Source organism: Oreochromis niloticus, linkage group LG7, assembly GCF_001858045.2.
Source record: "Oreochromis niloticus isolate F11D_XX linkage group LG7, O_niloticus_UMD_NMBU, whole genome shotgun sequence".
NCBI lineage: Eukaryota > Metazoa > Chordata > Actinopteri > Cichliformes > Cichlidae > Oreochromis > Oreochromis niloticus.
In genome coordinates, this window is record NC_031972.2 from 48,485,435 (window position 1) to 48,601,343 (window position 115,909).

General features: G+C 42.0%; 8 protein-coding genes and 2 non-coding genes across 19 annotated transcripts; 7 read left to right on the plus strand and 3 right to left on the minus strand.

Annotated features, from left to right (window-relative positions):
* Positions 1 to 843: 843 nt before the first annotated feature.
* On the plus strand, positions 844 to 35,613 carry LOC100704872 (cyclin-dependent kinase 17). 4 transcript variants are annotated; one of them, XM_005450946.4, is made up of 18 exons: positions 844 to 1,259; positions 13,753 to 13,901; positions 17,782 to 17,811; positions 20,025 to 20,192; positions 20,879 to 21,012; positions 25,141 to 25,266; positions 28,362 to 28,418; positions 28,577 to 28,691; positions 30,235 to 30,329; positions 30,516 to 30,578; positions 31,344 to 31,467; positions 31,613 to 31,733; positions 32,148 to 32,245; positions 32,412 to 32,517; positions 32,991 to 33,033; positions 33,235 to 33,325; positions 33,496 to 33,573; positions 34,354 to 35,613. In XM_005450946.4, exons 2-18 carry the CDS (start codon positions 13,784 to 13,786, stop codon positions 34,389 to 34,391), a joined length of 1,605 nt encoding a protein of 534 aa, XP_005451003.1. In that variant the 5' UTR covers positions 844 to 1,259; positions 13,753 to 13,783; the 3' UTR covers positions 34,392 to 35,613. The 4 variants fall into 4 exon arrangements, with proteins under 4 accessions (XP_005451003.1, XP_019217283.1, XP_013126015.1 ...); XM_019361738.2 differs by having other exon boundaries at positions 20,028 to 20,192; XM_013270561.2 differs by lacking the exon at positions 17,782 to 17,811 and having other exon boundaries at positions 845 to 1,259.
* LOC112847599 (U6 spliceosomal RNA) lies at positions 5,749 to 5,854 on the plus strand. Its single transcript, XR_003221237.1, has one exon. It is a non-coding gene; the product is annotated as a U6 spliceosomal RNA (small nuclear RNA).
* Positions 35,614 to 35,979: 366 nt separating the features above from the next.
* On the minus strand, positions 35,980 to 43,554 carry LOC100701360 (ETS transcription factor ELK3). Of its 2 annotated transcripts, none has more exons than XM_003443887.4 (5): positions 43,180 to 43,554; positions 40,006 to 40,214; positions 38,886 to 39,674; positions 37,225 to 37,347; positions 35,980 to 36,459 (listed from the first exon to the last, which is right to left on the minus strand). In XM_003443887.4, exons 2-5 carry the CDS (start codon positions 40,210 to 40,212, stop codon positions 36,361 to 36,363), a joined length of 1,218 nt encoding a protein of 405 aa, XP_003443935.1. In that variant the 5' UTR covers positions 40,213 to 40,214; positions 43,180 to 43,554; the 3' UTR covers positions 35,980 to 36,360. The 2 variants fall into 2 exon arrangements, with proteins under 2 accessions (XP_003443935.1, XP_005451001.1); XM_005450944.4 differs by lacking the exon at positions 43,180 to 43,554 and adding an exon at positions 43,054 to 43,157.
* A 2,400-nt stretch (positions 43,555 to 45,954) lies between these two features.
* On the plus strand, positions 45,955 to 53,188 carry hal (histidine ammonia-lyase). Its single transcript, XM_003443986.5, has 20 exons — positions 45,955 to 46,273; positions 46,470 to 46,530; positions 46,735 to 46,762; positions 46,844 to 46,918; positions 47,011 to 47,083; positions 47,206 to 47,272; positions 47,389 to 47,426; positions 47,524 to 47,649; positions 47,778 to 47,917; positions 48,090 to 48,137; positions 48,477 to 48,624; positions 48,743 to 48,838; positions 49,113 to 49,171; positions 49,383 to 49,463; positions 49,618 to 49,683; positions 49,765 to 49,930; positions 50,175 to 50,309; positions 51,995 to 52,103; positions 52,222 to 52,291; positions 52,371 to 53,188. Exons 1-20 carry the CDS (start codon positions 46,027 to 46,029, stop codon positions 52,500 to 52,502), a joined length of 1,965 nt encoding a protein of 654 aa, XP_003444034.1. The 5' UTR covers positions 45,955 to 46,026; the 3' UTR covers positions 52,503 to 53,188.
* Positions 53,189 to 54,132: 944 nt separating this feature from the next.
* Positions 54,133 to 54,219, minus strand: trnay-gua (transfer RNA tyrosine (anticodon GUA)). The gene is given in 2 exon segments: positions 54,133 to 54,168; positions 54,183 to 54,219. It is a non-coding gene; the product is annotated as a tRNA-Tyr (tRNA).
* An 8,039-nt stretch (positions 54,220 to 62,258) lies between these two features.
* Positions 62,259 to 73,271, plus strand: LOC100704335 (netrin-4). 2 transcript variants are annotated; one of them, XM_025908907.1, is made up of 11 exons: positions 62,259 to 62,311; positions 64,815 to 64,893; positions 65,021 to 65,580; positions 67,235 to 67,507; positions 68,290 to 68,416; positions 68,632 to 68,820; positions 69,473 to 69,680; positions 69,807 to 69,919; positions 70,067 to 70,135; positions 70,763 to 70,936; positions 71,350 to 73,271. In XM_025908907.1, exons 2-11 carry the CDS (start codon positions 64,833 to 64,835, stop codon positions 71,490 to 71,492), a joined length of 1,917 nt encoding a protein of 638 aa, XP_025764692.1. In that variant the 5' UTR covers positions 62,259 to 62,311; positions 64,815 to 64,832; the 3' UTR covers positions 71,493 to 73,271. The 2 variants fall into 2 exon arrangements, with proteins under 2 accessions (XP_025764692.1, XP_003444033.2); XM_003443985.5 differs by lacking the exon at positions 62,259 to 62,311 and having other exon boundaries at positions 64,525 to 64,893.
* Positions 73,102 to 80,678, minus strand: LOC100701086 (methionine aminopeptidase 2). Its single transcript, XM_005450940.4, has 11 exons — positions 80,495 to 80,678; positions 79,627 to 79,740; positions 79,350 to 79,412; positions 78,703 to 78,805; positions 78,245 to 78,406; positions 77,878 to 78,059; positions 77,540 to 77,634; positions 75,443 to 75,539; positions 75,240 to 75,343; positions 74,100 to 74,215; positions 73,102 to 73,983 (listed from the first exon to the last, which is right to left on the minus strand). The coding sequence occupies exons 1-11, from the start codon at positions 80,637 to 80,639 to the stop codon at positions 73,731 to 73,733; spliced, it is 1,434 nt and encodes a 477-aa protein (XP_005450997.1). The 5' UTR covers positions 80,640 to 80,678; the 3' UTR covers positions 73,102 to 73,730.
* A 497-nt stretch (positions 80,679 to 81,175) lies between these two features.
* On the plus strand, positions 81,176 to 88,650 carry LOC102077699 (uncharacterized protein C3orf20). Of its 2 annotated transcripts, none has more exons than XM_019361737.2 (16): positions 81,176 to 81,403; positions 81,484 to 81,578; positions 81,708 to 82,144; positions 82,456 to 82,494; positions 82,587 to 82,686; positions 83,531 to 83,731; positions 83,864 to 84,013; positions 84,164 to 84,278; positions 84,958 to 85,083; positions 85,406 to 85,574; positions 85,859 to 86,078; positions 86,837 to 86,917; positions 87,006 to 87,363; positions 87,487 to 87,603; positions 88,175 to 88,317; positions 88,476 to 88,650. In XM_019361737.2, the coding sequence occupies exons 1-16, from the start codon at positions 81,347 to 81,349 to the stop codon at positions 88,519 to 88,521; spliced, it is 2,454 nt and encodes an 817-aa protein (XP_019217282.1). In that variant the 5' UTR covers positions 81,176 to 81,346; the 3' UTR covers positions 88,522 to 88,650. The 2 variants fall into 2 exon arrangements, with proteins under 2 accessions (XP_019217282.1, XP_013126022.1); XM_013270568.3 differs by having other exon boundaries at positions 81,179 to 81,403; positions 85,403 to 85,574.
* Positions 88,651 to 89,211: 561 nt separating this feature from the next.
* LOC100704067 (FYVE, RhoGEF and PH domain-containing protein 6) lies at positions 89,212 to 106,174 on the plus strand. Its single transcript, XM_005450939.4, has 20 exons — positions 89,212 to 89,707; positions 90,331 to 92,275; positions 95,290 to 95,428; positions 95,667 to 95,734; positions 98,387 to 98,417; positions 100,074 to 100,225; positions 100,682 to 100,838; positions 100,951 to 101,038; positions 101,551 to 101,601; positions 101,731 to 101,789; positions 101,881 to 101,952; positions 102,737 to 102,805; positions 103,103 to 103,186; positions 103,289 to 103,368; positions 103,519 to 103,621; positions 103,791 to 103,937; positions 104,035 to 104,223; positions 104,878 to 105,006; positions 105,099 to 105,238; positions 105,339 to 106,174. Exons 1-20 carry the CDS (start codon positions 89,695 to 89,697, stop codon positions 105,373 to 105,375), a joined length of 3,753 nt encoding a protein of 1,250 aa, XP_005450996.1. The 5' UTR covers positions 89,212 to 89,694; the 3' UTR covers positions 105,376 to 106,174.
* Positions 106,175 to 108,005: 1,831 nt separating this feature from the next.
* nr2c1 (nuclear receptor subfamily 2, group C, member 1) lies at positions 108,006 to 115,212 on the plus strand. Of its 4 annotated transcripts, none has more exons than XM_019361733.2 (14): positions 108,006 to 108,150; positions 110,446 to 110,580; positions 110,744 to 110,977; positions 111,124 to 111,202; positions 111,322 to 111,501; positions 111,583 to 111,733; positions 112,016 to 112,112; positions 112,287 to 112,474; positions 112,814 to 112,967; positions 113,094 to 113,215; positions 113,345 to 113,487; positions 113,844 to 113,981; positions 114,071 to 114,176; positions 114,330 to 115,212. In XM_019361733.2, the coding sequence occupies exons 2-14, from the start codon at positions 110,509 to 110,511 to the stop codon at positions 114,499 to 114,501; spliced, it is 1,836 nt and encodes a 611-aa protein (XP_019217278.1). In that variant the 5' UTR covers positions 108,006 to 108,150; positions 110,446 to 110,508; the 3' UTR covers positions 114,502 to 115,212. The 4 variants fall into 4 exon arrangements, with proteins under 4 accessions (XP_019217278.1, XP_025764813.1, XP_005450993.1 ...); XM_025909028.1 differs by having other exon boundaries at positions 112,290 to 112,474; XM_005450936.4 differs by lacking the exon at positions 108,006 to 108,150 and adding an exon at positions 108,194 to 108,344.
* Positions 115,213 to 115,909: the final 697 nt, after the last annotated feature.

Genomic DNA, 115,909 nt, shown 5'->3' on the forward strand with positions numbered 1-115,909 from the left:
GAAGGAACTTCAGTGACATTAAAAACGTTTAATAACTGGTTGAACCTGGTGGAGGATTATTCTCTGAGCTTATCATTTTGTCTGTCAAATTAAATATATTTGTCCTTCACATGCTAAACTCCTTTCACTCTTATTTAATTAGTAGGATCTGGTTTATTCCTGCAGCAGTACATCTATGATCGAGTTTTTGAAATTTGAAATAAGCATCTTTAATGAATTAGGTCAGGGATTTCAAACTCATTTTACAGCATGGGCCACATACAGCTCACTTTGATTTTAAGTATGCAGACCAAGCAAAACTCCTTTTTTGACATTGTAAAGATGTTTAACATATTTAATCCAACTGATTATAATTTTTTTTAAAAAGTGCAATTTAATGAGTAAATCTATTTTCCCCTTGTACAATAAAGAAATGCTGTTGTAGTAAATGCAGTAAATATGTCAGGAAAAATAAATAATTATTTTAAATGACAGAAAAACGTCTGGTCTCTCACTGCTCAGAAAATGTCCCTTCCTCCCCATGGACCCTTTATAAAAAATAAAGATTCTACAGTAGATAGTGAACAAACGGGAACTTTTCTGGGCTTTAGTTTTTATTGTTTATCTATTACTTAATTACATTGATGTTGTATGAATGGCAGTGGCGAAGGTCTTTATCAGTAGGAATTACGCCCTTTTTAAAAGCTCTCCAGTGGACCTGATTGGGGTCTTTCTCGGGCCGATTCGTGGCTCCCGGGCCTTGTGTTTGACACCCCCTAGTTTAGGTAGCCTGCTAAACAAATATCCTCCAGTAGGGGCCGCTGTAGATCTGCACTGGCCGCCTATCGGTCTCTCCTGTGCACAACCATCGAGTGTCGCTGTTTCCCCGCTGACACCTCGACAGCACGGCGGTGTGGTGGCAGGCAGGCAGCGCCAGCTGGCAGAGGACACGCTCAGATCAACTAGTAATCGCCGTCGTCCCCCGCACTGCTTACGGTCTCCTCGACTGAAAACCCAACGACAGCACTTCCTATTTTCTACCGGGAGAGAAACTTTGTAGCCCGTAAACAAACCATGCTGCTGGACGCGACAGCCCCGCGGATATAAGCGACACTGCGGAGCAGAAAGTATCTACGACCTCACCGAAACCACAAAGAAGAAGAAGAAGAAGAAGCAGTCGGTGCTTTCTTTTTTTCACACTCAGAGGGAAAGACGGCATCCGGCCTGAGAAGAAGCTCCGAGGTCGGGGACTCCGGTCGGACCAACGCGAATCGTTTCTGGTGAGAGCCCGCACATTTTCGCTGTGGGACTAGTTTCTGTGAACTAAACCACATAGTTAGAGCAAGTTGGAGGCGCACACAGCCCCAACACAGCCTGAACAACGTAGCAATGTTTACTTCACAGCCGCAGTTTGAATGCAGCGTTTGTTGTGTGTGAGCACTTCAGCCTGCCTCATTCACCGGCGAATGGCCACATTTAACTAAGACAAACAGCGAGGGGAGCTCCGAGCTGCACGGATAACGACTAAACTACATCTAGAGAGGGTTGTAGTTTATCATCGCTGCCTCGGAGAGCTGCTCGTTAAATATTAAGTGTCAGCTTTGTTGTCAAATACCACCGAGAGCAGTTGCTCGTCAGTGAACTGTGTGAGGCTGGGTTGTAAAAAAAAAAAAAAACACAGGACTGACTGGCTGCTGTGCGTGTATCGTCTTGCACAGTCACTGCCCCACATTTCAGAGATGCCCAGTCTTTCTGCTCCACGCCCCCCACCCCCTCAAACTACCTGAAGCAGGGCGCAGACCGTACTAGTCTCTGAGCTCACTGACAGCCATTACTGACAGCTTTAAGCCGTTTCAGCTGTTGTTGTGTGAAGGCCAAGACAGCAGCAGCAGACAGGAGCCTGCACGGAAAACAGTTGGAGAAAGACCACTGCAGTTTGTTTTTCAGGGATCTCACCCTGAAATTAAGCTTCCAGTGGGTTTCTGTGGGGAGTTTACCCGATTGTCATTGTGTGGCAGAGAATAATTGTTTTACAGGGAGACAGCATTGTTACAGCAAAACACACCTAAGACACGTTGATTTCTGTGTGAAAGCACCTAAGTTGTCATCAACCTTAGGAGAGTGTGCTGACTGAGAGTACATGCCAACTCTCTACATTCAAAGTTAATGCATCAGTCCTGCAAAACCAACCTCACTGCGGGCTTATTTCTGCTGGAAGTAAGAGAAATCCGGGGGATTGACTCTAATTAAGCTTTTTGCAAATGTAATGGAGTTTAAAGCATTTCAGACTGAACTCAGTAAAGTGACTATTATTATCTAACAGACCGATCACTGGGGTGCATATGGGAATATACCAACTTTTAGGTAAAAAGTCAATCAAACTGATGTTTAACACTCATGCTTTGTCAGATTGACTCTGGAAAACAAATTTTAATAACTCAATAAAAGGCAGTTATTTTTTAAATCCATGGGTATGCTCAGCACCTAAAATTAGTTTAATTTGTACAAGTGTATATAGAAATATCTAAAAAATACTCTTGTTGTTGTTTTTAAGCACCTTTGCCGGTAAATGTTGCGTATTTCATGTTTCAGTAGCTGAAACAGCTCGGCGTTTCAGTTTTAGATGAACACGAGGAGCCGCTGCTTTCAAAATGAAACTTTATTCAGCACAGTTTTAGGAAAACAATGTCTGTTTTACTTTCAGGTTTGGCACACTTTAATATTGAGCAGCCAAAAACATGTGGCTCACATGTAGCCGCAAACTTCCTGGACAAAAAAATGATGATTGAAACCCTGCAAAAAACAAACAACACAAAAACAGTGATATTCCACACCGTTTACAGTGTTTACTGATGGCTGCCACTTTCTCAGTTTCCTGTAAGCAGGTTTCACTTTGACAGACTCAAGCTGCTGAGCTTCCTCGAGCCACGGGTGTCCCTGAGGACCTTTCGAAAGTGTGTCTGCTTCGGGTTTGGTGCCCGCAGGAGGTCAGGGAGCTGCTGGAGGACAGTGTGCCCAAGGGTTGGCTTGAAGTGGGGTCGTTCCCTTGGTGAGGGCCGCGGGGATGGTGGCGGCAGGGTAACGTGATCCGCTGTGAAACAGCTGTAGCCACTCGGTGCTGATCCTTTGAGTCCCAGTGCAGATCAGATGATGTTCCAGTATGTGAATGGGTGGGTGTGTGAGAGAGAGTGAGGACTTGAATGGATGGGTTTTCATGCCTTCAGGGCATCAAGTCAATGCTTAAAGTCAATTTAAACCGAAATTCACTGACTTTTTCAGAGAAATTATTTTCGTATCTATTCGGTGTTTTGTCTGATTGAAGTAGTCGTTCTTACCGATCTTCTCTATGTGTTTTATGTGTGTGTGACTTTGTGTGTGAGCTCAGGTTGAAACAGCAGGCCAAGACAGCTGGCCGAAGGTTAATGTGTCACTGCTCTCTGGGTAGCAGCTGCAGGCAGCGCTCCTGTCTATAGATAGCAACGAATACAAACTTTACTTCTTTTCTCCGCTGCGTTAACATAAGAGCTGCGGCACAGGCATGCAGCCCCAGAAGACAAATGCTGATCCTTTCGAGTTTGACCACTTCCACACCCTCATTCTCTGTCTATGTCTGAATCTGGAAGTGTCTGTTAATGTTAAAGACCCCTCTCCCCTCCTCCTCCTTCTCCAGCTTGGAGCCAGTTGGCTGAGAACCTGTGTGAGCTATATCAGTAATACCTTACACCGCATATCTGGGTCATCATCTGTAGCATTCATGTCTGAAACAGGTGAGGGACAAATATTGCCCCCACCCACCCTTTTTTTTCTCCCCATCATTCTTGGCAGAACTTCCAGGAGCTGTTTGAACACTTGTTTTCTCTTTATTTGGAAGCACACACGTTCATTCAAAGTAATGCTGCAGAAGCGTTGCATATTTGAGATGCATGTGTTCATGGAAAGTTGTGACGGCTTTAACAGAAATCCAAGCGAAAACGCTGCTGTTGGTTTTTTGGGGTTTTTTATTAGCCAAATCTACCCCCTGCCTCTCGGGCCAATCCAATCTCAGCTTGGTTGTTCCTTCTAATCAGGGGCAGACCACCGCTCAACACCTAATGAATAAATAAATGTTCTTCTCCCTTGTAATTACATTATCACTATTCATTATAGATTAAAGCAGTTTTCAACAATCATTTAAACACTGCACAGCAAAGAAAAACAGACAGTAGGTAAAATTAATGTTTTTTTCCCCTATAGACAGTTGTTTAGGCTGATGTGCAAGATCACTTAATTAATTCAGAGGCTGAAGGTTCCGATGTGAGACGGGGAAATATTGTTTTGTTATCCTGCAAAACTACTTAAAATTACTTACAATATAGTTATTTCTTTGTTTCCTGCAAAAGCCTGTCTTGTTATCACCTTATTGCAGTGTGCCTAACTTTAAGTATGCTATGTAAATATACTTATATTGTAAGTTGAAGCAAAATAATTGAAATTCCATGTAATTCCATGGGTATTACACCCTTAGGCGTGGGCCGTATTTTAAAGTGTTACCAAAAGTTTACATAATGCCTGGCACTATGGATGACATGCTAATAAAATGGTTATCCTCTGATTCATTTGAGGCAAATTCTTTTTGGTTTATCAAGGCCTTGCAATGGTTTGCAAATGATAAAACTACAATACAGCCTTGCCACTAGCAGAAAATAATTGGTTGAAAAAGATATACCGCTGCTCTAATACACAACAATTTCTGGTATGTGGGCTGCATGAAATTACTAGAAAGACTTCTGGCTGAGAGTTTGTGTTTGCATTTTGATATGGGTCATTCCATGAAAAGTCAGTGAGTCACGCAAAATTTTACCTTCATACTGTAAATATTTTTTGTGTTGGAGGCTTTGGAAGTACATCAGGGTTTCAGGACTGAAAAACACATTTGAACTCTGTTAAATGCTGCATCCAGATCAACTCCAAATGTCACAAGCTAAAGGCAAAAAACACAGTTTTGCCCATGATCACCCTTGAGAATCAGTACCATGGGATATATCATAGCTTCACTGCACCATTTAATGCCAGGGACAGAAAAATTACATTTTTGCTAAACTTTCAAAGGTCATATCAGCATGTGGGTTAGGGGTCTGGTAAAACCAGGTTTAGCATATGGACGCTCTCGCCTTCTAGCTGTGATGGTTTCCTTTTCTTTCGTACCTGCGCAGCTTTCTAATGTCATTTTGTCTCACTCTCAAACACCAAGTGTAAAAACTTAATCAAATCACGTTGAACTTTTTTTTTCTTCCCAGATAAGACTGATTGTATATAAAAACTAATATTGTGATAACCCCGTCCTGCTGTCTGGGCTTAATTAGATAGTATCCAGCTCTCTTTTAATAGCCATGAAAGGCTTTCAGGAGCTGGATGAGTACAGATGGGCAGTGAGGGGGAGGCTGACTGTCACTCTCTCTGATGCTAATGCCTGCCAACAAAAAGACAACAGGTGACTTGAGTCAGCCTCAGATCAGATGAGCCCACTCCATTATGAACAGAAGTGGGTAATAACCACGTACGAAAAAAAGGTATCGATGTGTCTAAAGCGTTCAGTAAATTTTTTTAGTTTCATAATTTGACTCAAGTACAACATGTACTGCGATTGTCTGTGCAGTTGTTCTGTTTGCTTGTTGTGTAAGTCGAAGAAGCTTCTTTCTGCTGCTCCCTTTAGATTAAATTATACTCCGATGCAGACACAGACAGCTGGAGACCCGACGGCCGAGTAGGCGTTCTTAAGTTCGCCGCCCGGTGTTATTTCAGTAGCACATATACTAAAATTGGAACGATACAGAGAAGATTAGCATGGCCCCTGCGCAAGGATGACACGCAAATTCGTGAAGCGTTCCTCTTTTAAAAAAAAAAAAAAAAAAAAAAGTTCGCCGCCTGGGGCGCATGCATAGTTGGTGCATTGTAAAGCTTTGATTATACTTTCCACACAAAATGTATGTGACTCGGACCCAAGCAGACTTGTGGACAGTGTTAGCCAGGACATCATTCACAAGGGGTTGCCACGTGTCTTGATTGTGTACGTACGACCTCAGAAGGGATCTGTCTCTCCTCCAGGGATTTTCCACTTGTTAGGGGAAAAAATATTCTCTTTTTTTGTTTTCATTTGGTCATCTTTTATTACAATGGAAATGATGCTAGTCTGCTGCCTGCCAGATAAAATCATAATCTTATGATCTCAGTGCCCTGCTTTGAACCCAGCTGGGTCCACAAGGCTTATCTGTCACATTACATGCTGTCTTTTCATCCCATTCACAAACAGTTATCATGTCCACTGTGAAAGCTGCTTAGTAAGCACCGGTTTTATTTAAATCGCATGTTTAATTTCAGAGTTATTCCCATGGTGTACGCATAATAAGGCCAGTTTTTGTTGTGATTTTATTTAAAACATTTCGTCGTTTTCTTCTTCTTCTTCTTCTTCTTCTTCTTCTTCTTTTTTTTTTTTTTACAGCAGCAGGATTGGTGCATGGTTTTTATTCCAAGCTTCTCTGTTCAGCCTTTTAGTTGCTCGTGTGTCTGCATGTGGATGTTGGCTCATTAGCAAAAGACAAAAAGGTTTTTTGTCTTTTCTTTTATTATTGTTTTTTTTTTTTTTTTGCATAACTTATGTTGCGTTTGTGGGGTAGTTGATGCTTTCCTCTGTTTCATCATGGCCCGAATCCAATCCGTCCTCTACACCTGCCCCGTAAACACTTTACTCACTGTTTGTGTATTTGCGTGGAGGGCCCGCCACATTAAGCTGCTCTTCACCAACTAGCATTAAGTGTAGGTGGGTTTTAATCCCTCTAACACAGAATCTGCATTACATCAGGCTTACTAACTGCCTTCTGCGAAGGTGAAACACCGGTTTTATGTCAAGTATGTGGGTGTTAAAGGATTCCCGGTACTGTGATTGTTTCAGGACTGTCGCAGTAAAGAACAAAGTGGAAAGTGTAGTTAAAAATTGAACAAAATTGAAATGGAATAGATGCTTTTTTCCAATAAGTGATGATCTCCTTTACAGCAATGTAAATCCCAGAAGACGGCAGTTACATGTTCTTGTTTCTGTAGGAGAGAGGCAAAGGTGAAAGTATTTCTACAATGACAGCTTAGTTAAGAGACTCTTCAGCAGCTGCAAGTGTGACTCCATATGGAGTAACAGTCATCGTGGAGTGGGAGGGTGGTGGTGGAATGAAATTGGGGCCGTGCGTGTCACTCCATTAACCCAGGGAATATCTAAGCGGAGGTGAAACAGAGAGCAGAGCGACAAACAGCAGTTGAACACAATGTTGGGCTCAATTTAATCTGCTTAATGCAGTCATGGCGATTTAATATTTATCATAATTCTAAAGCGGTTTGCACTGGTGGTGTTTGTGGTTGTTTGTTTTATTTTTGCTCAAGTGCAAAACTTTTCTTGTTAAATTAACAAAAACGGAGAGAGGAAGCTGCGGTTCACACTCATGTTTATTTTAGTATGCCACGTTAATGACGTATAAAATCTTAAAGATAATTTCACATGGTTGTTTCTTTTTCCAAAGTAGTTCATCTTGGCTAAAATGCTTACTTACAAGAAGAAGATTGATGGCAAGAATAAAGTGACTTTTTGGCCTCACCTTTATTTGTTTGCCATCTTTGTCTTTTTCAAAACTTTTATAGCACCTACAGTAATTTCATTGAGTTATTATCAGCTTGACTAACAACCTTGACGTCACTTTCATGGACAAGCTTAAACAGAGTCTGAACAGGTGTCTTTAAGAGCAACCTGAAACACACCTGTCTGCACATCTGTTAAAGTGGCGTCGCCCACATCTTTGAGCCGTGACTGTATCGAAAATGATGAGTAATTAAATCATTCCCGCACTAGTATCGAAACGTGATGCACCGACATGCAGTATCTAATGCCTGATTTCTGGCAGTGTTGGCTCACAGAAGGAGCTTAAAAAGGAGCACGCCTGTCACTCAGGCTGCTTTAACCACAGCAGCAGTGTTGAATCTTATAAGATCTGTGGCTGTGCATCTGTGGCCTGGTCTCTTGTTCCAACCTGACCTGTCCGTCTGTCAGCCCATCTCAGCTCTGTGGACACGTAGGTGACAATGTGGGACAAGTGTGAAAGCAAGGTGAGGGGAGGAAATGATGTGTGTGTGCCTGATGCATGATGTAAAAAAGGCAAATTCGATGACACATTTTGCCAATTTCAAACACATTTTAGCTTTAAAGCTTCACCTGCTGTGTGTGTGTGTGAGTGTGGGTGGGTGGGTAGCACGCCTGCCTGGTTGCCATGCTCAGTGCTGCTCAGCTTGACACCACGCACCACCCCACTACATCCCGCATCACTAGAAAAAGCCCACTTTTTACTGTGTACAATGCAGCCTTTATATAAGACCCACATAATGGAGCCAAGTCCTTCACTCATGTCCTCATTGTCTTGGCCAGGTTGAGAAAAGGCTGCTCTTTAGAAAACCAGGGCTGAGCTCACCCGTGAATCATGCCAGCAGTCACGCTTGTTCCCTGTCGTCTTTTGTGAGGAAGGCTGCCAGGGAAGAGAGGTGGGTGTTTTCTCGGGGGCGCCCCCCGTCCTCCTCAAGGCAGTGACCTTAGCTGGTTTACTGAACCCCGTAGGGGTTAGGTGACCTGGCGTTTCCTGTTTGTGTCTGTGGCCCAGACAGCCGTCATCGTATGGCAGGGTTGGTGGCAGCATGGTGTGTGTAATGGTTTCGTGTGAGGCGCTTACCTTGCGTTGCATGGCTGATGTAGGGGTTGGTGGGTTATCACAGCAGGAACTCTGGGTCTTACCTTTGTAAGTGGCTCATGATCAGCACAGCTACGACCGCAAAGGACTGAATCCATATGCAGCGAATGGTATTGTCGCATCACTGCAGCATCTAATGTCCCACTCTCCCTTCTCCCCCTCTACCTGCAACCACGTCATGCTCTTCTGCTCACATGACAGCCAAGAAAAAGTATAAAGATACAGCCTAGCACACATGTGAAGATGTCAAGAGTCTGTAACGTCTCAGGCACATTATGGTGCGTACTGATGGTTGGTTTACGTGATGAAAATGCAGACGTAGTTGAGCTGGGCGAGTGGGACGGAGGTGGGTTTTTCTGTAGGATATTTGGATGGGGTGGGGGAGTGTGGGAAGAGGGATCGGAAAATCAGCATGCAGCAGTCTCCTGCGGTGCTCTGCATTTTCAACATGGAAAAAGCAGCGGGGGTTGCCGTGGCAACAAATCCCAAATCAGCACAGAGTGCACACCCCTCTGTTCCACACCCCCTACCACCCTTGCAGCCGCCTTCTCCTCCTCCTCCTCCTCCTCCTCCTCCCATCCCCCTAATCCCCCTCCTCCCTGGCCACCTCTCAGCAGATCGAGAGCTGCGACCTCAGACCGGCCTACTTATGGGAGCAGGGATCAGGCTCAGACCAGGGATCATGTCCAAAGCTCCACTCTCGATCCCAGAGCAGGAACATGTGCCAGCGGATACTGGTGCGCAGCAGACAGTCTTCCCTCTTTTCCTCCCTCTTCATCTTTATTCTATTGCTGCCATTTACTTTGTACTCAAACCCCTCAGAAGGTGATTTGTATCCATAGTCTGCTAAGTAGCAGGTTTTGTCGTTTAAGAGATGTGCTTCTTCCTATCCCTGTCATATCCAGCACATTCATAAATTAAGAGCGGACTGTGGATATTACCGTGGAACTGAGGACGGATCAGCTACAAAAGCCAAAAGTGAGAGGCCTGTCAGTTTATCCCAACTTGGTGCCACATAATCCTGATTTGAGCTTATCGCAATGATTGTAAACACAACAAAGGATTTTGGCTGTCTAGAGTAATATCAGAATTAGGGCTGAAAAGATTGTGGTTATTGTTGTTATTGAATAATCTGTCAATTATGTTTTTTTTTCTGCTTAAATCCTTGGTGGTTGAGAAGTTCAGAGAAGCCAAAGTAGTTTATTTGTTTTTTTGTTGTTGTTCAGACAAAGACGGTATTTAAAGGTGAACATATTTTCAGCTCCATAATTTTGTTCTTGGACTCTACCAGAGTAGCTTTGCACCATTCACATGGCAAAATCATCTTTATTCGTCTTATATTGTCTCATCAGTTCATCCAGTATCTGAAACAAGCTGATTTAGCGCCTGTTCTTTAAGGCGGACCTCCCTTTAAGACAAACTTCTTCTGATTGGCTGCCCCTATCACTCTCCCTGACATCATTGAACCAAGACTACAAAAAAGCCTTTAGAGCAGTCTGAAGCCTGAGCTGACTTCATTTGAAACTCTGGCCATGTTTAGTATCTACCACTGTAAGACTTGTGTAAGCCCTTTCAGCTCCCCTTTTTAATTTGCAGCAATAAAGAAGCTTGAGCAAGAAAATATTTCACATTTCTGCTTGATTAAACGGCTGAAGCGTTTCATTACTCACTAAAGAATCTTGATTGTGTTGATATTATTGTTTGTTGATTAGGTAATTGATTAAAACATGCTGTAAATTTTCTTTGGAAATAAAGTGCAGACGGGACTTTCGCCGATGAGTAATTCACTTCTTATCTCATGCTTCAGCAGTGACGGATAAATAGACCTTTTTATTAGAGTTATGAGTGCAATTTCTTTTGCTTCCCGTCTAGCACGAAGGCTGCGTGTAACTCAGGGTAACGCAGTGAGCTGTTCCGGAGATGACAGACTGCTGGCTGACCGTGTTGGAGCTGATGTGCTATGAGGCTGAACTGAGTGACGTGCAGCTCTTATGACAGCAGATCTGACGTGCTTTCTCTCATCTTGATTCCTTGATTAATTACATTGCTTCTTGTTTAGCATTTTAATTGGGAGTAATCATATATGTACGAGAAAATAATATCACAAATAATTTTCTAAAAACATCCACAGTGTGTGTCATATTTGGGTAAAACAGCCAGCTTTCTTTATCCAAGTCTGCACTGATGATCTCTAAAATATTCAGCTTTTTTGTGGACACGGAGTTGTTAATTAAATATTGTTGTGAATATGAATGTCACACATTAGTGCGATGTAGTCCATTGTGAGCCAAAAGCTCAGGGTTCACAGTGTTCTTAATATTTGGTTTAAGACTGGTACATTAATGTGCCAGCCTTAATTTCACGCGATGTGCGTTTTTCACATGCCTCTAATCATTGAACGGACACAACGCCTGCCGTGGGTTTCAAAGGGTTTACATGTCAAATTGTCTGACACAATACACCATGACATGCAGCAATTTGTGAAGTCATGTTAGCCATCGAGTGATCATAATAGACTGTTGAAACAGTTGGGCGTGGCTTTGTGGTTGCATTCAGTGACATTAAAGAGAAGCTGTGTCTTTGCAACTTTGCTATTTGCTAAGCTTTTCAGTTTAAATAAAATTGCTCTTGGTAGGATGTTGTTTGCAGTCACGCTGCTTCTGTGCTGGTCTTTAACTTTGAGCGTGGCTCAGGTAGGACAGGTTATGCAATAATGACGTGCATTTCCTCACCTGTTGTGACAGAGTTTGTTTCAAACGCTCTTTCAGAATCTCCAGAGCTTCACTCTGACTTTACGTTTAACCTTGGAGCACATCTGGCAACCTGTTAGCAATTGACTGTATAACCTTGTACCAAATGTAATGTTTATGTTTTGTTTTTGGTTATTTTTAACAACATCCTGACACAAGAGCGAACCACTGTGAACCTATATAAAGGTGCACTTATCAAGAATACTGTTGATATTAATAATACTAAAAGAACCGTGATCTAACTTGGAGATACTTTAATCTTATAATAAACTGTAACATGTCAGTGAAAGTGGATATACGCTGGTCATGTCTTCTGTTTGCCAATTAGAGGAATGTTGGCTAAAAATAAAGCTGCTTCTGCTTTAAAACCGATGGACGGATGCTAGCAGATCTTACGAGCGCCGTCTCTAGTTGCTCACCTCAAATTTGAAAAAACTTTACTTTCTATGATCTATGGTTTCCTGGATGCTGTGAAATCTTTTCTGTCTAGAGGAAGCTTAAGAAGGCTGATTTAAGGAACTGCAAATCATGGAAAGCTACTATCTTGCAGAACAAGACCAACAATGTGAAGCTTAAGAGCCTGTAACCCTCTGTGTATTATCACTTTTTGAAACCAGCTGCTGTTTCACTCGACTTGGAGATGTTGAGCTGTTCAGTTTCAGTTTTGTTTATCTAGCTCCAGTTTGCAGAAGCTATCTCGAGCTGCTTTTTATCGGAAAGTAAAGACATTGGAGAGAAAACCCCAACCATCTGAAGTGAGCACTTGGCAATGTTGGGAAGGAGCAACTTCTTTATAACAGGAAGACACCTGTAGCAGAACCAAGCTAACTGAGGGGCAGCCATTAGCAGATCAGAGGAAAGAAGACAGAACAGAGCAGCAAAGGATGTTCACAGACAGATTTTTGCTCTTTTTATGTGGAAAACACACAAACACTGCTGTTGTCGCCTGTTGTCGTCTTGTTGATTATTGATTTGCAACCTGATCTGCCAGTTTTTCCAGTTTCTTTCCTCCCCGCATCTCAAATGAAAGGATTTGCTGCTTTTCTTCATTTCACATTGTTACAGTTTTTTTTTCTTTTCTTTTTTCTTTTTTTGCACAAAGTGAGCAATTCACAGGCATCGTCTCGGGCTTTCAGATTATAATGTTAGTCATTTTTCACAGTTTTTTTTCCTGTCCCTGTAGGTGGATTCCCTAATACACTTAGTTTTCAGCTGCATGCCTTCTTTGCAGCAACTGTATCCTCTTTTGTTTTGTGCACAAAAACAAAGGAAGGTCTTCATACAAGTCCGAATCACTAATGACTCATCATCATTTAGAGGTCAACTGTGGTTTTTAGCCATGTTACTTCCACTTTGCCCTCCAAAGACTACTTTCTACTATTTGGCTCTGGGTAAGTGAGTAAGCTGTGTCTCTGGACAGAATATGGGTTATTAGTTGTATTTCAAGACAAAGGATGTCAATAGGGAGTAGTTGCCAGTCAGGGGAGCCCTCAGGGTTCGCGCTCATGTGTTTTCTTGTCTGGCTCTACTCATCAGCATCACAGACACACACATGTCCTGATCTGCAGACGCAGTGGAGTCATGATATCTGCATTGAAGTCACAGGGAGAGGCTTGTTTGGTATCTCCTCCAGCCAATCAGTCTCAAATATTGCCTGTCTTGATTTGAAATCTTTTTTTTCATTTCCTCCCATAAATTGTCTCACTGCATTTCTCCCTCTCGCTCACATGTATAGGCTCTCACAATCAGTCGCTCTCGCGCACACAATAAATGTGTCTGGAATGTGTGATGTGGACTCGATGCGGCCCAGGCTAGCCCTGTGCCATTCAGCAGCTAATCCCCCCGGTTTAGGATTTGCTTTTACAGCCCTGTGTGCCAGGGACTGTATTCTAAACTCGACCGTAAGAATCTCTCACCGACTTGTCATGCTTTCCCAGGAAGAGGAATGCAGTGTGGCTGAGTGTGAGCTGAGTCATAATTAACGTCTGTTGATTAGTGCGTTTCATTGTTCGCCCAGTCAGATTCCTGGTGAACTAGTAACTTTTTTACTTTCTGAATGTGGGATTGTGAAGCATGATGGCAACTAAACGAGGTGTATTGTAATTACAGGCAGTTTACATTGCATTTCCACGAAGCTTAGATAAACAGCTCAGAGATATTGAGCTTGTTCCTCTGTGGCTGAAGCGAGCTGTAGCTCTCCTTATTCTTGCAGTAAGTGGGTAACACTTGTAATATGTATACATTTTTGTTGGGTTTGTCTTCTTCAGGCCTCCCCTTCCTGAGAGCTCTGTGGAGAAGATGAAAAGGTTCCGGCGACGTCTCTCTCAGACTCTTCGAGGCAGTCACACCATCGACGAGTCACTGTCAGAGCTGGCCGAGCAGATAACAATCGAGGAGAACGGCCTGAAGGACAGCGGTGAGTCCTTAAACTCTTAAATCTTATCGCGTATACTGGCACTACCAGCACAGCTTGTCATGAAATAAAGCGATTCAAGTGGAGGAACCCAGCTTAAGATTTATGTACAAAATGTCAAAAAGTCAGTAAAGTCTGTTGGATGTGATTTATTTCAAACACCAGATTGCCATGCAGAGTTTCCAGCACATTTATATAATGAATTGCGTGTCTGAAATGGGATTTAGTGGCTGAATTTTAATGGACTTAATTTGTTTGGCACTTTCATCTAAATCCAAATCCACATTTTTATCTATTGCTGACCCAGAATCTGAAAGTTTAAACTTTAAGCTTCAGCTTGGCGTTAGCAGAAGGATGTTACACTGATGATTGAGGTCCTTTTTTTCCATTTTCTTTCTTAATTTGTTCACTACAACGAACCTCTTGAATAATTTTTTGTAATAATAATAATAATAATAATAATAATAATAATAATAATGCATTGCATTTATATAGCGCTTTTCGGGGCCCTCAAAGCGCTGTACAATTCCACTATTCATTCACTCTCATTCACACACTGGTGGAGGCAAGCTACAGTTGTAGCCACAGCTGCCCTGGGGCAGACTGACAGAAGCGAGGCTGCCATATCGCGCCATCGGCCCCTCTGGCCATCACCAGTAGGCGGTAGGTGAAGTGTCTTGCCCAAGGACACAACGATCAAGACTGTCCGAGCCGGGGCTCGAACCGGCAACCTTCCGGTTACAAGACGAACTGCCAACTCTTTGGGCCATGACCGCTCAAGATTCAAGACTCTGAATGCCAGTTTTTAAAGGGCTGGTAATGGTTGGTGGAAGTTGCTCAGATTTGAAATGAGTTGTAGGGATGTCTACTCATATAATCATACAAGACCTATTGCAAAAGCTGAAACAAAGGTAAAGCATATCTGCCTTCTTGTAAATATGAACTAAGTAAATGACACTTGTCCCAAACTGCCAAAAAAGGACCCATTTACTCAAAAAAGTCCACAAATCCACAATTATTGCGATTACATCCAAGTGCCATCTATTTTCCTTTTAGCACATTACAACCACCCCTTATGCAAATTTGATTTTAGGGGGAACTGCTCCTTTAATCCTGACTGTTCAGACAATAAATATGAATTTCACAGGAATGACTTCTTCCACTTCACAGCTCTGTATCGATTGTTGTGCTCAATCTGTCAGTTTATTTTTTACTGTAAAGATACTCTGTTCTTGCCGGCAGACACTGTATTTATTTATTTACCATTCATCTCCATCCTGCTGAAGGTTGTGGCCTTCTAGACGTCAAATAAAAGCCGTGCCACAGCCGCCTATCTCTTCTGATATTTACAAAATCTGCACGGAGCAAGCAAGCCAGGGAGCACGTCTCGGTGTGCTAGCAAGTTGTTGCCATGGTGCTCATGGTCTGGAAACATTTGAGAGTTTCCATGACATTGCCACGGCGACTTGGATGACTTGGTGAAACCAGCGAAGCATCTTGATCCATTTGCTGCCCCCCACTTTTTTTTTTTTTTTATCTTTTTGCTCCTCTTCTTCTCTTTTGAGCACCCCTCTGCCCTTTCTCCCCCCTTTTTCCCTTTTCAATCAATCAGATCGTCTAAGCTCCCACAAAGCCCCTCCCCTCCCCCCATCGCCTTCTGAGAACTAACTAGGCTTTGTAAAGAGCTTTTTGTGCAGCGACTAACACCAAGTTTGGCCAGGGTGTTCTGTGCTTGGTGAGTGGGGACAGAGAACTATGATGTGTGTGTGTGTGTGTGCGCGCGTTCCTGTGTGTGCCTGCTTGCGTGTGGGGGATTTTAGCAGCCTGTGTAACAGCAAGTAGGGTAGAGAGGAGGCAGAATGGAGTAGCCAGATGAGATTTGATCTGAACTCTCTGATTGGGGAAAGCGTTGTGGTCCTGATCTGATTATGTAACACTCATAACTGAGGCCAGCGGCAGCAGCAGCTGCCCAGCGATAAGGGAGAGGTGGCATAAGGGCCGGGATAATACATGGCTGCTAAATCATATATATGATGTCAGTCTGTCGTGATGTGCAAAAAAACAAAACAACAACAACAAAAAAGAAAGATAATCATGGTTGTAATATATGTAGCATACCATTTTCCGAAGTTTCAGCGACTGTGTTGGCGTAGTAAAATCTGTTTTTATAGCCCAACAAGACCTGAACACCCACAGCAGTCTGAATCAGCCTCGAAAAGGCAGCTTGAATCTTGTAAGCTTAATTTTGGCAGTGGGATTTACGTCAGAAAAGTTCACTGAGAATCTGTTGGACCTGGAAACTGGAAACCAGACAACTGGTGAGCTAATATTGTTGAGGCTGGTGGTGATGATATGCAGGCTGGTAATAACTACGCTGTTATTCCTGGTCAGAGTGGGACTTCAAAAAAGTAGACGTGTACAACTCAGAAAGTATGTGGAGGTTGTGACCAGTTAAAAAGTAATTCAGAAACTGTTGAACGGAATCATTAGCAATCTGGCTCAGCTATAATCAGGACAATCTGTAGCATTTTGCTCTTATGTAAGTAAAATGTCAAAATGTAAAATACCCCCCCCCCCCCCCCCCCCCCCCCCAACACACACACACACACACACACACACACAAATTAAAAATTTCTAAGTTTTCACTTCTTCTCCTCCTTATCAGCGCTTATGATGCAATATTATCCTGGTGGCGACACCTATAGGAGAATACTGCAGCGACTTCTTGTGCTGTCATGCTAGGTATAAATGGCTGCATATGTGTGATGACGACGTGGCAGTGAGCGATGTGACCATTGCAGAGGGTATATTGGCAGCTTAAGGGAGAGGTCAGACATCATTTGGGGGGAGCTGATTCCAGCACTTGTTTCTGCAGTCGTATTCTTTCTGTCACTTCCCAGAGTTTGTGACCATAGATGAGAGTAGTAACGTAGACTGACGGGTAAATCGACAGCTTTGCTGTTACGTGCAGCTTTCTCTTTAGTGTTGCGGTTGCTGTGCAGACCAGTAGAGCATAGACGAGACTGAAGAAGATGCTGCACCAGTCCGGCAATCTCCACTTGCCACTCCCTCCTTTCCTCGCTCATGAACAAGACCCCAAGTGGTCACTCCACCATTTCTGACTGAAAACTGACCTCAGACTTGGAGGTGTGCATGCCAGCTGCTTCAGACTCCGTTATAAACCGACCCAGTGCGAGATGGGAGTCATCTTTCGGTGAAGCTAACAGAACCACATCATCTGCAAAAAGCAAGATGAAATCCTCTGAACACAGAACCCGACACCCTCCACCTGTGATTGTGTCTAAAAATTAAATCCATAAAAATTATGAGCAGGTTTGGTGACAAATGGTTGCTCTGGCAGTCTGACACTGACTCGAAACGGGTCTGATTTATGTGAAACGAGCTCCCACTGTGGTTGTACAAGAACCAAACAGTGAGTTCAATACTCTGTCCTCCTCAAGCACCTTTTGTGGGTCAATAAAACACTTTAAAATTCATGGGGCAAACTCCCCCACACCTCAAGAAGTTAAAGATCTGGTCCAGTGTCCTGTTGCCAGGATGAAATCCCCCAACTGCTTATTCTCTGCAGTATTCCTAGACCTTCCCAGGTACTGGAGAGGAGAAAACCATGTTTTCAGATGCGCTCTTGTCTATAAATGCTCAACGATTTGTTGTAGGAGGGATAGAGCGTGCAGGAGGCAGCCCATAGTACAACCACTTGTTTGGTGTGACTTTACTGGACCATTATGCACCTCAAAGTAGCAATGAGTGTTTGACTCCAGCTAAAAGCACTTTGGTTAGTTCCCCAAATTTTCTCTATACAGGAAAACCATGCCTACTATTAACTTGCTTTTGTGTGGGGGTTTTTTTTTTTTGTTCTTAGAACAAAATGGATCTTCTCTTGATAAACCAGGTAATCCACTCTGTGTTCAAAGGCTGATGATGTTAATGGCTTTCCCAAACCAGGTCATGACAAACAGCGGTGGACTGTAAAACCCAAACTTTCATTAAAAGTCCTAAACACATAAAAACACTTTTCTGACTGGCAGTTGTTTTTTGTTTGTTTGTTTGTTTGCAGGGACATAAACTAATCTATCTAATCAATAATCATTATTCTTGAGATGTAATTATCTCCTCTGTAATTGTTGACTTATGTCTTGTCCTTACCCTGTATGCTCTTTTTGCATACATAGGCCTCTGTCTGAGATTTGACTTCTGCTCATCTTCTCTTGGGTGTTCTTTTCTCCTCATTGTCATATTTGGTGTTTTGCTGGGTGCTAATTCTTTCAACTCTGTCAGCTCTAATCGTGCTTTTGGACAAAAGCTGTTCATTGTCAGTCGTAGATCCTTTCCAAAGCCAAACTCACACACCTTAGACCAGGGTTGGGGAATTCAGGCCTCAAAGGCCGGTGTCCTGCAGGTTTTAGATATCACCCTGGGTCAACACACCTGAATCAAATGATTAGTTCATTACTAGGCCTCTAGAGAACTTCAAGACATATTGACGAGGTTATTTAGCCATTTGAATCAGCTTTGTTGGATCAAGGACACATCTAAAACCTGCAGGACACTGGCCCTTGAGGCCTGGAGTTCCCCACACCTGCCTTAGGCTGTCGGGCATTTGTTTACACACTTTCACACACTTTTAATTATTTACAGTACAGGGGTTACACTGATTAAGAAAACATTGCTGCTCTCCTGGCTATGTGTACAATTAGGTAATCCGAAGTTCATTGGGAAGATGTGATACTCAAGTAGTAGTGTAGAATCTAATGTATATCAACCCAACAGTTTCATTTTTATTGGTCACCTGGATACAAAGCCTAGCAATACAGTGTGCATATAAAAGATGGCAGATGACACCAATTGGTTTGGTAATTATAAGGGAAGTATCAAATAGGCACATTTTGAGGCCTTAATATAAAAATTTTGGCTGCAGCCATGTAGAATTTGTTTTGATTAAGAAGTTACTTTTATGAATGAAAGGGTGGACTACTAATTTATCAACTATTGCTAGCAAGCCTGGTTAACAAGCTGTATCCTTGAATTGTACTGCTGCAGCACGGAGACACAAAATTAGTACACACACACACACACACACACACACACACACACACACACACACACACACACACACACACACACACACACACGCACAGTGAAGAGGCCCAGTTTAATAACTGACAGAAGAGGAGGATGTCTACCAGACTCTGAGTGGCTCCAGCTGCCTCAGTCAGTGCAGCCATGCTCAGTTATCCAGGTGGATGAGTTATAAAACCTGGAGCTGTTATGAAAGTTGAAACTATCATTTTTTTCTGTAAATGTAATCAAATTGACCATTAACTATGTCCTTTTGGAGGGAGCCTCAAGTGGCACTTAGAGGAACTGCAGTTTTTGTCACTTTGTCAGAGGTTCCATTTTTAAGCCCCTTAGTTAATTCCAATTTTGAAGCCTTGACCTTCCCTGTACTAATGCCACTGTCTTGTTTTTATTAAAACCAGGAGTATGAGAGCGGTAAAGTGCTAAGTTAGCTGGTAATACTAGTGTTATAGCTTAGCGAGGCACATCACCAAAACTAAAGTAGATTTCTTGGATGGTCTGTAGCATCCAGCGTGTTCTAATATTTGTTAGATAATACCACTCAAAAAGACTTAAATGCCACAAAACGCAGTTGATGGGTAAGATTCAGGGACTTGAATTAGTAGAGGTGCCGTCTAGCAGACGGGTAGTGCCTCCTCTGTGTCAGTATCTAGCTGTTAGTAAGTAGTCGTGGTCCTCATAATGCAAATTTTGAGCTTAATAACATTTAGAAAGGTGAAAACAATCCATGCGGCACCCATTTTTTATAAGAACTGGCTGTTATGTAGTGATGCAATCAGCAAGATAAATCGTCCAACACATAAGATTGTCAGAGTACCTCAGGATGAATTTATCATGGGATTACTTTGAAGTGCATTAATCACATATTGGCCATGATGAGTCTTGTTCACATTAATACCACTTTCTTTCAGCGCCATGATTAAAATGTGTTGTTTTTTTAAAATTTCCTTCTCATCTGTGGATATGTGCTTGTATACTGTGTTTCCTGTCATCATCAAAAAACACAACAAACCCTTTCTTCTCCAGCAGAGCCCATTGTGAGGAACGGCCGTCCTCCATCAGCCCACAGTGTCCACTCATTTCTTCACCAGTACACAGGCTCTTTTAAAAAGCCGCCGCTCAGGCGGCCTCAGAGTGTCATCGGAGGAGGACTGGGCTCTCTCATGGTCATGCCTCGCAATGGTAGTCGCCTTGGTGAGTCACGCCTAACCTGCCTGCTGTCAAATTTAATATTTGACTTTTATTTTTCTGGCTTGAAATGAAGAGATTTCTTTTGTGACCATATGTAGAAGGTGTTGAGCTGCTGCTGGGCCTACATTCCTTGTCATATCCATTTGTGTTGAGGGAACTGTATCACGCATGTGCTCAAAGAAATCGCTGCTTTATGCAAAGATGCACTTCAATTTATCCGCTTTTGTGGCCACATTTTTCTCCTTTTTGCAAAGAAATATAACTAAAAATAATGACTTTGAAAACCAAGCTAGCTGTCAACTTGGATTTTCAGTCCAGATACAAATTCAAAATATGAATAAAACCCCTGGAGGGAATGAAAATGCTGCAATAGTGTATGTATGAAGGCAGAGTTTTCTCAGGCGTGGGTAAATTACTCCGTGATGTATGACTTTGCCTCATAAAGCCTGTGGCACTGAAATAAAATCTAAGTCAAACTCATTAAGAATATTTACCTCTTGTATATCATCTGCCTGATACAGCCAGTAGCTTGATAAGAAAAGAGGGAGTCATAAAAGTGTCCCAGAGAGTGTTTTTCTTTTCTGTTGAAGTCATTATCTGGTGTTGCGCCCTGCCCTGTTTTTACAGACCTGCTCCATTTGTCAACCCCCCCGTGCTCTCTGTAAACTTTTCTCTTCGCTCATCTCCAGATATCGTCCACGAGAACCTAAAGATGGGGTCAGACGGAGAGAGCGACCAGGCATCCGGGACTTCCTCTGATGAGGTGCAGTCGCCCACGGGTGTTTGTCTGAGGAACAGAGGGAACAGACGCATCTCTGCGGAGGTGAGATTTGGCTCTGTGTTTTCAGACCGTCGTTGTCCTCGTGTAGCCTCTCTGCTTTGTGGATGTATTGTAGTGTGAGTCACTGCAGTGCCTACAGTTAACTCAGTGGGACGTTTGACTGTGTTGCCACACATCTCCTCACCTGGTGTGTTGGTTCAAATTCCACTTTGTTAATAACCGTGCACTGCGATGACTTCACTGATAAATGACAATAGACCTATCTGTAAGACGTGAATGTGAGCTCCGTGCTGTAACTCGGAGTGGGTGTATTTGTGCAGCGTGTCATATACACACACACACACACACACACACACACACAAGTCCTCGGCTCCTGTCGCAATGTGAGCAGCGCACACATAATGTTCAGACTGATTTCATGTAATGTTCTTCTGAAGTTGGTTTTGAAATCTACTTTAAAAAATCTTTTATTCGTCACCACATCCACCCACCCAAAACCCCCTCTGATTTACTTCCTCTTTCTCTAACACACAGAGCCAGACATGGGCAGTTCGATTGCGTTTCTCCGGTGGTTACATAATCTCAACACATTACAGAAAGACATCTCATTGTAATTGCTTTCATCTAAAAGGCATTCCATTTTCCCACAAGTATTTTTTGGATCCAGGGCGTTTATTTCTGCACATATTAACAACAGTAATTCTTTTCTATTTAATTGATTTATATTTTTGTTCCTACATGAGCATGATTCCAAAATAGTTTCCTTTATTAAAGCTGTATGTTCAAAGCCAACAAGAAGAATCTGTGGCATGAATCTGATTGTTTCACATACTGTAGATTAGAGAGATGGACACAGAGTACCTGTGCAACAATAACAAATACAGTTCAAAGGGTGTCATTGTACATTATTTGCTAATGGGATCATTTTATGTTTTATTTTTGTCATATATGTGTGTTTGTGTTTGCACCCCCCGCCCCCTTTTTTTCTCTTCTCATGGATCATTATGTCACATGGAGGTGCCCTACCCACCTGTTGGTCAAACAACCTATTTGCTAGGTGCAGCCAATCAGAAGAAAGTTAGCTTTATCTCTTTCCCACATAGAGACAACATTTGACAACCTCTTCTGTACTTAAGACTTCTGTACTCAATAACCATGACCATTTGAAAAGGCAGAGACCGACCTCACTACCTTCTGATGCACACCATTTTGTAATTTTGTTCTAACAGCAGGCCTGAAATATGACGCAAAGTGCTCAGTTCAGAAAAGAGGTTGAAGGTTTAGTCCTGGTAGGCTTTTAATGGGTAAAGAGTCGAGGGAGGGTGAAGGAAGCTAAAACACCTTGCCTTATTAAACATTCAAAGCTGGTCTAACAGAGGCAAAGAATATAGCTATGGAGCCGAAAATGGGCGCATTATGTCTGCTTTAAATAAAAAACAACTTGTTAAGTATGTTTAGCTTTGAAAAATGTGGTCTCTTATATCAGAGGACTAAAAGTTAGAGGCAGTAGAATATTTTATTTTCACAAATTCTTTTTGAATGGAGAGAATTAAATGTTACTTGGTCTTTAATATTGTTGCATTCAGATCTTTAAAGCTTTTATTAGTCCAGTTTGACTTATTGTAGATTTACTTTTACTGAGAAAATAGAATTCATTACAACAAAACAAATTTGACTTTGATACAGTAACAGCGTGTTTGAGTCAAATTTAGCAAAACTCATTTATTCCAGTGATCCGCAGATATCTGTATTAATGCATATCTGCAAGGAAATGGTGACAGCTTGTCATCATCATCATAGAGAGGTTTCTCAAACAGCTGTTTAAAGTTTTTTTCTTTACGTATAAGCAGAGGTAACATGTCATTTTACTGTTTCAATCAACATCTGACCCGATCCCTCCCGAAACCAATAATTGGTCCCTTTAGCCCAACGTAAGCTCTACCAATAGGACTTCAGGCCGTGCAGCTGACATAAAGTAATGCAACGAGCCGCCCACTTTCCTCCTGAACTGTGGCATGAGTTACTTCATAACTTCATAACGTCGCCATTCTCAACTCAAATTATTATTTAAAAAAAGTATGACAGGAAAATAGATTCATATCCATCCATAGTTTTCATTCTAATGGTTCTTTCCTTTTTCTGCATTGTTGTTTTAGACATTTTTTCACCTTCTGTCTGTCTTTCTCTTTTTCAGAGACTTATTTTTTCTTTGTATTAACACAAAATATAAAATAAAATGCAAAGAAAGACTTTCCAGTTTTACATAAAAGGAGTCAAAGGAGAGAAAAAAAAGAAACCGTAAGGAAAAGGGCTTCCTTATAGTCTTGTGTGTTTTTATAGGTACAGTTGATGCTGACTTCTTGCCACTGAACCACATGTTTTCACACTACCTGCTGGGTGGAAGTTCTGATTGAACAACACACACTTCCCTCCTTCTGTTTATTGGTTGCTTTGATTGCAACCCCTGTGGGAGTTTACAAGCAGATAGCAGCTTCTGCACAGACAAACCAAGCATGCAAACCTGCACGAGTAGAGGGGAAAAAATGCTTAGGGTTTAGTTAAGCTGCATTTGAGGCTGCCCACACAGAGAGATGATACATCACCTCTTGCTGCTTTTTTTGAGCGTGTCTGCAAGCAGTACACCTCACACTTCCTGTGACTGTTTCACAGCCAGATAAAGTTTTTACTTTCTTGGACACGCTCACAGTTGTACTTGCAGCTTCTCAGCAAATCCAGTGTACTGTTTGAATGAACAGAGTGATTGACTGCAGGCTTGTTGTTGATGAAGTGATCCAACAGTGAAATCAGTGTGCGGCCTTGTTCTTTGTCCCCTCTATGCCACTGTGACACTTGGAGAAGGGACGGCAGAGCAGAAAAAATAGGAGGAAGAGCGAGGACGTCCCTTTAGGCTGGTCAGGTAGCGGATTGTCCTCCTCGGACTGCAGTGGAAGCAGTGCCATTTTGGGATTACATCACGAGGATTACTGTAATACGGTCCAGATGGGCCCCTGTTGTAACAGATTAGGACGAGTTGATTGGACAAACTGGAGGGGGGGTGGAGGGGTTGCAAAGGTCAGGTGATGGATGGCATCACTTACTCTGAGGCCCTGCACACTGACACCACAGAGCAGCAGAGCGAAATCTAATGTATATTCTTAAACAAATAAAGATGAACAGAGTTCCTGTTATGTTGATATGTGCAGAATGCTTTTGTTTTCTCTTTTTGAGAATCCAGAGCTATGGTGTCTTTGCTTAAAATGTTTTTTTGAACAGTTAAAGCTAAAACAATAAGCAGACCTTCGTGCCTCTTTATTGCCTTGAAATAATTGTTTTTATGAGTTTCTATTTAGTTTGTACGCACACGAAACAATAGAGATGCCAAATCTGCACCAGAATGTCAACTTGCTCCAAGTTTTAATGAAGACTACACTTCCTGGAAGCTGATCACATGACTAAATGTGTTTGCTGTTAACAACCACAGAGCAGAAAGCTGACTCACAGTCACTGTTTAACGCAAAGGCTGAAAGTCACTGATCCATCCAGAAGTCGGTCATTTTCAGTTCACGGGTTTATCAGCTTGTCTCTGAACTTGTGTTGAAATTTGAAAAAGGTTGAGGTTGCGTTTTGCCTTTTTGTGCGTGTTGGCTAAGATGGAGGGAGGAAGCAGTGGGGTGTCCGGTGTTACCTCAGAGGGAGTGGAAGTAGATTTACAGAGAGGAACATGGGATTAATAGTAATCTAACAAACAGAGGAAATGCATGATGGGAAGAATCCAGGCGTTAGATTTTAACTATTTGATTGTATTATGTATGTTTGAGTGATTTTATATAAGAAGTCATTAGAATCATGCTTTGTGTGCTTGTTTTACTTTTTTAAAAATACTTACCCTGAGCTCTTAAAGGCTCCACATACGGCCTTTACCATGAACACAAGTCTAAAACTGTAACTGTGTGGCTACACACGCACGTACCACACTGGCTTCTCTGTTAACCGGTGAGGCCTAAAGTACACCCACAGATTCTGCTTGTTTACTTTGGGTTTCTGCCATTTTGTTTCCAATCAGAGGTATTTATTCAGAGATTATGTTGTTTGCTAAGGGTTTGTTTGTTTGTTTATTCATTCATTCTTTAAAAAAATAAAATAAAATTGAGTTCTCTTGTTTTTGTGTAGGACCTGAACAAACGTTTGTCCCTGCCGGCTGACATCCGGATACCTGACGGTTACCTGGAGAAGTTTCAGCTGAGCAGCCCACCCTTTGACCAGCCGCTGAGCCGACGCTCCCGCAGAGCATCACTGGTGAGAGGAACAAGTGATGCAGAGTGATACTGTAAACAGGAAGTCGGCCTATTGCACGTCCTTCACCTTGAAGCTGGAGGGGTCGCATCATTAACTAATATACTCTCCTTTTTGGAATTTGGTTGAGAAAAATTACGATAAAGTAGTTAAAGTGTTAAAAGTAAAATGTGCATTTAGTTTATTTATTTAGTTTAACTGGAGGCGGGGCTAAATCAGCTGACCAGTGAATACAAAAAGGTCAATAACTGTAAAAATGACAATCATTGAAGTCATTGTAAGCCCAGGAATCTGGGCCAAGATGGAAACACAGAGAAATTCCCTTTGTGGTTCACTGGAAGGCAGGTTTATTCTTGCTGTAGTCGTCCTTGTGTGTGGTGCAAGCCAGAAGTGATGGCACAACTACTGGCTTGTTGTGCATCTCCCAAGTTTTGTAACCTGTCGAGCACAGCGTGGGCGGTGAGGTTGGGCTGGAGGCACAAATCCGTGAGTGGGTCAGTCCCTGTGAGCTTTTCTAAACCACATCAATGCAGTGCATTTCCATATGGCACAGAGAGCAACCGCTGCAGTTGGAAATGATTACATGCTCTGCAGAATCCATCATTTAGGAGAACAGGAGAAGGTGAGACAAGCACACCTGAAGTGTGAGTATACACTCACCAACCACTTTATTGGGTACATCTGTCTAGTACAGGGTGCGACCCTCTTTTGCCTTCAGAACTACCTTAATTCTTTGTAGCACTGATTCAACAAGGTGCTGGAAACATTCCTCAGAGGTATTGGTCCATATTGACATGATAGCATCACATCTTGATAGCACCTCTGCAGATTTGTCAGCTACATCCATGATACGAATCTGCCGTTCCACTACATTAAGGTGCTCTGTTAGATATCCAGTGACTGTGACACAAGCAGGCTGAACTTTTGATGTAAGGTAGAATTGATCCACGCTTTATTGTTTTTACACCAAATTGTGACGGCACTATCCAAATGTCAGAGCAACAGTTAAGACTCATTAGACCAGGCAAAGTTTTTCCAACTTTTCTTGGCCATTTAATGAAAATTGTAGTCTCAGTTTTCTGTTCTTAGCTGACAGGAGTGGTACCTGGTGCGGTCTTCTGCTGCTGCAGCCGGTCTGCTTCAAGGTTCCACTTGTTGTGCGCTTCTTCGTACCTCGGTTATAATAACTTGAGTGACTGTTGCTTTCCTACCAGCTCAAAGCAGTCTGGCCATTCTCCTCTGACCTCTGGCATCAACATGGCCTTTTCTCCCAGAAAACTGCTGCTTACTGAATATTTTGTCTCTTTCAGACTGTTCTCTGTAAGCCCTAGAGATGGTTGTGCAGGAAAATCCCAGCTTTTCAGTTTCTGAAATGCCCAGACCAGCCCATCTGGCACCAACAACCACATTGAGTCACTTAAATCACCTTTATTTCCCCTTTTGATGCTTAGTTTGATCTTCAACAAGTCATCCTATCCATATCTACATGCACTGAATTGCTGATATGTGATTGGCTTAATAGATAACATTCAGTTGACCATGTGTACCTAACAAAAGCAGCTGATGACTGTATGTCTGTTGTATAGCCAATGCATCAAACATAACCGCAGCTTTAGTGGCCATGCTGCACACTAGCTCATGACCCCTTGAGGATGGGTCTTGAATAAGTGATCTGTTCATGTCACCCGAATAACCACGACACCATTAACTTAATAAATAATTAATTTCCTCAAAAGTATTTATTAATTAATGTTGTTGGTGTTAGCACTGTGTCAGTTTTGTAAGTACAACATTCTGTGTCAGAGATCATTAAAGATCTCCTCATAAATCTTTTCATTATTGGGAGTTTTTAGTAGTAAATTCTTAAAGGCAGAGCCATATTTGCTTCAGGGTTCATCATATAGCATTTTGCAGATAAAACTGTAATGATATTAAAAACTAAATTCTTTCTTTTGGCAAAAGCTACAGTGAACAAAAAAACAAACCAAAAACTTCTAATATCTCCAGACTATTCTTATTTAAGCCTCTGCGCTCTGTGTAGGTTTTAAAGTGAGGAGTGCTAATTTGAGAATCAGGGGTGGACCAGAATGAGATAAATGGAAGCAGAGCAAGAGTCAGGAAGTGGCTGCACTTGGATAAAGATAGCTCTGAGGGTAATGTTTTATTTAAATGCAGCAAGAAACAGAAGTGAGAGCGTCAGAGTTAACACCTTACCCTCAGCCGATCAGAGCTCATCCTCTCAGCCTCTCGCGTGTTCGTGTTGCACCTCAGCGCTCATTTTTGTCACGAGCCTGAACGATTGTCCTGTGCATCTGTCAAAAGCGGAACAGAGGAGTAAGTAACACTCTGCCTCGCCCAGGCCCAACTTTATTTGCATACACACCCCTTTGCAGAGTTTTTTCAAAAGCACTGACTGGATTTGCTCAGATGATTGGCTGTCAGACCTCTCAGCTTTTCTGGCGCTGGTCTTCATCCAGTGCACAGGTCTGTTTAAGCCTTGTGGAGATGCTGGCTTGCAGCAATGACAGTTATAGCTCAGTTATTAAGTAGTTTGTGTGTGTTCTGGTTATAACTGAATAGTTGTGAAGCGTAGCATGTGTTTAGTGATTTATTATGCGTGGAAGTAATGATTATTTCAGTTATTATTTATCGTGGAGAATATTGGGTCAATTGATCAACCAATGCTTGGTATATTTAAATGATGAGAGTAGTAAAATTTGATGTAAAATGACACAACCGAATGGGATTTCTTTATAGCCTCAAATATTTTTCTTGGCACACATGAGAAACAGAGAAAAATACAAATATTATAGAAACTGAAAATAGCTATTTTTTTTATTATATATTTAGCTCAAAAATATAAACGAAAACATGTTGTTTGTTCGACTCGCCCATAAACACATTGTAAAAAGCCATCGGGTCTTTGTCACAAGCAATTAGTCGGGATGCTGGTTTGGTTGTGTGACCCCCCACCCCCCGCCGCCCACTCTGTGATGCTGCAAGGCCATCATGAGGATTTGTCCTGGTGTGTGTAAGCCTGTCACTGCTAATAATGACACTACCCTCATTAATGCTGTTTGTCCTTTTCTTCCCTCCAGTCAGAAATTGGATTTGGGAAGCTGGAGACCTACATCAAACTGGACAAACTGGGGGAGGTATGTGGCACAGTTTACCTTGAAAGCCTTTCTTTTATCACCCCAGGTGCAAACGTTCTCATAGTGAGTGATTAAAGTGCACACAGGCACAGTTGTGGAGTTTACTTTTAACCTGAAACACTGAACCCCCCCCCCCCCCTTCTTTTCCTGCTGTATAGGGCACATACGCTACTGTGTACAAGGGGCGGAGTAAGCTGACAGACAACCTCGTGGCGCTGAAAGAGATCAGACTGGAGCACGAAGAAGGAGCGCCATGCACGGCTATCCGAGAAGGTACAAAAGATTTTAGCCACAGGATGCTATTTGGTCACCAAGCAGTCAAATATAAGTGCTTGAACTTTTCTACTTATATAAGCTGATTTGTTTTACATTTTATGAACAGTGGGATCAAAAAACAACCTAGTTAACTGAAATAGAAAAGTAGATTTTAGAATAAATTTAAAAACAAAACAGTAAGTTAAAGATATTATGCTCCTAGAAAACAACCTCACATACAAACATACAGGTCATGCCTGTAGGTGGTCAGGTTTGTAAATATAACCCAGCATGACATCCTTAAGAAATAGGAAAAAAGTCCAGCAAAGACCCGACACATGACCTGAGAGATGCATCTGGCCCTGCTTGTTGTTTGCTGAAGCCTCATCAGACGTGGTCTCAGTGGAAGGAGAGCTATCAAGAAGCTATTTGTCAAGAAGAAAAATAGGGAGAAAAGGCTGTGGCATGCCACATTACACAAGAAATGAACTGAAAATCACTGGCTTACACGTCTTATGAAGTGATGAAACCAAATTTGACATTTTTGGTTCAAGTCGTTGTCAGTATGTACAGAGAAGGTCAGGAGTGTCTACATCCATCTGTAAAACACACTGGAGACTCTGCCATGGATCGGGCTGCGTTTCAGACAGCGATGTTGGAGATCTTGTCAAAATGGTGAAATTACGAATGCAAATAAAGTAAAGTCAGATTTTGATCCATCGTGCAGTGCCTGACTGGCAGTGTTTGTTTCTGCCAGTGCAGTAAAAGCATACCTGGACAGAAAATCACACAACGTGACACTTTTAGTCACAGACTGACCTCGGCTTTATTCAAGCATTGACAAAGAATTGAATACAAGGCAGCCAACATCCAAAGAAGAGCTTTGAATGTCTTTCAAAAAGAACTGTTCCTGAAGATTACTTACAATTCTACAAACTCTCTTTATGCCTTATACACTTCATTTCCATTTATGCTTTCAATAAATCGTTGCACCTATCTCCCAGTTTCCTACCAAATATAAAGAAATGAGGCGTGGCTTAAGAGTTTTGCAAAGCACTGTATTTCAGTGTCATCTCCTGGCAGCTTGAGTAAATTGTTTTTTTTAGATGGATAAATGTATTTATTCAAGTGCACTTCATCACCAAGTTTAGCACATTTCACAAAAAAACGTTGAGTTTGTCATCTGTGAGAGTCGCTCGATTTATGTGGATCCTTCACTGGGGTTGAACTGGAGGCATTTTCTTCTTTTATTTTGCAAGTTTTATGCGACCTTATATGGAGAGCGGTGTTGGCAGCACGCTCTTGTTTTGAGACTTTGTTGATTAATTTGAGCCAGATAAGCTTTCTTTGTAAGTCTCAGACATTTTTGTAAGATTGAAGGATTTATAAATAAACCTCTCTTGGCTTAATCAGCGCGACCACAGAGGCATCAGAGCAAGAAGTAAAGCAAATGTTGGTTAATGTTACTTTGAGAGAATAAAAAAATAAGCTGAGTGTAATCACACCCTCGCTGTAACAGCTGTCTTCTTCTTCTTCTTTTTTTCTGCGTGTGTGTTCTTAGTGTCTCTACTGAAGGACCTGAAGCACGCCAACATCGTGACGCTGCACGACATCGTCCACACAGACAAGTCGCTCACACTGGTGTTTGAATACCTGGTGAGACCAGCAAAACCTCTGCAACCTCCCTCCTGCATGACTCACGATGTTCTCTGCAGGGATGCTTAGATTAAAATATTTGACGTTATTATTATTCATGACTCTCTGCGGAGTATGAAGGCTTACCAACTGTTGCAGTTTGTGTGCCCGTAGCGTCCCCGCTCTAACGCCCTTCCTCTCGTCTAGGACAAAGACCTTAAGCAGTACATGGATGACTGTGGGAACATCCTGAGCATGCAGAATGTCAAGGTGAGACTCCGCAGGCTGCCTGCTGGCCTGAGCGCCTTCATCAACTGTCAGGAGTTTGTAGCTGCTGGTGTGGGTGCAAGAAGCATTGTCATTGTGCCCCCTGGTGGAGAAGTGTAGACCCAAGGGGATAAGTGAAATAGGCTGCTGCAACCTTCACAAAACTCTTTGTTTTCTTTAAACATCTCTGTTTTTAGTGTATTTAATTAAAGAATTTCATTCATGATTGTGCATCTGCAATATATTACTTTTGCTAATCACCACTGTTTTTTTTTTTTACTCTTTATTTTAGAGTTTTTAGTTCATGGACAGAAAAAAACAACCCCAACTAAGCATACATATATATTTGGGTCACATCAGTCCATATAATTTTACTTGATGTATTATGAATTCTTGCACTTTTAAGTAAAGCGAGCTAAAGGTCACCTGTTCCACAGATATATCACCGATGGTGTGGATCCATCGTTTGAGGCTTGGTGATTCTGGTTTATGTCAATTTTTTTCTAATTGTTTTCTTCCTGGCTAACAGTAATTTCAGTTACCAGTCGTTTTTTTTGTTAACCACATCCTCTTTAAGTAGACAGAAATACAAGACCTCAACACTGTTGGTGATCTCGTATCAGCACGTAATATTTTGCCACATGACCAAAATGTGTGCGAGCGATTGGCCTCCAACTTTCCACACTCAGCATGGCTCGATCACCACTATTTTATAATAACTTTATCAACACGATCATATGTACTGATCGAGAATATCTCTTCTCTTAGATTTTCCTCTTCCAGATCCTGCGAGGCTTGGCCTACTGTCACAGGCGGAAAGTTCTCCACAGAGACCTGAAGCCCCAAAATCTGCTCATCAATGACAGAGGAGAACTAAAACTGGCTGACTTTGGTAAGAAAAATCATTAATTACACTGAAATGTTTCCACAGAGCTTTTTTTTTTTTTAAAGCGATGAATATTTGGAGTATTCTAAATAGCTTCCTTTGCATGAATTTCATGACATTTTTCCAATATGTCCATATTTCTGCTCCACAGGCCTGGCGAGGGCGAAGTCTGTGCCCACTAAAACGTACTCTAACGAGGTGGTAACGCTTTGGTATCGGCCCCCCGACGTGCTGCTCGGCTCCTCCGAGTACTCCACACAGATCGACATGTGGTGAGTGGGCCTCGCTCGACGGGGGGGGGATTGCAACTGTTAGGAAACGTTAACGATACTCGTGGTTACTCTCTTATTTCCGTATGGCTGCACAGCGACGGCGCAGGCCGATGTGATCCTCTCAGATTGGTTTTCTGTCGTGAAATTGCCACTTCAGTGGTTTGTGGAACGGGCACAGGTGTCTGGAGTTCATTTCGTTTAGTTTGCGGCCTCATGAGCGGGCGGTGTAAAGATACTTTGCTGCTGATGGACACAGTTAAGAGAATGCAGCTGTAAATGGTTTCCCCAATCTCCAATTGAGAGAAACGTCAGGGTTGGTTTAGAGATGGAACACCTGTTGAGTCAGGCTGCTGTTTAAGCTTCGGTCAGACGCGTCTTTGTGACCTTTCCCACCTGTTTGTGTCATTCTGCCAGGGGTGTGGGCTGTATATTCTATGAGATGGCTGCAGGCAGGCCGCTGTTCCCAGGCTCCACAGTGGAGGATGAGCTGCACCTCATCTTCAGGCTGCTAGGTGAGTGCTGCCCTCTGCTGACAGAGGAGCGTTCAGACTTTTAACCAGAGCCTTTAATCACATTAACCCTGGCATGTAGCCCCCCGTCCCCCCTCTCTGGCTCCATGAAAAAGCCCCATCCAGCTGACGCGGGCTCTAACAAGGTCTATTAAATGTCTCTCCACAGGCACTCCTACAGAAGACAGCTGGCCTGGAATATCCTCCATTGATGAGTTCAAGTCCTACAAGTTCCACAAGTACAAGGCACAGTCCCTCATTAATCATGCCCCCAGGTATGCCTGATAGTAATTCTTTTCTCTCATTTTATCTTAATAACTTTACTTCTACACCAGATGCAACATGTCCCAGCTCAGGCTGTGTTGCTGCTGGTTGTTTCAGGTATTTATGGAGCAGTTATATAAACCTTAACGTTACCCCTCCATTCACCTCTCTTGCCTGGTTGTCTGATGACTGGAGGTGGAAACGAGCATATGTTTCTTGTGAGACACAAATATAAGAGGAGAGCTCATAAGCAGAGCTGTTTTAGCTTTTAGAGTTAGACATGAGTGTTGGAGGTTTGTGTAGTTAGGAGTGTGTGCTTTTTATCATTTCCTGTAAGGAAATCCTGTGGAATAGTTGACTCTGTTTGACTTCCTTAACACTCGCCTTTATCCATGAGTCAGCCCACCTTTACTGACCCCCCCCATCCCTCCTGTTCTTTTTTCCACCTCCAAACTCTTGTCCCACCCCTCCCCCACACGCACAGGTTGGACAATGATGGAATCGACCTGCTGATGTCATTCCTAAAAGTAAGTCTCGCCATATCTGCCAGGAATGAAAGAGACGCTAAAAGCATGTGACACATTTCGCAGCTATGTCAGGACTGTGTATTTGGAAAGAAGTGCACCAAGGCGTGCCAACAGATTCGCATGCAATCGCACGCTGCTGAGCCAGTTCTTTTGTTGTTCTTTAATGGCTGAAACTTTTTCTTTTGTTGCCCTAAATTTCAGTATGAGTCGAAGAAGAGGATCTCTGCTGATGAAGCAATGAGGCAGCCATACTTCAGGAGCCTGGGGCCACGTGTGCACACGCTGCCAGAGAGTGAGTAATGAAACGGTGATGCAGTAATGCAGACTTGGCACGATTCGCTCTGTACGACTTGAAGGGGATTGCAGTGTACAGAGAGGATCACTTACAGCCTTGTAACAGAAACACTGTTCACCCGGCACGTCTTCTTCTTCTGTTGCACTGACTGACTGTGTCTTTGGCAGCCGTATCCATATTCACACTGAAGGAGGTGCAGCTGCAGAGAGATCCCGGCTATCGGAACTCATCATACCCCGAATCAGGTGAGGAATAAAGAATCGAGAAGAGGGGAAGTGGGAAGCACAGAAACTGAGTGAGCAAAAAGAGACAAGTGCTGCAAGCGTGGTTTTTGTAGTCCAGCCCACTCAATTGGCCAAATAGACACAGCTCACGGAGGAAGTTGAGATACTTTAACATAATTGCCACAATCTGCATAAACAAAATACACCTTTTTATGTCACTCATTATGAGGATTAACTATATTAAACTGCCACAGTGCCACATGTATAATTATACATGTGCTTGTAGATTTTGTTACATTCCACTTCCTGAAATTTCATGCTGTCCTTCAAAGACTGATGCTCACATGTAAATTAAAAAAAATAAAACCCAAACCACTGTATTTGTAAAATTAGTACGCTGTAAACAACTAGTGCAAAGATCTGTGTAGGAATATGAAATGTGAACAAATACAGGCTAACAAAGGCTCAAGTTGTAGCCCACATTATACTTCCTGTTTATGACCGCAGAGTAAAACACCTGGAACCTGGTGATTTATACGACCAAAGTAGAGATGTCACGATAACGGTGATATTTAAAAATGAAATGTGTATACCATTGATTTTTCCTGCGTGGGCAAACCCACCGAACAGGTTAAATAGCAGTCACTGTGATAAGTAAGTTACTTTTTAACCTTGTTATTTGGATGTCATTTACTCCAATTTGCTCATCAAATAGCCCAGAATAGTTGGGAAATGCAGATTTCTGTTATTTAAAATAGCTGAATCGATGTTTAAAGACTTTATTTTTCTGTTTCCCATCAGGCAACGGAAAGAGCAGAAGACAAAGCATGCTGTTTTAAAATCTCTGGACTGGATACAGTTATTTGGGAACGATATACTGGCTGTACAGTCTTGCCGCTGGATCAGAACTCGGAGATGAGAGTTCACTCCCCCTCCAGAATTTTTTTTTTTTTCGCGAGGTGGGGGGGGCTATCCACAGTCTGACCCCGGCTCCAGAGAGACATTTGTACACTGTACATCTATATTTATTGACAAGTGAATTTGCTGCTAAATCCAACTACTGTCTAGAATTCTAACAGGCTCAGTCACTTTAATGAGAACATGCAATGTGTATAGATTTTTAATTTTCTTTCTTTTTCTTTTCTTTTTTTTTTGAAGTGGGTGATATTTTTTTTAGTGTCTCTTTTTTTTATTGGTCTTCGTTTCCATTTTCATACATAAAAACTCCACCTCGAAGCTCCTGGACGACGTGTGGGTGTGTGAGGCACACAGACGGAGGGAGGTTTCTGTAGCAGCTCAAAGGGGTTTCATATTCTTGTCTCTGTTGCCATGGTGCTGTACTCAGCTGCACAAATCACATGTGACCATTTACTCTGAAGGTTTTTCCGAGGCCAGCTTTGATATAATAACTAATCATTTTATCCCAGCCGGAGATTAATGTGAGATTTCTTTTTTTTTTTTGGTTGTTGTCATTATGTTTTTGCACACAAAACTTGGCAGATCTGTGCATTTAAAACAAAAAAAACTTGCTGGCATATCATTCCAGGGATGCTCCGGTCTCTGCCGTGACCAATGAACAAATGCAGTAGAGAGAGAAGGAAAAGAGCAACACAGATTGTCAACTAGGGCATTACAGGAATAGTTACACCTACGAAATACACTGATCACCCCTCCTGTCCTTGTTCTTTCTCCACTCTTACAAAGAGGAGCTGCAAAAATGAGCTCCCACTGTTGGAATTTGCAGTGCCCTGTTTGTGCATTGCCCTGCCATTCCCATCTCCCTCATCTGTAAAAGTAGATCTTTTTTTTTCTCCTCTGTCATTGTGGTGCATGCGTGCTCTTTTCTATGAGGAAGCACACAGCCGCCACCGAACCCCTAATTCAGGAAGCGTTAGCTATAGTCCTGCCCTTATTTAACAGTGTTACAAGACATGTTTTGTATGATATTCTTTATTTGTGAATAATTGTTGTTGGTGTGGGATTTCATTGCAGATGCCCTCCCATATTTCAGTTTTTTTTCCAGAGTAAAGAAAAATTAAATCTAAAGGTTTAAAACCAAAACTGTTTTTTTTTTTGTTTGTTTCAGCTCCTCTAAGAAGTTTCAACTCTGTTTAAGCATTCAATGCTTTGTTTATTGAAAATGACATTCTTCACAATACAAAAAAATATACAGAATACATATTGTATTACCAAGTCCAGTATAAAAACAAAACAAAACAAGAATGTAAGTGTTACAAGGTTTTCATTCATTTGAAATCTCGTCTTCATTAAAAGATTTTGAAATAAAGTGGAAAAAAAACAAAAACAGGACAACAAGGCACAGCCGGTACTATCTGAGAAGCATAGTGCATACGTTACATACAATACCACGTTAAGTGAAACGATCAGTTTCACATTGTTAACATTTAAGGAAAACAAGTAGACTTGTTTCTTTTTTTTTGTTTAAAGATTAAAAGAACCAGGCTCTGCGCAGGCCGAGCGGCTGGTTAGCCTTTCGCAGCGGCGCTTCTGTCCGTCGCGGACAGGCTAGTGTAGAAACGTGCTGTACTTTATCACAAAGAGACCAGATGTCTCTGAGACATCGTGGTGTATGGCTTTTACCAAGTGCTTTCAACCACTCAGAATCTGAAGCAAGTCAAGTGCAAAAAAAAAAAAAAAAAAAAAAAAGTGAGGTCACATAACTGTCTCTGCTTTTCTGAGACAAAATCTGACATCATGAATAAGAGATCGCTGCTGCTGATGATTATGATGATGAGAAACTTTCAACAAGAGAACAATGAATTTGGGGCATTTTCCACAGATCCTGGATCAGGATTTGTGAGTGGTGGGGGACAGGAGCAGGGAGGAGGGTGTTCCTTCCAGGTTTGGCAGAGGGACAGGCATGTGTCCGTTGATTAGGCTGGGGAACTGCGGAGGAAGAGAAAGGGACTGAGAGTTAGCAGGGAGGGGATGGAGTCTCTATGAAAACCGCTTTCCGGCAAGGAACTGCAGCATTGTCACTGCTCTGGTTTCCTGTTTTGTTATTTTTTAAATTCATTGTGCTGCTTCCTTCTTGTCTCTCTCCCCTCTAACTCTACAACAGAAGTCGTCTTATTTGCGCACAATGAATCCGGTATAGTGTGTGTGCTGGTGTTTCATAAATGAGGAGCAGCTCTCAAACCAGTCCACCCTGTTCAGACTGGCTCCCCTGGGCTCAAACAGGAAGTATTCACAGGATTTCCTCTCCCTCTTACAAGCTCTGAAACAGGACACCTCTGCAGGACCTGCTTACTGAGTCTCAACTAGTTTCACAACCCTTTGTGACTGCTGCTTTGCAAATAACACACACACACACACACAAAATAAATGTTTTTTTGCTTCCTGTCAGGTAAATACTTGCATAACATTTGGGCAGCATTAGAAATCATTTAATAAAAAATTTGGTTCACCTAGCTCACGTAATCGCCCTCTCTAAAAGCTTTTCCTGGCCTGGTCTTTTGCTCTTTTTTCTTTTATCAACCGCTGGGAACAATGAGGCTTTTGCAGAAGCACTAATTTGGCCCGTGCAGCCTTTCCAACTTCCTCCTCTGCTTAAAGCGCTACCAGTAAATAATCCTTTGAGTACACCCTCTATTCTCATCTCCTGCTATTTTTGTCCCTCTGTCTTCCGCTACACCTGTATGTGTTTCTTACCTGAAAGAGGGAGCTGTGGCCCTGCAGCCGGGCGGGGCTGAGCGGAGCGACGGGGCTCAGGCTGCTCCAGAAGTGGATGCCTGACAACAGCGGACTGTGAGCCAGCAGCAAACCCGAGGGAGTCTGACGGGTGGGGGGGAAAACACACAGGGAGGGAGGCTTTATATAAATGAGAGAAACTAGTGGGGACAAGATTTAAAAAAAACAAAACAAAACTCACAACCAGCGGATTGAGAATGTTGCTCTGAGGGTTTTGGTAATGCACAACATGCTGAAAACGGTGAACGGACATGTATCAGCGTTTGGAAAAACAAACTGACGAAGCAGGAAGGAAGTCTGTGGTTTCTACTCCCCAATACAGGGGTGATGTGAGGAGGAGGGGAGGGGGGCTGTTGTTGATTTGGGGGGGGAAGGCAGTGGTCGTCAAGCACTTGGAACTAGAGAGAAAACATATGAAATCAATTTCTCCCTCCCTCCCTCCTTCCGTCTCCCCTAGTCTTCTCCCCCCCTCCTCCCCTACTTTCCCCTGTGTCACCTCAGAGAAGTGAGCCAGTGTTGCGAGGGGACCCAGCCCCGCTGCTCGAGTATTAACGGAATTATTGGAGCATATGGCATCGCTTAGGGCCTCTTCCCCTCCTCTCCCAGGTTGGACTCACCGAAGATTTGCGTAAATCGCTCGCTCTCCTCTGATCTCATCGTACGCAGCCCTTGTCAGCGGGCGGTGTGAGCGTAGCTCCGAAGTCTTCCTCGACGCGTGGACGAACCCCTCTCTGATGTGGCGCTCGTTTTTGGGGGGGGGTTTTCTCTCTTTGTAACAATTCCAGTGCAAACACGCCATTAACTAAATTAGATGATTAAACTCAAGTTGGTGCTTGTGCCGGAGCCGTGAGCCATTATGATCTTTTGGTATAATCCCAAAATGTTACAGCTCGATGAGTTTGGCTCTAAAGTTGTGGCAGAAAATAAAATTTGAAGAAAAAAAACAACAAAAAAAACAATGGCTCCACCGGCAGACGAAAGGAAAACATTACTGCCACACAGAAATGCGACACTCACGTTGGTCTACACATCACACAAATATTTTAATGATGTTTTAAACTGCATAAAAACCTCTTTGTGACTTTTTACACCCGCTCTCTCTGTTTTTTGAAGTGACGACTAAATATAGAAAGCGCTATAAGGGGCTTTAGGGTCGCTGATGTCATACTCTGGTGTTCAATCACCAGCCACAGCACCGCTCGGGGGGACAGCACTGATGGCATCACGGGCAGAGATATCGTCTTTCTGAGATTGATTATTATCGGGCTCTGTATCGTTCAGCTGTGGTCTGGCAGGGAGTGAGATTACTGGGTTTGTGTTAAATCACAAAGAGGGGAAAAAAGGGAGCGACTGAGTGCTCGTGAGAAGAGAAAGTTGAAGCGAGATGAAGAGTACAATTCTAGGTGTGAGTGAAGTGTTAGATCTTAAATTAGGGATTAAATCATATTCAATCCAATGTGATGGCAAAATGCTGGAAAGCACCTTGACACTCACTGAATGAGTCACTAGTCCTCAAAGTGCTCACATAATCACAGTTGAGACTCAACATATGACTCATGTCTAGAAATGAAGAAGGAACTAGTGTCATTGTAGCATCTGTAGAGTTCTGCTGCTCAGCTCACCTGTGCAGTGAAGAAGGCCGGAGTGAGAGACCCAGACGGCAGCGCCGGGCTGTTGAGTGCGATGGAGCCGATGTCGCTCCCTGCCAGCAGCAGGGGCGGTGCTGAAATCTCCAGAGCTTTGGGCTTTTTGCTTTTTGGGGGGAGTCCATCTCCGTGGTTAGCGCTACTGTTAAGAGAACTGCTTCTGCCACCGCCGCTGCTGCTCCTCTTTTCAGGAGGCTGCAGGGCTCGCCCTCTGTGCCCGGAGGACAGATTGAGGGGTTGAGCGCTTTGGTCAGAGTCCTCCTGCTCCTCCTCCTCAGCAGCGGGGCTCCGGCCGGGCTGAGTGTGAGGAGAGGACGGGGAGGGGGAATGAGAGGTGAGTTTAGATGGCCCCGGCGAGACATAGGACTCGGGCTTGGCTGAGGGAGGAGAGCTCCTCTCGTTGGCGTTGGTGCCGAAGCGGATGACGGAGCGCTGCTCCTCCTGACGCTCCTGCAGGGCACGGAGGAGCTCGGGCTGCTTCTGCAGGGAGCTGATGCTGAATGACGAGTAGAGACCCGAGTGGAGGTAGTCATTCCGACACTGCTGTGCCCCCAAGGCTGCCAGGGTCCTCCTCTGGGCCTCCTCCTCAGCTTCCTCCTCCTCCTCCTCCTCCTCCACTTCCAGCTCCTGGGCCTCTTGTTCCTGAAGGGGAAGCCTTCCCGAAGCCAGGCCCATCTCCACCGCCTGCGGGTCCATCTTAAGGATCTCAGGGAAGGACACAAACTTATAGACAAACTTCTGGCCAATCACCTTCTTGATGATGTTCTGCGAAACATGCAAACACAATTCACCGTGATAGATCATTTTATGCTCTGATATGAATATGAGAACAAACCAGGCACACACATAGAATATCAGAGGAGTGTTTGGGGCCACACTAAAGTAGTGCTTTGTTACATCACAGTCAGATCTGTGTGTGAGCTTTACAAGAAAGAGGAAGCAGAAGTGTCTATCAGGGGATTTTGTGAGTTTAAAGGGAAGAACAGAGAATGTGTCGTGGTGTCACACTCCTCTCTCGGCTAACCTATCACAGCAGCTGCGGTCACACGATTAGCTGGGCTATTATGGAGAGGCAACTAGAATCACTTTAATTAACCTTGTCGTAGTAGTAGCGCAGGGCTCTGCTCAGCTTGTCGTAGTTCATGTTGGTCTTGTTCTTGCGCAGCCCCCACAGCTTGGCCACTTCCTCCGACTTGAGGAGCTTGAACTCGCCGTCTGTGGACGTCCAGCATATCAAGTGCTTGTGACTCTGATCGAGCAGCAGCTGCAGCAAGAACTGCCACAGAGTGATGGCACTGTCCATTCCTGCAGCGAGACGCACAAATGATTAGGTCAGCGCGTGAAGAGTAACACCAAACATGCTAACAGATGCGAGCCGTTACTGAAAAAGCACCCAAATTACCGGCGTGTATAACACCTGCCTGGTGCCACAGTGACAGAATAAGCACACAAATCAAACCTTTGGAGGGAAGCAAGGCAAGTCCCTCTTTACACTTTACTTTAGTCCCATTTATAACTTGTTTATAACAAAACAACCCAACGTTTCATCTAAATATAATCCCTTTATCCCCCCCGCCCCTTCTCAGTTCTGCCTTGCCACTGTGTTTTATTGCACACAGACTAAATTAAGTTACTGGCTAAAGAGGGGCCGGTCTGTTTGAGCTCCAACATGTGGTGCAAGGAAGAGCAGACCGCCAATGAATAGAACAGTGTGTGTTCAAGAGTGTAGTGTAATGTAACAGCAGCAGGAGCCACAGGAGAGAAAAAATAAGGGAGGGGGGGGCTAACAACAGCTCAAGCCAGAAATATGCTGCGGTTCAACCTGGCCCTCTCTCCAGAGGAAGTACGACGGGCCCCGGGTTGGGTTATTCCTTTAATAGAGGAATGTGCAGCCTCGGAGCTCCTGTCTGCCTGCCTGCTAGGAGCTCATATGCTAGTAACGACAGTGGGGGTTTCTGTCCCCACAGCTCTGACGAGAGTGGAGCTCGAATGACTGCTTGATTTCAAAATAAAAAAATTAAATCACATGACTGCTAAGAAACTGACAAAAAAGCAGATGATGTGTTAAGTCATAGTTCAAGTAACAAAGGCCAGAACTTTACTGTAAGGTGATGCGCTGCTATTCTCGGTAGTTGTGTCACTCTGAATAGTCCATTTATCTGATAATATGGTGAGACATCACCTTAGGAGAAACTGGTGGCCATTTTTAATTTTTTTTTTTTAAATGTGATTGATGACAAATGATTTTCAGTATGTTAGTTTACTCTTGTTTACATGTTTTGCATATATATTTTTTTTGGCCAAAGTTTCAAAGAATGAGATTAGCTTCCGTGAAGAAAACCCTGTGAGACAAAACTGTTGTTGGTTCTTTGTGATGTCACGAAGGTCTAACTATTAAAACAGAACTTTCACCCAACTCAAGTTCAAGTCTTTTGTTTGTGCGAGGAAGCCAAGAAAGAAGAAGAATGTTAAAGTTTAAAAAAAAAAAAAAAAACGAGGAGGTTAAGGGGCTTGTTTTAGGTGGAGAATGAACAGAGGAGCCCAGTATGCAACAAATAACTGTGAATGTTGCAAAGCTTCTTTTTTGGAAATGATTACAGCAGAACTTTGACATAATAAAGTCTGAATACAGATGGAAAGGACTGTGCTCTCATTTCATTATCGTTTCCACAGTCTGTCTTTTATTTTGTCTTCCTCCCATCACCCCCCAACCGGTCACGGGAGATGGTTGTCCTTACCTGAGCCTGGTTGTGCCGGAGGTTTGTTCCTGCTAAAAGGGAGTTTTTCCTCCCCACTGTCGCCAAGTGCTTGTTCAAATGGGGTGGTTTGTTTGTTGCGGGTTTCGCTCTGTACTTTACAATATAAAGCACCTTGAGATAACTGCTGTTGTGATTTGGTGCTATATGAATGAAATTGAAATGACAAGCCACTAAAAGAAAACTGAGATTATGGAGAAGCTTTTCAACCGCTGCTTATCTTTGTCCAGAAAGGATGGGCAGAGAGAGAGAGAGAGGGCTGAACTCATTTCCGACACAAGCCATCCCCTGAGTTTTCTATCTGCCATGTGAAACTACAAACCTGTCAAACTCAGGACTTCCTCCTATTCTACTTCCAAGGACAAATGGCGAGGAGAGGGGATCCCACAGCAGGGGAGCGCTTTCCCGATCCTGCCACACTTCCCACGAAATTCCCAGAGGTAGAGGGGTCAAAAGAGCATGTCATTGTCCCCTTTTTCACAGCTCCACCCGTTAACCCACTCTACACCCAGCCTTCAGCTCGACTTTAGAAAGTAAAGCTTTCCGCTTGCAGCCAGGGGCCACTGAGCAGACAGGTCTGCAATTTAGGACAGTGTGACTATGAAAATTCCCCTTTGCGAGATGCTCTAAGCATGCTGCTGCTTATGCAGGTCAGATCTTAGTAGCATCATTGAGTACAACCTATTAAATATAGTACAACTAACCCACTACAGGAAAAAACAACAGAGTTAAATCTAGCAAAACAGAAATTAAAAAGCCCACATCTCAGCTCTGCAGCGAGGCAACTAGTCACTGTGAGAACCGCAAATGAAATAGTGCTAGGAGTCTTTCTAAGAATATCTGGGGAACATTGTGGTGGTTTTGGTCGGGGGACGACGAGCCCTGTTGCGGGATGCTCGCCCCGAGAAGTCTCGCGTGTGCACAAAGCCATCCAGTGTGTTGGCTGAACGGAAACTCCTAATGAGATTAGATGGTGTATGCAGACATTACTTAGCCATGACTAAATCTGCTCTCTTCCTGTTCACTGGCGGTGGAAAATTCAACAGGGGGACCCGCAAGAAAAAAAGCATCTGAAAACAGGTTTTACTGACTCTGAGGCTATTTTTCTGTTGTTGTTTTTTTCCACTGCCTTTTCATTTGCCTCTCCCTTTTCTTTTTCTTTGCTCAGTTGCAAAGTTACACTCACTTTTACGCACGGAGGTCTGAATCACTACACTGCCCCACTGACTCATTTTCAAGATGTTGCTCGCACCGGAAGACGGTACATTTCTGTCTGACCCCAAATCTGTGCCATTCGTGTGTAGAAACTTAGAAACCAGCTCGACCTTAAGACTTTAAGCTGAAGCAGAGAACAAAAAACCAAACGTGTTTACAGCCAAGACAATTACCTGAAACGCAATTACGGCTGCTCGCCCCACTCGGCATGCGTTATTTCTCTCTCTCTCTCTTACAAGCCACCAATCAGGCAACAAAGCGCTGTTCACGGAAAGACGCCCGCTTATTTTTGACCTTACCTGCGATCTCCGACTCGGTCTGGTCCCTCCGAGAAAGTTTACGGCGACGCTTGTGTGATTCCTTGTTTTTCCATGCTTACTTCTAGTCTACAGGAGTTGTGCTGGACTGAAATAGGATCCTGGGCTTTTTCTTTTTCTGAGCAGGAAGTTGGAGCAGGCAGACACAGAGCCGGCTGACTTCCTCTCCCCTACGATTCCCCAGGCAGTTTGCCGTCTGTGTAAACACACTTTTCCTCCCCTCCTCTTTCTCCTCTGCTTGCCCGCTGACGGCCAGCAGTAGGCCTATACTGTTTCGGCACACATGGTGATGCAGAGACTCCTACATCTCGTAAACTGACATCATCGGTCTGCAGACTACTGTGATGCGTTCAGGCACGCCTCGTTAGTCTACTTCTTCAACAAGCAGGCCAGAAGTCCTCCCCCAATCAATACTGATGAATATGTCTTGCTGATACACCGCATTATAATAGACTATATCTGCATCTGAATAGGGAGACACTTTCTTCTTACGCCGCATCCTTTGCAACTCATACATTTTTATACATATTTCTGGTCATTTGATTTCAGGAACAGACAGAAAAAGCAAAATTGGAACCTGTGCAACAAAAAGGAAATGAACCAGGAATGCATATGTGTATATTTTGGGAGATGCATGGGACATGAGTCTCCTAATTTTAAGAAGAGACTACTTAGTGACACACATTATAACACTATTCAGCGAGGCAACAATGTCTCAGACAGTGATGAGTGTTTTATCTTCAGTAATAGGTCTTTTTTTAACTTCTAAAATGTGAATTATGTGTTCACCGGACCTCTTAAGGCAAACACAATTAACCATCCATGACCTCAAACACTCAACCTGGGGCTCAGAAGGAGGCTGGAGTCTATCCCAGCTGTCAGAGGACGAGAGGCACCGCACACACACTCACATCCGCACCTACTGCCAGTTTAGAATGACCAGTTCCTGGAGCACTTGGAGAGCACAAAGAAAAGGTGTCCTGCATGTTTGTACTAGGAAACTTTGCGCTTTGAGCCATCTGCAAACACAATTATCCTCACCACAAGTAAATATAGCATTGTGATCTCAGTCAGCATTAGCGTGTCTCTGCTGATGCAGTGCACAATGAGGCAGACCACGAAGGAGCCAGAAGGAGGCGGAGGAGGTCTGACACTGAGACAGGTTTTCTGTGTAAAAACCAAGCAAGTTGTGAAACACTGTTTTGGGGGTTTATAAGTTTTCCTACTTTGCAGCTTATCCTAATATGATGTTGCCGGTCCTTTTTTTTTCCTTTCCTGGGATTGACAAATTTAAATACATTTAAATAACTTTATCACTGAAATGAACTTGTGATGCTTTTACATTTCACATAGCCTCATATCAGTCTGAACTGCTTAAACTCCTAGCGTGTGGGAAAGTGTGATTTTTTTAAGGCCTAACATTATCTTAAAATCATGAGGTTGTTTAGCCAGCTTGTCAGCTGTCCTGAGACTGGAGTGTCGCATGTCTACTCTGCTGACTGTCCTCGGCCTTTGGCGCATTATGTCTCCAGCCACAGACATAAAACACAATTAGGCAAAACAGTGATGTCCATCTCAACCACTGGATTCAAGATGGTGTGGAAATATGGCAGCTTCTACAAGCCAGTGCCTGCTCCTGTGGATTTTTAGTGGATTAATTCCAAGTTTATGAGAATGCATCCCTTTGTTGGAAGATTCAATTACCCACTAATCAGTGTATATCTACAGCTACGATATTCTTTTTCCTATTAAATAATACAAAAAAATGACTGTCCTTCGTACCTTTAAACTAATTACACTGCAGCGATTAAATTTGACTGTGCAATAAATTTTTGTTGGTAATAATGTTTTCCTAAAAGCTTGGATGGTTGTTTATTTTATTCTTATGAAACAGTGTTTGGTTTGTGATGAAAGACAGAAAAAAAAATCTGACTGATGTACTGATGTGGCTCCTGTAATCATTTTTAAGTACTTTTAGGCTCCTGAGGTTTATCATCGCATGTAGTTGATCCTTGCAAACTTAGAGTAACTTTTGGAGCTACTGGATATTGATGGTGTTGCCTCAGTTTGAAATTAAATACATTAAGCTAAAATGATTTTGACCTCTTGACATATTGAGCTGCTGCCACTTGAAGCTTGGCCTTGTAGATAAGTGTTTTTTGACTCACATAGAAAAAGGAGAAACAATTGTTCGTCTAATGACTGTTGAAAAAGTAAAGCAGAGGTTACAGCCTGCATTAAAGTGTCCGTTTTGTTGTAATATGAAAGAACTTGTGAAGATATACCAAACATTTTGTTCAGTAGCTGATTAGCTGTCTGGCTGCTATGGCACTGAACACCTCTTTTAATATCTAACAAGTGAAGGCAGCAGGGTCCAAAGGTTCTGTCTGCTTTAATTCCTTTAATCTGTGACTGTGCTCTAAGAACTGAGCATGCCATAAAATGAAGTAGCTAAAAACTTGATGTCATTGTTAAACCATCACTGATTGCACTATTACACTTTAGGTTTAAAAAAAAAAAGTCTACCTCTCCTCTGGTGACCTCTAATCCCATTCACTGTGTTTAGCCTCTATAGACACTTGAGCACTTTCAAATTTGGCGCTGCCATGTGTGTTTAGACATCACGTGAACGCATCGATTGGATCTACGTCCAAGCACTGGTGAGACTGAGACCGGCCCGTGTGGGTCAATGATTTCTAGAGGTGTGATGCTGGGGAGGCGTGGCTCCCCCAGCTGCGTGTGATTGGTGGCCGAACTGTAAACGGCCCAGAGTGGTACCTCAGAGAGCGGCGCGCAGGACTCACTGCAGCCAAGTCCGGCTGATGCGCGATGCCTCGTTTTACTGTACACATCCGAGATGAGTGGCTGGCAGTGCCCTGCCGGGACACTTCCAACACCATCCAGTGGCTCGGACAGGAAGCGCTTAAACGTTACATAAAGAATAAACCGGACAACGGCGGCATCACGGCTGTGAAAGACACACGTTTTGTTGCGCGCAGGTGCCAGGGTTTGGGTCTGCTGGACGCGGATGACACCATCGACGATGTACTGGAGGATAATGACTTTGTCGAGCTTGGTAATAACTTTCTACACGAAGAATGCATAGATTTAAAATGTGTGCAACACATTTAAAGGACAGTGAAGATGGTTTCCTTTAACTTTGCTTTAATGATGCGTAGATGTCTATAATAAGTCATTTACTTTAAATATAACTACTATGTGAACCAAGGAGTGAATGCATGCAGCGTGATTTATTTTTCTGTGCATTTCAGCTATTGAAGGAGATACCATGTCTCCTGACTTTATCCCGTGTGAGCCGGGAGTTTCTCATCTGTATCCTTACACTCGTTGGAAATTTGTGCCATAGCAGCTGTAGTAGGTGCTGTAGTGTGCACTAAAAACTATTTAATCTTTTTTTTAATGCCATTTTTTCTTCACATACTGTTTTCATTTTGGGTAAAATTGACCTGGTGGGAAATTATAATTAATCACACTACATTTTGCCAAATGTTATCCTTAATTAAGTTTGTCAACTAGCACGGCAGCATACAAAGAGCCTGAAGAGGTAAGTGTATTTTCAGATAAAATTGAAAACATATTCATATAATATTAACTAACTCAGTGAAATGTTAAACTCTCTGTCCAGTATATTTCTTTGGATGGCAACAGCCTGATGTCAACAGATCTCATCAACTTAGGCAGAGGACTCTACAAGATAAAGGTAATGATCAACAAACCTCTTTTGTTGTCCGTGACTGCTCAGTTGTAATCTTTTAGTTTATCCGATTTCTCCCTTTATCATTGTTTTTTTAGCTGACTCCTGAGGCCGAAAGAAAGGTTGTGCAATCCAGAGAGCTTTTGGACACCATTGTCAAAGAAAACAAAGGTTAAAATACACTTAAGAAGTGATTTAATGCAAATGAGCTTAATTTAAACTGGCTGAATTACAATATCTGGAAAAACAGGAGACTTTGTGTGTTCAGTTCCCCATGTGTGTTCTCCCTGCAGTTGTCTATGGGATCACAACGGGTTTTGGCAAATTTGCCCGAACTGTCATTCCCGTCAGCAAACTCAAGTAGAGTTTTTAAGTTGTCCTTAAATACATTTTATGATCTATTTCTGGTCTTTGTAATCATCCACACAGAGCCCTTTTTGTTTGCTGACTGATGGCATGCATTTTTCGTCCCACAGGGAGCTCCAGGAAAACTTGGTGCGCTCACACTCAGCAGGTGATGACACTCTTTGTGACGCAGATATTTAGATTTTAATGTTTTCAGGCCTTCTGTACGTCAATCATCTTAATCAGAGTTATGCTGTGACGTATAGGTGTGGGAAACCCGTTAAGCCCAGAGAGGACCCGCATGTTGCTCGCTTTGAGGATCAATGTTTTGGCCAAAGGGCACAGTGGTGTTTCTCTTGAAACCCTCCAGGCCATGATCCAGGCCTTTAACGGTAAGCTTCAAACCAGTTAGCTGATGTGAGATATCAGCTTCAGTAAACTGTTGATAACTTTATTTAAGGACAGGGGTAGGATAGCTGTCATAGGACTTACCTTTGTCTCTGTAACTTTGTCCCCTCAGCCTCCTGCCTCTCCTTTGTCCCTGAAAAGGGAACAGTAGGTGCTAGTGGTGACCTGGCACCCCTCTCTCACCTGGCACTCGGACTCATGGGAGAGGGAAAAATGTGGTCTCCCACGAGCGGGTGGGCTGATGCCAAATACGTAAGCTCAGAGTGACTTTCTGGAGTTGTAAAACAAGAGGGCAACTATTATCGTAGGAAAACGTGCCTCTTGTTTACAAGAGTGAAAGGTTTCAGGGTGCAAATGGAAACATTGTTTGCTTTCTAATGACCCTGGACTTTTTACATGTTTTTCATCTTTCATTCCTGACCAGGTCCTGGAGGCACATGGACTAAAGCCAATATCACTAAAGCCTAAAGAGGTAATGTTTAAAAAAAGAAAAGCTCTTCTGTTTGATTTGTCTGCACTGTTGTGGACCCAGAGTTCACTGATAACAGATTTTGAAACATAAACTGCATTTGCATCATAAATATACAATAAAATACATATTAGGCCAAATATATGGAATTAAAATAATTTTAGCGAAATAAGAAGTAATATGATAGTTAACTTGTTACACTGTAAAAAAAATCCTAAAAAAATTCTCTTTGCAAAATCCCTGCATTTTGTTTATATTTACATTTTACACACCTACTCAAATTTTTTCTTCTTTTGCAATTGGGGTTGTACACCTGTCTCACTCTCTGGGATTCCCTCACAGGGTCTGGCTCTGATCAATGGGACACAGATGATTACCTCTCTAGGGGCAGAGGCCGTGGAGCGAGCCCAGGCGATTGCCCAGCAGGCAGATATTATTGCTGCTCTCACCCTGGAGGTGCTAAAGGGAACCACCAAGGCCTTTGACAGTGGTGAGCAGAAGCTATAAACCCGAAGAAAACCAGAAACTAGATGGAATTATTTACCTCCAATTGTATAACTGCACTACATCTCATCCATCCTTATTCAGTTTCTGGTCTCCTCCCACAGACATCCATGCACTGCGGCCACATCCGGGGCAAATAGAGGTGGCTCAACGCTTCCGCTCACTGTTGGACTCAGACCACCACCCATCCCAGATTGCAGGTTTGATGAACATAAAAAAATATTCACGTAAAGTTCTGATCATCGCATTTTACATTTGTGTGCCTTCCTCCTCCCGAAAACCTGTTTGCATATTAGAGATGCTCTTACCACTGGCCTTGATCAAGGCAGTGATTTCAGAGTTGCACCAACTCAAGATGAGATGCATGAGTTGCTGCGGGTGCATTTGCCGACAGGCATTAGCCTTTCTAATATTATGCAGCCTTAAATATGCTGCGTTTAATGTGTGTCATATGGTCCTGGTGTGTTTTTACAGAGAGCCACAGGTTCTGTGACAGAGTCCAGGATGCCTACACCATGCGGTGCTGTCCTCAGGTAACCCCAAGTTTATTTATATATCCCAAAATCACAGGTTTCTCCCACAGCTTTTTAAAGCTTCTGCAACTTCTGGAAAAAGGGAAAGGGAAAACTCTCACGTGCTAGTTAGTGGGTCTACCACATAGAAAGCAGATATGGAGCTGGAGCAAAACTATGTTTGAGCATCGTACACCTCTTTCTGAGTGTTGTATCCTCTCTCTGCTCACAGGTTCATGGAATTGCCAATGACACAATCGCATTTGTCCAGAATATCATCAATACAGAAATCAACAGTGCCACTGACAACCCTGTATCCTTTTCTGTCTTTCAAACTAGAAGAAAAGACTGATCTATGAAATTTAGCCAGTTTGGTCTCAACCCTGATAACTGAAGTTGGTTCTGCCACAAACTGCACACAGGATTTTATTGGAAATCAGTTTATTTTGTCTTAACGGTCTCACCAGATGGTATTTGCAGAAAGAGGTGAGACCATTTCAGGTGGGAATTTCCATGGGGAGTACCCAGCTAAGGTATGTAGTAATAATACAGTTTGTTTCGATTTGCTCTAGATTTGATTCTTCTTTCTTAAACAACTGTTTTCTTTCTCGTAGGCTCTGGATTTTTTAGCCATTGCAGTCCACGAGCTGGCTTCAATCAGCGAAAGGAGGATCGAGAGGTTGTGTAACCCCTCTCTGAGTGAGCTGCCTGCCTTCCTTGTCAACGAGGGTGGACTCAACTCAGGCTTCATGATTGCCCACTGCACTGCAGCCGCCTTAGGTTGGTGTGAAAAACATGAAATAACATGTAATCTCCTGCTAATTATTCCAATTTCAATGAGATTATGGTAACATTATTTACTAAACAGGCTTTAATATTGAATATTAGTTCAATATTACTTCAGAGTGCATTTTTTAAATAAAAGATCTAATGTTAAAAAAAATTGTAGACTTATTTTCTTTTCTACTACCCAATATTTGAGCAGGAGCACTGACATTAATCTCAAGTCTTTCACACTGTTCAGTTTCAGAAAACAAAGTTTTGTGTCACCCATCGTCTGTGGACTCTTTGTCCACTAGTGCTGCCACGGAGGACCACGTGTCTATGGGAGGATGGGCTGCTAGGAAGGCCCTGAGGGTCATAGAGCATGTGGAGCAAGGTAAGGTGTACCATTGTTAAATTATGTACACCTTGCAAGTACTGGGTTGGCCTAATTCTTTGTGCCACAGATTCATCAAGGAGCTGGAAACATTCCTCATACTATCATTCAGGTGCTGCCGATTTGTCTCCACATCCATCGCGTAAATCTCCTGCTCCATCACATCCCAAATGTGCTCTATTGGATTTAAATCTGGTGACTGTGAAGCAAATTCACTGTCATGTCTAAGAAGCCACTTTGAGATGATCTGAGCTTTGTGTCCATCTTCTGACGTAAGAAGCCATCAAAAGATGGACAATATACAAGATTTGGTGTTTAAACAATGCTCAGTTGGTATGAAACGCGTTCAAAGTGCACCAGAAAAAATGTTCCCTGCACCACTCCATCACCACAACCCTGAGCTGCTGATAAAAGGCAGGATGGATCCAAGCTTTCATGTTGGTTATGCCAAAATCTGACCCTACCAGTCATAAGGATCTAACTGTTGGAGTAGAAATCAGGACTCATCAGACCAGGGAACATTTTTCCACTCTTATGTAGTCCAATTTTTGGTGAGCTTGTGACAACTGTACCCTTAGTTTCCTGTTCTTAGCTGACATAGATAGCACCTGGTGTGGTCTTCTCCTGATGTAGGCCATCTGCTTTAAAGTGTGATTTGTTGTGGTTCTAATGAGTAGCAACGGTATTTGAGTTACAGTTTCCTTCGTATCAGCTCAAAGCAGTCTGGTCACTCTACTGTGATCTTTGGCATTAAGAAGGCATTTTCACCCAGAGAATTGCCGCTCACTGGATATTTTATCTTTTTTGTAAAATTCTTTCTAAACCCTAGAGATGGTTATGTGGGAAAATCCTCAGTAGATTAGCGGTTTCTGAAATACTTGGGACAGTCCATCTGGTACCAACAACCATGCCACGTTCAAAGTCACTTAAATCATCTTTCTTCCACATTCAGATGCTCAGTTTGAACTTCAGCAGGCTGTCTTGATCATGTCTACATGCCTCAATGCACTGAGTTGCTAACATGTGACTGGGTGATTAGACATTTGTCCTAACGAGCAACTGAGCAGGTGTACCTAACAACGTGATTCTGTGATTATGTATAATAATCAATAGATTTATGGGGGGGTGCCCTAAATTTCCAATGAAACTCTATACAGACAACAAATAAGTGAGTAAAATGACTGATCCGTTCCATAGTTCTGTTGTATTACCAATATCAGATTTAAAAGTATGCGCTAACCACCTGTTTTAACTGAACTCTTTGAAAACAACAAGCGTCCCTGAGTCAAAGAGACTAACAGGTCAGTTTCCGCTGCTTCTGTTGCAAAAAGTGCAAAGGTCGCTGCTGAAAATCATGCCAGTGTACACCGACAAGACAAAACCGCAGCCTACTGGGCGGATACAGAGGTTAACCTTAAACCAACAGGTTTTAAAAAACAGATAAATGATTAAACTATCATCAACTATCATTTATCTCTGTGCCTAAAATTCTTTTCTCCATCTTTTGTGTTTGAGAAAATATTGAGGAAAAAAATCCTCAGTTTTTGTAAGTCATGGAATAAACTAAAGGCTCAAACAACAGTAAAAACCCATAGAAGGCTTTCAATTGGCTGTGATCTATGCTATTTATTGTTTTCAATATTTGTCACTAAAATGAGAGATTTATTTTTGCTTCCTGTTACCAGTCCTCGCTATAGAGCTGCTGGCTGCATGTCAGGGTATCGAGTTCCTCCGCCCACTCCGTACCACCACTCCACTGGAGAAGGTCTATGAACTTGTTCGCAGCGTGGTCAAGTAAGTCAAACAGATGCGGCCAAGGTACAAAATTTTGAGCCTGTCGAAACTATATACCTAACAGTTAATATTTACCTGTTGTTCCACTTTCTCCTTTTACTCTCCTGACGTTAAACAGACCGTGGATGAAAGACAGATTCATGTCGCCTGATATCGAAGCGGTTCACCGCCTGCTACTTGACCAAAAGGCAAGTTCTAAAAAGTTGTTCAGTGCATGTGCGAGCTCCATGTGGCATGTCGTTAAATGTGCTTATATTTTCAACCCAGGTGTGGAATGTGGCCAAACCTTACATTGACAAGTACCAGACAGAGTACATCCCTGAGTCCCGCCCCGTCTCTCCCACTGCCTTTTCCCTGGACTCTCCGGCCTCCCCCAGGAAGCGTGTTCGCCACGAATGAAAGCACGCCCCAAACAAGTTTTTTTTATTTTTTTATTTTAAGTTTCTTTGGCAATTACTTCAGTCACGAAAAAAGAAAGATCCTACACACTGATCTTGGTTAGCGCCAAAATTAGTCAAAAGTGTGTGGCCTTTATCTGAGACCAACGGGAGCAGAATGGGAAGAAACGGATCCTTACGCTTCACTGTGACACTTCACTGACAAGACCAGTGTGCAGGCTCTTTCTTTCTTGCATCTGAGTTTGTTGGATTTGTGAATTTTCTATTCCCATTAAAGAATTGTTAGAAAGTCACCCAAACCTCTGGAGATGTGATTTCAGGATGCTGTATTCTTATGTCCCTTGAAGACTAAATGTATACACTGACTTCTCTCACGAGCTTATGAACTGGCTATTCTACATACAGAATATAATTCAAGCAATTATTGGGTTTAACTTGTGTATACTGCACCTTACCCTGATGTACATTCCACTTGTTTATATCTAAACTTTTTTGTCCCTTTTTAAACGTCCCTAATTGACTCTTTATTGTCACATGATTTCTTCTTGTACAATAATTATCAATACAGTACAATAATTAAGACATAATTATCTTAGCACAAGCTGTGATTTTCCTGGTGTATTTTAAATCCTATTTAATTGCCATTAATACATTTCCAGCTTAACATAATTAAAGTTTTTAAGCGTTCCTATTCTCATCCATTTAAGTCATGTTGTGTGAATAATGTACCTTATACTATTATCAGGGACAAAGAGGCAAATTTGTAGAAATATATCTCAAAAATCAATCAAACACAACCACAACAGTAACACAAAATTAGTAAATGTGCCAGTGATACCAGTGATTTCCAGCCTCTCATCAGCATACCCTGAGAATAACATGCTAATTAGTTTGGAGGTGGCGCTACATTTGTCCTGTCTTTGTATGTGTTGAACTTCAGGAAAGTTAGGTTGGCAGAAACTTCCTTACCCAGTTAAACAGCACCTACCTGGCTGGACAGCTGCTCCACCACCTTGAGGTGCCAAAAGGAAGAGCCTGTGGAAAATAAAGCAGAAGGTCTGCAGTCAACAAACTCAAAGGTTGCACAAACAGCTCAGGACAAGATAGCAGCACAGGAGCAGAAATCTGACATGCACAGAGGCGGTTCAACGTCAGAAAAAATACTATAGCTCTAAAATTATAGATTTACTTTTACATGTATGCACTCATTCCATTCCTTACTTTACCAGCCAGACTCAGGCAGAGCTGGGGCACATTTCAGTAAGAGGTGGGGTATGCCTTATCACAGGGGTGAGACAGATTAACAGGACAAGAACTGAAAGAAGCTTACAGAATAATAGCATACTAACATTAATTGCTTGAACGATTACAAAGGCACTCTCAGCAATCTCACTTTGCAGTTTTAAAGCATTAATGCTTTATTGCTTTTCCAGTGCGCCACCTCTCCACCAAGGTTCATTAAATTTGGCTTAGGAGTTTCACAGTAATCTTGCTGAACAACTGAACTGATCACATTCCTCTGTCAATGAAAGATGAATGAGTACACGTTTAAATCCAACAGTACAAAAACGACTGGCTGCATGTCAAAACATTTACTGAGAAGTTATTAAAAAAAAAAAAAAAAGTATGTCTCCTTCGAGCCGGATTCGAACCAGCGACCTAAGGATTTCAGCTTTCGCCTCTACAGTCCTCCGCTCTACCAACTGAGCTATCGAAGGGACGGTGCCCACCTTTCTCACTCCACAGTATTTAATAAAATATACCGTTATTCCTGGCATATTATATCACAAATTTCAAAATGTATTAAATTTCATTCTCACAGCTGAGGTACAATCGTTGATGAAAAAGCGAACACACAACGACTGGTTTTAGATAACTAGCTAGCTAGCTAGCACACTGCTTCCATTCAAAGTCTCTCGCAAGAAACTGAACTGTTCAGCTGTAGCTAATGTTTTAGGCGAAATAACTTAAAATAGTATCAAGTCAACAGCTCCTCCATTACAGCAGAACTGTGACAACGGAAACAAGAAAAACACCGAATAAAGACTTTATTTTTTTTTAGATATTTTTGCTAAACGGCGCTCTCTATTTGTAACAAAAGTGACAAACATTTAGCTAAAGATTGGGAACCTAAACGAACCTGCATGTAATCTTCCGGAGGTGAGAGCTCAAGATAAATACAATGGACAGTAGTTACATATTTTCCACATAGAGCATCTCAGCAGGCAGGTATTCTTTAGCTTTTCTGCAATATCCTTTGCGGAAAAGCTAGAAAGATTTGAAAATCTTTCATTTGATTGGGAGTCATTTTCATGACTAATAAAGTTTTTGGGGTTTTTTAAGGAAAGAAAGAAAGAAAGAAACGTATTGATATATAGTAAAAAAAATTGATATATGGTAAAAATCCAAACTGCTCATCTTTTTAAGCGCAAAACCTGAAAATTAAACATAAATTCATTTTTATTTTATTTATTTTATTTTAATTCTGAGACTTAAACATAGTTTTCTGCTTTGTTATGAAACAACAAATTAAGTCGAGGATATCCAACATCAACCACTAGGTGGTAATATTTCACCATGTAAGGAGATAAAAAAAATCTCCTTGAATTTCACATGTTATACCTTAACAAACAATTTCTTTCTTGTAAAAAAAAGAAAAAAGAAATTGTTGCATGCAGTCAAAACGTGACTGGTTTCTATGATTCTATTCATAAATATTCATAAACACCATAAATCTATATCTCAGTTTTAGGACCAGGAAATATTAACATTTTTAAGACAACCAGCACATCCCATAGTGAGATATCTGTGTGAGTGTTATTTTTCTGAACGTCCTATTGTACTGTACGTCCATCTGACAAAGACAACCCATATTTAAAAACAACAACAACAACAAATAAATAAATAATAACAACAAATTAATAAAGCTAACTTCCCAAGTGATAGAAAATTAAAGGGAAGCTGAAGACTTTACACAATAAAAACTCAATTTAAACAAGCAAACCCATACATCTGAGACAAAATAAAAACAAATGATAGTGATGATAATAAACCCTGGTTGTATTAGTTATGTCAGTAATGCAATCTTTTTCATTGGTGTGATTTTTTTTTTAAATTTGTGAAATGAAAGAAAAACGGCATGGCCACTCACTGTAACTTGCTAACAGAGTATGACCTCTCAGGTTGGGCACAAATGTCTAACAGCACAATTTGGACTCTTTTACACCATTCTTACTTGTCATAATGTAAAAAATTTTTCAGGACTTCTGGTTGTGGTGTACTCTAACATAAAATGTTGGTGTTGCTCTTTTTACCTAATACGAGTTCTTCCACAACTGTGAGCATGTGGAGCAGAAAAACGATGAGAATAATTAACTTCAGTAAAGTTTACTAAAGGATTTTAATTATAAACAGGGCTTGCTGTCGGGCTGCTCTCTGATGTATTCATTCTTGTCCTGACCTGTCTGACAGTGAGGCAATGTGTTACATTACATGTCTGTACTGTATGTACCACAGGGTCACGCTTGTGAGGTAGCAGACATTCTTCTCATAACACAGGCTCCAATCCCCAGATCTTCCCCAGCCTTTTCCCAGATTATCATCCAGTCTCAACTGGTCTCAACTGGGAGCGACAGAAATCCACCCAAAACCCTACGGCAGGTTTAAAGGGTGGGTCTTCATCAGGAACATGAGAAGTCGCATTCGCAAACAACTTTTTGAACTTGCACATTTCTTATCAGTGAATTTTGTTTAAAGTAGTAAATAAACAAGACGATATTAGTGGTGCAATTATATACAAATTATCCGCTGTTTCTAAAGTTTTAGCCTGAAATAGCAGTGATGGACACCTGGCTAAGGTCATTAGTTTGCTGTCTGACATCCCATAATTCATAAATCATCACATGATTTATGAATTATGGGAAAGCAGTGTGACCTCAGCCCTTCATATAGACTATATATAATGGAAAAAATGCCTTTGGTTGTACATGGACTGGAAGGGTATTGCTTTGTGTCTGTAATTAGCACAAAAGCATTCAATGTGAATGATCATATTATTGAATATTATGTTGCTATATTTGTAATAGCACACTGGCAAAGACAACACTGGGATCTGCTCCCCTGTGTCCCACCCATAATTTCCACTCTTAATTACACTAATATGACACAGTTTTGAGACGGAAGAAAAGATGGATGTAGCCTTCTTATCTGGAAAGTAAGGCAGATGAGGAAGAGCCTTAAATGTGGGCAGTAGTTATCGACTTCTCTAGTTGCAAAAGGGCTTTTTCAATTATATCGGACAAATGGTCTTAACCTCACTTGCAGTGGGAACTGAGTAAATGCTCCTCTAATTGGTTTACTGTCTCATTCGCCGCATCTTATATGTAACTTTTTACCCTATTACAGTAAAAAATGCCAATAAAGCAGAGTATGCTTTAGAGCCAGGTAGCTAATAACCAAGTGGTTTTCCTCAGAAAGATTCACCCCACATTTTTGATTCTAGGTTCAAAAAGTAGCAATAGCAAAAATGCTAAATGCAAAATTAACTGATGTTGTGTTGTGCTGCTAATACAACATCAGCTCATTGCAAGGATCGACAAAGATGGCATGCTAACACAAAGCTAGCCGTTAAAGATGTTAAAGCTGAGTGCTCACCGACAGCAGTCCAGCAACCCGACCGTGATATTCAACTGGCAACAAAGGAAGTAATGAACAATCGGGCTTTTAGCATTGTGACCTTAATTTGTACCTGCGCGTTTCTATAGCAGAATTTAAGAGGAAGTGGCGACCGCTTCACAGTCTCTTTGACCTGGTTTTCAGCTTTGCGTTCAAACTCTAAAAGAAGCATCGTATGTATTTGCTTGTTACAATAGGGATTTGTGACATTATGTGGAACTTTAGCCTTAGTTTATATTGCTAACTGATGATGATGCATTTCAGGATGTTACAGAATAACAGAAAAGTTAAGTGATGAGTAGTTTAACAGTTTACTTCCTCCGGGGAGTAATAAAGGAATGTGTAATGCATTCCTTTTTTTTGACTAACTAGCCAAACATTGTTCACTGTCAAATGAGTGATGTCACAATGGCTACATCCATCTTTTATATACAGTTTTTGGTGCTCCCCATGCCCCTACCTTTAGCCACAGCCATGGTGCCCTCTCTCTTACTTCACTTACTATGCACTCTCTTTGATATTAGTTTGCAATAAGTTAATGTAGAGTATAAATGTTTGTACTGAAGATCACTGCAACCAGTGTCATATTCATATTATAAAAGGAAAAGTGAAAACAGATATTTTAGCAAAAAAAAAAAAAAACTAAACTTTTTTTGTCTCGCATAAATGATTTGAGACCTAAAAAAGTCAATGAAATGTAAATACACAATTAGTTTTGAGCAAAAGCATGCAAGCACTGCCCATCAGCAGAATCAGTGAGCATACACGTGATGGCAACAAACAATTTGAGTGAAAGTTAAAATGAAGCTGCGCTTTATACTTGGTTGCTTCCCACTGTTATTGTTCCCTTTGAAAACCTTTAAAATATTGAATCATGAGACTGTGACAGGTCCGTTCAGCCGAAACATCCCGCTTATATACCCAACTAATCGCATCATCTGCAAAGTCTTTTCTCTCTAACGTTTCCTTCCTCGGCTATCTCGTTTCAACAAGACAAAACGAGGAACTCACACCTGCTATTTCTGCAAAGTTAAAACGTTTTACAGCTTCCCACCTGCTGTAGTTTCTTTTTTCCGTTTTTATTCTCACCACTGTTCATGTCATGGAGCGGATGACATGACATCGGTACACTTTACACTGTAAAATCTAATTAGTTCCCAGAACTCAAAAAAATTATGGAAACTCGTTGCCTCAAAAAAATTGAGTAAAGCTTAGCTAAAAATGACTAAGTTAGGACAACTTATTTACTTTGAGTACTCTGTACAAGCTCATTTGTTCCCAGAACTCAAAAAAATTGGATCAAGTTTACGTAAGATGACCAAGTTAGGGCAACTTACTCATTTTGAGTACACTGTACAGCCGTGTTAGTTCCCAGAACTCAAAAAAATTATGGAAACTCGTTGCCTCAAAAAAACTAAGTAAAGCTTACTTAAGATGACTGTTAGGACAACTTATACATTGCAAATCTGCAGTATTAACAATAACTTGATATTTCTGACTGTACAATACTAATTGTTTACCTACTGACAAACATGTTAAGTTCAACTAAATGAAAAAACAATTTGTGGTAACCTGAATATGATTAAAAATAATTAACAACAATTTTTGTAATGATGTTAAAATGAGCCCAACTTTTATTTTCAAACACAACAAAGTATAACAGCCAACATACTGGACACTGTTCTGCTGAACAACAAACAATTATATTGCCATCACTGTTATAATTTTACAATGAAACAAAGTCTCAGATGTAATTATTCTGAAAATAAGTTTAGGTCTACCACAGTTTGTTTTGTACTTACATTACTTATATAATCAAAATAAAATATTTATTGTTCTGTCACAAGTGCAGTCTCTAATTTAAACAACACATTTGTTTTCCATTCCAACACATGAGCTGGAATGTTGTATTATTTTAAGGATGGCTTGTTTCCAGTCCAGACATTACTGCCTGAATGACTGTCATGGATCGAGGTGATCCAAATGTAGGTGCAGAAGAAAGTCTTTAACTTCCCTTAAGTACAGTGGCAGTGGATGTGGGTTGGAAATGCAATGAGCTTGAACCTGCAGGCGACCATCTTCACTGACCACACCATCTGTGACGGAGGACTCATCTCTCCTGTTGTCCTGCAAGCAAACAATCATATTTTTTGGAACATGAACTTAATTGCTTTCTTAAAACATTTTTTTCTGCATTTGGTATAGAACAGACTCCAATTTAGACAATTTCAGGCTCCCTCCCCACCGGAGAGGTGACATTCAATGTCCCAAATTGTCAGTCTGCATAGCCCTGACCACCACCCAACACACAATAATGTCATGAAAGCATCATTTTAAAAAAGGGCTATGCAAACATGGCCAATAACTTTCATTCTAATGATGTGCAAAATGATTTTGGGCACAAAACAGATTTTGCTGTTAGAAAACTTGCAGACTTCACTATATACAGTGTAGACCCTCTAAACTAAGTTTGGGGGATGTGATCTTTCAAGAAATGCAGACCAAACTGTTGTTGTTGTTTGTTTACTTACACAGCATGTCTTGTAGAATTAACTGGAGTCACCAGCAACAGCATAGTGCAGTCATATCACAAGTCTAATAACAGAAGACAGGAAAAGATCAGTAAAGAAACAACTTCCCCAAACCAAAGCACAAACAAAACAATAAGTAAAACAGGCTGATCTAAAGTATGATTAAAGTTCAGCCTGATTAATATAAATGTCACTGACAGTTGCTAATATATTGGAAAACCAAAATACTTACCACTGAGTTGATGTCTTTCTGTCCAACAACAGGAGTGCTGGTCCCGAGCCTCAAAGACAGTAAGAAGCAAGCAGAGGGAGAAAAAACAGAACATTTTTCAGAAACTGATTTGATCCTTAATGGCTGTGCAATCATTGTAACATAGAGTTTGCTTATGTTGTTAAATAAAGGCTAGATTTGACATTAATAGATGCCACAGATGTTCTAAAGCTGCCACAAAGCATGAAAAAAAAATAGACGTCTCCGAAAACGTCGGAGCATTTTTGCAAATATGTGATGTCTTGATAAATCGAGCAGATATTTGAAATTTACACAGCTACATTCTCGCCTGAAAATATCTTAAAAGTTTATTTTGTGACCCAGAAAAAGTAATAAGTTTTTCAGCGGCGCTCCTCCGCCACTGCCGCGCTTACAAGTAAGCACAGGCTCTGACAACCGCTGCGACAAATGCCATCCTCCTTTTCCCCAGACTACCCTTTCTGGGTCACAAAATAACCTTTTAAGATATTTTCAGGCGACAATGTAGCTATGTAATGCTCAAATATCTACTTAATTTATCAAAATATCACATATTTGCAAAAGTGCTTCCACGTTTTCGGAGAGCTCTGTTATCCACCCCCCACGTCCCACACCTACCCCACCCCTAACGGCTGCACCTCCCGAAGAATTTTGTCTGGGCTCTTATCTCACTTATTTATTTCAAACAATCAACAGAAAATTTCACCACATAGTTTTATGTAAGGTTTTTAAGGCTGTGGTGTTAATTTTTAAGTAACATGAGCCCAGCGGCAGCAGCAACGCTAGGCTAACACTAACTAGCTAGCAAGATTTTAAACCTGGTGCTAAACTAAGAGAAGCCACAAAATCAGTTTGAATAAGAGTAAACATTTACTCACCAAGTCAGTGTATCAGGTAAAGATCCACAGCAATGACAACAATAATATCTTGAGCTGATGCTTCTCCAGGTTTGCTCAACATATTCCATAAAAAATGCACCGTGAACATGCGGACTGATCCGAGAGGGAGGAGGACGGTAGTCACGTGGCATTTTCAAAACACATCTTTCATCCTTCCGCACTGAGAAGCAAAACTTCCAGCTTACTTAGTTATTCTAAGTTAAGACAACTCAAATAAATGGAGTTTATCAGCATTTTTGCATAAAAAGTACTGGTAACTTATTTAAATTGAGTTCTAATAACAAATTGATAAAAATTGAGTTCAGCCTATTTAATATTTTTAATTAAACACAATATTACATTTTACAGTGTATCTCTCTGGGACTCTTCCCCTCTCAAAACACTTAAAATAAAAAATGGGACACGTCCGGCTGCTCGGCTTACATGAAGGTGAAAGTTCCACAGCTTCCCTCTTTCTGTGTCCACTCTTGTCTTTACATCGAGCTTGCACTCAGCTATCTGCTAATTTTTTCCTAATGTGTCATAAGCTCATTGGTACACAATATAAATTCCTAGAAGAGTTTGAGCAGAAAATAATATGTGTTGGGCTATTGCTATTGTTACTATATGATATGAATCACTAACAGCATTAAATTCCAAATGAGTTACATCACAAGAAGAGTTGCATTTTAGAGCTGGCACTGCAGATTACACTGCCTGATGAAATGTGGGTGGGAGCGATGTTATGGCTAGGATCGAGCAGACAGATAGTAGTGATAAACGTCATAAAAATGCATTGGCAGGAAAAGCAGTGACAGTGGGTGTTCAGAGCCATCTGTTTAATGCTTACCCTGCGGGCAGGGCACCTTCCCTGCTTGCCTGGAGCATGTCTGGCTTTTTGTCTGGCTTTTACAGGAGAGTAGACAGATTACTTGCAAAGGTTGAGATGGTTCAGTGGGCTGAAGGTACTAGGTGACACGGAAGCACGGGAGGGGAGGGAACCATATCCTTTTACAGTCTGGAAATAAAGCTGGCCAGCAGCCCTGTGTCTGTCTTCTTATTGGGCCAAAGATGACAGGATCATAGCAGCGCTGGCTGTTGGAGGTCCAGCGCCAGACTGCAGCAGGCAGGGAGGTAATTTAACATGGGAAGCATTATTTCATGTGCTACTGAACTAACTCCCCAGACTGGCCTTTTACATCTATAACTGCATTTATCTGGACCAAACAACAAATCAGACAGTTGTCTTTGCCTTTGGCGTACACTTAAACACTGCCAGACACTCTAAAGCTCCTTTAGTAACATGTTATATGTCACAAAAGTTCAAGTTGTGGTTTTTTTTACAGAGGTTTTTGTGCACGGCTATTTCTTCAGTGGACTTCCCGGCATCTCAGAAGGTTGTGGGAGCAACCTTTGGGTGGAAAAGGACTCCTACACATGACCCCATGAAAAGCAGTCTGCCACACCAACAAGCTACGTAATTAATCATGTGCTTTAGGCAGCTTTTACTCAACAATTTTCTCTAACTGGTAACCAGATCAAATTTTGAAGATGGTGTTTGCCCTTTTGATCTAAAAAGCTCAATAAGGTGATTTTCCAACAATGTCAAAGTATCCCTTTAGTGGTATGGCCGAGTGGAAGTTGTGTAACAAAGAAAAACAACAAACAGCTGGAGTTAAAGCGAGCAGAGGAATTCTCTTGCAACGTGCCTCGCTTTCATCCTGCCAGGGGAATACAGCGCAGACTGGCCAAGATTAGACATCCTTCCTGCAGCATTTTTCATGGTGACTCCTGGGATTTTAAGATCGAAAAACATGCAAGCAATGCGCAAAGAGAACGTCTCAAGGTGCATCACCCTTTGCTCCAGTGGATCATGTAGAGACAACTAAAATAAGCCGTGGTAAATCTAAAAACACACAGACATGAACCCTGTCCCCTTTAAAGACGCTGTCACTGTGACGAGAGTCACAGTATTCCAGGAATGTCCTGATCCATCGGGGCCGGGATGCCTTAGGGAAGAGACTGAGATTGCTCATGACGCTCCACTTGCTCTCCTTTAACATATACAAGCACACGTGTAAGAGGATGAGTCATATGATAGGCATTTATTTTACTTTATTTTACTGTGTGTAAACATTAGTCCTGACAGCATGTTCCTCCTTTCATCACTCATCACTATGTCTCTGGCATTTTTACTCTTATTTTCTTTTATCTATCTGAACTTTAAACCTTTTCCACAGTATCGAATGAGCACGATAAATCTGCTGCCTGCTTGTCACATTTTTTTTCTTCTTCTTTGAAATGACTCTTTTGACTCTCGGGGTCAAGTAACAACAAAAGCTAAAGAAAAAAAAGGCATGCAACCGGATAATTATTTGGGTCAAGGATTGCGTGACCCCCTCAGGTCTGGGGCTGTTGCCTGTCTGACAACTTCAGACAGATAAAGTGTGGTTAATGAGCTGCAGTTAGAAATAAGTGCTGATATGTAGCAGGAATGTAACACCTGTGTGGATTTTGAATGGAATTCTAAATCCTGCTTTAGGGAGGAAGGCACATTCACGGATGTTGTGTAGAGCGGATGATTATTTATTTGTTTATTAGAAATAAAAAGAACCAAAACATGGTTTCCAGCTACAGGTTTTGAGGAAAGGAGATACAAACATTACTTTTCTTTGTATTGCATGAAAGGACAAAAGTCTAGTGATAAAGTGCAAACTGCAGAAACAATTGTGTTATACAGACACGACATGTTAACGCAAAGCTAGCAAAGTACCCAGACTGACATTAAATTGAGTGTCTGCCAATACCAGCCCAGCAGCCAGACCATCACCAGGAAGTGATGAACAATCAGACTTGCAGCACTGAAACCTCAGTTTCCACCTGTACATGTTTCTACAGCAGAATCACAGTCGGCCACTTCAAAGTGTCTTTTCAGATTTATATTGTCAGCTTCCAAACTCTAAAAAGAAGCATTATATATATATATATATATATATATATATATATATATATATATATATATATATATGTGTGTGTTATATATGTTTATATGTGCTCATGACGATAGGGACTTTAGCCTGAGTTTCATATTGTGAACCGATGAGGCATTTCAGGACATGACAGAGACACAGAAAAGTAAAATGACGAGTAGTGTAACAGTTTATTTTCTCCAGGGAGTAATAAAGGAATGTGTAATGCATTGCTTTTTGGGGGGGCTAACTATCCCAACACTGGACTACACAGACCAGTCAGTGATGTCATGATGACTACTCCCTTCTACGATTTACAGTTTATAGTGCCACCTCATACCCTTCCCTTTAGCTACAGCCATGGTGCCCTCTGTCTCATTTTGCTTGTTGTGTATTCTCTTTATAGGATAAGCTAATGTGTTTGCACTGAGGATCATTGCAACCAACTTCATATTATAAAGTTAAAAGTGAAAACAAATAGAGCACATAAATAAAAAAAGAAAAGAAAATCAATGAAATGTAAAGATTTATTAGAACTGTGTTGGATGATTATTAGAAGTAAAAATAGAAGCCTGGTTATTTCAGTATAATCACCTCACTTCATAATTTTTTCCAAAACTATCATCTTTAAAGCGTTTACGTCATAAGGTCTTCCCGGAATACTTTTGCTGTTTTCAGATTTTAGTGGGAGTGGTCTGGGAAAAGACCAGAAGAGGGCGGTGCTAATCTCTTCATATTCCCAAATGTCAATGAAAACTCTCCACAGCAAAGTTGAATCCTGAGGGGTGGAGTGGAAATAATTGAAGAATAATGCGTGCCGAAGATTGGGATGAACTAGTCCAAGCTAAGCCTGCAGAGGATTTTAACACGACAAAAGACGGAATTAAACTCAGCACTTCTAAATGTCTGTTGTAGTAGTTTTATAACAGGGAAAGAGAATGTTGTTAGCAAATGGGCATCCTTAGATGAAGCACTTGAATGCGCCTTCTTGCCTTATTTTACCTCATGCAGACTTACAGCGCAGTCAGGATGAGCCTGTGGACTCTGCTGCTCATTTTCCCGGTGAGCGCATCCTCTCCTCTGTTAGCCGGTGAGTATGAACCTGCTTGGTATTTCTTTTCAGTGTGATTTAAGAAAGTCGTTTAACTGGAGGAAAATGCTAGCTGGATCTCCAATTACTAATATCCCAAAAGTAAACACACACTTTCTCTCCCCAGTAACGTCTAAAACCGACGATCAAGCCGTGGATCACCGCTGCTCTGGACGAGCCTGCAACCCCCGCATGGGCAACTTGGCCCTGGGTAGAGTGCTAAGCACCCGGTCGGTGTGCGGCTTCAACTCCTCGGAGCCCTTCTGCTTCTACAGACAGACCTCCGCCCCCCGCAGCAGCAGGGGGTCTTGCTCGGCGGCAACGTGCAGCCGGTGCAACTCTGCCATCCCCAGCCAGGAGCACCCTCCATCTGCCATGAGCGACTCCTCTTTCCGCCACCCTGACACCTGGTGGCAATCTGCGGAGGGGGTGAAGGAGGAGACGCTCCAGCTGGATCTGGAGACGGAGTTCCTCTTCACCCATTTGATCCTGGTGTTCCGCTCCCCGCGCCCTGCTGCCATGGTGCTGGAGCGCTCCCAGGACCGTGGACGCACATGGAAGACCCTCAGATATTTTGCCAGAAACTGCGACGAGACGTTTGGCCTGGTGGAGGGGTCACCAGTTGGCGAGGGTGGGGCAACTTGCACCTCCAAGTATTCAGGAGCTTATCCTTGTAGCAGAGGAGAGGTGAGTGTTGTCCTGAAATCTGAGTTATGTGCTTATGGAATTTTTTGGATTTACTTATCTAAACAAACAAATCATCTGAAATCGGATCATTTGAAATAAGCCTTGAAAAGCGGAGAAGAGTGATGTAGGTCAGACAGAGATCTGGAGGGCAGATCTGGAGTGTCATTTCTGAGATCTGACAGTGATCACATCAGTGCTGCCAGACACCCCAGCACTTCACAGCAACTGCTTCACCTTTGTGGTTTATTTATTGGCACTTTATTAGCTGCTATCACACAAACTACCAACCAAACAGTTGACCAAGCTTTGTAAACTAATCTCCCCTTCATGGGCCGTGCCTTCTAGGCCTCAAGCTGCTGTGATATGCACAGCTACAATATCAGAGTTCATTTGACACTTTTTTTTTTTTACACACACAAGCCATATGCTGCCTTACGACCAGCTATGGTTCATTCACAGATCGACTCTCGCTGGACGGACTAAAGATTTGTTTTGCTCTAAATTTGCCTAAGAACATGTTGGGAGGTTCTGGTTGGATAACTGAATGAATATACGGCTGATCTCATAATTGCAGTGCATTTGCCTGAAATGTGTGTGTTGCCAGTATGTGAGCTCTGCTTCTCATCCTTTATAATTAGCTTCCCTTCTTCTGCTAACACTCGAAGAAGCCCTGAAATGTTAATTGTTGAAATGAATATTTAGAGTCAACCATGTTTTTTTTTGTTTGTTTTCGGTAAAGAGATGAAGTAAAATGTGCTCCTTATAAATCAGCCTTTTCAGATTGCACATCAGATTCTGTATATTTACCAAGTGTGTGGTGCCACAGTGTTGCACAACCCTTCTGACACAGCAACAAGTCTCTCTCATGCTCATGATTTGTACAAACCTCAGCAATGTAATCACTCCCTCATTTTCAGCTTCATATTTCTATTCTTGAGGTTCTCTAGGGTTCTCATTGTCTCATGCTGGGCCTCGGTACGAGCCCTTGGTTTGGTTGCTGTCCTTTAGTTCCACTCCCTCAAATTGTTTCTGCAAGCGTGCCCCCTGCAAACAGATGGTTTAAACAGCAGGTGACTGCGTGGGTTTTGAAGGAAAAGTGACATCGTGAAGTAACAAAATTCAAGTATGCTTCCAGAAAAATATATAATTCACTTCCAGTTGGCTCAACATGTTTAAAAATAATCTATACGGGCTAATGTGCATGCAGGGAATGCCATTTGGAGAGGATATTGTAGTATATAATGTATTTTATACACAGACTTGGTCCATAGATATTAAAAGTGAATGTTTTGAGTTTGTGATAACTTCCTTCTCCTCTGTGTGACTCACAGTTTTCATCCCTGTTCTTAGAATTCAGAGGCGGGCTGAGATTATTTGTCTAAACAATCAACATTTAACAAAGTGTAACGAAGGAGAAGAAGAACCATACGCTGATGTTTACATTTAAGCTACTCATTTATTGCTGTAACAGCAGCTATAGCACAAGCGTGTAAGGAAATCCAGGCTGGTGCCTGCTTTTTATTTGGCAGGCCTAAAAAAAAAGAAACTTAATTTATGTTTTGTCGTGATCCGTCAGTGCATCTAAGATTGTTTTTTAAATACTTTTTAGAGAGGTTTTTGGAGGTTTTCACATGTGCTGCCCTTCATCCTCCAGGTGATCTACCGAGCCTTGTCGCCCTGGCGCTCAGTGGATCCCTATGGCCCGGCTGCTCAGGACCAGCTCATGGTCACCAACCTGAGAGTCCGTTTGCTGCAGAAACAGCCGTGCCCCTGCCAGGCCAAGGATCCTGGTGCCTCTGCCCTCCCCACGGATCATTACGCCATCTACGATTTTATAGTCAAAGGCAGCTGCCTTTGCAATGGACACGCCGACCACTGCGAACCGGCCAGTGCCTACCTTTCCGGCACACAGAACATCAGCAACATGGTGAGCACTCATTGAGCTGGAGTTTGTGAAACGGCTTGCAGGTACTTGACAACCCACTAACAAAAATGCCCCGTTGTGAGAATGTACTCAAATGTTGTGTCACGTTGAAATCTGCTGATGCCCCCAGTTTGTCTCGAGGTTTGTGATGTGGTTTGGGTTTGGGGTTTTGTTCCCACCACTCCCTCGTTACCCAGCTGTGTGCTGGTATGTGCTGCTGAAGTGGAGGGCTGCAGTGAAGACTGAATATTAAGCCACAGCTTTACCTACCATTACAGGGATTTAAGGGGGTGGAAACCTTAATTATGGTATTCGGCCTAATACTTTAACAGCCCATAGTCTCAGTCATGTTATTCTCTTAACTGTAAGTGGAGAATAGAAACACTAGTTTATTTCCAACACAGCCTAAGAGGTGTAGACATGTTGCACAGGCAATTGCACAGTGTGTAAACACTGTCAGCGTGCATTTAGATGCCACTATGTTGCAATACTTAAGAAGGAGGCTGTTTATAAGTACATTAGGTGCTTATTACATTGTGCATGGTTGTTTATGTGCAGCATCAATTTCAAAAAATGGCTGAACAATGACTCCAAAATACACATTTATTTAAAATGGCTATTATTGTATATAATTAACTATAAACAGCTAAATTAACAATTTCAAATTGGTCACATGACACATAAAGTCATAACTGATCTGTAAGCGATGTCCTTTAGTGCATGCAGATACAATAAAATGCTCAATAACTGTTAAATTCTCTCTGTCTGGTGCGTTTGTCCGGCAGGTCCACGGCAAGTGTGCCTGCAGACATAACACGGCCGGCGACCACTGCGAGCGCTGCGCACCTCTCTACAACGATCAACCCTGGCAGGCCGCCAACGGCATCACAGGGACAGCGCACGAGTGTCAGAGTGAGTGATGGGGCGAGAGAGTGAGATGCAGCGTAGGACACGCGGCTCATTGGCTTATCGGGAAAATTAATTTAGCGTCGTAAATCACACGCACACCTTTTAGATGCTGACGCACTGCTTAAAGAGTGTCACTGGGGTTCAAAGTTGAGAGGTGAGCTGGTTAAAGCATGACACTTGAACGTTTCTTTTCTTTTCCCACACTCGTCTAAACAAAGAGTGCAAGTGTAACGGCCACGCCAGGAGCTGTCACTTCAGTCGAGGGCTGTGGCTCGCAACGGGACGACGGAGTGGCGGGGTGTGTGACGACTGCCGCCACAACACGGAGGGCCGTCACTGCCAGAGCTGTAAGAAGGGCTTTTACAGAGATCCCAGCAGACCGAAAATGGCACCTGACTCCTGCAAAGGTAAGACCCCACAGTGTGTCTTTGTTTTTTGGCCTTAAACCAAAACTCTAAACTCTATTTGGAGCAACGCCAGCTGAAAAGTCCAACTAAGAGTTGCAGCATTTGCTATTTGGAGGGTTTTGATTTTTCTTTTTTACCCTCTGGATTAAAGCACATTGATCTCCTTGATAAGGGGGTTTTGCTCCAGCATCTTCCTAAGTCACTGATGAGACACTAACCAGACTTCCAGCCCGCTCCTTAACAGGAATCTCTGTCGTTCTTGCTTAAGTTGCATTCCAAGTTTCAGAGTGTGGCTGTAATTGCAAACAGTGGAGGAATTTCTCCATGTTTTTTCCCATTGCTGCCCTTCCATCCTTCCAAGCATTCTGCAACATTCTTTCTTACACAAACTAGAAATGAAAAAAAAAACAAAAAAAAACGATCTGTCATGTCAACGAGCCTTCAGACAGCGAGCCGAGGGAGTCCTTCACTGTTTGTTTTTGCTGCATCTGCTCAAAGCAACACTGACTACATAACATACTTCCGACTTGTTGCTTGTAACGAGTGGAATGATAAAATACATTCGACTTTCAGCTGATGTGGAAGTTCACAAGTGTTTGCTACAGAGATGTTAACACGCAGTCCTCTTGTTCTGTCACTCTCTCCTGCACAGCCTGTTCTTGCCACCCTGTCGGCTCAGTCCACTCAGGTGGCAGCACTCTCTGCGACCCTAACACCGGGGAGTGCACTTGTAAGCCCGGTGTCGGAGGCCCCTACTGTGACAGCTGCATGACGGGATACTGGGGGCTTAATGAATACGGCTGCCGTCCATGTGACTGTGTAGGGGACTGTGACCCCTACACTGGTGACTGCATTTCTGGGTAAGAGCCAAGACTCGACCATATGTATTAATGGAAATAAATCAGGATAAGGTGATTTATGCTGGGGAGTTTGAGAGCATACTGGGTTATTAACTGGCTCTGACTGGTTTTACCTCTGCGGCACAGCTCAGATGTGGAGGTCTTCTATACAGCCAGTGGCCACATGGGACACAGCAGCAAATATAGTGAGACGGCACTCTTTAGGGTAGAGGAGCTTTTCTCTGCACTGCACCACTCCGGTGAGTCACAGGTCACATCACGCCAAACACTCTGCGTGCTCATCGGCCCACATAGATGCAAATAAGGCTGCTTTCATTTAACAATCTATACTTCACGGTGAAATGACGTGTATTAATCTTGTTATTTGTTTGACTTTCATTTTCCAGAGAAATGTGAATGCATAGAGGTAACCCTTGGCAACCCTAAACTCTTCTGTGCTGCAGAGTTTGACTATGGTAATTTTTTTTTAACTTATTGTAAACCTGCGAGATTCAATCTTACCAATTCAAATGATTTATAATGAAATGCTTGAGGTCTTGAAGCCAGGGTATTCTCATATTTTAAATCATTTTTGCACATGACCTGTGGACAGTGTCAAGATAATCAGGTCCTTTCTCACAGGGAGCACACAACAGGAGAAAGTCCGCCTGAGACGTGCTCTCCTGACTTGAAGTGATCAGTTTGGGTTAGGTGAGGCTGCTGCCTGGAAAGAATGTGCAGAAGGCAGGACATATGACACCCGATGACTCAGGGGGGAATTCAGTAGATAATTACCTTCACCTTTGACGCAAGACACCATGCAAATCAGTAAAATTGGACATCGTGTGGACTTTGTCTAGGGAGCTAGCAGGTTAAGCATTTCATGATTATGTCACATCCGACTGACCACAGGTACCACCCCATATCTTAATTTAGATGCCTTAAAAAGAACACATTTTCATAAATGTGAGAAAATGTTCCTTCAGAACCAAAAAACACATGAGAAAATTCTAATTAGAGCCTTATTAGTACTATTCTAAACTCACATGGTTATTATTTGTTTACTTCTTTTGGTCTAAATCGCTGTTTTCTTGCCTCGGCAGTACTGGTGGCAAAGGTGATGTCAGCCCACGACAAAGGCTCTCACGCAGAGGTGAAAGTCAAGGTCAAGAAGGTGTTGTATCAGAACCCTCAGATGAAGATCCAGAGGGGAAGTGTTACCCTTTACCCAGAGTCCTGGACCACCCACGGCTGTACCTGCCCCATCCTCAACCCAGGTCAGCTGCAGCCGGCTCCAATGAGAAACTTTATTGCTCACGATGCAGAAGTGTATAATTAGTCGACTCTTGAGTGCACAAGAGTGCCGGCTTTGTGCAGAGTGAAAGATCCCTGTCGCCTCTCACAGAGGCTTTGAGTGAGTGCCAACATCCTAGCATTACTCATTTAAATTGGACATTTACAACCAAAAGATTAGACACACTTCTCTGTTATGAGACTATTTCACGTCTAACACTCCACAATAATCGCTTCTGCTAAGCCAGCCAGGGAAGCACAGTATTTAACTTGTTATAGCTATATGATGTACATTTCCATAGTCATTTTTTTTTCTCTTTTTTCTTCACCGTGCTGTAGTGGCATTCTCAGCAGATCTGAAATACATTACAGCTTTTTTTCCCCTTCTCCACTGTAGGATCTGAGTATGTGGTGGCTGGTCATGAAGACTGGAAGAAAGGTCGACTTATTGTTAACACCAAGAGCTTTGTTAAACCTTGGAAGTCAAGTCTCGGACGCAAACTCCTCCACATCCTCAGAAAACACTGCGGCCGCTGGTAGGGAACCGCCGAGAAGTGCAGTGGACGCAGCTGGCAGCGGGACTGGCCTCACTTGGACATGAAAGCGAAACCACTGCCTATTTCTTTTTTTTTTTTTTGTCAAAAGGTCCATGGTCTCAGAACAAAAGGGGGAAAAAAGCTATAGGACTGAGGTTGTGAACCTGTGATAAAAATAAGCATGTGAGAGCAGATACCTTCCAGACTACAGTCACTGCGGGATCAAAGAGAACAAAGCAGGCCGTAAAAACCTTCATCCACACAAAGCTGTCTGAATTGTATTCCTGTTATGCTGTGCCTCAGCTCATAAAACTTTCAAGATTATTTATAAAGCAGCAAGAAGTGCATATTAAATACTCAATTATACTTTATTTCCTGGCTCGATTTCCTCGCTGTCAGAGCTCATGAGCCAAAAAACACGTCCTGCTGTATCCACTTTATGGAGGACTGTTTACTTTGAAATTTCGCAAAGGCACAGACCGAATGATCCTTGTCGTCACACAGATATTGCCGATAAATCATGAACGAGTAAACATCAGGGAGCGTGTGTGGAAGAGTACATATGCTTGATGTCCTTGGTAGTGAGTCTGGGATTGTGCAGGTCAGAACAAGTAACTCCGGGATGAAGGGAGAGGATGAAAAAATATTAAAGGAATCAGACGGCTTAAATCTGAGCAGCTCCACTTTACTCTGGGCCACTCGCCCCCCTGCTGACTGATGAGAACAAAACCCTCTCCACCCTCTCTGCATACAACAGGCTAAAACACTTGGGATTTGTTTGCTCTTATAGCCGGCTCGCTACGAAAGGATTTCACCTTCTTCAGAAGACCTGCTTCCACATGAGGAGGATTCGCTTGACAAGACCTCTCTTAAGTCAGCCCTGCAGGAGGCGGTGCGTGTTTGGGTGTTGCAAATGCTCTCTGAACATATGCTTCTCTTTTTGGCCTGTGACTCCTGCTGCCCCAAAATAAATATGTATTAAAAGCCTGGGTATTAATGGACATCACAGTGTATCAGATCCGGAGTCCACAAGCCACTTTAGAGCCAGCCCCCGGTTAAGAATAGGCCTGGTCTGCTGTCTCCAAGGAGAAAGGACAAACTGTATGAGGGGACATGATGCATTCCTCAGCCATAGCATCACCACCCCTGCCCTTGTCTCAAAGACTTTGCCAAAATAAGAGAAATGGGCTGGAAATTTTCTTTTAGAGGACAAGGTGGTGATTTTTTTATTTTTTTTTTAGGGTGAATGAATGTGCTCTGTCGTCATCGTGATGCTTGCAACGCTGTTTCTGTGTCCTGCCCGTTCTTTTTCATCTAAACTGCATAAACTAAACATCAGTGTGCTCATTCTTAATGCTTCTGGGAAAAATCGGTTTCATTCCACGGTCACATTATGCAGAAACACCAGGCTATGAATAAACAGCCTGATGTGCCTTACTGCATCATCTTCACCAGCAGAGGCGGCTGACTGATATTTAACCCATGTTTGAGTACCGCCCTCCGTTGGTTAAAAGAGAGAAATACACATGTACGTGGTTAAAGTTTGACATCATTTGACAGTTTTGCTTACTAGCTAAGAAAAGAGGGAGCAGTCTAAGTGGAAACAATAAACATTCACTGTTGTAATGTTTATTTTTGGTCAAATTCTTTCTTAAGACGGAGGTTTCAGCACTGCAGCACAGCCTGCATTAGGTTTTGGAGTAGTTTTCCTAATAAACTGTAAAACCGCTGTGGATCGGTGATGTCTCTAGAGCTGCCAGAGAGCTCCATGAACACGATGCAAGATTTATAACAATTTATTTCTTATAAAACTGCCTCAAATTAAAATCAAGCAAAGAAATGTAGAAGTATAAATATTTGATAGCAGTTCTGTTTTCCTCACATGAGCTTAACAAGGCAATAAAGCATAGCATGTTCAGGCAAGGTGTGAGCACCTAAACCTCCTTTTTTTGCATGATTCTTTTGCATATTACCTAAAAGCAGCACATCAAAGAAAAGCTAAAATGACAACGCTGAATCAGTTAAAGATATGCCCTTTTTACTATTGGCTTGATCCTTTGGAGAGAGAGAAAAAAATGAAACAAAACTATCTAAGCTAACTTCATGAGTCTTTTTTTTTTGCTAAAACAATTATCTAAAGATATTCAAGCACTGGAAATTTAGGTCAGAGAAATATTGCATATTTGCTGTCAGTCTTGAGAGGTCTGTCGTCTCCTGGTTCACTGTGGATTTTGGCGCATGCTTAGTAGTCGTCGCCCCGGCTCACCACCTCTTTGTATGTGGGCCTGAGTAGGATGGTGTGCTCATACTGGGCGGTGTAGCTGCCCTTGATGTCGCAGAGAGGTGGGTACGGGTCTATGATGCCAAGGTCGCACAGATTCTTCAGTGCCATGAGGTACTTGCTCTCGCCCAGGCGGTCCAGCCAGCGGCGGCAGAATGCCAGAGTGCCAAAATTCTCGTTGATCACGTTCAGCAGATGTTTAGCCCTCGGAAGTCTGCGGAGTCGGTGGCGACACGGAAAGAGAGGTGAGAGAAACGTGACAAACTGAAGGTTGACGAAAGCCAGCATATAAAAACGTAAAGCACGGGGCGATGAGGTGAAAACAGAAACCTTATTGGCACGTGTCCCACGTTGAAGTTTTTCATGTAATGCGAGCACTCCATGTCATCGTGGACCGCGCCTCTTCCAGTGCTGCCAAATGTCTCGATGGCATAAGCTTCACCTTCCTGAGAAGCAGCAAAAAAAGCAAAAAGAGACGAGGACTTTAAAGTGCAGAAATGAAAGACTGTTACAGCAGGGCAGGTGTCATTGAGCACTCATAGGACAAAAACACTTTAGAGGGAGGAGGGGAGGCTGAGAGCAAATTTAACAAAAACCTCAAGTTGTCAGCCGCTGACATATTCGTGTGGAGTCTATTAAAGGGCGGTAGTGCTCTTTTCGGCTGTTGATTGGTCGAATCTCATTGGCACTTTGCGTCTCTATCGGCACGTGACTGCTATCGGAGTCCCCCGTGGTACGAGCTGATAACACTGAGACGCCCTTTCTCGCTGCACCGATAATCAGTCAAAGTGCTAGCAGTCCCCGTGGCACACCCAGCTGCCACTCTCTGATCACAAAGAGGGTAATTGCCCTTTTACACCAACACACTTTAGCTAAAAATACAATGCACAAAGCTGCCACATCAGCATCAACCCCTCCCCAACTCTCCTGGAACCATCAGGTGAAAGGCTTGACGCAGCAACTTGCCAATTAAAATGCTCACTTCTGTCCAAGAAAAAAATAACAGCCATGCACCACAGCTGTGCAGCCAGGCACAGGCTCACTTTAGTTCCCTGCATAATGCGAAGCCGTCTTTCTCCTTGGCCCCGTTAATGAACTCTTGATGCCCACGATTTGGCTCTCTTGGAGAGAAACGAGTGGCTGGTGTTCTAACACGTGTTGCTACTCGATGGGGCCGCTAATTCCATTAAAAAGTGTAATTAAGGTGCTTAGGAGGGTGACCGAGAAGCTGTTAAAGCGGCGAATTGGAACATTTCTCCACACCCCGTCGTAACCCTAACCAGCCACATGTTCGTCCAGTTGCACTTAAGAATTAAAAACGGTCCATTTGCATTCACGCAAGGTCAGTCAGGTGGAAAAGGTTTAATTTCAAACGCTTTAGTAAAAAAGAAAAAAAAAGAGGTCTGCGGTTTTTAAATTTGGGCCCCACAGTCTAATCCACGTGTAATCTGTGGTAAATGGTGTACAAACCTCCATCCTTGTGGCTTCTCCACCTTTTACGATAGGGACTGTCTTCCCTGAGTGTATCCTGTACTGTCCAATAGAGTGGCCGTTGAGATTCCTTACCGGCTTCACTGTCAAGAGAGCGGCACAGAGAGGGTTTCATAAACAGGAAGCAGCCCTAAGCCTTGTTCATGATTAAAAAGGATGAAGCATGGCATCATTTTTTTTACCTTGATATGTTTTCCCATCTATCTCCACTTCATAAGACTCCATCACCTCCTGAATGGTCTCGCCAACATCGCACAGGCGCACATCAATTCCGGCGAACTGGGACAGATCGGAGTTTGCACACAAGCATCAGTAAATAACACGCCATCCATCGCACACTGACAGTCTGGAGAGTAAGAATCATACGCCACTTCTTTTTTTTCTGATTTTTGAGGGGGAACTAACTCTGAATAAGTGAATCATAAACTGACAGCCTTAATATATCCAGTCTGAGCATCATCAGGTAACATCAGGTACCAAAGTGGTCACATTTTTAAGTCAGACCTCATGTTTTTCAAGCCACGTGTTTAATAAAAAATATAAATTATGGGTTTTTTGTGTTGTGCGCTGTTCAGTTGCTGTATATCCATGCATATCTGTTTTACACTTGATTGCTTTCATGCTTTCTCACTGTAAGATTACATCAGATATTAGAGATGGCATGATACCACTTTTTTATGTCCGATACCGATATCATAAATTTGGATATCTGCCGATACTGATATGAATCCGATATAGTGTGTTTTTTAATCAATAAAACTGTTTTTTTAATATCTTGCTGCATTTTGTATAAGTTCATAGTCAAGTTTAAATAAACAACAACACTAAAGCTATTCTGTTATACCTGTATGTAAAAAATACACTGCACCCAAAATATTTTATAGTTCAGCAACACTGATCAATCTAATAAACTTAAACCTACTCCATCCTCCCTATTCTGGTATTTTAAAGAGTACTTAGCAGAAATATTAAGCAACCTGACTAATAGGGTTGCAAACTCCCCCCCCCAAAATAGGGAACCACCCCCCACCCTCCACCCTCCACCTCATGATGCTTAATCGATGCAATCAACTTAAATTTGATGCAGTGTGAAAAAAAAATGCACAGAAATAAATTATTTTTCAAGAATAATTAAATAGATTCAACATTTTTCTTCAACAGAATTGCAGAATTCACAGATGGTACTTTCCCAAAGGAAAAAGTACTATAGCTTACTAGGGTATATTAGACTTAACAGTTACTATATACAGTAATGGACTTCTATACATTTTACATCAGATTAAAACTTTGGGTGTAAGATTCAGATAATTATTTATTAAAAGCTAGACATTTTAAATGAGAATAAGAAAGAAAAGTATGTCTTTGTGCCCCCTTTTCCCTGTTCATGCCCTATCGGCCCCCCTGGCTAAACTTTGCTAGATCCGCCCCTGCACAGTTACCAGCCGTCAGCTACGTAGAAAAAGATCCTGGTGTAGAAAGTAATATTAAATAAATTCTAACAACAGCTTATCAAGCTTAAAGGTGCTGCTGTTGTTCAGCCGCTGGTTTCCTCTTTCTGGTGCAAAGTGGGCCAAAAACAAAGAAGAGAGAGGGACTCCCGACAGAAAAGCCGATCAGCTGATCATTGATCAGTTTCACGATTGAAGTAGCAGCAGGAGAGGGAGAGAGAGAGGCAGTCGCTATCGGTTGTAAAGCTTAACATGGGAACGCTTTATAAACATTCAGAGATGAACTTACACACTTGCTTTACTTCTCTCTGGGATAACTTCCTCGGAGATGAAATGCCGGATTGCTAGCCAGGCTACAAATACACACAGCTGCTCTATCACGTGAGCGCACTGCTCCAACGTGCTACGGTTATGAGCAGAGTTACGCCTGTCGCAAGTTTTGTGAGGTGCTTTTTGGATATTTAATGGATCGGATTACATTTTTTTATTTCTCGCCGATATCCGATCCAGTAATTTACATCAGTATCTGACCGATACCGATACGTAATATCGGATCGGTCCATCTCTGTCAGATATTAACTGTTTGTCCCCTGCAGTTGGCAGAAATTCAACAGTGTGCACATTTTATGTCACCCTGAATTATTATACGCCACTGTACGGTTTTTTTAATCATTTTTATCATTTATTTCAGAGTTATCGTCACCCATTATCACAGTTGCATTTCAGACTAGATATGAATTATAACCTAAACTGTGATCTGGTTTGATAAACCTCGTTTCTTTTCACAAGTCATTGTGTAAGCACAATGCATGAGAGGACGGGCCGCATTACCCTGATGCCAGTGTTGGTTGCGTCTCTCACAGCCTCCAGCAGTCGGTCGTACTTTGGATTGAAAGTGACGGTGAAGGCACAGTCTATTATTCGACCTGAAAATACCAAACAGTTTGGTTAGTGCCGGCAGCGGCTAATTATTTTCAATTTTTTACACTTTTTTTTGCAGAAACATTCAGCATGTATTCATCCAGAAAAAGAGGACGTTAATTAACTTATGAGAACAGTTTATTCCAGGCGGCCAGAATCATAAGGCAATCATCATTCCACCATGCCAAATGGGGAATGGGAGACCGTAACTTGAAAAAGCACTTAAAAAGTTATTAGCGAGCTCTCACCGTTGATGTGCGTTCCAAAGTCAATTTTGCAGACGTCGTCGTAGCGCAGCACAGTCGGGTCTCCGGCGTTTGGGGTGTAGTGGGCTGCGCAGTGGTTGATGGAGCAGCCTGTGGGGAAAGCCAGGCCCGCCTTTAGCCCATCTTCTTTGATGAGCCGCCTGGAGCAGTCTTCCAGCTTCTCACTGACAGAAGCAGAAAGAAACACAAAGAGGCAGCAGATGTTAGAGAGGAGCCAGGTAAAACATTCAGAGGAGAAAATGAGGAACAGATGAGAGCAGATCCTCCCTTTCTTTCAAGGTCTTAATCACATCCTCATCTTCTCAGACCATATCAATAACTCTCAAAGACAAATCTCAGCGTTTCTCACCAGATCTCTATCATGGTCATCCCTGGTTTGATCCAGCTCATGACATACGCACGGACCTGCCGGTGTGCCTCGGCCGCCTGCCTGAAATCATTCCACATTTCCTCGTTAGCCCTGTCCAGGGCCCGCTTCTCCTCGCTGGTGGTCCGCCACGCTGCGCTGCGCCTGGGGGTGGGTGCAGGGGAACACCACGGAGAGGAGGCACTCATTATTTTCTCATTATACAAATGTTTGTAATGAGGCTATGACACATGCTCCCTGAAAAAAACACTGCACAGGTGAAAACAGTGCTGATATTTTTAACTGCAGCAAAATATACAAAAAAAAAAGAAAAAGAGAATGGAAAGACGATCAATTAGTATATTATAGCCTGTATGGATAGGCGGAAAGTGGGACCTAAGTTAAATGTAGGAATGCCACATAACGGAAGACGGAAGGAACAACGTGGAGGTCACACACACCCGTCTTTTGATGGGGGATATTCACACTCCTCTCCCTTTGGAAAGTCTCCGTTGGGATACAGCTCACAAATAGGGACTGAGGGAGGGTCAGTCTGTCCCTTCACTGTGGCCCAGATACAGAAGAGGAGGAGCAGAGGAAAAAGCAGCAGGAGAGGGGAAAGAAAACACGTTAACAAGTTATGAGCCCTTGTGCTCCTGACATTGATATTTTCACTTTAAGAGAACAATGCCTGGCATTCAGGTAGAGCAAGAGAATTAGTCATTCATATCGTCCCGTCTGAACAACATGCAGTTTTGTCCGACACATGCAGGATCAATCGTGCATTGTGCAAAACTGACGACTAATGACATGGATTTAAAAAAGAGACAAACTGCTGTTGTGCTCTGTTTGCAATCATCTGGTGTCCCAAAGCGCTTTCAACGCAGTGATGTCTGTTTTCAAATGTACGCCGATGCTCAAACACAACCGCAAAGCTTTTACTGAACCAACTTTCAATGCTATCGACATATAATACATATCTATTCAATATCTTATGTGTGTGTGTGTGCTTTGTAAATGAACAAACAATAAAAAAAATCATCTTGCTAAGTGAAGAATTTAAATTCTTGGTGCAGTTTGGTGCGCTACAGGAAAAAAAATAGCTTACATCCTTTCTTCTTCTTCTTCTTCCTCTTCTTTTTTCCAGCTGAGTTCTCTCCCTCGTCCCCATCTGTTGAAAGCATCATTAGTTTCAATACAGTTTGCAAAGTGAGAAATATCGACAGGCGTTTGGGCACAATTCCCGGAGAGCTACTGAAAATCAAATATCACATTGCAGATATGATCAGCTGAATTTCACAGTACACTTTCTGGGACTTGAAGTCCAGCAGCATGACCGCTGCAGACAATGATGCTGATAGTGGGCGGCTGTAATAAGAAGATACCTTCTTCTCCATCCTCGGCCCTTTCTTTGTCCTCCAGCGTTTGCTGTTCCAACTGTTTTGTCACATCACCAACACCTCCGGCTTCTCCATCCCCCTCAGCCTCGTTTGTCCCTGCTGCAAAGTCACACAATGCCGTGCATGCATGTGCAGGTGAACATGCACGTGTATGCCGGCGGCATGCACACACACACACACACACACACACACACACATACACACACAGAGGGAGTAAATTATCTGTGGTCAGGGTCCATTCAAGAAAGTGCAGCTACCATGATCTGAACTTGGCAGGATGTGTGAATAATTTCTTGCCTTGAGAAGTCAGTATCCTCAAGGGCATATGTAGCTTGCAGCATTATGACATTTAGCCCTTCATAGACAGAGCTGTGAGGACCACGCTTGACTTAGGGCAGCTTCAGCAACTTAACCTTATGGGATTTTACTGCTTCCCACATGATGAAGCAGTAATGCTGCAACTGGCAGCATGTCATCTTATTGCACTAAAACTGTGGGTCTATTACATAATTTCATGCAGATTATGTGGAGAATTATAGGATCAAACATATTTAATCTGGGCAAGTTACATTTATTCCCCTCATATCTTCAAGTGACAGCTTCCAATCCATTTTTGACGTTACATTTCATTTTCGGAGTCTGTCCCGTTTCCAGATGAGCGCCCTCAGCTCCAGCAGCAGCCGCTCAGAGTTGGGACATCTGGACAGGAATACCCTCTGACAGGTTGAAAAAGTCTCCCGTCCAGCACATTTAATGCTCTGCACAACACCGAGCAGTAAGGGGAACGATTTTTTTTTTTTTTTTGCGCTATTTTCTTTAAAAGGATTCTCTAACCGCAAAATGTGTTCCTTACCTGGCGCTGTGATCCTGCTCCTCTTCTTCTTTCTTCTTTTCTTCTTTACCGATTCTGAGGCGTCCGCTTCTTCTCTTTCCTCGTTCAAGTCATCCCCATTGAGAAGTTGAGGCTCCACTTCAGCCTGGAACTGTAGCTCCGCCATGATCAGCGGCTAAGAGACGAAGTGACGCATAAGCTGCTGGGAGCCTCCAGTGGTCAAAGCAGAAAAGTGTGCTGGGGGGAGCTTCAGCCAATAACGAGCTATTAGACGACCTCTATGCAACAACTTAACCAGAGCAGAAGAAGACGATCCTCCTGTGCTTCAAGCAGCAAAAAAACAGAAAACAAAAAAAAGTTTCAATCGTCATCAGATTTTAGAGTTACAATGTTTGGACTCACAGTTCCTGTGATGCTCGGGTGTATGTGACAGTCGTGTCCCGGTGTGTGGCCTTTGAAAGCTGCACTGCGTGCTGGACTCATCACTTTCTCCGACCGTCCAGCGGCTGAGTTTCAGGTTACCTGGCAGCCCAGCGCACACCTGACTGCTGCAGCTCCTCAGTATCAACCTGTGCGCCCTTCCTTTCTCTTTGTGTGTCCACATTGCCAAACGCTCGACACCTTATCTGTTATTGAGAGTAACGTATTGTTGTTTGGAGTGTCACAGATTCAATTTGATGCCCAGAGTCGATCATTAACGGCGCGTAACGCGAGAAGTGCGTATCCAAGCAACAAGACGAGAACATGAACGGAGAGGGGGGGATTTTTGCTGGAGTGAAATGTTGATCTTGAAGCACTTTTTCTCAGCTAAGTTACTTTTGCTTTGCTGCAAAGAGATACGGTGTGGGGGGATTTCTCCCTTTGTAACGGGAAATGAGTTCTTCTGGTGGGACAGAAGGCAAACGGGGGCCCTTTTATTTCTTTGATCAGGTGAGGCGAGGATGCGTTTTGCTGACTGTGTAGTTTAAAAGAAAGAGCACAACTTTTACCGTCCACTTGCCTCTCTGCAGCCAGCAGGACGAAATCGAGTTAAAGGAGAGCGAGGAAACATTTTACATTTGAGTGTGACAAATGGAGGAGCGCAATTCGAGGGCAGGATACTAAGGTAGGCTAATTAGAGGCTTGCACATTCTGACAGAGATGATCTGCTGTGGGAGCATCCGAAAAAAGAAGAAGAAGGAGGAGAAGGAAACATGGTTTACTGTAAATAAACTGTCTTATTATTTTCTCATAGTAATCCAGAGGAGAACGGAGGAAGGAAGGAAGAAGGCGATAAACCTGGCACATCGTCTGCTTTAAATCTGATCGGTTCGATGGAGGCATACAAGCAAGCAGCGCCTCAGTTATTAAATGAATTGGCTCGCCTGCTTTGGCAGCATAGGTGGGCTGATGAGAGGCGTCTTCCTCGCGGGGTTGTAAATATTCTGAACTGCTCCTGGCACGATCTGACTGCAGGGGCGCTGCGTTCAAGTCCCAAACTGACTGACAAGCTACCGAAGTCTGTGGGCTCCCCGAAGCTGCAGCAACCTCCCCGCCAGGTGTCAGCCAGCGGCCGGGAGGAAACGGCAGAGGAGATCCCGTGCGCTGCAGGAAGTGCTGGTTTCACAGGGAGAAAGTCGCAAGTCAAACTAAACCCACGTGTGAAAAAGAGCGAGCAAAGATGCAGTAGAGGTAAAAGAGATAATTTCAGGTCACATTTCTGTGGCCATAAAAACACTGCAAGGGAAGATAAAATACCAGGAAGGTATCTATCTTTCAGCCCCCTCCCCCCGTTGGACCTTTCCAACAGCCCATACTTGTTCAGCCTTCTTTTTGTGAGGCGTGTAGAAACTGAGATGTAGCTCTTGGTTTTCTTTTTTCTTTCCTTTTTTACTTTTTAAGTTTCTCTGAAGATTGCACACTCTGAGTTTGGGGTGCATTTACGTGAAATTATTTGGAAATTGTCAACTAGGACTAAGTTTCATATTCTTGCTCTTAAACAGCTCGCAGCTCCACGGCAGCCACTCCCTCCATCTCATCCAGTAAGTGTAAACATGCAGGTGTGACATGCAGCTGCAGCACTGGGTAAATGACTCTCTCACTGCCTCACCTGTGTCATGTGTTTTGTGTCCAGGTTTGATCGCTCAGCCTAATCAGGCCTCCAGTGATGTGCCTAACAGGATCAGTTTGTATCAGTGGGTGGTGGAGAGACTGCAGGGAGCAAAAAATCCCGAGTGAGTTGTCAGCTTCTGTTTCTGCATTAATAGCATTTGCATTTCCAAATGATCAGATCCTGTTGGTCAGCTGATCTGTCCAGCAGATGAAATGCAGATGGTAAATCAATTTTGATTGAATTTCAGGCTATTGATAAATATTTTACATTTGATCATCAGTTACTGAAATCCTTATCTGGTTAAAGCAATATAATCCAGTACTTTCACATGCATTATTTAATATACATTAAGGTCCATAGGCTTTTGGACAGTGACACATTTATTTGTAATTTTGCCTCCGTACACAACACAGGGGATCTGAAATCAAACAGTCAATATGTGGTTGAAGTGCTGACTTTTAGTTTTATTTCAAAGGGTTTGACAAAAGTTTCACGTAAACTGTTTGGAAACAATGGACATTTTTATACAGTCTACCATTGTCAGACGCTCAAAGGTAATTAGACGATTGACTGGCAGTAGTTTGATGGTGAAATGAGGTCAGTTCCCTCTTTATCCCATGACTAATTAGGCAGATAAAAGATCTGGAGTTGATTTCAAATGCTGCAATTGCATTTGATAGTTTTTCATTTAAATTCTCAATATGAGGTCCAAAGAAAGGTCAGTAAAAGGGAAGGCCATCTGACGATGGGGGAAAAAACAAATTAAACCTATCAGCGACAGAGCAAAAACTTTAGGAGTGGCCAAATCAACAAATTTAACAACACCAAAGGATGACGGCTTATTTCCATGGTTAAAAAAAAACCGTCACAACATCTAACCCAGTGAAGAACACTCACACGAAAACTACAAAAGTCACATTTGTCCAAAAACTTTTACACTTAACTGTATTTTTTTTTAAACATAGAAAACTGCCAACAACTGAGCTGGATCCGAACGAACAGCTTATCCTCCGTCACTATGGGGATGCTAACGTGACACGCAGGAGAAGAAAGGACCGTCCTTCCTCTTTAGTCAACGGGATGCCACAGATACCAGAAGTGAAACAGCGGGATCCTGCCCAGCAAAAACTGCACTACAGGATCAACGATGGCTCCTCACTCATATAGTATCGTTTTCTCATCATGTTTATTCATAAAGATTTCAATTTTAATGAGTGTCCAGAATTAAAGGCGGATTTGGGCATATGGAAAATGTGTCACTGATGCTGACCTTATGGCCTGTAATTGTGGCCCCTCAGTTACCCATCTGGTTGCATGGCAGTGTGCCAGAGTCACTCAGGCCTGCCCTGCGGAGGCTTCTATACCAATGTGTTCACTGACAGCAAGTTTCCCACCATCCTCGCGACTATTACAGCGTTTGGGCGCGGGGCCGTCACACATCCTCTCAGGTGAGTGCGTGCCAGGTCACTTCCATTATTTTCATTTTTTCTTTTTCTTACTGAAAAATATGAAGTAACATGTAAAAATACATATATAACAAAATTCTGTTGCACATGCTTCGCCTGTTTGTTTAAAATCTTCTGTATCTGTTAATGCAGCTCAGCCATCACAGCACTGTGGGATCAGAACGGTGGATTCATGTGCGATATTTACGGAAACAAAACTAAGGAGTGGAGTTGGAAGACATATCACAGGGAAAAGATTGCAATACAGGTGGGGTCTACGAATTCATCTCCTCTCGATGTTGTTGTTGCTATTGTCTCGTTAATAAATTGAAAAATGCAGTGCAAAAGTAGCCAGAAACACACAGGAGGAATTGGAAGCACTGAATAAGCTAATCACAATAGTGATTTTTGTTAAGCAAGAATGTTTTTACATCTGAAAAACCTTTAAAAAATTACTAAGTTGAAAATAAATATGAATATTACATTTTGTAGCAAACTATCTAAATGAGTTTTTGGTCCCTGTGGTTTTTGCCTTGGGAATTACACATGCTTAATCATATGTATTGGTACTATAACCACAAGAGACTTGGAAAAAAATCATAAAAATATGATGGGGGAGTTTTGTTGTGAATGTTACACATTAGGATCAAGGATATATAATCCACTCTCGTGCACATCAGCTCACTTTGTAGGGTTTCAGTGAGGTTTGCGGTTACGATGTAGCTACTGTGTAGATTTCCTACTGAAGCATAAATCCCCAGCAACAGTAATTGTCTCTGACAGGACGCAGAGGTTCATATTTTATTGTCTGCAGGGTTGTTTTGCTTTAGATTGGATCGTTTCAGGCGACGCAGACAGGAGAACTTGCTAACTCTTCATGCCACTTACTGTCCTTTAGGGTTTTCATTTTATAAGAACCGATAAAAGTGTTTGCTTGTCTCCTGCAGATTTCTGATCACGTGTCTGTGAGTCTGTTCAGCGGCACGTCTGCAGTGCTCACCTTCAGGTGTGAAAATGAAACTGCCCAGCTTCCGCTTTCTGCTCGGTCTCACCTTAATCAGCCAAAGGAAACAGTAAGATTACATTGTTTTTCACCTTGATATTGAGGAAGCTAAAATATTTCTCTGTAATATCAGTTCTGCATTTACAGCCTTATTTGAAGACTCAGGAAACGTTTATCTCTGATAATGATCAGATGATTGTGTCTGAGTGGAAAAGTGACACTGAGTGAATCAAACAGCTGATTGGATAAAGAGGAGCAGTTAGCTTAATAGCCACCAGTGCGTTTGTGCACAAATCGCCAGTGGTTACTGTGTATAGAGCAACTAGCTAAATGCTTTACATTGCTTTACATCACATAATCTACCATGCGCACATAATGTTGTGTGGCAGAAGTCGGTGCGCTCTCGGGACGCTCTCCAGATGATGAGAGAAGAGAAGAGGCAGGAGGAGTCGTCAGCACACTGGAAAAGAGGAGGTCATCCCAGCGGGACACTGATGAGGCTTCAGCAAAGAGTACACAAAACCGTGGAAGATTGGTTGGACTGTTATCGTGTGGCTGTCGGTACTTACACGCTCACAGCTTCCAAACATAGCCTCTCTAGCTTCTCTGACATTCACCCTGTTCTTCCCACATGTGATAAAACAGCAACAGCTGGTTGTGGTAACATCAAGACAACCCGACCTGGTCGGAGCTGCTTGGAATAGTTCAATGAAGCAAAAAGTTACAGGATCACTTCATCCTGCAAACTCGACATTATTGAATAGTTCCATGAGGATCTTGTTCACGGTCATCTGTGCAACTCTGTATCTGTGTGCATTTCTGAGTGACCTCTTCCTCTCCTTCAGGTATCAAGTGTCCTGGCTCAATGCGGATGCCAGATGCCCCACTGAGGACCAGGCCGAGAAAAGAGGCGCAGTCAGCTGCTCTGCCCTCCGTGAAGCTACCTGAACGAGTAAATGCTAACCCAGTCCAGCCAGAGGAGAGCAGAGATGAGTTTCGGGAGCTTCACGGGCACCTGTCGCCATCGGCCGAAAGAGCGCCGGACTTTCCCGTTGTGCTGCCTAGGTGCACGCTAAAGGCATTTCCAGACACAAACTCAGAACGATGTTATGTTAGGAAGATCAGGTCAGGACATTTTCTGACATTTTCAGGAGATGCTGCTCTTCAGTCGATTTCCAAAACTGCTAGAAACAGGACACATGGCACCCGATGGTGCTCTGTAAATTCACTGGGCAAATACCTTCGCTACTCTCACAGAGATGAAATTAAACATTACACAGTCTTCACCCTGATGATGTAGCAGTTTGAAAAACATTTAATGAGTTGGACATTTTCTTCCTGACGTACAGCTCCGCTGGGCGACATTTAGAAGAGCTCAGTGCTCCAGTGGATGTGTGAAAATGATGTGACATACAGCGTTATCAGGATGTTTCTACTATGGATAACTTAACCAAGTAAACACACTAAAGAGAATTTATGTATGTTATTTATTTATCCAGGTAAAAGTCTCATTGAGATTTTAAAATATGTCTTTCTTCATGATGGACTTAGCCGAGAGGCCAGCGGAGACAAAAATGACTCCGCTGCTTTACAGTGTATGGATTATCTGCTCAACCAGCAAGTTATAACAGCACCTGTCTTGATGCATTCTCAATCATCCAGGAAAGTTGATTCTGTTCATCTGGACGTAGCGTTTTCAGAAAACGCTACGTCCAGATGAACAGAATCAACTTTTGGAGATAACAGCACCTGCTTTAGTTATTCTGCATTATTGAAAGGCACACTAAAAAACCGCTTAACTTTTTTGACCTGTTTGTTGTCAGGACACCTAAAAAGCCTGAAAAGAAGGAACGTGGATTCACGCAGCTAGGACCTCTTCGGATTTACGGGAGCATCAAACCAGAGTAAGACCAGACGCTCAAGTTTGATGAAAAAAGCCAATTAATACATGTTTTACTATCCTTAAAAAACATCAGATTCCCTGTCTCCCAGGTCAGTGTCTCTTCCAAATAATCCCGAATTGCAGATGTCCGCCGTCACCCACCTTCCTGCAGTAGCACCGTTCCCCCCCTCTGTCCCCCTCACAGTGTGCCCGGATCTACTCAGAGCGGCACTGCTGGGGGAAGGGCAGCGGAGGAGCTGCTGCTGCAGCACTAAACTAATGCCGGTAGTGACAGACCTGGAGTATGATGCTTTCATTATGGGCCAGCCTCCACAGAGTCAACAGATCCTTGTTGTGTGTGTGACTTGTCCACGTCAGCCTGGCGACACGCACGCAACGCCCGGCCAGGACTCGCTGGAGTATCTTTACAGGAGGAAGAACAAACACAGAACATCGCCTTGCACTCAGGTGTGAATCTAGGCAAAATAAGAGTTGTGTTAGTGATACTGAGGCACATTTTCAAGGATAAAAACACTGTTGCTTAGAGTCAAATTCAGTAACAGGTTGATTTTTTTTTTTCTTAAAATCCAGTGTCAGATGGACTCTTTTCGTGTGGTGAGGTATGAAATAGAAATGGAGAATCCCTGCTACGAATCCAAGAGCATCCTGCTGCGCCAGCGACACAGAGCTGCTCCCGGCACGGTCCTGGTCAGTAAACCTACTGCAGACTTGTCCGAAAGCTGCATGCTATGCAAAAGTGCATGCCTTCATGCTCCCCACTGGGTGGCAGCAACAAGCACACATCCACTACTTTCCCCTGATGTCCAAACATTCATTTAAAAGTATTAAAAGTAGACTCAAAGGAAATACAAAAGGGAGCTCTAATGACAATTGCGTCAGTGACATTTGCTAACGTCCTTCACTCTGTAAATCCATCATAAATGTCTGAGTTATAGTCACATGACACACTGTCAGCACTTAAATAATGTAGGTCAGCAGACCTCACTCAGAAACTCTGAAAGCACAGACATTACAAATAACAGGATGTGGTGTCGCATCAACGCCAATCTGTGTTGAAATCTAAAACTTAAAAATAACCTCATGATGTATGACCTTTGTTGTGACACGTTTTTGTAAACCACGTCTCTGCAGAAAAAAGCCCTCCCTGCTTAACATTTTTACAAATGGGCAGGGTAAAAATAACTGCAGTGTGGGACTGCAGAGGCGTTTTCTTCCACTTCCAGACATGTAAAGTACCTTTTATATGTTCATGTGATAGATGTATATCAGAGGGAAGCTGCTGTTTGCGGGGTACATATGCAGCGATCACAGCTTCTCAGCCAGGGTCCTTGAAAAGCAAATCTCCAGAAGCAGAAGAGACTACAGATTAGGTCTGATTCTCCCGTCAGACTACAAGTTCAGGTATTACTCCACAATCCCCTCTGATGTGATGTCCTGTAAGCCAGTGAATCAAACCGGTTATTGCATACTGGAACACATCACCACAGAACCACAAATAACAGAAGTTGGCTTTCTAAAGCTGAACACTTTACTGGTGTTCTTCCGATCTTTGCACACAGTGATTCTGTGAACACTCCTGCGGCTGCAGACACAGCACTAACCTGAGGCGATGACATCACACCGAGTCCTTCAGAGAAAAGGGAAACAGTGAAGGCAATGTAAAGTTTTCATCAACATTTACGTGAAATTCTGACGGATTCCTCTGTGGAATAAAAAAATGAAACTGAAACATAACATGATGCCTGAGTCCTTATTTCTCTTATCATTCAAGTCTTCACTTTCAGTTCTTTAAAATATGTAACTCCTCTGCAGGGACGGGAATCACACCGCATCATTCCAGCAACAGACCAAAACGCCCTCCAGCATTCCCTTGTCTTGTCACACACTCGATATTCCTCCATGAAATAAAACATGGATCAGGGGCAAGAGATCTGCCACAAGTTCCTGGATTCAGTGATGAGTGATTGAGTTTCGACTTGGCCAAATAAACATGGCAAAAATGCGCTTTAAAAAAAATCAATAACTAATCCATTATCTGTATTTAGTCCTTCATATTATTCATCATGTCAAGCTGTCAGTCATCTGACTTTCTTTGTGATACTTCCTGTAACAAACAAAAAAATATCAACCTGCTGACACAAGGAGGGAACTGATGGGAAAAGATTTTTTTCCAAGTATTTCTTCCTCTACGCAAAATATGTGTTACAAAGGAGCTGCTGGCTTCCTCGCATAGTTTTGGCTTCTTAGTCATACCATTAATAATAGAAAAGATGATGTAGGCGGAAAGATATGCATGCATGGCACCTCGCAGAATTCCTGAGCAGTCATGAGCAAGCATTAAATCTTACTACAAGTCAGTGTTTATTGCTGTCGTGTGGAGAAGAGATTTTTTCACAGTATGACAACTCATAATAATGCCAATTTGTGAAAGATTTGGATGCAAAGATTGACTTGGCCGTCTGTGGCTCCTGGGGGGCCCCTAGTGGATCGTCCTCGGAAACAAAAAGGAAGCTCGCGGCTATTGGCTGGCTACATATCGCAGGGCAGCAACAGCCGGTGCGCCTCCAGAGAGAAGAACTTGTTTGCGGCGGAATCACGTGTGCCGCTCGGGTTAAAATCAAAGAAAATGTCCATTATTTGACACATTATAAATCGACGATCTGAACTTTATCCGGACATGAAGGACTTTTGTCTGCGGGACTGATTTATTTATTTATTTTTAATGTAAAGACCGGAAAACAATAAAGAAGGAAAAACAGAAGCGAAGTGAGTGGAGCGATGATGAACTCAGGTAAGTTCCCCGTTCGATGACTTTTCTGATTTATACGTGAACACGGTGAGCTGATAAAGGCTAATCAGGAAATAGTAAATGCTCAGAGAAGATTTACTTCTTTAGTTTAACAGTTTTTTTTCTTTCTTTCTATTCCTGCTCAGTATAAATTTCATCTGTTTAGGTTTAACCTGCTTGGTATTCATTTAAACAGCATAGCTCTAAATGAAGTTACGTTTGACTATCTGTAGTTTTGTATTGATTTTGTTCGCAGTCAGCAGTTCAAACTGTGTCTTGTTGAACAGGGAAATATTTGAAAACCTGCCTGTCAACAGGGTTGCATTTTTACTGCTTCTCCCACTCTTCATCTCCCACCTGCTCTTTTGCGTGTTGACTCGAGCTATTACCTGGAGTAATGTGCTGCTACATAGAGGGGCAAACATAAATCATGTGATATTTGAACCCTTGAAGAGGTTGTTTATGATGTATACGGTGGTTAGGCTCAGCAGTGAAAGAAAACACAGTAAGTGTTGTAACTATCGTGGTGTTTAGATTAGTCATTTTGATGTTGTTTTCACTGAGAGTCAGAGGAAATAACTTTACCTCGAATCCCAACTTCATATCTTTCATTTCTCTATTCCCAGGTATGCATAAGCCACCTGTGGCCCCTAAACCAAAGCTGCCTTACTGCGGAAGTCCACGGCAATCTCCTTTGATCCCCAGAAAAGGTGGCCTCTCACAACCATCTCCTGGCACACAGAGGAAGGTGAAACCGGCGCTAGCTCCCAAACCCTGCCCCTCTAAATTCAACGTTCACGTGGAAGAGAGGCAACCCGTCTGGACGAGCCCACGTCAGACATCTGTGTCAGATACGCCCCAGACTGTAGGTCGTCTTGGCTCCCAAAATGGACTGCAGCACGAGAGCAAAAAGCCTGACTGGGATTATGTTGTTCCTATTTGTCTGTGCAGCAGTGACAACTGCACGTGCGTCAAAAACAGGCCAACGAGCAGAGAAAAGCTCGAGATAGATTTAAAAGCACCGCAAAAGGGCAAAAGCGAGGAAAACAGAAAAACTGTTGTGAATTCTCATGGCACCTGCAATCATAGCAGAGAGAAAACAGACAATGAACACTGCAGAGAGACGAATGCTTCTCCCACCCATACTCACTATCAGTCTGTTCAAGACGCACATGCTATTTACCAAAATGTCACTGTAGACACTAACATTTCCCGTCCTAAGGTGGCTTTTCGGCCAACTTCTCCTCACAGAACTCGGGGCAATGAGGCAAATGATGAAATTCTTGACAGTGTACCTGGACGAGTACCAGAGGAAGATGCTCTCAGTGTGCCACGACCCAAAGTAAACCCAGCTCCCCTTAGGAAGCCAAGCCCTATCCCTGTACTACGGAAACCCAAGCAAGCCTTTCAGGACCATCAGGAAAAGGTGGAGAACGAGAGGGAAGAGTCTGTAAGCCAAGATTTCAGAGAAATAAACACCAAAAACGTGGCGGCGTCACCAGACAGGAAGGGCACGTCGTCGCTGTCTGTCAGTGCACCTGAAAGTGAGAAGAAGCTGCCAGTTTTTCCGTCAGTGAAAACTTGGCCCCCTCCAGCTCCTCCTCCCAAGAAAAAACCTTTTCTGTCTGAGCTTGAAAAAGTACTGAGCTCGGCTCCTCAGGCAATTGCAAAGGACGTAAAAGGGGAACATCTCGATTGGGCCCGCGGCACTCATGAGATGGATTTTTCTGCTGAAAAGGATAATAAAAAGATTCAGAGAGAAAGAAAGGCTGATGAGGAGGAAGCTCGTGGCATTTTGCACAGCCAGCCGGCCCTCAGCCAGCCTGTTGCCACAGCGGAGAAAATTGGGATGGGTAAAGTACCTCCAAAGAAGCCCCAGAGAAAAAAGATGCTGAATCAGAATAAGGGATCCTCTGAGGAGAGAGCAGCGAGGGAGTTTGAAGGACACGGGAAAAAGAAGGAACTTCCTCTGCCTTCCACTGACAAATCAAGCGGTAACCATCCAGCAGCTGAAGTCAAAAGGCAATCTCGCTCCAGTCTGAGCAAAGCCAAGTCCTTCTCCGGTGCTGATATCATTCACTCTAAAAAAGTACAGAAGTCAAATTCTTTCCGGAAATTGCCTTTGAAATTATCAACAACTAGGTTACCCAGACAGACGGAAAAAGAAGACCAGTTCACAGACTTCACTCTCGATGATAATGAACTAAGTGTTGACAACGACGAAGACCTAGGGCAGAACTATCCCGAACGTAAATTCTCCGCTCCATTTACTGAGTTCGAGCAAAATGTGGACGGAGAAGATGAAGGAGAAGTTGTCCCATTTGAGGACAGCCCTGTGTATGAGGAGATATTAGACTACGGCAATGTGGGAAATTCAGGGCCATATCCTCAGGACCCCTACTCGCAGCCTAAACCATGGCAGAGCTCAGTTTACGCTGAGCCACAGGGCTTATACTTACACCCTGACCCCTCGGAGAGCTCGGTGTATGATAATGAGGACATTTATGAGGTGCAGGATCCATATATGTCCCTGGAGAAAGACCACCAACAGACACCAGCACTCTTTGACAGGTAGACCTGAAATACTCGACTACCTCTAAACCTGATTTGTTTTTAACAGCATATTCTTTGTTGCGTCCTCAAATTTTTTTTAAACAACCATTCATCTGCAAAATATGTTGCTGATGACAGAGGGTGTAAGGGAAGAGCGCAGAGGGCCTTCACATTGTTTGTTTTGCTAATTCCTGTCAGGGTAGTTTGACAGGTATGGTGTGCTTGCATAGCTTTGACACACTGACTTAGACTACACAAGTTTAAAGTATAATTATGTTGTTATTATTACAGGCAGAGACAATCTTTAGCCTAGAAGGGAAGAATACATACTAGATCAATGCAATCCACATGTCTGTGGTTTAAGAAGAGCTTTCTCAGTGTCATGGTGTTTGCAGCTCTACAGTTATCTGGTGTTAGGAAGGCACTAAAACTACACCTGTTTCCCTTCTTAAAGGCTCAGTTCAATAGAGTGGAGGTGAATTAAAACTCTGCTGCTTAAAGAGGAAACCGTTCATCAGAACTCAATATCAGACTTTTTAAAAATTTTATAATGATAGTTAGATTTCTTTGTTTTCAAAGCAAAAACCTACAATCCCAACTTAAACTACCCAATGCTAAAAAGTGTATATATATTTATAATATACTGTTAGTGATGTGTGCATTAGGGGAACAAAAGGAGTTTCTGGGCTTTGTTCACAAATGTGTGGGTGGCGACGTGCTTATGCTTCTCACAAAATTCCCATCAGATTCATGCAGTGTGTCCACTGGCCAGTTTTGTTCTGTAGTGACTTAGTATAATCTGTAATCTGCATCCCATGATCAACACTAAGATGTAATGAAGAAAGTGATGATGATGCTTTAAGTTAGTACTAAATAAATGTATAAATAAAGAAGGGGTGAAGAAATGGAAACAGTAGTGTCAAAGGAGGAAACCACAAAAGCAGCAACACCTTTCAGACGGTTTCAGGGCCTTCAGATAATAGAGCTGATGATTATTATTTTCCTGGAGATGGTAACTGTGGTTTAAAAAGCAATCAAACAAACAAAATAGAAAAGACTTGGCATGAACAGACCAGAACAAAATGAAGGAAGGAGCGTCCGATCTATCAGCCCAAGATAAAAAAAAAAAAAAGTCACTACACTTACTGGAAAAACAAAACAAAAAAACATCCTCCAGCATTTACGCGATATTGCCAAGCATCATCTTATCATTCATTTCTAGAAATGATAAGAAGTACCTGACTAGGATAAGATAAAGTTGAATAATCATAGTAACCAGAACATTTCCAAATGTTTCATGTGTGAAGGACGATGTTTTGTTTGGTCTTTGTATTGGTTTGTTAAACTACAGATGCCTAATACTACATGCTGTCTACTCTCGCTCCCATTTTCTTAAAATTTAATTTAATTTTTGCCCTCTGTCATTAATTTAATTCTGTTAGTGTTTTATTTCGTTTCTGTCGTTTTGGAAAACTGTAAATAATGGCAAATGAAAGTGTTATCATGGCACGATGTTGTGCCGGCCGGTCTTTCTGTGTGGAGTTTGCATTTTCTCTCCATGTACTCCACCTTCCTGCAGAGTCCAAAGACATGCCGCTTGGGCTATCCAGTGTTTCTAAATTGGACATAGGTGTGAATGTGACTGTGAATGGTTTCTTGCAATATTTTAGCGACTTGTCCAAATTATTGCTGTCTCCCCTCCACCCTCAATCCTAAATTGAATCAGTGGAAGAAAATGGATGGATGAAATATCTTGATGCATTCTCAATTATCCAGGAAAGTTAACGCTACGTCCAGATGAACAGATTCAACTTTTGGAGATGGATGAAATAATTATGATCATCAACATTATTAGTGGTAGTAATAGTAAAGTTTTAAGATGTGCTTTCTCTTCTTTATTATTTGTTCCTGAACATGTTCTAACTTTGTTTGCAGGTTATGAACAAATTCAGCTGAGAAAATATCACAGATTTGTGCATTCAATCCGTTTATGTACAGATTTGTGTGTTTGCACTGTTAGATATCGCGCCCTGTTTCTGCAGATCTACATACATTCATCATAAGAGACTGAATGGATACGTTTTTACTTTTTACTTTTTGGTGAACTGACCCTTTAAAAAAAAAAAAGTTTCTCACTCTGCGTCTTCATTGGCTCCAGTTTTTTATTTATTATTATTTTTTCCATTGTGTATATTCCCTGAAGTAATCTGTGTAGTAATCCTGTTAGTAGGCAAAGAATTTCACATGTCTGGTTTTGAATGAGCAGTTTGCAGAAGTCAGCTGGAAAATAGGATTACAGTTTGTGTAACTGTACACGCTGCCTCCAACAGCTTAGCATGTCGCAGCGCTTTGGTTCAAACACTCACATGTTGGCTCGTTGGCTCATAACAGAGACCACTCACTGCAAAATACTACAGCTGTTTTAAAGGGGGCACAGACCGGCTTCATGCATTTTTTTCCCCCCTTAGCTTTGTCTGGTTTCTTTCTCTGTTAGTTTTGTTCAGGGAGGTGCCTTCTAAGAATCCTCTGGGAATTGTGGCATTTTAGACATGCGGCGCATCTTTGGCACAATTTCCTGTTAGCTGTTCATGTGAAGTCCCGTTAAAGCTGCTGGGTTAACTTGCCAAAAGCGTGACGATGCCTTATTTCTGAGTTCTGTAAGCAGATGTAAAAAGCTGCAGCAGGAGTAGGCTTGTGATTGTATTGATGATTAGATTGAATATTCAAAGGCGTCAAGTCCTCCCTTTCCTGTGTGCATTTCTATGACTTTTAATAATAAATGGTCCTGTATAATAAATTCTTGGGATTAAATGCTGAGGAGAGTTTTTTTATATCAGAAATCTTCCTCATTCTTCTAAAATTCCCTTCCTCTCGCTTGTGTGCCATGTGTATTTTAAAGGTGTGTCAACGCCTTTCAAATGCAGAATAAATGCCTTCAGGTAGTTCTGTGTCAAGACTACCTGCCCCGTGTTTGTGTTTGTCGGTCCCTGTTTTCCTCTTTACAAACATGTGTTTCTGACTTTTTTTTACAGAAGCTCCTTTGAAAAAGACATTTTTCTCGAGGTGCCGTTGGATGATGACTTTATCCACACAACCTCAGAAGACGAAGGCGAGAATGACAGCAGCTCTGACTCAAGTAAAGGTGACCCTGAGCAGCCGGAGGAGAAAACGGTGAGGAGCAGATGCTGTTAGATGCTGACAGGGTTTGTTCATTGCAAGAAATTTAAGGTTGCAGGCAACTTAGTCCTGCAGGGGAGAACACGCCTTCCTTTTTTAAAAAATAGATGTATGCATCATCTTCATGCTGTTGCTAATAGATGAATATATTATTATTGCATCTTGTCTGTCTGCAGCGAGCAGTTCTGTATGCTACATTTACTGTACTGTTTTTATTTATTATCTTCATCAGACGGCGAGTGAAAAGAAGAAAAACAAGATATTCAACATTGCCCAAGAAATTATGACCTCTGAGAGTGTGTGAGTGTCCTTTTCCCCCCCCTCATTTACATTTCTTGAACTCCAGCTGTGCACATAGTCTAGGATAATTTTGCCCAGGTTTTGGGATGTCTGTCTCTCAGGTTTGTTGTGGGTTTTTTTTAGATTAAAAGTTTCTCTTGGTGTTTGCAACATTAACTTACACACTGAAGGAAAAAAGAGTGGAGAAAAAGCCATTTAACTAAACATTTAATTGATAAAAAGTGCAATTTCAACAGTACTTCTCAGTTTTTCTACATGAATTATTAAAGAAAAAGTTCTAGTAGCTTACCATCCAGATTATCTGGTGTGTGTCTTGTATTGTTTAACTATATTATATGTTGGAATTAGTCGGACCTGCCTTGCAAGACAGCAGTTGGTCCTGAATGCTGCAACTTGAACGTATTTCCCCGGTGCTTGCTTTTTTCCACTGGCTCCCTGTTCCCATCAGTATTAATTTTAAAATTTTATTGTTGACTTACAAAGCCCTGAATGGACAAGCTCCCGGGTAATTGTCTGACCTCTTGCAGTCTTATGCACCCTCTAGATCTCTTAGATCAAATGATCTTTTGCTTTTAGCCATACCAAGGGTGTAGGCTAGTACACAGAGGCAATCTCATCTAACAATACATGTGTATTCACTGGCTTTTAATACAGGATGGGCCATTCATATGGACACACCATAATAACATGGGAATGGTTGGTGATATTAAAGTCCTGTTTGTGGCACATTAGTATATGTGAGGGGGCAAACTCCTCAAGATGGGTGGTGACCATGGTGGCCATTTAGAAGTCGGCCATCTTGGATACAACTTTTGTTTTTTCAATAGGAAGAGGGCCATGTGACACATCAAACTTATTGGTAATGTCACAAGAAAAACAATGGTGTGCTTGGTTTCAACGTAACTTTATTCTTTCATGAGTTATTTACAAGTTTCTGACCACTTATAAAATGTGTTCAATGTGCTGCCCATTGGATTGTCAATGCAACCCTCTTCTTCCACTCTTCACACACTGATAGCAACACCGCAGGAGAAATGCCAGCACAGGCATCCAGTATCCGTAGTTTCAGGTGCTGCACATCTCGTATCTTCACACCATAGACAATTGCCTTCAGATGACCCCAAAGATAAAAGTCTAAGGGGGTCAGATCGGGAGACCTTGGGGGCCATTCAACTGGCCCACAACGACCAATCCACTTTCCAGGAAACTGTTCATCTAGGAATGCTCGGACCTGGCACCCATAATGTGGTGGTGCACCATCTTGCTGGAAAAACTCAGGGAGCGTGCTAGCTTCAGTGCATAAAGAGGGAAACATGTAGCAATCATGTAGCAATTTCAAATATCCAGTGGCCTTGAGGTTTCCATTGATGAAGAATGGACCCACTATCGTTGTACCCCATATACCACACCAAACCATCACTTTTGTTGTCCCAACAGTCTTGGAGGGATCCATCCAATGTGGGTTAGTGTCAGACCAATAGCGGTGGTTTTGTTTGTTAACTTCACCATTCACATAAAAGTTTGCCTCATCACTGAACAAAATCTTCTGCATGAACTGAGGGTCCTGTTCCAAGTTTTGTTTTGCCCATTCTGCAAATTCTGTGCGCCGATCTGGGTCATCCTCGTTGAGATGCTGCAGTAGCTGGAGTTTGTAAGGGTGCCATTTGTGAGTAGCTAATATCCGCCGAAGGGATGTTCGACTAATGCCACTCTCCAGTGACATGCGGCGAGTGCTATGCTGTGGGCTCTTGCTGAATGAAGCTAGGACAGCCACTGATGTTTCTTCATTAATGACAGTTTTCTTGCGTCCACATTTTGGCAAATCCAACACTGAACCAGTTTCATGAAACTTAGCAAGCAGTTTGCTAACTGTAGCATGGGAGATGGGTGGTCTCGTAGGGTGTCTTGCATTGAAATCTGCTACAATGACCCGGTTACTGCGTTCACCAGATATCAACACAATTTCGATCCGCTCCTCATGTGTTAACCTCTTCGACATGTCAATGGCTGTGAACAAAGAGAAACTTGTAAATAACTCATGAAAGAATAAAGTTACGTTGAAACTAAGCACACCATTGTTTTTCTTGTGACATTACCAATAAGTTTGATGTGTCACATGGCCCTCTTCCTATTGAAAAAACAAAAGTTGTATCCAAGATGGCCGACTTCTAAATGGCCACCATGGTCACCACCCATCTTGAGGAGTTTGCCCCCTCACATATACTAATGTGCCACAAACAGGACTTTAATATCACCAACCATTCCCATTTTATTACAGTGTATCCATATAAATGGCCCACCCTGTACAGTATAAGAGGTATTTGGTGCTTGGTACTAATAATATAAGTTATTTGGTACTAGTTATTTTGTATTTCTGTACAGCACTTTGGTCAACGTTGCTGTTGTAATTAAATGTGCTATATAATTAAAAAACGATAAACTACTTTGGTGTAGTATGAATGGCAGTGGGGGAGGTGGTAGAATCTAGCAGGATCTGTGTGTAAACGCCTGACTGGAAAATAAATTCCGTTCACCTTCATTGTAATGAGTAGACAGACACAGTTATCTCAAAACCTCACCAAAACATGAGGATATATTGTTGTATGGAGGCAGAGATTGTGTAACCATTATAACTGTATTTTGTTTTTCCAGGTTCGTTGACGTCCTGAAGCTGCTTCATGTTGTGAGTACCTCCACATGTCACCCTTTAAACAAAAGCAACCACCGTGTTTGCCGTGAAAAGACCTGTGGGTATATATTTGAGCCAGTGGTGGTCTAGTGTCGGAGCCCACATTCTGTGTTTGATTTGATCCTCATAGAAGGGCACACCAGACTTTTCCCCGTCCTTTTGGCAATACAGGGTTCTTATTGTAACACTACACTTGCTCTGAATGAAACACAGTCGCGTTGTTTTAACCTCAAACGGTTCACGCTGCCAAAAAAATGATCTGATTCCTTTGCTGTACTTCCCCTGCAACAATTGCAACGCGACAAGAAGGGAAGAACAATATTTTTATGTGTCGTCCAACCAGTCTAACCAACTCGTAACCAACGCTCTCTTAGATCAGTGATCTCACTATAAGTAAAGGACTCCCTATCTCTATGAGAATCTCCACATCTGTGTCTGTTTGTTTGTTGAGTCTTCGCTTTTTCTTGACAGTTCATCATATCTGCTCAGGAAGAGGAGATGTGATGAATTCAGGAATTGCAGTGTCAAGTGTGAGGAAATTTGATCAGGGCTGGTACGTAGGACGTAGTAGCCTTGAGTGATAAGTGACGACTCCCGTCTATGACTGTATAGCATAGATGGGAAGCGCTCGGGTCTCTGTGGATTGCAGAGATATGAAGAACAGGTCAGATGAAGTTCAAATCAATGTTAAAGTGGCTTTCTATTTTACCCAGCTGTGTCAGATACTCAAACAGACATCGGCACTCACCACAGCATGTATATTCTATCTGATTTATCTGGTACTGTATGCTCTTGTTCTCAGGATCTAAATGCAGACAATAAAAGCTACTTTGATTTAGCTGCTTTGTTTTGTCTAACCCATGTGTTATAATGGAAACAAGATAACCAAACTGGCCTTTTGTTCAAAACCAACAAGCCTAACATCACACGTTTGTTACTGCTGACTGTCTGCAGCGTAGTTTTTTTCTTATCTCGTTAAACGTACATGTTTTTTATTTTCTTTTTGCTACATCCTTCACCATATGACCCGCCTCCAACACTGTCAGCTGTTTTTTTTAGTAGGAGGAAATCACACGTTAACCACAGGAGCTCTCTACTGGGTACATGGTCTGTTGGCAGTTTTATTTGCCATGTGTCTCTGTAAACCACCAGAAAGCGAATCATAAATAGCATGCTCAGTGTTGGCTGCTTTTTATTTAATATTTCTTTGGCCATGATTTATTTTAAAAGAATGACAGTGTGTCTTTTGTCCTGTCTTGCCCTCTTAACCCCTAACCGGTCACAGGAGATGGCCGCCTCTCCCTGAGCCTGGTTCTGCCGGAGTTTTCCTGTTAAAAGGGAGTTTTTCCTTCCCACTGTCGCCAAGTGCTTCCTCATATGGGGTCATTTTATTTGGGGGGTTTTCTCTCTGTTATTGTAGGGTCTTTACTTTGCAACATAAAGTGCCTTGAGGCAGATGTTGTGATTTAGCACTATGTGATCCTGTGACATAAAGTTACAGTGCATTTTCAGTCTATTAGAGGACCAGTTCAGTAGAGTTCAGTAAATGCCATCTTTGGCATTATCTGTATATTTCCTTTTTTGGGGGGTGTTGTTGTTGTTGTTGTTTTCGGTTTTTTTCCCATCTGATTTTTATCTGTCTATCAACAGGACTTCCGTGATGCAGTGTCTAAAGCCTCTCGCCAGAGTGGGAAGCCTGTGATTGAGGACCGTCTTCTAAACCAGATACTGTACTCCCTCCCACAACTCTACGAACTCAACCAAAACCTCCTCTCTGAACTGAGACAAAGAATAGCCAAATGGTATAACAAAGTTTTTTTGTTTTATTTACTGAGAGCTTTACATGTGCTCTTGTAGCTGATTGGGAGCTAAACCATGCAGTAATAACTGATAGTCTTCAGAAGTAGTGGGATGTTTTAATGTTTTAACACCATGCTAATGCCCACGGTCTTAAATTAAGTCATGATACCTATGTGGTGCTGTTAATGCCTGTTGAAAGTGTGGTTAGTCAGGTAAAGAGGGAACTCAGAACACTGGCGTATATTTTCTGTTCATGAGGAAGTATTCAAGCTCTGGGTTAGGAATATATATTTTCCCATGTTTTTGATTATTCATCTACTCTATAGGAGAAAAACTAGATACTATAAAACCAAAGTATGGACCAAAGTATGCCCCCCCCTCCCTCCCTCCCCCTCCTAATCACCTAGATCGATCGAGGAACTGACTGTGTTTTTCTTTTCGCTCGGTTTTGTTTACAGGAACGAGAATCCCCAGGTAGCAGACATTTTCCTGAAACAGGGGCCCTATCTGAAGATGTACTCAACATACATTGGTGAGTTTGACAGGAATGTGGCTCTTCTGGATGAGCAGACTAAGAAGAATCCAGCATTTGGCGCAGTAGTACGGGAATTTGAGGTAATGGTGCTCAACCTGTTCTGTGTGTAAGTGGGTGTCTTTGCTCCCTTTTTAAAAAAAAACAAAACCCATTAAATGTTGATTTGTTTTTTTTTTGTCATTTTTTGTTAAGGCTAGTCCACGCTGTGCCAGCTTGGCTCTGAAGCATTACCTGTTAAAACCCGTACAGAGGATTCCTCAGTATCAGCTGCTACTCACAGGTAAACCTGTAAAGAGTCATTGCAATAGATCTTCATGTTTCTTATTTAATACTTAAAGGTGAGTTTAACTTAAGTACAAACTCAGCTCATTGTTGTAGTTTTGGACACGTTGGCGCAGCCTTTGATGCCTCATCTCAGGCATCATGCTGCCCTCTGGTGCTTATTAGGAAAATCTTTTGTGCTCCTTCTTCACTCCTTGTATAATACTTTTGAAGTGCAGTCCAAATCAGATTTGGTGACATAACGTAAGCTTCAACGAGAGTGAGCTTGTGGATTCACGAGTCTGGTTAATCGGTCAGTGCCAACATACGATGAATGTTTCCCACGTCACTCTTGTATAGCTGCGTTATGTAAACACCTGAAGACCTTTTCATCCAGGATTTAAGTTCTGAATCATTCCAGGAATTGGCTATAGAGACTGAGCCCTTAACACCCATTTGCGTGCTTATTGATCACTTGTTGTGGTTACACTGTTGATCGCAAAACTTAAATGTTTCTTTATTTTGTCTCAGATTATCTAAAAAACCTGCCTGAAGATGCAGACGACTACAAAGACACAGAAGGTAACGACATAACCTTTATTTTTATTTATTTTTTTAAATCTGCAGATCCGTAAATATTCTTGATGGTGTTAGTGGAATGGAAATATTTCATGTCATGTGTGTGACAATTACAAATGTTTGTCCATTCAGCTGCCCTTGCTATAGTGAAAGAGGTGGCCAGTCATGCAAATGACTTCATGAAACAAGGGGTGAGAGCAAAATAGAAATTTCATGATAAGCAATCACATGGTGAATCCCCGATACACGTTACTTACACATTCCACTCGTTTTTTTTCTCAGGATATCTTCCAGAGCATGATCCGTGTCCAGTGCCGTCTGATTGGCAACCATGAGATTGTCCAGCCTGGCCGGGTGAGGTCATAAAGCTTTTGCTAGATTTAGTACATACACGCAGGCATATCAGTGTAGGAAAAGCAAAGGTTGGGCTAACACGGATAATCTCTCTCTGATTCTAATGTCCCAGTGAGCCATCACACTTTTCCAGCATGAAGAACCCCAGGAAAAACTGAAGCAGCTAAACTAGTTTCCCGTTAGGCAATACATACTGTACTCAAGCAGGTGTAACCACCAGAGTCTGGTTTATTTGACTAGCCTGATCTTTACATAACATGCTTGGGCATATTTAACGGAGTTCTTCCACTTGGTGAGAAAGTGGGAACACAATGTTTCCTCAGTTGAGATTAACAATATGTTTTGCAAGAGTTTCCTGGGCTGACGTAGGCAGCGTTAACCGAGCATGTTATTTATTGATGGGAGAAACTGAAGCTCCCACACAAGCACTGGGAGACCATGCAAATGGCACACAGGAGTGTGTCTGAGTCCAGGATATTCTTGCTAACCACTAAGCCGCCATCTTGCCATGTGATGTGAAGCACAGCAGCAGTATTGACTGCTCAACAATTACAAAATTATTAAGGCAGGCTGCTAATATTGGCCCGCAGTAGTCCACAAATTGGACACAATAATCAACTTCAAGCTCTGCAAAGTGATTTTCTTCACAAGTTGCAACGAGAAGTTCTGGATAAAGAAAAGGCAGCGAGATGAGTGATGAAGTAAAATATGGGAAGGAATCAGGGTCAGAAAATTTTGGCTAATTTACACTGTTCTGATTTCTTTTTCTTTTCCTTTTTTTCAGCTATACCTTAAAGAGGGGATCTTGATGAAGCTGTCCAGGAAAGTCATGCAGCCCAGAATGTTCTTCCTGGTATAGTCGATATTTCCTTTTATTTCATGCTTTCATAACCAAATCACAATCGAACAGCAGTGTTTCTGTCATGTGCCTCCACTCATGGTTCCCTTCCTGTGGTCATACATTCAGTTGAGCTGATATAAGGAACTTGGATTGATTAACAGATTTAGCTTTCATGGTGCTCAGATGTCTTTCCACATTTGTTTGATATTTTTCCCACATTTTAATAATCTTATTAAGGGCTACTGGTGTATTTGAGACTCAATGGTCATGACAGAATGAAAATAATGTTTCATGTCATTTTCCCTTTAGTTTAACGACATGTTGCTGTACACCAAACCCGTTCAGTCAGGCCAGTTCATGTTCAAAAACATGCTGCCCCTCAGAGGCATGAAGGTGAGAACTCTTTCTTATTCTGTCTTGTCAATTTTCACATTTTCTCACATTACGAGATCCTCTTTATGCTGGCATCACGGCTCACAGTGAAAATAATTACAGGTTAGCAAACCGAGTCAAGAGGCCTATCAGAACGAGCTGAACATCGTGAGCGTGGAGCGCTCTTTCATTCTCTCTGCGAGGTAATGATCAGAAATGAAAGAGGCCTTTGTAATTTAAGATGGTGTGTTGTTGTTGTTGTTATTACAGTTTATTTCATTAGTGTATGTTCTTGTTTTGCTTGAATCTATTTTGTTTTGTCTTTTTACACGCTCTGTTTTCTCTTTCTGTAGCTCGGCCAAGGAACAGGACGAATGGCTTGAAGCGATTTCCACAGCGATCAGTGAACACACCAAGAAGACGAGCAGCTTTGCCCCTGGCAAGTCCCAAGATGTGGTAAGATCACTTAAAAAAGTACATCTCCAGCTGTTGCAATGTGTGACCAAAGTATATGTAAAAAACAAAACAAAAAAAGCAAAAGAACAAAGCACACATTTAACATTATATGAGCAGCCACTGAAACTCCTGTGTGCATTCATTTTTTTTTTTCCCCACTCATATTCAGGTGGATGGCACTGATGGTGGCGATGGTGCTCCTTTGGGATCCAAAGCCCCCATATGGATCCCTGACAAGCGGGCCTCCATGTGTATGATCTGCACCTCCAAGTTCACCCAAACATGGAGGAGACATCACTGCCGTGCGTGCGGAAAGGTGAGGCATCAGATGTACAACATGCTTACTGTCCAGAATGAGGGAGGGATGGAAGGGGGAGAGAAAAAGTAAAACTTGTGCTTTATTCTTCCACCAGATTGCGTGCCAGGCTTGCTCCTCCAATGAATTCCCTCTCGAATATAAAAAGAACAAGTTAACTCGAGTGTGTGACCAGTGTTTCCAAGTTCTTCTGGAGCAGAAAGGCGAACAGACCCAGCCACTTGGAAAAAGAACTGCGTTTACTTTCCACAAAAAGCAGAAGTTGATACCCGCAGCCCTCAAAGAGGTAGATCAAATGTCGCCCTCATCTGTATACACTTTCCATTACAATTCCAAAAAAGTTGGGACATTGTGTAAAATGTAAATAAAATACAAACTGCAGTGGTATATTTATTATTCACAGTCGAAACTTTTTTAAAACATCTGATCCCATCATCTGTATGGGACCATATATTGCTTTTTATACCTCTCAGCATTAATAATGGCTTTTCAGATATGCAAGCTGCAAATTCCATAAGCTCTTGTGCGACCCCCGTACCATCAGAGATCCAGGCTTTTGTACTGACCAACTAAAGGGCTCGACGGCTGGGGTCCTGCAGGCTTTAGAGTGTCCTTAATCCAACACAGCTTATTTAAAATGACCTCCTCAACATGTCTTTATGTATCCAGCTTAATTAGTTGTAGAAAGTTCTTTCCAGCCAATTTTTGCCGCTGTCCCAACTTTTTGAGAAGTTTTGCTGCCGTCAAATTTCAAATAAGTTAACATTTTTCATTAAATAGTAAAATTTCTAAACATTTGATATGTTTTTAATTCCTCTTGTGAAAAAAAAAATTGGGGTTTATAAGATTTACATTCTGTTTATATTTACATTTTACAGTGTCCCAACTTGGGTTCATATAATGTTTAGAAAACTCATCAGATTGCTTTTACTTTTTAAAGGTGACGGCCAACACAGACAACTCCTCTATGAGTGGGTACCTGCAGGCGTCCAAAGTGGCTAAAAAGCACGGGAAGAGGTTATGGTTCGTCATTAAAGACAAGGTCCTGTACAAATACGCAGCAAGTGAGGTAAAGTCTTCAACTTGTATTAATAAAAGCTCAGTATGACCGTTGGAACAAAGAGAATTAATGCGACGTTTGTTTTTCATTTCTTCATGCAGGACGTGGCGGCTTTGGAGAGTCTGCCCCTTTTGGGATTTGTTGTAAAAGCTGATTCCTCACAGACGTCGCAGTTCAAACTCTACCACCATAACAAAGTTTACTACATTTTTAAAGCTGACAGCCCAGAGACTGCCCAAAAGTACAGTAGAGAGAGATGCTATTTATTATTGCATGTAGTGACAATATTAATAATATTAAAATACTATATTAATATTAATTATTTTTTGTTTTTTTAACAGATGGATCAAGTCTTTCGAAGAGGCTGCTGTGCTTTAATATCTGTTGCGTGAAGCTGCTGGCTGTGCTTGCCTTGGCTGAAAAGTTTTTACCTCAGTGCTCCCAGAAATCTGTAAAAAGCATCTGGAGTCACCAGTTTTGTGCATTTTGTTTTTATTGATTTCATTGTAATTACTGTAACTACTTTTTACATCGTTTTTAGAGCTCTCTCGTGGAGATGGGATTTACCCATTTTTATTTTTGCACAGTCACATGAATCTTTTCCACATGCATTTATAATGTTTAGGTTTCAATGTCAGTAATCCATTTTTAGACTTTAATTTTGGGTTATGCTTTTAATGCAATTGTCTAATGTCATGCTTGGATTGCCATAGCACAGATCTGATGAAAAAGAGAATTATCCATTAATTACTATGGACACAGCTGCTGTCATAACATGTGAACACACGTCTATCCAGCAGATTCCTAAATAAATTATGTAGCTATTTCTTGTGGTTTGGGAATGCTTTTTTTTTTTTTTTCACACTTCATAAGTTATCATAGAGCACGTTCAGAACAATGTTAGAGCAATGTTCACTTCCTGCTTGGGTAAGAAATGTTTACTTTATATTCTTAGACTGGAGTCTGCAATCTAAAGTCTCAATGATGTACTGGCGGAGAATTCACTGTTCAAACTGTCCCATAATGGACTTTGCACTTAAGTCAATCAGATGGCTTCACATGATTATACCCTAAATATATATCTATGTAAATAGAGGTGATTGTAATTAGATTGACATGAAATTAATTTTTATTGCTCAAATTCTGTCATTGTAATAAAATTTTATTTTCGTGTGTTTATTGTTGTTGTATGTATGTTTGCTGAAGTTATTCTTTTCTAACTTTAACGCTATACTTTAAAAATGATTTGAGTGTAAATGCTGCATATTGACTGTAAAGTTTAGTCAATTTTATTATATAAGTCATTGCGATGGATCTAAAAGGTTTAGACAATCTTTTGCAGATGTCTTGAGTCACCCCTCAATTCTTTACATTTTGCTTCCAAATGACCAGAATTGGTCTTGAGCCATAGCTCTTCACGCTTTCAGGAGGTCTTTAAAAGTTTCTTCGTTGGACGTTGTCTGCTTTTTCATTCATTTTCAGTCCAGTTCTTGCACCTAAAATGTATCTATACACGCTGTGTTAAAAGCAGCCTGTTGCAAAAACATGTAATTTAACACCATTTGACAGGCATAAAATGGTAGTTTTGCTCCAACAAAGTGATTCTCAGAGAGCTACTAGCAACATCTGATGGACAGTATCTGAAAGTTATGTCTTTAAGAAATAGGAAAATATCAAGCAAAGACCTGACACAAGACCTGAGAGATGCATGTGGTCCTTCAGCTGATTCATTGACTTTTCACCAAAGCCTCATCAGAAATGGTCTCAGTGGAAAGGTGGTAGGCATAAAGCCATTCTTAAGAAAAGGATGAGATATGCAAAATTACAAAAGAACTGGACTTGAAATCAGTGGTAACAAGTCTTATGAGGTGATGACCCCAAGTTTTGTTAATATGTCCAGAAGAGGCCAGGAAAGAGATACAACAGTGAGTGTCTACAGTCACATGTAAACATGGTTTGGATTTGGAATTCAGTCAGTGGTGTTGGGGATTTATCTAAACTGATGGAATTATGAATACAAAGGAGCACTGGCAGATTTTGGTGTGCCATGCAACACCAAAGCACACAACAGTATCAGTCATGGATTGGTCTCCCCAGAGCCCAGAGATCAACATTATTGAACCAGTGTGGGATCATCCTTATTTAAAAATAAAGTCATTCAAGAATCCTCGAGAACTATTCCTGAAAATTTCTTTAAGAAATTACAAGAAAGTTTAACTACGAGAGTTCAGGCTGTGTTGAAGAATAATGGTCATCATACTGACTTTCAGTGTTATTAAAATTGTACACACTCTGTTTCTGCCATAGACTATTTCTAATTATGTTTACATGTGTCAATACGTTATTGCACCTATTTCCTAGTTTGCTAGCAAAATAGGGGCAGCTCATGACATGCACAGCATTGTAAGACCATCCATTACATAACTATTAAGCTACCAAAGCATAGTTTTGGGATTCTTAATTTATCTTTACAATTATAATTCTTCAAGAATGGCAGCAGAGCAAATGGCATCACTCGTTTTTATGCTACTGTTATATTGAACGAAATATTATTTATTTATGTCACTTTATTCACCCTCAAGTATAATAATGTGGAACCAGTAACCAGCTAAGAACATACTGGAAAAGACATGTAATGAGACTAGTTATGCTTTCAAGGATTACTCATTACTTAAACTTTATGTTGGTTATATGAAATACATTTTATTTGCACTTAAAATACGGCCGGGTTACAGTGTCTTCATAACAGATTGCTGAATGTACTGTAATCTTCACTGTAAATTTTGGAGTTTGCTGGGAAGACATTGTAACCGAACAGATAAGAAAAATGCCGTGCAATCTGTAATGCTCACTAATGTAGTCACAAATTTAAGCCCAGGTGTGTTTAACTTTAGTACTCTTACTAAATCATTCAAGCCCAGAGATTGTGAGAAAATGGTCCAGGACATTGTATGCAATGGAATAAGAGCTGGTGTGACAGTAGGTTTTAGTGTACACAATATGAACGATGTTGCCTAAATGCGCATGTGCGAGTCTTATTTATTGATAAAAAAAAGGTCACGAACTCTGACCCTCCCACTACCTGCAGCAAACACTTAAAAATATTAATTTATTTAAGGCAGTAAAATATCTGACCCAACAGCTCGTCGAAAGGTAAGACTTTATTAGTAATGTGGACAGGAGAGGTTAAAGAAAGATCCGCGAGCGGCCAGTAACACAGGAAGGGGGGGGAGTGTTCAGTAGGTCTACAGTAGGGAAGCTGCCATTAGCTACCAACTAGCAAAAAGCTAATTTAGCTGGTTAGCACTGTCGTGTGGAGCTCGGCGCATAAGACATAAGATTGGCAAGTATGTAATGATGCTGCTATGTTTGTGAGACTCTACAGATCGTTATAGAGCTAACGTCATATGTTAACGCGTAGCGTCAGTAAAATCGTCAACATATATGCTATCTAGCTATGTTAGCCGCTTTAGCTAACCGTGCTACAGCTACCTAATGTTAGCTGCTGTGCTAGCGTCGCGAACCACACTGCGTAAAGCAAGCAAGAGCATCCTTCCCGTGAGTATGAGTGTAACAGCAGCAATTTAAAAGTGTTAAATCGTGAGCTGTTCTCAAATGCCGACTCGCGTGGAGGTCCGGTGCCAGAATTATTGCGATTTTTGGTCAGTTATGAAAAACGGAGCGCAACTGTTGACTGTACGATTTGGCATCATGGGCCTTGAACCCTAGCATGCTTTAACCCTTCAATGTTGACCTTTCACCCACAGGAAAAGAAATACCTTTATCTTCCGTATCGATTTTAAATAGTTGGCTGTCAGGAGCTTGTATGTTTTCATACCGTGTCTTTGTCGCTCATTTATTGTTACTTTACTGCGACATTAAGCTGTATTTTATCGCAAGGCCACCAATAGTGCATTTTCGAGCTAGCACCGGCTTGATTGGTTAGCACAGGCCACAAATTAACGTGTAGTTACTGACACTGAACACAACATAACAGATTAAATACCTATGTTTTTATATTGGATTAGTAAAAGTTATCTCAAGCAATGTATGACTTATTAGCCTTTGACATTATTTAAAAATATAAACAGATTTTGGGCTGTAGCTAAAAGGACAGCTACTGGAGAAAACTAGAGTGTGAATAATTGTTATGTTATATGTTATTATAAGTTTCGCCAGACTTATTTCCTCTTAGTTGAAATATATGACGATGTCCCAGCTTCCTTTGCAGACATCAGATTATTAAAAAACACTAACTACATCTTTGGTAGAACCTAAGAAATGTTTTTGTGATTAAAAGATGAGTCTTGTGGTATTTTACATTACTCTTTCTATTAACATGTTATCAGTTAATTAATCAGGTTAACTTTGATTGTGTTCGTTCCTCCTCTTATTAGACCCGGGCTGTTGTCCAGAAATATGAGATTGAGCCAACAACAACAACATATAATAACAATAATAATAAAAATAACAATAATAATAATGATAATGATAACAGAGGAAATTTATCTCCAGGGCGACCTCTTCCTGCATTATTTGCACTGTTCATTGTACACTTAGAAGCTAAACTGGATTTCAACAAGTGTGAACTGTGAACTAAGGGTTTTTCCTGACTCAAACTGACCTATGGTGGTGATGACTGAACTGCATATGGTTAAGTCAAAGTGCAATATGGCCTTACTTAACAGAGGAATATGCATTTTTTCGGGCAATATTAAAATGCATTTTAAGTTCAAGTAAATGAAACCCAATTTTTAAAAAATGGTTAAAAATACTTTCATCAAGTTCTCGTGATTTCACTTTAATAGAAGGCCAAACCTTCTTTGGCACCAAGAAAATTCCTGCTTACTTAACAGAGGTCTGCGCCTTTTCTTGTTATTTTATGCCATTTGATGAAAAAATCATATTTTACAATTGAGTGAAGAAAACTACTTTAAAAAATGTGTTGATTTTTTAAATTCTTTATATCACAGTTCTATATTCCCGGGAAAGCCCTAGCATCTACTAAAAATGGTCTTAAAATGTATTTGCTAGATCTCAACCTATAGAATATTATTAGGGTTGACTTTAATGTTAATATTTAGATAGGAAAGCATTTCTGTATTTCAGCTGAGATTGACTTTATTTAGCCATTCAATCAGTGTGTTGAATAAAGGAAATGACTGGCAGTTTGTTTTAAGAACTATTTGGCAGTTTACTGTGAAGCCACTGCTGGCTTTGCTTTTCTGTTGAATTTTTGTGCAATATAACCAGTCATGTGTATTTCTTTGAAAAAACCTTAGCATCAGAAAAAATATTTTTATCCTGGGGGAAAGGATGATAAATGGAAAGTGCTGATAAGCGATTCAGGGATTTGTTTACTGTAAGAAAATTGTGAAGTAATTGTTTTGTTTTTAAAGGGTATTCTCTGGTCCCAACATAGAGTAATACAGATGTTTATTTTAACAGGTGTGCCTGTTTCATGGGGCACTGATGTGAACGGTGGTGGAGGAAGGTGTGTGCAATATCAGAATGGATGGACAGACTCAAAGATTTCAGCTTGTGTCAGCAGACAACAACATGGCATTAGGACACAGAATTCAGGTGACGATATGGCCCGTTCTCCCCCAGACACTGTGAATTTGTGTGAATAAATAAATATGTGCAATTTGCTTGTAAAATGTGTCAATTCCACTTATCATTTCAGCACATGCAGCAAACACCTGCTCATATTTTGATATATATGTATATATTTGTTTTTTAACAGATTGTAACTGACCAGCAGACTGGACAGAAGATCCAGATCGTCACAGCACTTGAGCCATCTTCCCCTGGAAAGCAGCAGTTTATCCTAGCAAATGCTGATTATTCTCCTGGGGGGAAGGTGATTCTGGCCAAGCAGGAAGGGTCACCCAACAAGGTCATCCTCACTACTCCAGATGGTTCTGGGGTTAACCAGCTGCTGTTTGCCTCCCCTGAACTCACTGGGCAGCAGATTCAGGTATTGCCTGAAGATGTTATTGACTCCTTCCAGTTTTGATAAACAAGCTACTGAAAAGTCTAATGACTGGGGCAAGAATATGTTTAGTCAGCCTGCTTGCAGTGTTTGCTGTATTAAATTATTCAATTTCTGGGGTTGTTTGGCAGTTTGTGACTGAAAGCTCAGACCAGTCTATTGTGAAGCCTGTTGTGGAGTACTGCGTTGTCTGTGGGGATAAGGCCTCAGGTATGCATTAGGTATATATATATATATATGTATAGAGAGAGTGAGATTTTTTTATTTATAATGTTGGTATTGAAATGACACATAAGCACACCTGATCATGTTTCCCTTTCACCTTTCAGGACGTCATTATGGAGCCGTTAGCTGTGAAGGCTGTAAAGGCTTCTTCAAACGCAGCATAAGGAAGAACCTGGTGTACACATGCAGGGGCTCCGGAGAATGTGCTATTAACAAGCTACACCGAAATCGCTGCCAGTACTGTCGACTGCAGCGCTGTATAGCTCTGGGCATGAAGCAGGACTGTAAGAAACTGTAATACTATATTAAGTAATTAAGAACCTGCATGATTAAAGACTGACGTGACTATGACTTTGGTCTCTTAGCTGTTCAGTGTGAGAGGAAGCCTGTTGAAGTCACTGCGAGAGAAAAATCTGTCAACTGTGCAGCCTCCACTGAAAAGATCTACATCCGCAAGAACTTGTGTAGCCCTCTGGCTGCTACACCTACTTTTGCATCCGACAAGGAAACTGCTCGGTGAATCTTACTTAATCTCTAATATACTTATAAGACAGTTGTTGTTATTATTAGTTTTGTTGAATTCTACTTCCCCTTAACTGTCCACAGTGTAAGAAAACATGTTTTTTTTCTACATTTCTATGCCTTTGCTTAGTTATATTGAACTTATATTGGAAGTCTATTATGTAACGTTATATACAATTAGAAGCTCCATTAATATTTCTGGCTGGAAATGATTCTTTTGCTACACGGCCTTGTAAAGTATAATGCAATATGTGATGTCAAATCTCTTAACTTCAGATCAGCAAGTTTGCTTGAGTCAAGCATGTTGCTCAACATCCAGCAACCCTTCTCCAAGCTGGAAAACACCATCTTGATTCCAGCTTCACCTGAAAAGGTAACACGGATGTTTCCTACCTTATATACAAGCAGAGAACTTTTGATTGCTTAGGATTAAACAAAAAAACCCTCATTGCATGTTCACTGATGAAGATAGTGTCCTAATAAGTTTGCTGTGAACCAGTTTTGTCCCAGTGATCAGAATGTTCGATAACGACTGTCCGCTCCTCAGCAGGAGGACCCATCCCAGGGTGACCTTGGTACACTGGCAAATGTAGTAACATCCCTTGCCCATCTCAACAAGAGCAGAGAAGCGAGTGACAGCGGAAATGATCTGATGGGAGCTGAAACACTTAGCAACGGTGACAGCTCAATGACAGATATCCAGGGAGATGAACAAACTGCAAGTGATATCTCTAGGTGAGAGCTGTCGTAAGAAATCAGGATGCTTTGATGCTGATACCGAGGCCTAAAGAAGCACCAGAATGAAACTCAAACTCTCTGGCTTCTATTTTCTGTTTGTCATAAAGCTGTAATTGAATTTCCTGCAGGGCCATGTGGTTTCTAATTTGATCTTAAGGCTTTAATTAGACTGGCACTCTGCTGATCAAAAGTATAGCATTTTGCATCTGTGACAGTGGTGCTGTATTGCTTTGTGATGAATCTCCTGCGACATACAACTTATAAATCCAAATGTGAGGATCTTTCGGTGCAAGCATTTTAAAAAATATAACAAGTGTATATGTTGTGTATCATTAGAGCTTTTGACACCCTGGCCAAAGTCCTGCACCCTGGCGATGGCTCAGCAGGAGAGTCCTTGGAGGCTACAATGCAGCTGATGTCAGGGGACCAGTCAGGCCCTGTGGTGGAGCTGGAAGGACCTCTACTTTCTGACAGCCATATCCCTTTCAAGGTAAAAGCACAGCCACTGATTGTGACTCTCCCCTTTGATTAAAAACACCTGATTATGTTCAACAGAGCTACATATTTTTTGTCCGCAGTGTTAGCATATTTTTGTTTTCTTTCCCCATTCCTGCAGCTTATGATGCCTTTGCCTGTGCCAGAGTACCTCAATGTCAACTACATCTGTGAATCGGCTTCACGGCTACTTTTTCTCTCTATGCACTGGGCACGCTCCATACCTGCCTTTCAAACCCTCGGGTAAGCCTGTTGTTGCAAGAATATTCTTTGTGGATAATGTCTGTTAAATCATGTGTCTTTGAAGTGCGCCATTACATGTGCACGCGCTGTCCTTTGTAGTACATTAACCATGTGCATTTTGTTTTACAGCGGGCAAGACAATGACATTAACCTGATGAAATTCTGTTGGAATGAACTTTTCGCCCTGGGTCTGGCACAGTGTTCAAATGTAATGAATGTCGGCACCATCTTAAGTGCCATTATCAACCATCTTCAGACCAGCTTACAGGAAGGTAGGAGAGCTCTGGTGCTGGCTTCCTGAGAGGTTTAATACTTGTGTTTGAGAAAGAGGAAAGCCGTTAAGCTAGACAGACTCAAGGGACAATAACACAAGATGTTCAATGAATCAAACACATCTTTATTTTGAAAAGAGAAGCAACAAGTGCTAATAAATCTGAAAAATAAATAAAGAAAAAATCATTAAAAGCCATCCTATTCACAAAAACCCCAAAAGGTTGGCAGTTTCCTGTTTGAAAAGGAGGATGAAGAAGCAAATGCTTATCAATTCCTAGCCCTATCCAAATCTGTCTTATTCACTTTTATCGCATGTCTGTTACATTGTGTCTTTTTTTTTTTTTTTGTCTCACAGAGAAGCTGTCCCCAGAGAGAGGAAAAATAGTGATGGAGCACATTTGGAGGATGCAGGAGTTCTGTAACAGCATGTCCAAGCTTTCCCCAGACTCGTATGAATATGCCTACCTCAAAGCTATTGTACTCTTCAGCCCTGGTGCGTAGACAATCCCCCCCGATTTGCACAAAAGCAGATTCCTTGGTGTACTCAAGTCTGACTGTGCATATACATTATTTTTGTACCAGATCATCCGGGCATAGATAATATCCCACAGATAGAGAGATTCCAGGAAAAAGCCTACATGGAGCTGCAGGACTATGTAACCAGAACATATCCAGAAGACTCTTACAGGTTTGTAGGCTTCACCTCTGTGCTGCATAACGCCAGCAATGCTGGAAACACACCATACGTCTTTTACTCTTAAGAAGCAGGATAGATGTGTGCTGTTCTCTTAGATTTACTTGTTACATGTTGAATTTGATGTCTGTTTCCCATCAATCCCAGGTTATCCAAGCTGTTGCTGCGTCTCCCTGCCCTCAGGCTGATAAGTGCAGCTGTCACAGAGGAGCTGTTTTTCGCTGGGCTCATTGGCAACGTGCAGATTGACAGCATCATCCCTTACATCCTCAAAATGGAGTCCACTGATTATAATAGCCAGGCCGTCTCTGCTGTCTGACGCACAGCTATTTATTATAGCGACACGGGACTGAAGATTCAGTGGCCGCCTATTCACATCACTGAAAGGTCATAACATAACGACCCAGTTTAACTTGTGAATTCTTTTTTCACATCTTAACTTTGTCCTACAGCTGACCCCTTAGGAACCAGTCAGTAGAGCGCAGCTCACAATTAGGACAAATAAAATCAACTCCCAGTTGCAAGGAAGCCTATCTGTATCTGCCTGTTCAGGAACAAACCCTTTGAAACTTGGATAGTAGGCTGTGCTTTTTATTGTACATAATATTTTATGCTTAAAAGACTCCAGGCCTTGCTTTTTTTTTTCTTTCTTTTTTTTTCTTTTGTTTTGCAGATCTTGTTTGTACTTTTGAAGAAATCTGTATGGTTTGTTTTCATACACAGCTTTTTTTATAGTGGTAATTATAAGAAAAAAAAGTTGTCATAATGTGAACTCAGTCGTGAGATCAGTTAAAGTTATAACTTTTATTTTGCATTTGTTTGCCAGTCCAAAGGATCGGCAACATCGCTTGTCAAATAACTGACATCATATGGATCTGAAGTACTTGTGTATATAGCTTTGTATATAGAATTGACCAAGGCTAACAGGCAGCACTTGGTAATTTGTGGATTTCATCTTTTTTGGACAAATTCACACGAATAGAAAATGATGGTCATATCATTTGAAAATAAAAACATCTTTCAAACATGATTGTCAGCAGGAGTTGGCGGCACTGATTCTGAATGAATGCTACTTTAATATAGCGGACTGAAATATAACATGTATTTGAGCTTCTTTGGTTATTCTTTGGACAGAGGGTTACAAAAAGGGTTTAAAAAATACAATTTTGCACCATTACCTGTCATGTTAAGAAAACTTTGCACATCAACAGGTTTTGTTTTCGTTATCATTCAGTTTTGGGTGAAAATATGTCAGCGATGACCGCAAAAGTGCTTTAAAAAATACATACTCACTGGTAAAAAGACAACAGCTTGTGAATTGTGATGGGTGAATGTTCATCCTTCAATAAGAATTTAATAGTGTAGCTGTGTACACATTTACCTAACAAGCAAAAGTTCCCAGATTCAGTTGCAGGAGGAGACATAAATCTCTTTGGGACTGCATCCTGTGTGCCGAGTTGCCTGCTATGGTGACCCCGTATGAATAAGGCAGCAGCTGAGAGTAGCTTTCTAGAAGTAAATGCGACAAATGTTCTTGAGCTTGCAGACACAAAGCTCAAACACCATTTTAAACACCTTTCTCATGAACTAAATCATTCTCAGAACGGAACTGGCTCAAAGTGGTTGACCACAAGGGGTTTGTAAACCCACTGTTTCATGCAAAGCAGAGAAGCCCACTTCCAAAAGGCCATTTTACTGAGCTCTATTCAGAACTTCACAGAGAAATA

What these genes read in the sequence shown, in the direction of transcription:
- LOC100704067 (XM_005450939.4), top strand. An exon ending in ACACCAGCACTCTTTGACAG is followed by an intron (nt 92,276 to 95,289) that starts GTAGACCTGAAA and finishes TTTTTTTTACAG; the next exon opens with AAGCTCCTTTGAAAAAGACA. An exon ending in ACTGCCGTGCGTGCGGAAAG is followed by an intron (nt 103,938 to 104,034) that starts GTGAGGCATCAG and finishes TTCTTCCACCAG; the next exon opens with ATTGCGTGCCAGGCTTGCTC.
- LOC100701360 (XM_005450944.4), bottom strand. Translation starts at nt 43,090, where the DNA reads ATGCCGAGTGGGGCGAGCAGCCGTAATTGCGTTTCAG. An exon ending in CAGCCGTAATTGCGTTTCAG is followed by an intron (nt 40,215 to 43,053) that starts GTAATTGTCTTG and finishes GTCTCGCTGCAG; the next exon opens with GAATGGACAGTGCCATCACT. An exon ending in GCCACAGCTCCCTCTTTCAG is followed by an intron (nt 36,460 to 37,224) that starts GTAAGAAACACA and finishes CTTCCTCCGCAG; the next exon opens with TTCCCCAGCCTAATCAACGG.
- LOC102077699 (XM_013270568.3), top strand. Translation starts at nt 81,347, where the DNA reads ATGAGTTCTTCTGGTGGGACAGAAGGCAAACGGGGGCCCTTTTATTTC. An exon ending in TTCGAGGGCAGGATACTAAG is followed by an intron (nt 81,579 to 81,707) that starts GTAGGCTAATTA and finishes ATTTTCTCATAG; the next exon opens with TAATCCAGAGGAGAACGGAG. An exon ending in CGAGCAAAGATGCAGTAGAG is followed by an intron (nt 82,145 to 82,455) that starts GTAAAAGAGATA and finishes GCTCTTAAACAG; the next exon opens with CTCGCAGCTCCACGGCAGCC.
- LOC100704335 (XM_003443985.5), top strand. Translation starts at nt 64,782, where the DNA reads ATGCGCCTTCTTGCCTTATTTTACCTCATGCAGACTTACAGCGCAGTC. An exon ending in ACTGGTGACTGCATTTCTGG is followed by an intron (nt 69,681 to 69,806) that starts GTAAGAGCCAAG and finishes TCTGCGGCACAG; the next exon opens with CTCAGATGTGGAGGTCTTCT. An exon ending in CTCTGCACTGCACCACTCCG is followed by an intron (nt 69,920 to 70,066) that starts GTGAGTCACAGG and finishes TTCATTTTCCAG; the next exon opens with AGAAATGTGAATGCATAGAG.
- hal (XM_003443986.5), top strand. Translation starts at nt 46,027, where the DNA reads ATGCCTCGTTTTACTGTACACATCCGAGATGAGTGGCTGGCAGTGCCC. An exon ending in GAGCCGGGAGTTTCTCATCT is followed by an intron (nt 46,531 to 46,734) that starts GTATCCTTACAC and finishes TTTGTCAACTAG; the next exon opens with CACGGCAGCATACAAAGAGC. An exon ending in CATAGAGCATGTGGAGCAAG is followed by an intron (nt 50,310 to 51,994) that starts GTAAGGTGTACC and finishes TCCTGTTACCAG; the next exon opens with TCCTCGCTATAGAGCTGCTG.
- LOC100704872 (XM_005450946.4), top strand. Translation starts at nt 13,784, where the DNA reads ATGAAAAGGTTCCGGCGACGTCTCTCTCAGACTCTTCGAGGCAGTCAC. An exon ending in TCGCAATGGTAGTCGCCTTG is followed by an intron (nt 20,193 to 20,878) that starts GTGAGTCACGCC and finishes GCTCATCTCCAG; the next exon opens with ATATCGTCCACGAGAACCTA. An exon ending in CACTGGTGTTTGAATACCTG is followed by an intron (nt 30,330 to 30,515) that starts GTGAGACCAGCA and finishes CCTCTCGTCTAG; the next exon opens with GACAAAGACCTTAAGCAGTA.
- nr2c1 (XM_019361733.2), top strand. Translation starts at nt 110,509, where the DNA reads ATGGATGGACAGACTCAAAGATTTCAGCTTGTGTCAGCAGACAACAAC. An exon ending in CCTGCCTTTCAAACCCTCGG is followed by an intron (nt 113,216 to 113,344) that starts GTAAGCCTGTTG and finishes TTTGTTTTACAG; the next exon opens with CGGGCAAGACAATGACATTA. An exon ending in TATTGTACTCTTCAGCCCTG is followed by an intron (nt 113,982 to 114,070) that starts GTGCGTAGACAA and finishes TTTTTGTACCAG; the next exon opens with ATCATCCGGGCATAGATAAT.
- LOC100701086 (XM_005450940.4), bottom strand. Translation starts at nt 80,639, where the DNA reads ATGGCGGAGCTACAGTTCCAGGCTGAAGTGGAGCCTCAACTTCTCAAT. An exon ending in TATCCCCCATCAAAAGACGG is followed by an intron (nt 78,407 to 78,702) that starts GTGTGTGTGACC and finishes ACCCACCCCCAG; the next exon opens with GCGCAGCGCAGCGTGGCGGA. An exon ending in CTTTGGAACGCACATCAACG is followed by an intron (nt 77,635 to 77,877) that starts GTGAGAGCTCGC and finishes TGGTATTTTCAG; the next exon opens with GTCGAATAATAGACTGTGCC.